Source organism: Monodon monoceros, unplaced genomic scaffold, assembly GCF_005190385.1.
Source record: "Monodon monoceros isolate NGI ecotype Baffin Bay Population unplaced genomic scaffold, NGI_Narwhal_1 Super_Scaffold_18, whole genome shotgun sequence".
In the NCBI taxonomy this organism is placed as follows: domain Eukaryota; kingdom Metazoa; phylum Chordata; class Mammalia; order Artiodactyla; family Monodontidae; genus Monodon; species Monodon monoceros.
This window is the reverse complement of record NW_021703774.1, coordinates 127,634,749-127,778,927: the sequence shown is the minus strand read 5'-3', so window position 1 is coordinate 127,778,927 and position 144,179 is coordinate 127,634,749. Positions and strand designations below refer to the sequence as shown.

At 36.5% G+C, this 144,179-nt stretch overlaps 1 protein-coding gene and 2 non-coding genes across 4 annotated transcripts; 2 read left to right on the top strand and 1 right to left on the bottom strand.

Annotated features, from left to right (window-relative positions):
* The first annotated feature begins 37,032 nt into the window (after window positions 1-37,032).
* TRNAG-CCC lies at window positions 37,033-37,105 on the top strand. Its single transcript has one exon. It is a non-coding gene; the product is annotated as a tRNA-Gly (tRNA).
* A 3,054-nt stretch (window positions 37,106-40,159) lies between these two features.
* On the top strand, window positions 40,160-129,581 carry ATG4C (autophagy related 4C cysteine peptidase). 2 transcript variants are annotated; one of them, XM_029230129.1, is made up of 11 exons: window positions 40,160-40,253; window positions 64,622-64,760; window positions 70,880-70,963; window positions 92,233-92,466; window positions 94,566-94,896; window positions 96,749-96,819; window positions 102,700-102,836; window positions 107,501-107,579; window positions 108,239-108,315; window positions 113,667-113,786; window positions 128,432-129,581. In XM_029230129.1, exons 2-11 carry the CDS (start codon window positions 64,685-64,687, stop codon window positions 128,597-128,599), a joined length of 1,377 nt encoding a protein of 458 aa, XP_029085962.1. In that variant the 5' UTR covers window positions 40,160-40,253; window positions 64,622-64,684; the 3' UTR covers window positions 128,600-129,581. The 2 variants fall into 2 exon arrangements, with proteins under 2 accessions (XP_029085962.1, XP_029085963.1); XM_029230130.1 differs by lacking the exon at window positions 40,160-40,253 and adding an exon at window positions 55,640-55,671.
* On the bottom strand, window positions 119,232-119,338 carry LOC114900202. The gene has a single exon (XR_003794805.1). It is a non-coding gene; the product is annotated as a U6 spliceosomal RNA (small nuclear RNA).
* Window positions 129,582-144,179: the final 14,598 nt, after the last annotated feature.

The window sequence follows — 144,179 nt, the reverse complement described above, 5'->3', positions numbered from 1 at the left end:
CTATTAAGGATCTAGAGTTGTCTCCAGTGATTAACTTTTGTCCTTCCCAATAGAGATGGGAGGGGAAATATCTATACAGATTTGCAACTTGCTTTTAGGCAAAGAGGAGGAGGGCGGAGAGTTTTTCTTATATCTACTCCTTTTCAATTTCCTTCAGCCAAAATAGTTCTTATGCCAAAGTGGCTTATTTTGAGGTGGCATGTTTTGCTACCCTTCAGCAGCTACTACGTGAACAGACAAGTAAGATTCCTACTTTTGAGAAACTTACATACTAGTTTTGAGTGTAGAGGAAGAGAAAAACAATAAATAAGTAAATTAAAAACAAGATGATTTTAGAATGTGATAGATACTGTGGGGGAAATACAGTTTTTAAGTGTGTAGACTCCGGAATTTAGTCTACCTGCGTTCATATATTGGCTCTGCTATTTACTAGCTATGTGACCTGCATGAGGTACTCAATCTCTGTGCTTTCCATTTCCTCGTCTGTAATTGGTGATCGTAATATAGTCTCATGGGGTTATTATGGAGATTAAATGAAGAATCCATGTAAAGTGCTTAGAGCTGTGCATGCCACATGTAAGTCCCTAATAAAAGCTACCTACTAACACTATGAATAAAATAAATGGGATGATATAACAATAAATTGGGAGGGTGTGGCTTAAAATAGGGTAGTTATTGAAGGACTCTCTGGTGCTCTTACAATTAAGCTGTCACCCAAGGGATGAAAAGAAGCCAGTCATGATTAGAGTATTTCAGGAAGAGGGAAATCTAAATGCAAAGATCCTAAGGCAGGAAGAAGCTTAGCACATCTGAAGAAAAGAAATTTGACCTGTGTGATATAAAACACAGTGAACAAGAAAGAAAGTTGCATTGTATTAATCTTCTATTGCTGTGTAGCAAATTACAACAAACTTAAAACAATGCGCTTTGCCATATAACAAAATATAATCACAGGAATAACACCCGGGGTGAAGATCATGGAGACTAGAGTTCTGCCTACCACATGCATGAAGTAAGTTGGAGCCACATCATGTAAAGCTTTACAGGACTGATAGGGAATGTTGATATTATTCTAAAAGCTAAAAGAAACCCTTAAGGTTTCAAGCTAAGTGTCATGATCTGATTTATATTTTCAAAAGTTCATTCTGGTTGCATGTGGAGAATGGATTGTAGAGATGGTAAGTAGCGGCAGAGAGGATGGCTGTCCATATGTGACATGAAAGTACCTTGGGCTAAGGGAGTGACAGTGGAGACAGAAAGAGAGGATGGATTTTGGCCTTCTTTAGATAAGGCCAAAGAAGTCACTGATCAGACTCGATGTAGGAGATATGGAAAGGAAATAACTTAGAGGATGGTAATGCCATTACTGAGATGGGAAAGAATGAAGAATGGTGAATTAGGGGCAGGGGATGGGCTTGGCAATCAACCGTTCTGTCTGAGATGCATAATAGGAGCCCAAGTCTTTTCACTGGTTTTCCTGCTTCCATTCTTGCCCAATTCCTCCCCCTCGTCAACTACTCTTAGCAACTACAGTGATTCTTTTAAAACTTAAGCCCTTTCATATCACTTTCCTGCTCTCAACCTCCAAATGGCCTTGGTTCACAGAATAAAAGGGTTTTTACCATAGTTTACAGAGTTGTACACAATCTGACCTCTGGCTACCTCTCCAGCTTCACTTCCCATCATTCTTCCCCTTGCTTACTGTGCTTCAGCCACTCTGGCTTTCTCTACTCTCCTCAAACTTGGCAAACCTCTTTCCAGGTCTGAGCTTTCAAAATTGCCTTCTTCTGTAGATCCTAGAAAGCCCACTCCCTCATTTCATTCAGGTTTCTGCACAAATGTCTCCTCCCCAGATAGGCCGTATTGACTAATCTATAGTAAATGCCAACATCGTCACTTTATTTTATTTTTTTTACCGTGGCGCTGCATAGCTTGGGGGATCTTAGTTCCCTGACCAGGGATTGAACCCCGGGCCCCTGGTGGTGAGCACACCGAGTCCTAACCACTGGATTGCCAGGGAATTCCCGTGACATTGTCAGTTTAACTCTTTGTCCTACTTTACTTTTCTTCAAAGCACCTGTCAGTATGTAACATTGTAATTTAAGTTTGTTTCTTACCTGTTTCTCCCAGAAGTTTCACCAACAGAACTTTCAAACTTTTACCGATCTGATCTATAAAAAGTTGTATGTATCAGTGAGTTTTAATATGCCTTTCTTTTACTATGAATGAAGTTGAAATGTTTTTCATATCTGTTTTGTGCAAATTTGTTTTTTCCTCACTTTAGTAAATTTTACATGTTATATACTTTAGGACCTATCTTCCCCTACCCACCCCCCTTTTTTTAAACATTTCCAGCCTATTTATTTATTTATTATTGAAGTATAGTTGATTTACAATGTTTCAGGTGTATAGCAAAGTGATTCATAGCAAAGTGATTCAGTTATACACACATATATATATATTCTTTTTCAGATTCCTTTCCATTATATATTATTATAAGATACTGAATATAGTTCCCTGTGCTATACAGTAGGTCCTTGTTGGTTATCTATTTTATATGTAGCAGTGTGTATACGTTAATCTCAAACTCCTAATTTGTCCCTGCCCTCCCCCTTTTTCCTTTGGTAACCATAAGTTTGTTTTCTATGTCTGAGAATCTGTTTCTGTTTCGTAAATAAGTTCATTTGTATCATTACTTTTAGATTCCACATGTAAGTGATGACATATGATATTTGTCTTTGTCTGACTTACTTCCCCTTTTAATAAAATGTTTACTTTTATATTAAGTGTGTGTCTTAGTCCATTTGGGCTAATATAACAAAAATACCATAGAATGGGTAGCTTAAACAACATGTATTTCTCATAGTTCTGGAGGTTGGGAAGTCCAAGAGCAAGGCACTGGCAGATTCGGTGTCTGGTGAGAGCTGTTTCCTGGTTTATAGACAGCCTTCTTCTCTCTGTGTCTTCACATGGCAGAACAGGTTAGGCAGCTTTCCTTAGTCTCTTTTATGAGGTCACTAATCCCATTCATGAAGGCTCCACCCTGATGACTTAATCACCTCCCAAAGGCCCCACCTCCAAACACCATCCCATTGGGGATTAGGTTTCAACGTATGAATTTTGGGGGTACACAAACATTTAGACCTTAACAGTATGTTAAGTGTATTTATTTATATACACTACTTTCCACAAAATATTTGAAAAAGTTTTTGGAGGCACGTATAATAAAGAAGAAAATGAAAACTAAGAAAAAGAAGACTGTTAGCATGACTACCCATTGGGAGTTAATGTAAATTACTATGTTTAAATTACAATTTTTTCCATGAACTTCTTAGTGTTACCAGCTATAAAATTGTTCTAAAATTTGTATTGTAGACGCAGAGATGGCCCCAAATTATCCTCACTTCCTGGTATTCATGCCAGTTTTACCTTGTGTAAAACTCTCTTGTTGGTGTGGGCAGGGCCTGTGACTTGCTTCTAACCGACAGAATATGGCAAAGGTAATGGTATAGCACCTCTGTGATTGCATTACGCAAAACTGTAACTTGATCTTGCTAACAGACTCTATTGGCTCTCTGACTTGATGGCTTTGATGAAGTAAGTTGCCATGTGGAAAGGTCCATGTGGCAAGGATCTGAGGTCTGTCTCCACTCAACATTGCTTCCAGTCCAACCACATGCAAGGAACTGAATGCTGCCAACAATGATATGAACTTGGAAGAAGAACCTTACCCAGATGAACCTCACATGAAACCTCTGCCCTGGCTGACACTGACTGCAGCCTTGTCAGAGACTCTGAAACAGAGGACTGAGCTAAGCCATATCCAGGTTCATGACCCAGAGAAGCTATGAGCTAATGCATGAATAATGTTTTAAGCCCTTAATAAATGAATGATATTTTATATCACTCAGTTTGTGGTAATATTGCTACACAGCAATAGTTAACTAATAAAACTAAGGTATAGGAAATATCACATTTCATTGTTTTTCTAAATTAAATTAAATCCTTTGGACTCTCCCCTATCAGGGTTGATAATTCAATCTAAGTTATTTTTAGAGGGCCCCGTCTCATTCTTCATAAAAGGACCCTAAGGCTTACCTGATTCAGGGAAACTGAGGAGAAGAGGTATATAGAGAGTTCTCAATCCATCAATTTGTTGCTGAAATGCACACTGTCTAAATCTATCTATCTATCTATCTATCTATCTATCTATCTATCTATCTATCTATCTATCTGCCTACCTGTCTATCACCTGTCTATCATCTATTCTAAGGTTGCTACCTCTGCTGAAAACAGCATCTACTCCCTCTGTGCCAGATTTGGCAACTGGAAACTTCACTACAGAGGGATGTTTACAACTTAGTGTTCAGTCCCCAGGTACGCACAAAGCCATGCTGTCAAAATTCCTGCAACTTCTAGGCCACTGTGAGGAAGTGGAGTGCAAAGCCCCACAGCTAGAGGACAAAGCACTATGCATCTGCCTACTCTAGATAACTTACCTCTGCCCCAGCCCCTCCTCTTTTAACACCGGAAGCTCTTTCTCTTAGGCCAATCCAGCAGCAAGCCTCCAAAAACCTAGATTTCAAAAACAAACAACGTTCTCTTAACTAGGTAAAGGAAGCCTAGATCTTACCAAATAGAACACAAAGTCCTGGCTCCTTCCCCTCTCCCATCCCCATGCTCCTCCCAGACAGAGAGGGAAAATCGTGCGTCATTCTTTTGTGATGGTTCTACAGCAATTGGAAGTCGTTTAATTTGTCATTTAGGTTGCTAGCCACACAGTCTATCGGGGTATGATGAGAACAAATACTCAATCGTGAAGTTCTCAATATTGTGAAAGATTCTGTTTCCTCAAGAAAAACAGTACTTTTTTTAGCTCCAGATTCTACAGAGGACTTTTCTTTTAAGAAATAAGAGGGTAGCAGTACTAAGATTTGCAAATTCTAGTCAACTTAAAGTCTGGATGTTGGTGAAACCCTCATGCAGTGACCCCGGGGCCTGGGCTCAGTTAGGGTATAGGGTATAGAGCCCAAATAGTTTGAGGTAAGAGAGGATTGAATGTGTGGTAGTAACCATATTGTGGAGGGACATGTAGGCACCATAAAGGAGATAGATTAAAACTGAACCAGATATACACATGTATATTTCACTAGCTTTAAACAAGATCTATATTATTTACCACCATAGTCTTGACTGTTACGGTTTCTGATGCTCTTTTTATCTTTTTCCTTTGAAATGCATTGGACCACATTCCAAACTATTTATATAACTAAATCTGTGTTCTTCCACAGAGTTATGAATTTAGTTTTTCAGCAGTTCAAAAACATTTTTTTCTCTTTTTTCTTTTGCCATTATCTCTGATAATGCTGTGTTATTCCTCCCACTCAAAAGCCAAGAAAGACAATCCAGCTACTTCCTCCTCCAACCTACTTACAGGAAAGAATAGAAACAATTTTATCAACTCCAGCTTGGGCAGCACAAATGCCAGGAAGATTTTCTTAGATTTTTTTAATCCTTCGTGACTCTCACTGTAGGTGCTTTCCAACACTTTGGTTTTCTTTTTCTTGAATTCTGTTCTTGCTACAGAAACCTTCAATTGTCTAACACTGGTGGCATTTAGTAATCTTTGCCAAGTCTAATTCCAATTCTGTCACTTGGAAGGTTTCGGTGACCCTGGAAGAAGGTTTTTTTTGTGCAATGGGAATTTGCTCAGGAAGTGTGAGTCAGGCCCCCTCCCTCTCCCTCCCAGTAAAATAGATTGAATGATTTCCTCTTTTTTTTCAGGATAGAAACAGAAGACAAACCAAAAAATATGGCCATCACCCTTGCTCCTACCTCAGTACAAATTAAATCTGCCACATTGCAAGAAGCAGTGTTTACCTCAGGGAAGTATATGTATCTCTAATAGTACCCAAGGTCATTTTAGGTAGTAAGCAGGCAAAATTTTTAGTTTAATAATTATGTATTCATGTTTGTATAAATTAGAAAAGTGTAACAACATATTTTTTTTAAACATCTTTATTGGGGTATAATTGCTTTACAATGGTGTGTTAGTTTCTGCTTTATAACAAAGTGAATCAGTTATACATATACATATGTTCTCATATCTCTTCCCTTTTGTGTCTCCCTCCCTCCCACCCTCCCTATCCCACCCCTCCAGGCAGTCACAAAGCACAGAGCCGATATCCCTGTGCCATGCAGCTGCCTCCCACTAGCTATCTACCTTACGTTTGTTAGTGTATATATGTCCATGCCTCTCTCTCGCCCTGTCACAGCTCACCTTTCCCCCTCCCCACATCCTCAAGTCCATTCTCCAGTAGGTCTGTGTCTTTATTCCTGTCTTACTCCTAGGTTCCTCATGACATTTTTTTTTTCTTAAATTCCATATATATGTGTTAGCATATGGTATTTGTCTTTCTCTCTCTGACTTACTTCACTCTGTATGACACACTCTAGGTCTATCCACCTCATTACAAATAGCTCAATTTCGTTTCTTTTTATGGCTGAGTAATATTCCATTGTATATATGTGCCACATCTTCTTTATCTACTCATCTGATGATGGGCACTTAGGTTGTTTCCATCTCTGGGCTATTGTAAATAGAGCTGCAATGAACATTTTGGTACATGACTCTTTTTGAATTTTGGTTTTCTCAGGGTATATGCCCAGTAGTGGGATTGCTGGGTCATATGGTATTTCTATTTGTAGTTTTTTAAGGAACCTCCATACTGTCCTCCATAGTGGCTGTATCAATTTACATTCCCACCAGCAGTGCAAGAGTGTTCCCTTTTCTCCACACCCTCTCCAGCATTTATTGTTTCTAGATGTTTTGATGATGGCCATTCTGACTGGTGTGAGATGATATCTCATTGTAGTTTTGATTTGCATTTCTCTAATGATTAATGATGTTGAGCATTCTTTCATGTGTTTGTTGGCAGTCTATATATGTTCTTTGGAGAAATGTCTACTTAGGTCTTCTGCCCATTTTTGGATTGGGTTGTTTGTTTTTTTATAACAACATATTAACCCATCATTTCATGGACGTTATTATTTCAGATTAAGCTAACAAATAACAAAAGAAGGTCCAAGGAAAATATGAAGTAAATGATAATATGATTGGCATGCATATCCTGAAAGTGGTACATGAACAATGGTCTATGAACACCTGATGTTTAAGAGCACTGTCCAATTAAAATATAGTGGAATTTGTCTTAAGACAAAGCTGTTTTGAATCCCAGTATTGCTACTTTGCAGCTGTGAGCTTTAGGTAAATTTACAAACCTCTTTGAACCTCAGTGTCTTCATTTGTAATGTAAGGATAATTTCTACCTTGTAGAGTTGTTGAGAGAAACCGAGCTACTGGATTTAAGTGTAGTTTTAAAATGAGCATATAGTGTGTGCTCATTAAATGGTAGACATCATATCTGATTCCTCCTGACTCTATTTATTGTCATTTATCTTAAGTAAAAATCTTGTAGCCACAAGCAAGTAACCAGCTCTCCTATTCAACATTAGTGTCAGAAAATACTGGTGCCCTTGAGAAATAGGGAATCTAATGAATAGGGCACTGTTTTGGGAATCAGAGATCTGGCTTTCACCCTGGACTTACTGCAGCAAGTGACTTAACTTGCAAAGCGACCATGAAAACAAGACTTGTGCCTGAAAAAATAAACCATCTTAACTCTTTTCCTTGATGCGTTTGATTGTCATGGGATTTTTTTCAGGATTAGGAGACTAAGACTCAAATTCAGTTCAGGTCAGCAAACATTATTTCTTTTCAGCACTTAATCTGTGTCAGGCACTGTGCTACTTCTCAGATATAAAAATGAATAAGGCAAACTTCCTGAGCTTTCGTTCACTCATTCAGTAAATGTTTAAGGAGTATCTACTAGGTAATAAAAACCTTGCAAGACCTGGGGAATCAAACAGAAATAGTTACTGCCCTCATGGAAATTATAGTATAGGGAAAGTTATAGAGAGTGATGTATTAATAATTGTTTAAGAACTAGTTCCCCAAAAAATAAATTAAAAAGTATGTGTATGTGTATGTTAAATTTTATTAAGACAAAGGATGTGTAGCACACAATTTATAAATAATAATATATACCTTATTGTAAAATCATTAGAGCAAATTGATTCTCACAGAATGATTTTGTAGATTGTGAAACTCTTGTAAGCATGGCCAAACTATGGTTACAACTGACAAAGGAGTGTGGGTCCACCTGAATGTTGGTTGATATTTTCATTTCAGTTAAAGATTAAGATGAAAGTGAAACAAGAAAGAGGAATGTCAGAACTTATTTGTTTGTCAATGACTGATTTCTTTGCTGTGAGATAATAGTTTTCAAATACCGAAAGATTATATCCTAATTTTTTTGTGCTATTCACGATCTAACCATTACAGACACAGCACACTCTTAAGTTTAATTTGTATTATTAATATTTTCTCCATCACATTCTTAAGTCTAGACAATGAAAAGAACGATATCAATTCCTTATTTGTAGCATTTTATATAAATACTCCCACTATAGCCACTTTTAAGCTACTAATATGACTTCACTGAATATGGAGTTGGGAAGAGATATGTAGCACATCACTACAATAGATGTAAATAACCTGAAGAACATAGATGATAGTAAAATTCACTAAACTAATGAGGAAGTGATAAATTTTGAGTATTTTTTACCTATGTTTTTAATATAGTATAAAGTATAATATTATAAGTATTATATTATAAAGTATAATAAACATTGCAAGTTTAATTAATTTTTAATAATGATTACCAACTGGCTCACAAATTCGTGAAAGTAAAACCATGTATTCTTGTGAGCCAGTATGAGCTAGCTCCAGTACTGTTGGAAATGTTATAATATCTTGAAATATTAACATTTGTGTTTTCTCTTTTTTCTGCTTTCTTGTACTTGATCTTTTCCCTGTAACTCAGAGGTAGCCATGTTGCCTTGAAAAGAAGCATAACAGTTATAGTGGGAAAGTAACAAAGGTTCTGACTATATACGGTGGATTGAACTCATGTATTCACCACAGGTTTCTCCTGAAATCCCAATAAAGGCATAAGCCCATAAGGACCAAGAGAATGGGAGAGGAGACAACATAACAAAATTTGAAGCATGGAAGCAGGTGAATAAATGAGAACTAATATTTTAGTCTAGAGAAAGCTCAAATCTAAACTTGCAGAGGGGAAGGTAATAACAATCTGATTCATGCTGTGAAACCTCAAAAAGCTCAAGAATTAGAAGAAAAAATTGGAGGAAATCCCTGAGAAAGTAGAATCAAAAAATAAAAATGAAAATGAAAAAGAGATGGAAAATAGAAAATATAAGAAAATGAAAGACAGTTCAGCATCTACATAACAAAAATGTCACGCGAAAAAGAATAGAGAAAACGGGAGGACATTATCAAAGTAGTAATTTAAGAAAGTTTTCCACAGCTGAAAGACATGACTTTCCAGAGTTAGAGAGCCCAATACATGCTGAGCACAATAGATTTAAGAAGACTCACACCAAGGCATCTCATGGGAAGTTTTATTTACTAGGGACAAAAAGAAGCTCCTAAACATTTCCAGAGGAAAAAAAAAAGGCCACAAAGAGCTAGAATAAGGAAGGAATTGACTCTTTCAGCAATGCTCCATGAAAGAAGGTAGTGGAGCAATGTCTCCAGAATTCCAAGGAAAATGGTTTCAACCTAGAATTCTATATTCAGCCAAACTGTCAAGTGTGAGGATAAAGACATTTGCAGATGTTTGTGTTCTTAAAGATTGTGCTTAATATATACCTTTTGTCAGGAATTACTGGAGAATGTACTCCACAAAACAAGGGAGCAAAACCAGGAAGAAAGAAGTGAGGTTCAGAAAACAGGGGATCCAGCACAGGGAGGAGATGGGAATCCTCAGGATGAGCATGAAGGAGATCCCAGAGCAATAACTGCACAGCATTTCTAGAGAACAGTCTGTTCATTCTGGGGACAGGAAAGCAGAGGTATCCACCAGGGATGTTGCCATGAAAAGAATAAAATAAAAACACCCTGATGTATTTGAACATCATGAAAGGAAATGTATAATTCTGGAGGAATGTTTGAGGATGAATTAGTTATAGGAACATAGAAAACTAAGCTAACAATAAAGACAATTATTTTTATTCCAGGAAAAACAAAAAACTGTACAAGAAATGAAGTATAATTGTTTTATACTGCATGGCCATGTTGAGTTAACCAAAAGTTATGGATTGTGTAATCATAAAGGTAGACATGAAGGCGGAAAAGAATGTATGTGAATGTGTGAGATAGGGCGTGAGGTGGGCAGTGTCGTAAGAGAGCTTAATCTTCACTCTCCGTAGTAGGAAGCTAAAAGATATGAAACTGAACAAAATCTCAAAATAGCAGCAATACAAGGATGCTATTGAGGAAGATGGAAGCAAGTACCAGAAGAATATTCAGCTAATATAATGGAAAAAATGTTGTGTTTGAGAAGTGGGAATCAAGGGTAGAGAAGGAGGAACAGTGCACAACATTTTTTTTTCATTTTGAGTCTTATAGTATTATTTGATTTTTAAAACTCTGTGCAAAGATAAACTACAGTCTTAAATAAAAGAGCAAGAAATAACTAACATTTTTTCCAAATAATCTTTTGAAAATAAAGGGAATGAAGTGAGGAAAGTAATAGTGATGTATAAGGGAAAGCTTCAGCCCTGATGGTTATATAGTACTGGACAGTGGTAATTACCATCCCTATTACAAAAATAATCACATCCATAATTTCTTTTTCAAGATTTCATTTTATTTTATTTTTTAATTTTTTGGCCACACCCTGTGACATGCGGGATCTTAGTTCCCCGACCAGCGATCAAACCTGTGCCCCTGCAGTGGAAGCGCGGAACCTTGGACCACCAGGGAATCCCCACACCCATAACTTTTATAAAGAAAAACCATAGGGAATTGGGGATACTTGTAGCAGGGGAACTCAATCCCATCTGGAGTATGTGGAGTGTTTCCATATAGAAGCTTACAGTTCAGCCAAAGACACAGATTATGTTTGTTTGGTTTTTTTTTTTTTTTTTTAAGACACAGATTATGAATAGATAATTTCAATACAAGGCAGAAGTGGAAATAGTAGAAGTATACATAGAGGGGCTTAGAGCACATAGGAGGGCATTTAGCCCAGCCTGGATGGGTCAGTAAAGACTTCCTAGAGTAAAGAATGACTAAAGATGTGCAGGAGGGCAATGAAGGCTGTAAAACAATAGTCAAGTGTTTCAGAAAGGTTTTGAACCTTTGCATGGATAGGTTGGAATTTTCTAGATAAATGTTTTGACTCAACAAGCAGAATTATATCTCGTTTTGATATTTTAAAATCTCTTTATGGATTTGGTAAAGAGAGGGGAAATAGACCACATAATGGTGATGTTTTTAAACAACTTATATAAAAACTTTATTTGGGCATATTTATTTATTTATTTGGGCATATTTCTTTCAAGTTATATTCCTTGACTTGTTCTGGAGATATAAGAAAGCAGGAGAAGGCAGGGGGTGTTGGGAAATATTCACCCTAATCCTTACTCTTTTTTTTTTAACTTTAAGGCACTTATTTTGGGACTCCCCTGGTGGCGCAGTGGTTAAGACTCCATGCTCCCAATGCAGGGGGCCCAGGTTTGATCCCTTGTCAGGGAACTAGATCCCACATGCATGCTGCAACTAAGAGTTCACATGCCACAACTAAGGAGCTGGCGAGCTGTAAGGATCCTGTGAGCTGCAGCTAAGAAGCCCACCTGTCACAACTAAGACCCAGTGCAACCAAATAAATAAATAAATATTAAAAAAATAAAGCACTAATGACTCTACTACCCAAAGCAATCTACAGATTCAATGCAATCCCTATCAAATTACCACTGGCATTTTTCACAGAACTAGAACAAAAAATTTCACAATCTGTATGAAAGCACAAAAGACCCCGAATAGCCAAAGCAATCTTGAGAAAGAAAAACGGAGCTGGAGGAATCAGGCTCCCTGACTTCAGACTATACTACAAAGCTACAGTAATCAAGACAGTATGGTACTGGCACAAAAACAGAAATATAGATCAATGGAACAGGATAGAAAGCCCAGAGATAAATCCATGCACATATGATCACCTTATCTTTGTTAAGGAGGCAAGAATACACAGTGGAAAAAAGACAGCCTCTTCAATAAGTGGTGCTGGGAAAACTGGACAGCTACATGTAAAAGAATGAAATTAGAACACTTCCTAACACCATACACAAAAATAAATTCAAAATGGATTAAAGACCTAAATGTGAGGCCAGACACTATAAAACTCTTAGAGTAAAACATAGGCAGAGCACTCTGTGACATAAATGACAGCAAGATCCTTTTTGACCCACCTCGTAGACAAATGGAAATAGAAACAAAAATAAACAAATGGGACCTAATGAAACTTAAAGGCTTTTGCACAGCAAAGGACACCATAAACAAGATGAAAAGACAACCCTCAGAATGGGAGAAAATATTTGCAAATGAGGTAACTGACAAAGGATTAATCTCCAAAATTTACAAGCAGCTCATGCAGCTCAATATCAAAAAAACAAACAACCCAATCCAAAAATGGGCAGAAGACCTAAATAGACATTTCTCCAAAGAACATATACAGTTTGCCAACAAACACATGAAAGAATGCTCAACATCATTAATCATCAGAGAAATGCAAATTGAAACTACAATGAGGTAATACCTCACACCAGTCAGAATGGCCATCATCAAAAAATCTACAAACAATAAATGCTGGAGAGGGTGTGGAGAAAAGGGAACCCTCTTGCACTGTTGGTGGGAATGTAAATTGATACAGCCACTATGGAGGACAGTATGGAGGTTCCTTAAAAAACTACAAATAGAACTTACCATATGACCCAGCAATCCCACTACTGGGCATATACCCTGAGAAAACCATAATTCAAAAAGAGTCATGTCTAAAATGTTCATTGCAGCTCTATTTACAATAGGCAGGACATGGAAGCAACCTAAGTGTCCATCGACAGACGAATGGATAAAGAAGATATGGCACATATATACAATGGAATATTACTCAGCCATAAAAAGAAACGAAATTGAGTTATTTGTAGTGAGGTGGATGGACCTAGAGTGTGTCATACAGAGTGAAGTAAGTCAGAAGGAGAAAAACAAATACCGAATGCTAGCACATATATATGGAATCTAAAAAAAAAAAAATGTCATGAAGGACCTAGGGGCAAGACAGGAATAAAGACACAGACCTACTAGAGAGTGGACTTGAGGATACGGAGAGGGGGAAGGGTAAGCTGTGACAAAGTGAGAGAGTGGCATGGACATATATACACTACAAAACGTAAAATAGATAGATAGTGGGAAGCAGCCGCACAGCACAGGGAGATCAGCTCGGTGCTTTGTGACCACCTAGAGGGGTGGGATAGGGAGGCTGGCAGGGAGGGAGACACAAGAGGGAAGAGATATGGGGACATATGTATATGTATAACTGATTCACTTTGTTATAAAGCAGAAACTAACACACCCTTGTAAAGCAATTGTACTCCAATAAATATGTTAAAAAATTTAAAAATAAATAAAGCACTTATTTCAACTTCACTCACTTATTATGTTTCTTGGATTGGAAATACATACATTATTTACCAATAAATGCTTAATGCTTTACAATTACTTTTTGCAGAAACTTGAAAATAATTCCAATTAAATGAAAAAAAGGTACAAAAATTATCTTTATCTTGCTTTTATAATTCAAAGTATATTCAAAATAACGTTTTAATAGCAGCTAAAACTTTAACCAAAAATTCCGAACTGCCGTTTTATAAACTCAACAAAACTTTAAGTTAAATTATTTTGATGACCCTGACTCTCTTTACTACTCTGATTAATCCAAGGATTTACAGCTGCTGGTCCATAAAAAACAAGTTAAAGAGGAATTCCCTGGTGGTCCAGTGGTTCGGACTCAGCGCTCCCACTGCCGGGGGCGTGGGTTCGATCGGGGGCAAAGAAAAAAAAGCTAAAGGAACTCTAGTCTGTTTCTAGCTGTTATCCAGGGCTTCTATGTTTCTGTTTGCTTCAGTCTGGCTCCAATCAGATTCATCATCCAGCAGGTTCTGGACTTTGTCTCCTCATTCTGGCCATGTGTTTCATTGCCTCCAGGATTTGATGATGAAATCTGCCTTCCTCACTTTGACTATTGGCCCCAAACCTCACTTATCCCAGCTCCATGGAACAATGGGAAAGAGATTTCATTCTGAACAACCAGTCACCTGATCAAGTTTGTTTGAAGATATTCTTTGGGGTCTGGAAAAACGTAGTTCCACAAACAGTTCTCTATGTGGTAGAATTATTACTGATTTTTGTTTTTTCTTCTTGTTCCAATTTTTCTCTGATAAACATAAGAAGAAGCAAGAGTAACATACCAAATTTGTATGAAGGGCTCTGCCCTTCATAGCCTCTTCAACCAGAGCAGCTCAGTCTTTTTGTGTTGTATTTTTTAACTTCCATAGTAAGATTTTAACAAAGGACTCTTAGCAAATACAAACAGTGCTTTTTAAATCACTTGTACATTCACTATTACATTTGATTCTCAAACAACCCAGCATCGCTGATAGATCATTTTTCAAAATTCTACTAGAGAGATAAATAGATGAAAGCAACTGACTGACTGAGCGTCTTTTATACAGCTAGTTAGCTTTATATCTGAGACAAGAATTCAAGGTCAGAAGTAATTAAGTTGTAAATTGGGAATTCAAGGTGGTAGTTTCTGGTAGTTACCAAGTGTGAGCCCCAAATTAGATTTTTAATATCCACAACGTTCATATATCTCCCTGATCCTGTTTGGGTCACCAGCACCACATTACCCTATTGGAGGATTAATTGTTCCAATCCTGATGCTTTGTTGGCTCATCTTTCTAAATTAAAAATGGGATTTGTAATCTAGAAAAAATATTTTACTCAAATGCATGAATTTATTTACAGGAAATCTCCTTGAGAGATATAAAAGTTAAAATCCAATAAAGGAATGACCTTTGCTATGGAAAAACAAAAGTAAGAAATAAACCAGGTCTTCTCTGGAAAATCTGGGACACCGAATCATGAGGCGTAATGTGCTTCCCCCTAGGGACATAGGTCACTTTCAATATTTGCCAAAGCATTAGATCAGCCAGGCACTAGGAAACATTTCTAAGCTTAATAACTGAGCTGCTTTGATGTGTTTTGGTAAAAGTTTAAAACCTCTCCAGCCTCATTTTATCAAACATATATCTTTGGTATACAGCATCTCTCCCTTAGGATATTACTGAGAGAATAACCATCTATCTAACAATTTTTATTGTGCCTCTAGTAAGTGTACTGTGTATACGGTTGTTAAGTTGTAAAAGTGCAAAAATTAGAGCTCTGTAAGAGGGTTTGGGGAAATAGGAGTAATTTGTAATCTGAATAGGAAAAGACTTTTAATTATTCAACTGACTAAAATTATGTCAACCTTCTCTGCTTTGCAAATAAACTGAAAATTGGGGTAAACTTTAGATCAAAAACAAAATCTCAGAGGTCAACTAAGACAGGCAGTAAAAAAAAGAGTTGCAACAAATTTGTTGTAGGATGGGTAATCCAAAAACACAGATACTTTTCTTTTTAAGGATAAAAACTACCTGAAATTCCACCAGCCAGAGAAAAGGATTATTAAAGTTTTAAGAAACATTCATCCACACTTTATATGCATATATCCATATACACAATAAAAACTGTATATTCTGTTTTATAACTTGGAATGGAAATTTTTAATTTTTTAAAAAACTAATCAATATATCATAAACACATTTCTATGTCAAGTGAGAAACTAAAATGTCCTGTTAGTTATTACATAGTATTTTATTAGATTAATTTACCAATTTGCATAGAAAAATCTTTGGGAATATCAGAAAATCTGAGTTTTGACATTCATAAACATTAAAATGATAGACATTCTTATAACCAAAGTCTTTGGAATTCTTTGTTAGTTTCTGAAGATAACTTCAGAAGTGGAATTTTAAGGTGTATTGGCTAAGATTCTTTGGTTGCAAGCACCAGAAACCCAACTAGAACTAGTTTAAGGAAAAAGGGAGAATGGACTGATTCACATTCATTCAAGAATTTTTTTTAATTACTAGAGCTTTTGTTCATTGGAAACTATAAGAATATATTTATTTTCCAAGTTGGAACACAGCTCTGCTCAAAGAAAATTATAGGAAACTTTTTTTTTTACAGTTCCCACTTCAGATTGTTCCTCATGTATATCCTCTGATCAATAGTCAGCTAAACAATGAAGAAGAACTCTGCAGATCTTCAGAGCACTCTCTCTGTGCAGCAACATCCTCTCTGGTATGCTGCCCTGAGAACTCTAGCTGCCTTGTCCTCCCACAACCCCAGCTCCATCTTCTCAACTCAGAGAGACTGTGAGACTCCACCAGCATCCCCTCTCTTTGCAATGCAGTATGAAAACTCTCCAGACAATAAAAAGGGGGTACTTATAGGGCTCACTTTGTTTCTTCTCTATCAGAAATCACACTGTTCTGTACTGTCTGATGTCCAATGTCTAAAAACCATTTTTTGGGACTTGTCTGGTGTCCAGTGGTTAGGGCTCCATGCTTCTACTGCAGGGGGTGCAGGTTCCATCCCTGGTCGGGGAACTAGGATCCCTCATGCCACGACCAAAAACATAAAAATACAAAAATAAATAAAAACCTTTTTTTTTTCCATGTATTTTCTCTGTCTTTTAAATTGTTTCAGAAGGGAGTGTAAATGCGGTTCCTATCATTCCATCTTGGTCCAAAGTGAAGTCTCTATCTCAACAATTATTCTTGGAGTGGCTGTCATGTGCCAGGCACTTGGGATCCTTGCTTTTCTAGAGCACATGATCGAATTACAGGAAGGTCAGAAGTTGAGATAGCTCCCGGCCAGCAAGACCCAAGTATATAAATGCTACCAGATTTCAAAATCTCTGTCTCTATGTCTCTGTCTCTCTTTCCATATCTTGTGTCTCTGTATCTTTTTGCACAGTGGTGTCAATCTTTCCTTCTATAGATGAACTGCATTCATGAAGAGTACACAGACAAAGCAACCTGTAATTGCCTTCTTTCAAGCTTATTTTTTTTAGAAGAAAGTGAATCTCTTTTTCTCAGCATCAGTTTGAAAAATATCTAGGAAGGAATGATGAGCCCATCCGTTGGATGAATCACTGTGGCTGGGGAATGAGGAATTTAAACTAACTCAGTCTGGGTCATATGCCTACCTTTGTGCCCAGTGATCTGGAATTTCTTAGCAGATAGAAAGACAGGGGAATTATCAGATGAGCAGCCATCTCAATCTGTGTCTACAATTTTGGGTATACTATTTTTTGATACTTAAAGAACTACTCTGAAGTAATTTCAAACTTCATGACATTCACCACTGCTTAATATTAAGGGTCAAATGCTTGCCTAATACAGTGTATAAAGAAGCTAAGGTAGAAGTAGCCTTAACGTTTAATTAATGAATATGGTTCAGACAAGCAGTACGTTATAAAAAGAAGCATATGAGGATCCAGAAGAACAAGAGAGAACTTTAAAGGGCAAAGGAGACATTTATAAGCTTAGTTTAGAAAACACCAAAAAGGAACTTTATGATAAGCTCGGGAAATCTTTTCTCATTCATGGACCCATAGCCAGCAAATTCTTAGGATATCTAGGCTAACTATGTCACAGCCTGAGAAGGAAAAAAATTTAATCTTGGAGTCATCTTTGATTAGTCTCCCCACTCTTTACCTTTTTATCCAGTTAGTTATCAAGTCCTGTCCATTCTCTCAACCTTCACTGGCCTCTCCTTATCCAAGTCACTTTCATCTCTCACTGGAATACTGGCAAGGTCTTCTAGCAGCCTCTGTGAATCAAGTCTTCCTCCCTATAAAGGGGTGCTTGTGCTTGCTGCTCAGCACAAATTTCTGCTTTTTCTTTGTAGCTGTACCCAAAAATCTCCTTTGGGAAAAAATCCCTCCTCCATTCTCAATCATGTAATTTGGGTGGGATTAACCTCACCTTCAGCTCCAGAAGGGGATTCTGGTTAGTTTAGCTACTCAGTGAATTCCTATTGAGTGAATTCATCTATTCCTCGGACTATACGGATTATTTCAGGCCTAATGAGACACAATAACATGTTTGTTGGGGGCTTCTGGGAGCTAATTTCTACTCTTCCTTCAGTTCTCTATAGAAATGTCACTTTCTCAGGGACGATTTCCCTAATCTCAATTTAGGTTGTGCTATACACTCCCATAATTACCTTTTGTGGTACATATGGCGTTTGTAATTACTTGTTTAAAATCTGTCTTCCTTTTAAAGAATATATACTCCCTGGGGACAGAGCTTTCTGTCATACTCATTGCTATATTCCCAGAGTCTGGCACAGGGCCTGGGACCAAATACACAGTGAACAAATCACTAGACCAAGAATGAACATGGAGCTCAGAACCACAGAAAAGGCAAAAAGTGTATTTTAAGAATAAATGAGCATTCCACCAAACTTAGCTTAAATATCAACCAAAGGCTATGTAATATTGATGAATCTGAGTATCTTGGGTGAAATTCCAACTGAGACTGGGCTTAGAGAAGGAAAGTGAAATCTGATAGGCCAAATATGCCTTTCAAGTCAACATTTGACTATCCTTTCCTTACTTAATGTGCTCTGTGAACTCATCCACGTCTATTCCCGTGCATTGTCTATCGTTTTGGTGTTTTCTTTCTTTCTTTCTTTTACTTTACTTTTTGGCTGCTTTGGGTCTTCCTTGCTGTGTGTGGGCTTTCTCTAGTTGAGATGAGTAGGGGCTACTCTTCGTTGTGGTGCACGGGCTGCTCACCGCGGTGGCCTCTCGTTGCGGAGCATGGGCTCTAGGCGTGTAGGCTTCAGTAGCCGTGGCACACGGGCTCAGTAGTTGTGGCTCACGGGCTTAGTTGTTTTGCGGCATGTGGGATCTTCCCGGACAAGGGCTTGAACCCGTGTCCCTTGCATTGGCAGGTGGATTCTTAACCACTGCACCACCAGGGAAGCCCCGTTTTGGCATTTTCTTATTCATTAATTCAACAAATATTTGTTCATTATCTCCTTTACTTACCACTGCCATAGATGCTACAGATAGGATGAATAAAATATGATCCTATAAGAAATTTACTGTCTAATTAGAGAGATAGATGTGTAAACAAGTAAATTATGACATTGTAATTGCTGAAAGAATAGAATAGTGATTATCGCTTTCTTCAAACATGAGGTGTTGTTGATCAGAGATCTTTCAGCTGCAAGTGACAGAAACCCAATTTCAAATAGCCTAAGCAGAAAATGGAATCTATTGGCTCATGTAACTAGGAATTCCAGGGATGAAGCTGAGCTGAGGAACCCAAATAATATTATTGGGTCTCTCCATTTCTTTCTGGATTTATTTCTTGCTTTTTGGGACTTATCTTCTTCTTCTAAAGATGGGCTCTGAAGTAGATTCTGTGGTGCACCACCCAGATGCCACTTTTAGGATGGAAGCACTGGTTTCCCCCAGCTTTGGGGAGTGTTGGCTGCTGACGGCTTAAAGCTGAGTCTCTCTCTCTGGGAATTGCCCTTAGACAAAGAGGGGAGCCTCAATCAGGGAGGGGGTTATGACACCTCCCTGGGAGCAGCTGGCATCCAAAAACTGATCAATGAGGGATACCAAGGCCTGGCCTCTTTTCTTGACTGAAGACATATCTGAAGAGCCATTGCAGCTCTAGGGCTACCCATGGGATCAGCTGAGAAGTCTGTGGAACTTGAGGTCTGACTTTTGGCAGATCTGTTCCATAAAGAAGAGGGTTGAGTTTATTTTTAGAATTCTGGATATATAGGGAAGAAATGGAGAGATGTGATGAAGAGGAGATACGAAGTGAATCAAAAGAATATTCCAACGAGCACCTTGCCCTATGACCCCTCTCTAGGATTCTGCAGATCTTTATCAAGTGCTTGAGTGCAAGTATTTTTTTGTTTTGTTTTGTTTTGTGTGTGTGTGAAAGCAGTGAAGAAACTGGCCATCCCCCACCAGAATGGCCTAGGAAGGGATGGAACTGTAGAGCACAGGTGTATTCAGGAGTTTAGAGATATAATCTGAGAAAATAAGTTCTATAATTTTGCAGGAACAGTGGGTAGGGTTATGAACACTATAGGTTATAAGGTTTAACTAGTGAATATCTGGATATGCCTGTCATAGCAACAAATATTTTGGCGACTAGAGTATAGCTTTGTTAAAGGCCAGAGTTATTGGCCTTCTCCAATCAATAGAAATTGACTAGATGCCAGACCAGAAATTCAGGCAAGGCTTTATTGAGGCCCCTGCTGCAGCAGTGGGGAGCGCGAACAAACAACAGGTTCCCTTGCTTGCGCTTGCTGGGCCAGGGGGTGGGGGCCGAGCAGGTTCCTTCTATGGGGTGAGGGTAGGGGTGTGTCCAGGATTCTGGCCAGAGGCGTAGCTTAGGTGGTTTGCCCTCCCCTTAGGTGGTGTTATGTGCAGGAGCATGCTCAGTATTGTGCTTTTCCTCCTGACACCCTGTTTTTGCTCCAGGCAGAAGTGGCAGTTGGGTTTTTTGGTCTTTTTGTATCTTTTGGGTCCAGAATTTACCCCAGCAGCACATGCATGCAGTTATTTTTAGTCCCATATAGTTTCTTTGCATGTTGTTGCTTGAGGAGAGGTGTGTCCTGGTACAAGCATTGCAGCACTTTAGCAAAGGGTCACAGGTCCCGGCCTGTCTCAGCTTTATTCTCGAAACATTTGATGAACTAATAGTAAAACTAGTAAAAGCTAATAAATCACAATATAATAAAATAAAGGTAAAATGCTATGGGAGGGACTTCCCTGGTGGCGCAGTGGTTGAGAATCCGCCTGCCAGTGCAGGGGACACAGGTTTGATCCCTGGTCCCAGAAAATCCCACATGCCACAGAGCAACTAAGCCCATGAGCCACAACTACTGAAGGCGGAGCGCCTAGAGTCCGTGCTCCACAACAAGAGATGCCACCACAGTAAGCAGCCTGCGTACCGCAACGAAGAGTAGTACCCCTGCTTGCCAAAACCTGCATACAGCAATGAAGACCCAACGCAGCCAAAAATAAATAAATTTTAAAAAATGCTATGGGAATAGAAAGGTCCTGCACAACTAACTGATATAGTAAAGTTAGAGTTTTATAAGTCATTACTTAGCTTTATAATACGAAGAAAAACTAAGGGAAGAATTAGTCATGTCTAAAGTTATTATTAAAAACTGAGATATCAAGAAAATTGGAAGTCCATTTTCCATGAAAAATTTAAGGTATAAATTATGTTCACCCATCTATCATGACAGATAAAAATAGGCTCCAATGAAAACATTTCCAAAATGGTTTTCATATGTTTTCTTACAAACAAACAAAAAACCCCACAACTACCCACTGAAGAAGTACCTCTGCAAATGAATTTACATTTCCAAAAGGGCTTTCTTATGTTTTCTTAATTAAAAACCAAACAAACAAACAAAAACCCTATAACTATCCACTGAAGTACCTCTGCAAATGAATTTACAACTGCGGATTGTAAATCCTACCAGAAGATAGACAAATAAATTAGATAATTCCTGGAGAGCCATTTCTACCCTGTTAGCAGGGTTTTTTGAAGGTGTGACTCCATGCATAAAAGCACAAATCTGAACTGAAAATAAAATAGCATATTAAGAGAGCCATCTACTGGCAGCTCATCGAAATCTGTTTAATTCAGTAGGTTTCTATGCCAAATATATTTCCATATGTAATACTGTGATCAACTTTCCAGAAAAATTTAATCTGACCAACTTTCATGCTATACTTTGTATGAAGGAGGGTATCTTTAGTATCACAGTTATAATTTGAAACACAGATACCCATGTTAAGGAGTTATTCTTTGAAATTAGCCAACTTGGCTATTACAGTAAGAATGATAACAACAGTGTATACGATGTTTAGTAAAGTGAACATAATAAGAGCAGAAAATATATGTCCAGCACTGTTCCATGCATGTACTTTACTTACATGAATTCTTGTAATCGTCACAAGAACCTTATAAGGTTTGTGCTATTATTTTGTTCTCTTTTTATTTCCCATTCATTCTTCTTTTTTTAAAAATTATTTATTTATTTTTATTGAAGTATAGTTGATTTACGATGTGTTATTTACTGCTGTACAGCAAAGTGATTCAGCTATATATGTATATAAATACACATTCTTTTCCATTATGGTTTATTATAGGATACTGAATATAGTTCTCTGTGCTATACAGTAGGACCCTGTTGTTTATCCATTCTATTATAAAAGCTTGCATCAGCTAACCCCAACCTCCCATTCCATTCCTTCCCTAAACGCCCCCCCTTGGCAACAACCAGTTTGTTCTCTATGTCCATGATTCAGTTTCTGTTTCATAGATATGTTAATTTGTGTCATATTTTAGATTTCACAGATAAGTGATATCATATGACATTTGTCTTTCTCTTTCTGACTTACTTCACTTAGTATGATAATCTCTAGTTGCATAGTAGGTACTGCTATTATCCTCATTTTACAGGTGAAGAAACTGAACACAGAGAAGTTAGATATCTTGGCCAAAGATCAAGCAGCTATGAAGTGTCAGAGCTTGGATTAGGATTCAAGTAATTTGGCTGCAGAGTGGATACTCTTTAACCATAGCCATATACAAACACCTGTTGAGTTCATATTATTTAATCAGCATTGTTATGGCTTACAAAGATAGTCAAATTTGAGAAGATTACAGTTAGGATGAAAAATGCAAACGTAGATAAAGTTTAACACAGATGATGTGGTAAGTTAATGAAAACGTGTAAAGTGTGCTCTGAGACCACAATGAAGAGGCACTTAGCTCAACTTTATGAAGAAAGAATCGGATAGTATCTTAGCTTGTTCTCCTAATCATAGCACCAACCACACTAAAATATAACTACTTGTTTACTTTCCTAAGCTGCAAGCTCCCTGAAGTCAGGGGCTATCTATGTCTGCTTTGCTCACTCATTTATTCCCTGTATTGAGCACTAAATATTTGTTTAACGAATGAATATAATTCAGTTTGTTGAGAAAAAAATCTGAGACACAGAGTGATGAAAGATCAGGCTGAGAAGAGTGCAAAGGCCATTCCTAGAGGGCTTGATATGCTGTATTAAGGAGAGATTTGGTTGAACTGCTCTGCTGTCCATACATGATCTCACATTTTTCGTGGTTTCAAAACTCACCTGACTTTTGGACTGTCTCCAGAACTGTAGTGAAGTAATTCCAAATGCCTGCTTGGGGTATCTACCACGATATTCTGGAGGTACCTAAGACTTAACATGTTAATATCTTCAAACAGAGCACATTTCTCCTCCATCACCAAATCTGTTCCATTACCTACATCCTTTTGTTGTTGTTGTTGAGATATTATTCACATATTATTAAATTCACCCTTTTCAAGTGTACAATGCAGCATTTTTTAGTATATTCACAAAATTGTGTAACCAGCACCACTAATTCTAGAATATTTCATCACCCCAAGAGAAATCCTATATCCATCAATAGTCATTTACCATCCTCTCCTTCCACCCCAGAATCTGGCAACCACTAATTCAGTTCTGTCTATATGGATTTGCCTGTTCTGGACATTTCATAGAAATGAAACAATACGATACGTAGCCTTTTGTGTCTGGCTTCTTAACATAACAAAATATTTTCAAGGTTCATCTGTGTTGTAGCATATGTCAGTACTTCATTCTTTTTTGTGACTAAATACCATTTTATTGTAAGGATTTCTTTATGTATTAAACAATTGATGGACATTTGAACAGTTTTCACTCTTGGGCTGGTATGAATAATGCTGGTACAGATATTTGTATACAAGTTTTTGTGTAGATATATGTTCCCTTTCTCTTGGATATGTACCTCAGAGTGGCATTGCTGGGTTTTATGGTAATTCTATGTTCAACTTTTAGAGGAACTTCTTATTTTCCAGAACAGCTGTACCCTTTTATATCCCCACCAGTAATACCTGAGAGTTCTGATTTTCCATACGCTTGTCAACATTTGCTATTATTTCAATTCTTTATTTAATGGCTGAGTAATATTCCACTGTATATATATATATACACATATATATATATATACCACATCTTCTTTATACATTCATCTATCGAAGGACATTTAGGTTGATTCCATGTCTTGGCTATTGTAAATAGTGCTGTTATGAACATTGGGGTGCATTATCTTTTTGAATTATAGTTTTCTCCAGATATATGCCCAGGAGTGGGATTGCTGGATAATATGGTAACTCTATTTTTAGTTTTTTGAGGAACCTCCATATTGTTCTCCATAGTGGTTGTACCAATTTACATTCCCATCAACAGTGTAGGAGAGGGTTCTCTTTTCTCCACACCCTCTCCAGCATTTATTGTTTGTAGACTTTTTGATGATGGCCATTCTGATTAATGTGAGGTGATACCTCATGGTAGTTTTGATTTGCATTTCTCTAATAATTAGTGATGTTGAGCATCTTTTCATGTACCTCTTGGCCATCTGTATGTCTGTTTTGGAGAAATGTCTGTTTAGGTCTTCTGTGCATTTTTGTTGTTGTTGTTTGGCCGCGAGGTGTGGCATGTGGGATCTTAGTTCCCTGACCAGGAATCAAACTGTGCCCTCTGCACTGGAAGCACAGAGTCTTAAACACTGGACTTCCAGGGAAGTCACCTTCTGCCCATTTTTTGATTGGATTGTTATTGTTGTTTTTGATATTGAGGTGTATGAGCTGTTTGTAAACACTTGCTATTGTCTGTGTTTTAGATTATAACCAACACTAGTGGGTGTAAAATGGCATCTTTGTGGTTTTGGTTTGCATTTCTTTGATGCTAATGATGTAGAACATCTTTCTCCTTTGGAGAAATGTCTATTCAAATCCTCTGCCCATTTTTAAATTGGTTTGTCTTTTTATCGTTGAGTTGTAGTGTTCTTTATATACTCTGGAGACAAGTCTTTTATTAGCAACATGATATGCTTATTTTTTCACTTTCTTTTATTTTTGCGGTACGCGGGCCTCTCATTGTTGTGGCCTCTCCCATTACGGAGCACAGGCTCCGGATGCGCAGGCTCAGTGGCCATGGCTCACGGGCCCAGCCACTCCACAGCATGTGGGATCTTTCCGGACCGGGGCACGAACCCGTGTCCCCTGCATCAGCAGGCGGACTCTCAACCACTGCGCCACCAGGGAAGCCCTTCACTTTCTTAATGAAAATGAAAACCTTTTGAAGCAAAATACATTTAATTTTGATAAAGTTAAATTTGTAATGTTTTTGTTTAATCATTTATGCTTCTGGTACTGTATCTAAGAAATCTTTGCCTAACCTACAATCATGAAGATTTACTCCTATGTTTTCTTCTAATAAATTTATTGTTTTAGCTTTTACATTTAGGTCTATGATATATTTTGGGTTGATATTTGTGTAAGGCATGAGGTACAGGTCTAAATTGATTGCTTTGCATTTGGTAATACAATTTTCCCAGTACCATTGAAAAGACTATCCTTTCCCTATTGAATTGCCTTAGCACCTTTGTTGAAAATCAATTGGTCATAGATGTAAGCACTTATTTCTAGATTTTCAATTCTGTTCCATTGATGTATAGGTCTACCTTTATGCCAATACCATGTAGTCTTGATTACTGTAGTAAATTTTGAAATTGGGAAGACAAATCCTCTAAAATTTGATATTGGGAAGGATAAATCCTCCAACTTAGTTCCGTTTCCAAGATTGTTTTGGCTATTTTGGTTTCCTTGCATTTCTATATCAATGTTAGAACAGTTTGTCATATGCCCATGCTTGAGTTGATTGACTTAGGGGATGAAGAATTATGGACCAGCCTAGGTCTATGGTCATAGAGGGGTGGGATCTGAACAAGAAGGGAAGGTGTGCTTAGTGAAAAAAGCTAAGACTAGAATAGAGTTGCTGTGTCTTTCTTTAATCTTTATTCCTGGAGAGAAAAAAAGGTTGTGTAATGGAGGAGGGCAGTAAAGAGGAAATTTGAACTTCCTTGCTAAAGATCAACAGGTGTGGATAAGAAATGCCTGATTTAGGATTTTTTGAGGTAGAACCAGTGGAACCTGGAGGCTGAATAGATATTGGAGGCAAGGGAGAGGGGGAAGTAGATTTCTCCAAGGATTCTTGTCTATTCAATTATATAAGATCAGTAATACAGGTAAACGTAATCAGTATACATGTATATCATATTCATAGAGTGAACGACAAAAGCAACATGATCATTAATCATACATTTGAAAAAAATCTAATGCCCTTGCATGATAAAAAAAAAAAAACACTCAATAAACTAGGAATACAAGAGAACTTCCTCAAACTGATAACAGACATCTATGGAAAACCCATAATGAACATCATACTCATTGGTGAAAGACTATGGTCACTAGTTGCCTGATACCTGGCCCTGGGATCATTTAGAGCAGGGGAAATATTGGCTTAGTGTGTGTGAGAGTTAGATAAGGAGATGGTTGAGTGCATAGACTCAGTATTGGTTGGTTTACATATTAAACCCATGCTCAATTGGCAAATTGTTATTATCTTTAGGAATTAGCCAGCCCTTGGAGGGATATTCTCTCTCTGGGTCTGTAAGGCCCCCAAATGCCAGAGCATCAAGAATACAGAAAATAGGGACTTCCCTGGTGGTGCAGTGGTTAAGAATCTGCCTGCCAATGCAGGGGACACAGGTTCAAGCCCTGGTCCAGGAAAATCCCACATGCTGTGGAACAACTAAGCCCATACGCCACAACTACTGAGCCTGCATGCCACAACTACTGAAGCCCACGTGCCTAGAACCCATGCTCCGCAACAAGAAAAGCCACAGCAATGCAAAGCCTGTGCACTGCAATGAACAGTAGCCCCCGCTCGCCGCAACTAGAGAAAGCCGGCGTGCAGCAACGAAGACCCAAAGAAGCCAAAAATAAATAAATAAATAAATAATACAGATAATAAGAAAATATAAGTAATATAGTATTTGCCCTGTGATGAATGGATGCCAAATAGACAAACAGAATCTAAGAAAATACAGTTAGAACAACTTCACACCTACTAGGATGCTATAATCAAAAAGTGAAAAATAGGGACTTCCCTGCTGGCACAGTGGATAAGATTCCGCGATCCCAATGCAGGGGGCCCGGGTTCAATCCCTGGTCAGGGAACTAGGTCCCACATGCATGCCACAACTAAGAGTTTGCATGCCACAGCTATGGAACCAGGGTGCCACAACTAAGGAGCCTGCCTGCTGCAACTAAGACCCAGCACAACCAAATAAATAAATATCTTTTAAAAAGTAAAAAAATGATGTCATAGTAAGTGTTGGAAAAGATGTAGAGAAGTGGGAACCTTCACACATTTGCTGATGGGAATATAAAATGGCACAGTTGCTGTGAAAAAGAGTTTGGCAGTTCGTCAAAAAGTGAAACATTGAGTTACCATATGATCTGGAGTGGAGTTAATTGAAAACAGGGATGTAAACAGACACTTGTATGCCAATGTTCCCTGCAGCATTATTCACGTATCCAAAAAGTGTAAATAATCCACACGCCCATCAAGAGATGAATGAATAAGCAAGATGTGATATATCCATACAACAGAATGTTTTTCAGCCATAAAAAGGGATGAAGTACTGATATATGCTACATCATGAATGAACCTTTAAAACTATATGCTAAGTGAAAGAAGCCAGACACAGAAGACCACGTGTTGTATGATTCAATTTATATGAAATGACCAGAATAAGCAAATCCATAGAAACAGAAAGTATACTAGTAGTTTCCAGGGGTCAGGGGAAGGGACAAATAGAGAATGACTGATTAATCAGTATGAAGTTTCTTTTTAGGGTGATGAGAACATTCTGGAACTAGATAGTAGTGATGGCTCTACAACACTGTGAATTTACTAAATGGAACTGAACTATATATTTTGAAATGGTTGAAATGGGGAATTTCATGCTATTTGTATTTTACTACAACAACAAAAAAAGCAGCACCAAAAAATAGTCCATCTTCTGCTGGGTAATTTAGGTCTGAATGTGATAGCTACAACTTTAAGAGTTACTAAAAGGACAGAATGAGATAATATATGTAAAAGCTCCAGTCACAATAACAGGCGCCCAATACATAGTAGCAATTATTATTCTGAAATAAATGAATATTAATATGTAGATATTTGGGTTTATGACACAATAGAATAACTGTCTCTCTACTAGTAGCCATTGTATTACCCACAATCATGAACTTGAAGTAAAAATGCCACTTTAATTTATAATTGTCATTGATGAAGCAGTAGAAATGACTAATTTCATTGAATTTTAACTCTTTTTAAAATAATTAATTAATTTTTGGCTGCGTTGGGTCTTCGTTGTTGCGCCACAGGCTTTCTCTAGTTGTGGCGAGCAGGGGCTACTTTTAGTTTTAGTGCGTGGGCTCCTCATTGCGGTGGCTTCTCTTGTTGCAGAGCACAGACTCTAGGCACACGGACTTCAGTAGTTGTGGCGCACGGGCTTAGTTGCTCCGCGACATGTGCGATCTTCCTGGACCAGGGATCAAACCCGTGTCGCCTGAATTGGCAGGCAGATTCTTAACCACTGTGCCACCAGGGAAGTCCCTGAATCTTAACTCTTAAGTGCAAACCTTTTGGGTGATAAAATAGGCAGTATGACTAAAGCACTTCTGACGCATACCAAAGTGGGATGGTTGTCTTGAGGAGAAGCATATGTGTGATTATTTGAGTTGCCAGCTAAACTAGACAATTTTTCTTGGAATGCCATTTTTTCATGAAAGAGTAACAAACCACATTTCATGAAATGTGACAAACCACATTTATTTAGATTTGGCATTTGACAGAAATTTTTTAAAAAATGAGTGAAACGAACCTGTTACTTCAAGGAAAACCACACTAATTTTAAGTGAAAATTAGAATGTTGGAAAACTAGTATCAGCCACTGCAAGCTTGTCAGCTTCCAGATACTTAAAAGATCTTTTCTGACTAGAAAAGTGCACAGGTAAGGCACATGCCCACCTTAGGACTTTTGTACTGCCTGCCCCCTCTACTTGAATGCTCTTCCCTCATATCTGCTTGCCTCATTCCCTTATCTCCTTTAAATTTTCATTCACATGTCACCTTCTAAATGAGATCTACCCTGACCACCATTTTAAAATTGTAATCCATCCTTCAGGACTCTTGGTCCTTCTTTTCATCCTCTATTATTTCTTCCTCTCTCCACCTCCTTATAGGACTTATCACCTTCTAGCATTCTACATAATTTACTTGTTTTATTTTTTGTTTATTCTCTGTCTCAATCCACTAAAATGTAAGCTCCTTGAACAGAAATCCCTGTTTTTGTTCAGCTATAACCCCAACATCTAAAACAATGCCTAGCTCATTGTATACAGTCCAGACATACTCATTAACATTAACAAATGTTTATAATAATAATATTTCATGTTAGCATAGTCATAAAATGTTAAGATTATACATCAAGACATTATGGGTCATTGTTTTGGTTGTGTTATATATTCTTTAATGTTTGAATTTTTATCAAACACCTGGGTTATTTTAAAAATCAGAATATATATATTCTGAAGTATACACATACTTCTATGCCACAATAAGACTTTGTATCTTTATTAAGTCCTGTTCACATTCTGCCTTGATTTATAATTTAGTATGTACATATTTTTCTTCCTCAGTAGATTTCTAGCTCCTCAAGGGCAAGATAATATCATGTTCTCCTAGGCACCTGACCAACTGAGTGCATGACTGGCCATGCATCAAAGTCTAACCATTTTCAAAACTAGAGTAAATTCATTAAAAAACTGGCTTTTGGTATTCAGAGGTACAAACTTTGTGAATTATTAAGTAAATAATATCCTTTAACTAAGTACTGAGACTTAATAAACAAGATCCTTGCCAGCTTTCGTGTTTCTGTAGAGAAGTCAAAAAGAATTACAAGAGGTTGCTGCTGGCTGTCTTTTTACTTTAAAATATATAAATTGAAGCTTTTTATAATTTTATTTAAAAACTAAAGTTTTTGTGATATCAATATTTAATATTAATATTAAGTTAGTAGTTCCTTTCTGAACATTCTCCCAATTCAGAGTTTGAGTTCTGGTTTTTGGTTCAAGTGACAAACTGCCGGTATTAGACTCTTTCCTCTTCCTCCAAGCTCACTGAATTCCTTAGTTTCCAAACACCCAAAATAGTTTTCTATCAAAAGAGAGAGAGAGAGAGAGAGAGAGAGAGAGATTATTTTAGGTTCAGAAGAATCTGAAATTGGGTCAGGCTGAAATTTAGACTTAACAGAAGTAATGTTTATGAGCAGTATTTAACTTGCTGTTTTTCCCTGGAAAGCAGTGTAAGGTGGAAAAAAGAGCACAGGTTTAAAAAAATAATGTTTAAAAACAGTTCGTAATAACATGGAAAAGTGCTGTATGTTTTAATGGTAAGTGAAAAGAGCTGAAAAAAAAATAGTTTGTAAAGTAATCACAACTCTATCAAACAAACACATGAAAAACTACATTTAGAAGGAAAGATACCAAGAAATACAGATCAAAATGTCAACAGTGGTCACCTTTAGATAACAAAAATAATTTATTTATTTATTTTTACAGTAGGTCTTTTTGGGTTATCTATTTTAAATAAAGAAGTGTGTATATGTCAGTCCCAAACTCCCAATCTATCCTTCCCCGCATCCATCCCACCTGGTAACCATAAGTTCATTCTCTTAAGTCTGTGAGTCTGTTTCTGTTTTGTAAATAAGGTCATTCGTAACTTTATTTTGTTTTTTTAAGATTCCACATATAAGTGATATCATATGATATTTGTCTGATTTACTTTACTTAGTATGATAATTTCCAGGTCCATCCATGTTGCTGAAAATGGCATTATTTCATTCTTTTTAATGGCTGAGTAATATTCCACTGAATATATATATATATCTATCTATCTCACACCTTCTTTATCCATTCATCTGTCGATGGACATTTAGGTTGCTTCCATGCCTTGCCTATTGTAAACAGTGCTTCAATGAACATTGGGGTGTATGTATCCTTTCGAACCATGTCTTTCTATGGATATATGCCCAGGAGTGGGATTGCTGGATCATATGGTAGCTCTATTTTTAGTTCTTTTGTGGAACCTCCATACTGTCTCCATAGAGGCTGTACCAATTTACATTCCCACCAACAGTGTAGGAGGGTTCCCTTTTCTCCACACCCTCTCCAGCATTTATTTTTTGTAGATTTTTTGATGATGGTCATTCTGTGTGGTGTGAGGTGATATCTCATGTAGTTTTGATCTGCATTTCTCTAATACTTAGTGATGTTGAGCATCTTTTCTTGTGCCTCTTGGCCACCTGTATGTCTTCTTTGGAGAAACATCTATTTAGGTCTTCTGCCCATTTTTTAATTGGGTTGTTTGTTTTTATGGTATTGAGCTGAATGAGCTGTTCATAAATTTTGGAGACTAATCCCTTGTTGGTCGCATCATTTGCAAATATTTTCTCCCACTTTGTGGGTTGTCTTTTCATTTTGTTTGTGGTTTCCTTTGCTGTGCAAAAGCTTTTGAGTTTAACTAGTCCCATAGATAACGAAATGTTGAGTGATTCTTTTTTCTTACTGCTTTTCGGCAGTTTACAATGATTTACAATCTATATATATTTTATTTTATAATTGGAAAAAATAGTAACTTTCAAAAGAATGGAAGGAATAAAAAGAAGCAAAGAGAGAAAAATGTGAATTTTGAATTCATGCTTATCTGAGTTCAAATCATCTGGAAACTGAGACATGTTAGACAAGCCAAAGAGTATGACTTTTATTACCCACTGGGTTTCAGGTGCCGTAAATACATCAGCTCTGCCACTAGCTCCAAGCAAGAGGAACCATGCCTTAGAGCAGCAGTCCCCAAGTTTTTGGCACAAGGGACTGGTTTCATGGAAGACAATTTTTCCACAGACGGGGGTGGAGGATGGGCGGTGGGGTGGGGAATTGTTCCGGCGGTAATTCGAGCGGTGGGGAGAGGCTGATGAAGCTTCGATTGCTTGCCCACTGCTCGTCTCCTGCTGTGTGGCCCGGTTCCTAACAAGCCGCGGACCTGTACTGGTCTGCGGCCCAGGGGTTGGGGACCCCTGCCTTAGAGGGCTCTACGTGTAATATGATCACAAAAATCATACTGAAAACACAGGAGTATCTTTCTCATTCTCTAACTGGCTCTCAGCACTAACCTGGTGCCACCCTTCACCCTAAACAGCTGTTCCTGTCACTAACATTGTTCAGGTCCCAGGAAAATGCTTCTCCACATCTTTTGCCCTACAAAAGGCAGCTATATGCAAATGCTGTAAAGTTCTGGGATTTGCTGGGAGCAACATCAAATATAAATACTGCTTCAGAGTATGGAGAGGATTTGAGTGGCAAAATACTTAGGTAAGAAAAAAGACAACTTGTCAAATCTTATGTTTCAAAAGCATGAATGCCATAGATTCCTGTATAGCAGAGACTCATTCCACAATAGAGCCAGGCATGCATTTTCTTGCTTCTGTTCCTATTCCAATGTGTGGTTCCAAGTTAATTATGAATTAGCCTGGTATTTGCAACAGTTGTGTATGGTGACTGTGGTGAATATTTCTAAAATGGCCTACTGTGATCCCCACCTCCTTGTATGTATGCTTTTGTGTAATAATCTCCCCTTGCATGTGGGCTCAGCCTAGCAGATTGTTTCTAATAAGTAGAGCACAGGAAAAGTGATGGGGTGTCACTTCCATGATTGGCTTTTAAAAGAGTGTGACTTCCACTTTGCTAGCAGACTCTCTCTATTGCCTTCTTGGCTCACATGCTTTGATGAAACAGGCTGCTTTTTCGAGAGGCTCATGTGGCAAATAACTGAGAGAGGCGATGACCAATAGCCAGTGAGAAACGAAGGCCCTCAGTCCAACCTGCAAAGAACTGAATCCTGTCAACAACCACTGAATGAACTTGGAAGCACATTTTTTCCCAGTCATATTTTCAGATGGGATCACAGACCTTGGCTGACCTTGATTGCAGCCTTGGCAGAGACCAGGAAGCAGAGGACCCAGCTAAGTCATGACCAGATTCCTAACCCACAAAAATTGTGATAATAAATATTGTTTTTTAAAACCACTAAGACATGGATAATTTGTTATACAAAATACATGATTAATACAGTGGCTGAGAAACATTTTGCAATTTCAAGCATTATATATTACTCTTTAAATGTATGTGTATGCATATTTAAACATAAAATACACTTTTTCATAAAAATATGATTAACAATGTTGAACACCTTTTCATGTGCTTTTCGGCCATCTGTGCATATCCTTTGGAGAATGTCTATTCAAGTCTTTTGCCCATCTTTTAATTGGATTATTGTCTTTTTGTTGTCTATCTTTAAGTTCTTTATATATTCTGGGTACTAGACCCTTATCAGATATATAATTTGCAAATATTTTTTCCCATTCTGTGGATTGTCTTTTCATTTTCTTCATAGTGTCCTTTGATGCATGAAGGTTTTTAATTTTGATGAAGTATGATTTCTCTATTTTTTCTTTCTTGCTTGTACTTTCGGTGTCATCTAAGAAGCTGTTGTCAAATCCCAGTCATGAAGATATACCTGTATGTTTTACTCTAGGGGTTTTATCATTTAAACTTTTATATTTAGATCTTTGATCCATTTTGAGTTAATTTTTGAACATGGTATGAAGTAAGGATCCAACTTTATTCTTTTGCATGTGGAAACCCAGTTGTTCCACCACTATTTATTTGTTGAAGAGACTATTCTTTGGCCATTGAATGGTCTTGGCATTCACTGCTTTTTTTCTCTTCCATTATTTTTATTGTGGTAAAATACACATAACATAAAATTAACTGTTTTAACCATTTTAAGTGTACAGTTCAGTAACACTAAGTACATACACATTGTTGTGTAACCATCACCACATCTCTAACACCATTCATTCACAGAGTCGAAGTTCTGGTCCACAAACCCCTCCCTATAAGAGGTTCAATGCTTGCAAAAGAATTTGTAATAAACCAGGCCTCCCAGGATGGCTAGCTCCAGAAAAAAAAAAAAAAAAAAGAATCCATTTTATTTTACAGAATCCATTTTACCTTACAAAACTGAAACTCTATATCCATTAAGTAATGACTCCATTCCTCCCTCCCCCTAGCCCCTGGTAATCACCATTTTACTTTCTATCGCTACGAATGTGACTACTCTAGATACCTCAGGTAAGTGAAATCCTACAGTACAGTTGACCCCTAAACAACATGGGTTTAAACTGAATGGGTCCACTTATACTCAGATTGTTTTCAATAGTAAATACTACAGTGCTACAGAATCCTTGGCTGACTGACTCTGTGGATACAGAACTGTGGTTATGTAGGGCTGACTATGAGTTACACGTGCAGATTTTCAAAAGCACGGGGATGGGTGCCCTAACTCCCTCATTGTTCTAGGGTCAACTATATTTGTCTTTTTGTGATTGGCTTATTTCACTCAGTATAATGTCCTCAAGTTTCATCCATATTGTAGCATGTGTCAGAATTTCCTACTTTTTTAAGGAGTAATAGTTCATTATGTCCATACACCACATTTTGCTTATCCATTTATCTGTTGATGGACACTTGGGCTGCGTCCACCTTTTAGTGGTTGTGCATAATGCTGCTATGATGTGGGTACACAGCATGTGCTGCTTTTTGTTAGAGAGAAGAACTTTTCCCGGAAGCCCCCATAGCAGATTTTCCCTCACATCTCATTGCCAAGAATTATCTCACATGTTCATGCTTAAACCAAGAGAAATGGGCCACAGTGTTTGATTTAGGGTTCCATTGTAAAAGAAAGATGTGAGTATAAGTCAGTAAGTTACACTCTCTGCTGTCAAGACTAGTGAAGTCTACCTGCACAAGTTAGGGTGAACGTCAGATTTATATAGGATTTCTGTTTTGAGACCTTAAGGCTAGTGAATACTTCCTCATATTCCTGGCATCCTTGGTCATCATCTTTCTTGTGTGTTCTCACATGCACTTCCTTTCTTATGACCCAATCTCCTGCTACTTTTCTCCATTCAAAATCTTTCCATTGTTTCTCTGATGCTCTAATTCGCTACCTATGGATTCTCCTCACAGAATTTTTGCCTCACCTTCTGGTCTTAACAAATGCTGACACTTCTCTGAAGATTCTGTCCCCCTGCAACTTTCTTGAAAGTATGTCCTTTTGTCTTTTTGGTCTCATTTATTCATGAACATCGGGTCCAGAGGTGAGTTCAGCTCTCTCCTTATTCTTCAATGTTACATCTAAACAAGTAACCCTCTGTTTTTATGTAAAAATCCCGTTCCTTGAAAAATTTCATGATATTTACACATATTGTTCTCCACCCTCCCTCATTTCTCTCACCTTTTGGCTTCCTGGTTACTAGCTCAGATGCCCATCCACCTGGCTTGTAATCTTATCCATGCCCATGGTTTCAACTCTCACCTAAAGCTAGTGAGTCCCAAAGCAATATATTCAGCTCAAATCTTCCTCTTAAGTTCCATATCTAATTGCCTCCTGGGCATAGTCCTCTGATGGTGTTTAAGCATTCCTAACTCAACATGTGGAAAAGTGAAAAAACAGAAACCTGGGAGTCTCCTTTGATTTCTTCCCTCCTTCGCCCCTCCTCTTAGTTCTATTGTCCTAATATCTCTGACCAGTTTTTTGCTCTTCCCTTATTACTATTTATTTCAGGTCTCCCATTTTTTAAAACCTGAATTATGAAAACAATCTCCTAACTATTCTTTCCAGCCCAAGCCATTCTCCATAATCCTGCAAGCAGCAGCCTAAAATGCAATTTAATTATGTCATTCCCTAAATGGTTTCCTTTATAACCAGATTAAAGTTCAACACTCTTATCATAGTATACAAGTACCACTCCCCAACTCTCATGTTCCAGCTATAATAAATTTCTGGGTTATCCTAAACAGGTCGAATCTCCTTCTTCTGAAGCTAGTTAATTATTTTTGTCATTTAAGTTATCTTAGGACTTCCTCCTTCAGGATCCCTCAATTTGAGAATAACTGACACTCCTTGTTCTCTTAATACCCTGTTCTTCCCTCTATCATAATGTTTATCACACTGTGAGCCGTAAGTTACTTCTCTGAATTCTTTTCATATTTCCATGAATTAGCACAGTGCTGGCTGTTCAGTAAATATTAGCTGTGAATAGATTTTGTGCTGCATTTCAAGGCTAAGGTTTACTTTGTAGCACTTGCTGAAGTGTGGTTATGAAAGGAAAAGGAAGATGGAATAATATTGCATCTAGGGGGAAACTGAGTCCGCCGAAGTTGCTTTCAGAATTGTGGGGATTCAGTACAGGTTTGTAGGCTGAGGCAAAGGGGGCAGTGGAAAGAGTGAGCTTGAGGATGTAGGAGAGGGGATAGAAATAAGTTCACTTGGAAAGGAGAAAACGTTTTCACCAAGTTTTCCTTAAAATAATTTTAATAATTTCCACAAGGTATTCATCTCATCAAGGCTGAGTTCAATTTATCTCAAAATAACGTTCCTGATCAGTCATACATGGTACATGCTTACTTATTAAACAGGACCTTCGTCTTTCTCTGGGTCCTGGAGGGAGATGAATAAGAAGTGTACTTGGTAGAAGTTAAGAATTAAAAGTTTACTAGCAAAAACCTGGAGCTGTGTCACAATCAATGCTACTAGAATGGCTTCTATGTTTTCAAAGTACACACCTGGGATATGATGAATTTTGGAAAGGGCTTGATGCTTAAGATGAATGTTTTAAATATATATACGCACTAAGCAGTGAATTGCTGTTTTTCATGATTTTTAAATGTAGCATTCTATTAGTCAAATATTCTGCTTTTAATAGTTATTTAATTATACAATCTGATTTATTAATTAAAATAATAGGGACCTCCCTGGTGGTCCAGTGGTTAAGACTCTGCACTCCCAATGCAGGGGGCCCGGGTTCGATCCCTGGTCAGGGAACTAGATCCCGCATACCACAGTGAAAAGTTCCCGCATGTGGCAATGAAGATCCCGTGTACCGCAACTAAAACCCGGGGCAGACAAATAAATAAATAAATATTAAAAAAAAATAAAGCACGGGTGTTAAAAATAGCTTATGTATGAATGAGAAAGGAGTTTTCAGGGCCTCCGTCATCACCATGAACTCCCACAAGCATTGATGGAGAACTAATTACTCTGTACAAAGTACGGTGCTTAGAGCTGAGCAGGACACAGATGTTTAAGATGTAGCTCCTGTCTTTTAGAAAGTATATTCACTACTAAAGAGTTCCAGTTAAACAAATGCATAAGTGATTATTGAAAGTTGATGTTGAAGACAGTTTCTAAATACTTAGAATGCTATCTGGTTCAAATATAGTAGCATATTTTTCACTAATTGTATAATTGACATTATTTAGGTACTTTCTAAAAATAGGGTTATGGTTTATTTTTAAAACTTTCAACACCCTGACTCAAATTTTACCTTCAAAAAATATTTTATGTGCCAAGCCCTGTTCTAAATACTTTATGGTGGCTTTTATTATCATCCTATTGTACAGTTGAGGAAACTGAAACACAGAGAGAAGAGTAATTTGCCCAAGTGTAGAGCTGTGACCCTTACACAGGTATTCCACTGCAAAGGTCTTTTAATGTTTAATTAAAAAATGTTTTGACTAGGTAAGGCATTCACATGGTTTAAAAATAAAAGTGTGTATAATAAAAAAAGTTGATGTTACACATATTTTACTTTCTGTTTTCCATTCTGATAAAGCTCTCTTATCTTCTTTTCACTTCCTTTTAATTCTTTTTTAATTATCAAAACTGTATGTGCTTCAAAAAGACTATAGTGCCTAGGTAGAGTGCTTTGCCCCTAGCAGCACTTATCATGTATTTGTTGAACTGAAATGAACATCTTGTCCAGTTCTGACTCTGTGTGGTTGGCAATTGGCTGAATTGCAAAGTCAAAGACACGTTTAGAGGAGAGAATATTGCTGAGCACTGCAGCTGCAAGAATCTCTTTTAAAAACCTAAAGTCTGTTACATAAATTATGTACTCTTTAGACTCTTTCCCACATTCATTTATACAATTGATCATTGAAACCACTTTAGAAATATGTGTATCAAATATTTAGCATATTTTAAAGCTTCCTTAATAACAACCCTAATAAGTGGATCCAATTACGTGTTTATTTACTACAAACACCTATGAATAACAGATAACCTAATTATAGTTTATTACTACCTCTGAATCATTCCGATGAAAATGTTTTCTCTCACAGACAGTGCTTTGGTGTATGAGTATCGAAAGCAGCAGATTGTTTTCCATGATCGTAGGTTTTAAATATTTACCTGCTTGTGCTGCATAATTTAGCACACTGGAGTTGGAAAGCAGTTTGTATGGTAGCTGATGCCATGCCAATGTTAGAGAATATAATTTCCCTGTGTAACTTCTACGTGAAGTTGTAAAAATGGAAAGTATTCTACTGTTTTACTAACCAATTAAAATTTGTTTTTGCTGTAAATCCATAGACTACCAATGTTTGTGGTATACATACAGTTTTATTTTGTATAATTACCAGGTAGTCTATTTAAAGAATCAAAGCATTGTTTCTCTCGTCCTGTTAATGTATGATATTAAAAATAAAATAGGGCTTCCCTGGTGGCGCAGTGGTTGAGAGTCCGCCTGCCGAGGCAGGGGACAGGGGTTCGTGCCCCGGTCCGGGAAGATCCCACATGCTGCGGAGCGGCTGGGCCCGTGAGCCATGGCCGCTGAGCCTGAGCGTCCAGAGCCTGTGCTCTGCATCGGGAGAGGCCACAACAGTGAGAGGCTCGCGTACTGCAAAAAAAACAAAAAAACATTCATTCTTGTAATCCGAGTCTTCATGAAAGTAACAAAAAAGCATCCAGACAGCTTGTTAAATGCATGTTATCTGCCCTAAGAAATCAAAACAGAGTTCTGTATTTTAAAATGTGGAACCACTGGCTATCCAATCAGGCAAGAAAACAGTTATTTTGTTTGCTCACTCTAAAAAATGTTACATCTTGCTATATCCTTTGTATGATAGGTTACTTGGTGGCCCTACTGCATAACAGAAAATAAATAGTTGCAGTTACCTGTTTTTGTGAGAATAATAATAAATATAATTCAAACCATTAAACACATAAAAAAATTGAAAACCCTTTTCACATCTACTTTTGAACTTTTCAACTCTGTATTCTGAAAGATATTCTTTCCCTTGTGGTTTCATAGTCTGGTACTACAGACTGTTAATTTTTCACTTCTCGCTCTTATTGTAATTTCCTATGCAATTCGGGAGCACGTTTGGTAGCCCTTGTTCCAGCACAGCCTTGCAGTACTGCAAAAACGACACAGGATTACACTTTGCAATAATTTAGTATTTCTCTCAACACCCCTTATGAATGAGGATAAAAATTTCCATTTCATAAAAAGCCTTTGCAGACTGTCCTGTTTCAATTCTGGAAAATAATCTGAACGTGGAAAATGAACTCACATATTCCTTGATATTTAATACCTTCACAAAAGGAAAGGAGAGAATACTGGTATTTTTACCAAAGTGGGTCTTGGTAGAAAGGTCTACATTAACCTAAAGGATTTAATGAATCCTCTGAAATCGCCTTTGAGGTCTGCAGGTGTCAGGGGCAGAGCGAAGAATAAGGGGGCAGTGCATGCTGGATCTTGTAGTTCCCGCGCTGGAGGAGAGGGAGTGTTGCACGGCAAGCTGGGAGTTGAAGTCCAATTGTTCAGCAGGAAGTCATGGCAGGAATAATGTAGTTTGTCTATCGGAGACACCGCTTATAGATGGATACTTTCTCGTGGTTCTGCTCTTGCTATATTGGTGACTTAGAGTCTGAGGCGGCAAACAGGACGAAAAAAGGATGAAGTAAACGGACCGGGGACCTGTAGGCCGCTGCTACTGTTGCTGCCAATCAATAGGCATTAGTGCCCCGGAAGTGGCTGACCTACTGGGTTTGAAGGGGGTGGGGCGTTTCTCTTACTACGGTGGCCGGGGAGCTCGAGGTGCCTGTAGCTGCGGCGCTGAGGTCGGGGCGTCTGCGTGTGTGTCGGCTGCTTTTGTGGCGGCTGCTGGTGGAGCTGGAACATTTCCCGGTTGGTGGCTCCTGCACATTGTTTACATTTTTCCAGTTCTGTTTTCGGTTTTTCGGTGAGGGGTCGACTTGAGTTCCTCTGACTCCGCTAGCCTCAGAGGAGGTTGGGACTTAGTGTCTCTGGTCCTTCCAAATGACCGGGTTTCTCGGGGGCCCCTGCCCTCAGTGGAGACCCAGTAGCAAACAGTTTAGGCTCTCTGAGGGTTTTGGCGCCTCCCTCATCTCTGTTTCTGGTGTAATTTGTTTTCTGACTCCTTGCTCTTCCTGGTCTCCAGAGCTAACGAACCGTAAGCCTTCCTGTGGGCAGCTGTTCCCCCTCTCCTAGAGGCTTTTCGTACGTGTATCAGGCACGATCGCTAGTCCCCTAAGCTATTGCATCCATTTAACTCCTTCCCTATTTCTCTCCGTTAAAAAAAGAACAGAAAAGAGAAAAAAAAAATCCCCCCAAATCAGATTCTCAAGATCTCAATATTCTCATTCCTAACTCCTTTATCCCTTTTTAGGCCTTTGTTACTGCTTCAGACTCTTAACACATTTGCCTGAATATCTTAATGCTTTTCCATTCAGACATTAACGTTTAATCACTTTATTTGTTTCTTACTCATCCTCAACTCTTCGACTTCCATCCACATGTCAGGGCTTTTTAGGTTGGATGTTCAAACACATTCTTATGATGACTGGTGAATACGAGACGAACAGCCAAGCATGACTCTGCTTATGAAGTTTATACTTAAGATCTATTTGGCTTACATTTTTGTTTTGTATTGATTATTCTCCCACAAGGGGTTCACTGCTACCCTATGGTTAGAGGAGAATACCTCATCCTACAGCTCTTTGTATCTGAATTAACTTAGATGGGATTTTTTTCCCTTCTCCTACTCGAAACATATGTCCCCAGTAGAATTTTTGCGATGATTTTGTGTCAATTAATAGCAGATAGACACAAGGGAATGCTCTTTCCTCCTTGGTTGTTTATGATTTGTAATTAGATTGTGAGTCATTGAAAGTACACAGAGGGATTAGAAAAGCTTTTGAAACGTAAAGTCTGTGTGTGTACCAATTTACAAGTAAATAAAGTGTCTTCCCTGAACAAGGGAGAGTTTCTAATTAGTCGAATAATCTGATGCTGTATTGAATTAATTATCAGTTCTTTCACTGTAAAATTTTGGGACGTGTTTAAAGTCAAAAAGTAGCCAATATGAGAACTTTTATAGTTTAGTAAAAAGAGTTTAAAAACCATTTAACTGATGCTCATTTTTCTGTAAAATGGAATACGAATATATTGAAAAGTTTATTTGTTGCGATTGTTTATGAGATATTTCTCTCTCTCTATATATATTTAATTTATTTTATTTATTTAGTTTTGGCTGCGTTGGGTGTTCGTTTCTGTGCGCCGGCTTTCTCTAGTTGTGGTGAGCGGGGGCTACTCGTTGTTGCGGTGCGCGGGCTTTTCATTGTGGTGGCTTCTTGTTGCAGAGCACGGGCTCTAGGCACGCGGGCTTCAGTAGTTGTGGCTCGCGGGCTCTAGAGCACAGGCTCAGTAGTTGTGGCGCATGGGCTTATTTGCTCTGCGGCATGTGGGATCTTCCCGGACCAGGGCTCGAACCCGTGTTCCTTGCATTGGCAGGCGGATTCTTAACCACTGCGCCACCAGGGAAGCCCCTTCTGCATAATTTGATAGATCTGGTAAAACAGCATTGTTTACTATTCAGTAATGTTTTGTAGACAGAAATTTTTGTACTTCTTGTCTTTCTTGGGGCCATGTAAGTTAAATAACTTTGCAGCTTTCTTCTATTATGAGTATTTTACTATTCTAATAGCAAAATTATTGTTCTTCTTTAGGAGTCAAAGATAATCTCTATGTCAATAAAATATAAATATTAATACATGTACCCAGTCTAAATGAGGTTATTCCTAATTAGTCAGAAATGGTTTTAGCCACGTTTAAGAGTGGGGCTAAATGTATAATATTTCAGAATTAATTCACTCATGAAATTCTTTATTGGATAAATGATAGGCTAGACATTACTCAAATTTTTTATATTTTTCCTGAGATTTTATTCATTTAGTAGGCATTTATTAAATGCTTCTTACTATTTAACTTTTGCCACAATATCATCAAAACATTTATTGAGAACATCCTCTTGCCCTCAGCTCTGTACCAGATGCTTTAAAGCAAGGGTCCCCACCCCCCGGGCCACGGACTGGTACTGGTCTGCGGCCTGTTAGGAACAGGGCTGCCCAGTAGGAGGTGAGTGGTGGGCCAGTGAAGCTTCATCTGCGGCTTCCCATCACTTGCATTACCACCTGAACCATATTCCCCTCCCCACGAAACTGGTTCCTGGTGTCAAAAAGTTTGGGGACCGCTGCTTTAAAGCATTATTGCATTAAATCATTATACCAACTCATTGAGCTATTGAGTATTATTTACATTTAGCAGATGAAGAAACTGAAGCTCAAAGAATTCAAGTAATTTAGTCCAGCTCCTTTTGACTCTTCCCACTTACTACAGTTGCAAAGATTTGTTCACTACTCTGAAATATATAAAGAGCATTAATTCAATAAATACTTGCTAAGCAGCTATTACGTACCAGATACTCTTCTAGGTGCTGGGAATAGAACAGTGAACAAGAGACAAAAGTCTCTGCTCTTAGGGAGCTTACATTCTATTAGAATGTTTGACATGTAAACCTTGCCTTGCAAGAAACAAAATATAGGCAGTATGCGTTTGGTTTTATGTGTTTTAGAATGTTAAGGTTGAAAAGAGAGATTAACCAGGGAATATTTCATGAAGAAGATGAGATTTGATCTAGAACTAAAATAGTGAGTATAAATTTGGTAGGTAGAAATTGGGAGGAAAGTAATTCCAGTTTGAGGCATAAAATGAGCAAAATTCTAAATTGTAGGAGAGAGAGATTAGTGGGAGGGACAGTTAACTGGATTGCTTTGTATCTTCATTTCTTTGCATATAGGTGGGCACTGTTGGCTGAATTTGAAACAAATGTTTAAATGAATGAAGCTGTGGCAAGAGCTCAGATACCAGGCAATGAGGAATTAGATAGATCTAGTGTTATTATTGTGGGATTTAAAGAAAAGAATTAATTGGATAACTGTTGGTGAAAGAACCAGTAAGCACTGTTAATTATTGAATGTTGGGAGTGGCGTGGTGGCCAAAGGAGAAGGGAGGCTAGACTACCAGGTTTGAACTGAGTGGGTCAGGTGTATTGTAGATTTACCTGTGATGAGGATTTTTTATTTGTTTGTTTATTTTATTCCAAGGTGCACCATTATTTTATGAACTGCTGTGAAAGAAAAAAAATATTGCCCATTAAACATAAAAAGATTGTCAACTGTAAGGTGTATTCAGTTTCAGAGTTTAAAATGTAAAATAATGTGTGATCTAGAAATGATGAAATAAGGTACTCCTTATGATGGTTCATGAGTCTTGTAACTACTTAATTTTTTTGGACTGTTTATAAATGTTTGTCATCTTTGACATGCATTCAATCATTTAGCATTTATTTATTTACTAGGCACGCTTCTAGGCCACAGTGATATAGTGATGAGTAAATGCAGTCTCTACCTCATAGAACTTATGAGGGGAGGCAGACATAAATCAAATATTCCATCAAAGAAATGTAAAGTTGCAACTATTGTAAATTCTATGAAAAAGGACTTGATGTTATACAGAAGAAAAACTGTTTACAGAGGAGATAAGAGTGTGGATGAGGAGAGGCCAGATGAGAGATGGTAATATCTTAGACAAGGTGGTGGTAAAGACAGGTAAAAGTGGATGGGTTTTAGAGATGTTTAGGAGGTAGAACTGGGTGATGAATTGGATATGAGGAATGAGGGAGAGAAAGGTGCCATCAGCCACCACTACCATTTTGGCTTATGTAGCTGGATGGATTGTGGTACAGTTCATTGAGGTAGAGAACATTGCAAGATGACTGGGTTTGGGGGGACATGCTTTGTTTCTTAATATTTTTTCACCGTGGCATCAGTGTTCAAGGTTTATGTCTTAATTATTCTTTTTTTCCTGTTATGTCGTTGTTTAAGTTAAGTATGTTTGAGGAATGCTGTACCTGAAAAAAGTTTTTTCAGTACTTTTTCCCTTGAGTGGGCAGGGATAAGGTTCTAGATGAAGGCTTTTGGAAATATGTTGGTATTTGTTTTGAATTTATATGTAACATATTCAACCATATATATGAATAGGTAACTGAGTAATACAGCTCTATATCATTTTTATTTGCACTTGGGATTTGGCAGTAAATTGGGCATCTGGTTAAATTCTAACTTCATTCAGTTGGTGTATGTGTAAATATAAGTATGTGTATTAGGGAAAAAAGACATGCTTATGATTTTCTTTGAAATAACTCCATTGTGTAGTTTTTGGTAGATATTGAATTAATACAGTCAGTTATTATTTAAATTTTACGTTTCATAGTAAAGCAGTAGAGGGTACAGAGCAAAAATCTTGGGCTTGGAGTCAAATTGCCTGGATTCAAGGTGTGTTTTGCTATTTAGTAGCAGTATGATCTTGCAAAAGTTATTCAGCCTTTGTTATTTTTTAAATCTATAAAATGAGGATAATAATAGTACCTGCCTTATAGAGTTGTTGTGAGGATTAAGTGAGATGGTATGTGTGCATAGGTTTACAAAATTCCTGGTACAGAGTTTGTTTATTATTATTGTTATCATTATTATTATTATAGTGATGTGGTGTCTGGGATCATCTGTACTTCTGTAACAACATTTTAATTTAGAGTTCCTTTTAACTAATAGATCTTGATTGGGGAAAAAATCGTTTGGTAGTCATATTTGGATTTGGAGAAAATGTTATACAAGACAGCTTTTGTTTATTCACAGTTGTGCTAGGTGAGTCAGCACATGTCATCTTTCACAGAATTCTCATCAGAGATTATGGTTAGTCTACAGCTATAATTGGAAGTTAATGATGGATTGGCTTATAATTACTTATTATTTGTTAGGATTATTACTTTCATTTTTAGTCCAACCTGTCTGAACTTTGTACTGGCTTTTAGGTCTTATGGATAGGGTGAAGAAGTAGTTAAACGTTATAAAGTCTGATCAGCTGCTCTAAAGTCGATTTAATTTCCATCCTACTTTTTTCCCCAACTTTTTTGCTTTTGAAAGTTTCAAACCTATACAAAAAAAGTTTAAAGAGTAGTACAACAAATACCTCTATATCCTTTACCTAGACTCACTAGTTGTTAACATTATGCTTCTTTTGCTTTTTTGCTTTTTCTCTAACACACACACACACACACACACACACACACACACAAATGTACACTTTTTTTTTCCTTGCTGAAGCATTTGAAAGTAAGGTGGAAACATCATGATACTTCTAAATACTTCATCATGCATCGCCTAGGAACTAGGACATCCTTCTACATAACCATAATGCCATTAGCATACCCAAATAATTTAATTTTGATATGATAATATTATCTAATGTATAGGCCATATGAAAAAATTCAAATTTACCCGGATGTTCCAGCAATGCCTCTTATAGCTTTTTAGGAAAATAACACTGAATTGAGTAAGAGATTTCATTGAATTGTATTTGGTTGTCATATCTCTCTGTTTTCTTTTATCTAGAACAATCCTCACCTTCTCTTTTTCCTCCTATCTTCCTTCCTTTTTTTTTTTTTTTTTTTTTTTTTGTGGTACGCGGGCCTCTCACTGTTGTGGCCTCTCCCGTTGCGGAGCACAGGCTCCGGACACGCAGGCTCAGCGACCATGGCTCACGGGCCCAGCCGCTCCGCGGTATGTGGGATCTTCCCGGACCGGGGCACGAACCCGCGTCCCCTGAATCGGCAGGCGGACTCCCAACCACTGCGCCACCAGGGAAGCCCCTTCCTTTTTTTTTTTTTTAGTGTTTCAAGACATTGACGTTTTTGAAAAGTCTAGGCCAATTGTTTTGTAAAATGCCTCACAAAATGAATTTGATTGTTTCTTCACAGTTTCAGGCTAAATAGTTTTTTTTTTCAAGACTGTTACATGGTAGTTATTGTAAACTTTCCATTTGATCACATCAAGAGTAATGTAATGATAATTTGTCCATTTATTGGTGATGTTAAGGTTGATCACTTAGGTTAACCAGATTCCTACATTTTAAAGGTGTCTTTTCCCTTTTATACTTAACAATTAATCTGTGGAGGTGATACTTTATCATTAGCTATTCTGTTTTCCAACAATTTTTTTTCTATACGGTGGTTTTAGTAGCCATTGATAAACCTTGCCTGAATAAATCATTGCATTGGTTGTTGCCAAATAATGGTTTTCCAGTTCTCTCAATCCTTCTACATATGTTTGCTGGCTATTTTCTTTAAAGAAGAGATATTCCTCCTCTCACTTTTTATTTTAAAGGAAGATACAAAAAAAAAAATATTTATTTATTTATTTATTTATTTGGCTGCATTGGGTCTTAGTTGTGGTGCGTGGGCTCTTTGTTGAGGCGTGTGCGCTTCTCTCTAGTTGTGGCGCGTGGGCTCCAGAGCGCACGGGCTTAGCTTCCTGGCGGCCTATGGGATCTTAGTTCCCTGACCAGGGATTGAACCCTCGTCCCCTGCACTGGAAGGTGGATTCTTAACCACTGGAACACCAAGGAAGTCCCTCTCCTTTTATTTTAGTACCTCTATGTACCCAAGGATTCCTTTTTAAAAAATGTATCCGATGTGATGATCTGTTACCATTATTCTTTTTGATGACTGAATTATCTCAAATTTGTTTAGTCCCTTCAAACTAGTTCCTGTGGCCTTTGCATATGTCCACATTGGTATTTGGGCACCTTCTTACTTCTTTGTACAATAAGGTGTTCCAGGCTCACCTTGTATATTCTACTTGGAATCAACTATTTAACAGTGGAGCCCTCGTTCATTTTAGTGGAAAATGGTACTTAGAAACCAAAATTTGGGCATTGAATATACTCACTACTACTACTGTTGTTGCTTCTAGGCCCTTTAAATGGTTACACACATACACACACATTTTTTATAAGAAATCATGATTTTATAGGATACCTTCAATTCAAGTTCAGAATCACAGAGTTCAACTTTACCTTTCCTCAGTTCATATTTGTATCTCCCTTTTCCTACAGGGAGAATTCTGATTCTCAACCATATCAATATATTTACTCATTTAATCTGCCCTACACACACATGATAGTTTTGGAATTGCTATACTGATACTCCCTCCTGCAACAGATTTACCAAGTAAAGATTTCTTTGCCTCTTTATGTCCTTATAATATATCCCACTAAAGATATATAGTCAAAGAAAGCAGGTGTTCAGAGGTATTTGAATTATTTCTTCTGTGATTATGTTATCAATTTAAAATATAGTTAAGTTCCTACTAAACTACTTTTTAATAGACTCTTTCTGTAAAATCGGTTATCTGTAAAACTACTAAAGTAGACATAATAATTTAAAACTTTATCATAATATATAGTAATAGGGAGCTCTAGGATAGTTATATCAGATAGAGAATATGCAGTTTTTATCTTTATAAGGCTTTAAATTTGTAGCTCTTTTTTCAAATTGATATAATTTTTTACTGTTTAAAATTAGAAATGATGAGAAAAATGTCATCAAACAATTCCATTTGTAAGCCAAAACAATTATGTTTGTGAACATTTTAAACAGTGCTCTTCTTTTGACTGATGATACAATTCAAGCATTAATCTTTAACAATAGACATAATTGTTCAGGGTACTTTAACTCATTCCTAAAAAATATGGCTAGTGTTTTCCTGTATTGACACCCAGAATAGAAAGATTTATGTTATTTGTATGTCCTTGTTCCTTGTATTTGAAGAATGTCAGTTATGACTGTGTGTTACCCTGTGATTTTTTTTTCATGTGTGAATGTTCTCATTGGAAGTGGAAAAATATTTCTCTTAATTATTATAGCATTTTATTTTTTATTATTATTATCATTTTTTTGCGGTATGCGGGCCTCTCACCGCTGTGGCCTCTCCGGAGCACAGGCTCCGGACGCGCAGGCTCAGCGGCCATGGCTCACGGGCCCAGCCCCTCCGCGGCACATGGGATCCTCCCGGACCAGGGCACGAACCCGTGTCCCCTGCACCGGGAGGCGGACTCTCAACCACTGCACCACCAGGGAAGCCCGGGATTGATATTTGTTACTAAAAATGCAAGCAGGTAGAAAAGGTTACAGTAGATGAAAAACTTCCTCACAGGTCAATTTATTTGATGGGATAGTTAAAAGCACATCAAAAATTCGAAATCAATATCTATATTTCTTTAGCTGCAGAATACCATTTGGGGAAGATGCCCAACCATACACAAATCCTGGAATCCTGCAGTGTTTTTATTGGTTGTGCTGCGTGACTGAGATATATTCTGTAGAATCAGTCCCCTAAAGTTCTGTCAGTTTTTACTGGCTTTAAATCCTCAGTGGATAAAATATTCTATTTATTTCCATATGAGGGAGGCTGATTATCCTTATCTGCTCTTCAGGGACATCGAGTTTAGTACCTTTTACATTTATCAATTTATAATTTATAGACTATCTTAATGTGTGGTTGTGGTTAGAAAAGTGACTCTCTAGAAATGACATTTGGGTCTCAACCGATGATTTTCATATCAAATGTTGTAGTTCTGTCTTCCAAAACAGCTCTGTTTAGTCTTCACTCTGCACTTCAAATTATTAACAATAAAGTTGAGGAATGAACCTCATCTAGTGGCTTTATCTATGTTTACTGAGGTAAAGAGTTTTCTCCTCTTTAATGCTATTATTTTTAAATTAAAACTGGCATCATTAGAATGTAAACAGCAAACAGAAATATGGAAATGGTGGATGATAAAATTTGTTGTAGTATGCGTTAGTGAAGAATGTCTACTTGAAAAAAGTGTTACCAATTTCTCTGAAGTTTTAAGAAATAAACCATAAATCCCTTCTAAAAAGTATTTGGAAATTGTGGAGAATGTTATTTGGATGGTATTTTAGACTGAGGCTCTGACAACACTACATAAAATAACCAAGAGTTTTGACATATCATTTTTTTTTTTCCTGGAGCAGTCAAACCATGTATTTTAGGTATCACAGGAGATTGAAATATACTGACTGGATAATGGGTATATCACCTCTTCACTTTATAATTGATAGACTAGTGAATTTTAATTCATTTTTAATTTTTTTTTTAAAATCAGGAAAGCTTTTGGAAAGGGAATTTGTAGGTGAGGATAGTTTAGAATTGTGGTTTCTTCATTTGTATGTTTTTTTTCTTTTATAGTTAAACTAAAAGTACTGTTTGTCTTGCCTTTCCCTGGCAAACAAAAAGAAAAAATTTTTTTCTTCATTGATTTTTTAAATTATTATATACATTTTCTTCCAGCTTTATTGAGATATAATTGACACACAGCACTGTATAAGTTTAAGATGTACAGCATAATGATTTGACTTACATACATCATGAAATGATTATCACAATAAGTTGAGTGATCATCTGTCATCTCATATAGATACAAAATTAAAGAAATAGAAAAAAAATTTTTTTTCTTGTGAAGAGAACTCAGGATTTACTCTCTTAAGTTTCATATATAACATACAGCAGTGCTAATTATATTTATCATGTTAATTACATCCCTAGTACTTATTTATCTTACAACTGGAAGTTTGTAACTTTTTTTTTTTTAATAACTGGAAGTTTGTACCTTTTGACTACCTTCATCCAACTCCCCCTCTGCCATCCTCTCCTCTGGTAACCAGAAATCTGATGTCTTTTTCTATGAGTTTGTTTGTTTTTGAAGTATAATTGACCTAAACACTATGTTAGTTCCTATTAACATAGTGATTTGGTATTTTTATACATTTTAAAATGATCACCACAATTAGTTACAGTATGTCACCATCCAAAGATATTATGTAATTATTAACTATATTCCCTATTCATACCTGAGACTCATTTAAAGAAAATATTTTAGTAGACTCAATGGATGCAAGTATTAATTTATGCTTTTTCCTCTTTCCAGATCTCACCACATTTATTTTTAGGAGAAAAAAAAATTATGAGTTAACAAGGGGTAGCCTCCAAGTCATTTTACTCAGCTAAAGCTGTTCTGGGGAATTACATTGAGGAAGTTAAGTTTTGTAAATGACCAAATAGCTGAATCTGATGTCTTTGAGAAACACAAGAGTAATGTTGTTTATCTTAAAAAGGAAAAAAGCACTTTGTCTCAGCATTTTTATTTTTCTCATAGGCTGTTTAGGAACTTTGTAATAGAATGTCTTCTCTGTAGATTTCTTAGTTGAGCAGTTAAAGTTGTTTTTGTTAGAATTTAACATAACCTGGACATACTTGTAATTTCCTGTGTTAAGTTTTTCATTTGAGCGGTTTATTTTTGAATAATTCTGTTATTATTTTAAAAGAGGCTCAATGTAAACAATTTAATAAAGACAAGTACAAAGAAAAAGTAGAAATGACATTGCATAATGTCAGCATAGTCTCAACATAAATCATACCTTGTTAAATAAAGCTTCTCCTAATGTTAAAAAAAATGATATTGCGTCTCTTAGAGATTTCCACTTTTAACATTATGGACTTTTTTTTTAATATTTATTGGAGTATAATTGCTTTATATTGCTGTGCTAGTTTCTGCTGTATAACAAAGTGAATCAGCTATATGTATACTTATATCCCCATATACCCTCCCTCTTGTGTCTCCCTCCCAGCCTCCCTATCCCACCCCTCTAGGTGAACACAAAGCACCAAGCTGATCTCCCTGTGCTATGCAGCTGCTTCCCACTAGCTATCTATTTTACACTTGGTAGTGTATATATGTCAGTGCTACTCCCTCACTTTGTCCCAGCTTACCCTTCACCCTCCCGTGTCCTTAAGTCTATTCTCTATGTCTGCGTCTTTATTCCTGTCCTGCCCCTAGGTTCTTCAGAACCATTTTTTTTTAAGATTCCATATATATGTGTTAGCATACGGTATTTGTTTTTTTCTTTCTGACTTACTTCACTCTGTATGACAGACTTTAGGTCCATCCACCTCACTACAAATAACTCAATTTCGTTTGTTTTTATGGCTGAGTAATATTCCATTGTATATATGTGCCACATCTTCTTTATCCATTCATCTGTTAATGGACACAGGTTTCTTCCATGTCCTGGTTATTGTAAATAGTGCTGCAGTGAACATTGTGGTACATGACTTTTTGAGTTATGGTTTTCTCAGGGTATATGCCCAGTAGTGGGATTGCTGGGTTATATGATAGTTCTATTTTTAGTTTTTTAAGGAACCTCCATACTGTTCTCCATAGTGGCTGTATCAGTTTACATTCCCACCAACAGTGCAAGAGGGTTCCCTTTTCTCCACACCTCTCCAGCATTTATTGTTTGTAGAGTTTTTGATGATGGCCATTCTGACTGGTGTGAGGTGATACCTCATTGTGATTTTGATTTGCATTTCTCTAATGATTAGTGATGTTGAGCATCCTTTCATGTGTTTGTTGGCAATCTGTATATCTTCTTTGCAGAAATGTCTATTTAGGTCTTCTACCCATTTTTGGATTGGGTTGTTTGTTTTTTTTGATATTGAGCTGCATGAGCTGCTTGTATATTTTGGATATTAGTCCTTTGTCCATTGCTTCGTTTGCAAATATTTTCTCCCATTCTGAGGGTTGTCTTTTCGTCTTGTTTATGGTTTCCTTTGCTATGCAAAAGCTTCTAAGTTTCACTAGGTCACGTTTGTTTATTTTTGTTTTTATTGTCCTATAGATTTTGGATTGTCGTGTTTTTGTTTCCATTTGTCTCCAGGTATTTTTTGATTTTTTTCAGTGACCTCAAAATCATGCTAGTAAACATTGGTTGTTTACTAGCATATTGCTTAGCTTCCATGTGTTTGTGCTTTTTTGCAGTATTGTTCTTGTAGTTGATTTCTAGTCTCATAGCATTCTGGTCAGAAAGGATTCATGATATAATTTGGATTTTATTAAATTTACTGAGACTTGTTTTGTGGCCTAGCGTTTGATTTATTCTGGAGAAAGTTCCATGTGCATTTGTAAAGAATGTGTATTTGGCTGTTTTTGAATGGTATGTTCTCTATATATCTTTGAAATGCATTTGATCTAATGTGTCATTTAAACCCCTTTTTTCAAATTGATTTTCTGTCTGGATGATTTTCAGTTCATGTAAGTAGGGTGTTAAAGTTCTGTACTATTGATGTTATTGTGTTACTGTCAGTTTCTTCATGTCTGTTAATATTTGCTTTATGTATTTAGGTGCTCATATGTTGTGTGCTTATATATTTACAACAGTTATATCTACTTCTTGGACTGATTCCTTGATCATTATGCAAGCTCCTTCTTTGTCTCTTGTTATAGTCTTTGTTAAAGTCTATTTTGTTTGATATAAGTGTTTCTATCCTGACTTTCATGTCCATTTGCATAGAATACCTTTTTCCATCCCCTCACTTTCAGTCTGTGTCTTTAGATCTGAAGTGAGTTTCATGTAGGCTGCGTATGTATGGGTCTTGTTTTTGTATCCATTCAGCCACTCTCTGCCCTTGTTTGGAGTATTTAGTCCATTTACATTTAAAGTAATTATTGATAGCTATGTAATTTTTGCCATTCTGTTAACTGTTTGGGGCTGTTTGTGTAGTTCTTTTTGTTCCTTTCTTTTTCTTTTGCTCTTTTCCTTTGTAATTTGATGACTAGCTTTAGTGTTGTATTTGGATACCTTTTTTCTTTTTTTTTTTTTCCTGTGTATCTATTGTAGTTTTTTGCTTGGTTATTACCATGAGGTTTATATATAGCAATCTCTATATATTTATATGATTGTTGTAAGTTGCTGATTTCTTAAGTTCAAACACATTTTAACAACCCTGCATTTTTTCTCCCCCCACCACATTTATTGTTTTTGACATCATATTTTACATCTTTTTGTTTTGTATATCCCTAACTAGTTATTGTGGATGTAGGTGGTTTTACTACTTTTGTCTTTTAACCTTCCTACTAACTTTGTACTTGGTTGGTTTACTACCTTTATTGTATATTTGCCTTTACCAGTGAGGCTTTCCTTTTGTAATTTTTATGTTTCTAGTTGTGGCCTTTCTTTTTCATTTAGAGAAGTCCCTTTAACAATTCCTGTAAAGCTGGTTGGTCGAGCTGAGCTCTTTTGGCTTTTGCTTGTCTGTGAATCTTGATCTCTCCATCAAATCTGAGTGAAAGCCTTGCTGGGTAGAGTCTTCTTGGTTGTAGGATTTTCCCCTTTCATTACTTTAAATGTATTATGCCACTCCCTTTTGGCCTGCTGAGTTTCTGCTGAAAACTCAGCTGATAGCCTAATGGGAGTTCCTTTGTAGCTTGTTGCTTCTTCCTTGGCTGTTTTTAATGTTCTCTTTATCTTTAATTTTTGCCAATTTAATTACTATGTGTCTTGTTGTAGTCTTTTTTGGGTTGGTCTCATTTGGGACTCTCTCTGCTTCCTGGACCTGGACATCTGTGTCTGTTTCGTTTCCCAGTTTAGGCGAGTATTCAACTATTATGTCTTTCATACATTCTCTGCTTTTTTTCTCTCTCTTCTTCTTCTGGGACCCCTGTAATGTGAATGTGAGTCATTGTGCAGAGGTCTCTTAAACTGTCCTTGTTTCTTTTTATTACTTTTTCTTTTTCCATTCAGGTTTAGTGATTTTCACTACTTTGTTTTCCAGCTCACTGATCCATTGCTTATATCATGCAGTCTTCTCTTGATTTCTTCTGTTGTATTTTTTATTTCAGTTACTGTATTTACCTCTGTTCTTTCTTCTTTGTATTTTCTAACTCTTTGTTACAAACTTCTAACTTCTCTCTCTGTTCATCCAGTCTTCTTCTGAGTTCTTTGAACATCTTTATGATCATTACCTTGACCACTTTATTGGTTAGATTGCTTATCTCTGCTTCCTTTAGTTCTTCTAAATTTTATCTTGTTACTTTATTTGCAAAATACTTCTCTGTTTCCTCATTTTGTCTAATTTGCTATTTTTATTTTTATATACTTGGTAGGTTGGTTATGTTTCCAGCCTTGGAGAAGTGGCCTTGTATAGGAGACATCCTATGCGTCCCAGCAGTGCACTCCCCTGTAGTTACTGGAGCTATATGGTCTAAGGGTGCTCCCTTTGTGGGCTGCATGGGTCCTTCTGTTGTGGTGAGCTGGCTACTGTGGTTGGTCTGGTAGGCGTGACTGGTCCCCAGTCTGTTTCTTTGTCAGGCCTTGTCTTGTGCAGAGGCTGTTGGCTACTGGTTGGTGGGGCTGGGTCATGAGGCACCTGGCTGCAGAGCCCCAGAGGGTCCTGGGGCTAGCGCTGTCCCACTGGTGGGTGGGAACTGGGTTCTGGTGTGGGGCTGGGGGGTCCTGGATCTATTATCAGCCTGCTGGTGGTCAGGTCCATTTTCTGGCATGGCTGGCTGCAGGGTCTGGGGTGTCCCAAACCTGATTTTTTACCCACTTGTGTGTTGGGCCAGATCCTGGGGAGGCTGGCTGAGGGGCCCAGGGTATCCTAGAGCTGGTGTTGGCTTGCTGGTTGGCAGGGCCAGGACCCAGTGTGTCCTGTGGGTGGTGTTTTTCTGCTGGTTGGTGGGCTGTGTCCTGACATGACAGGCTGTGGGGCTATGGTGGTCCTGGGTCTGGTGTCTGCCCTCTGATGGGTGGGTCCGTAGCCCATGGGATTCTGGTGCTGTTGCCCACCCACTAGTGTCTGAGGTCCTGGGGCTAGTGCCAGCCCACTGGTTGGTAGAGCTGAATCCTGGAATCTCTGGCTGTAGAGCCTGGGGATTATAGAGCTGGTAGCAGCCTGTTGGTGTGGGGGGCAGGGCAAGGCCCAGGTGGTCCTGGGGCTAATGCCTGCTCATTGGTGGGTGAAGCTGGGTCTCAGGGTCTTTGGTTGTAGGGCCCTGGGGGTCCTGGAGTTGAGGTGTTGGCACACTTGTGGGTAAGGCCTGGACCCAGGGAGTTCTGGGGCTGGTGACTGCCCACTGGTGGGTGGCGCCAGGCCCTGGGTTCTCTGGCTGCAAGGCCTGGCAGTTCCGAGGTTAGTGCCGGTGCACTGGTATGTGGGGCCAGGTCCTGGGCCCTCTTCTATACAGCGCAGGTCCTGTGGCAGCTGTGGGCTCGGGGGAGGGGGGTCTTAAGGTAGCTGGCCTGCTGGTGTGTGAGCCTGTGTCTCTGCCTGGCTAGTTGCATGGCTTTAGGAATCCCATTACAGGTGGTGACATGCTGGTAGGAGGGGCTTGGTTCCAGAGATAATAAGCGAGAGGGAGGAGTCCAAAATGGTACTTGACAGCGCTGGGGTCCTCGCGGTAGAACAAGCTCCCCAAAATGGCTGCCGCCAGTGTTTATGTCCCCAGGGTGAGCTCCACTTGCCTCCTGTCTCTCTGCCAAGACCAGCAGGTAGGTCTGACCCAGACTCCTTTGAAATTACTGCTTTTGCTCTGGATCCCAGAGAGTGTGAGGTTTTGAGTGCGTCCTTTAAGAGTGGAGTCTCTATTTTGCACAGTCCTCTTCCTCTCCCGAAAGTAAGCCCCACTGGTTTTCCAAGACAAATCTTTTTGGGGGCTTGTTTTCCTGGTGCAGGACCCCTGGGCTGGGGACCCCAGTGTGGGGCTTGGACCCCCTTGCTCCTTGGGGAGAAACCTCTACAACTGTAATTATCATTTTGTTCGTGAGTCACCCACCTTGGGGAATGGGTCTTTACTAAGTCTCTGCCCCTCCTATCCGTCTTCTATGTTTACTTCTTTATACCTTTAGTTGTAGAAGATCTTTTCTGTTGGTCTTCCGGTCTATAATCAATAGTTGCTCTGTAAATATTTGTAATTTTGGTATGCCTGTGGGAGGAGGTGAGCTCAGGGTCTTCCTACTTCACTAAAGAGGCCACCCAGATGCATCTTCTATGCATTGCTGAATTTGATTTACTAATATTTAGTTGAGGATTTTGCAGCTATGTTGATGAGAAATACTGGTCAGTAGTTTTCTTTTCTTGTAATGTCTTTGGTTTTGGTATTAGGGTAATGCTGACTTCATAGAATGAGTTTGGAAGTATTCCCTCTGCTTCTATCTTCTGGAAGAAATTGTAGAGAATGGACATAACTTCTTTCTTAAATGTATGGTAGAACTCAGTGACGCCATCTGGGCTTGATGCTTTGTGTTTTAAAGGTTATGAATTATTGATTCACTTTTAAAAATAGATACAGCCCTATTCAGATTGTCTTCTTGTGTGACTTTTGGCAGACTATCTTTCAAGGATTTGGTCCATTTCACCTGGGTTATCAAATTTGTGAGCATAGAGTTGTTCATGATATTTCTTATTGTTATTTTAATTTCCATGGGAGCTGTGCTGATGCCTTCTCTCTCATTTCTGGTATTAGTAATTTGCGTCTTCTCTCTTTTTTCTTAGTTAGCCTGGCTAGAGGCTTATAGGTTTTATTGATCTTTTCAAAGATGCAGCTTTTGGTTTCATTGATTGGTTTCATTCAATCTCTATTGATTTTTTTTTCTGCCCTAATTTTTATTATTTCCTTTTTTCTGCTTACTTTAGATTTAATTTGCTCTTATTTTTCTGGTTTTCTAAGGTGGAAGCTTATGTTACTAATTTTATATTTCTTTTCTAATATATGCATTCAGTGCTATAAATTTCCCTGTAGCCATGCGTTTGTTGCATCCCACAAATTTTGATACTACTTTTTCATTTTCATTTAATTCAAAATACTTTTCAATTTCCCTTCTTTGACCCATGAGATTTGAGATTTCTCCTTTGACCCATGAGAGGTATGTTGTTTAAGCTCCAAGTATTTTGGGATTTTTAGGCTATCTTTTCATTTTTGATTTCCAGTTCAACTCCACCATGGTAAGAGCAAACATTGTATGATTTTGATCCTTTTAAATTTGTTAAGGGGTGTTTTATGGCCCAGAATGTGGTCTATTTTGGTGAATATTCTGTGTGAACCTGAGAAGAATGTGTAATCTGCTGTTGTTAGGTGATGTAGTCTGTAGCTGTCTAGTCTGTAGCTGTTTCCCTCCCCCCACCCCCCCCACAGAGGCCCCTTGGAGGGATAGTCTGTAGTTGTTGATTGATGCTGCTTTTGAGCTCAATTATGTCATTACTGATTTTCTGCCTGCTGAATGTGTCCATTTCTGATAGAGAGGTGTTAAACTCTCCAATTATAACAGTGGATTAATCTATTTCTTCTTACAGTTTTGCCTCACATATTTTGATGCTCTCTGGATATCTTTTTTTAAAGCTTTTTATGGATATCTCTTTATTGTGATAAATATAGGTCATAATATGTATCATCAACAGATATTTGTGTCTGCTAGCACTCCTGTGTGCTAGGTGTGAGGATATAGTAGTGAACAAGACACATTCTCTGCCCTCAAGGAGTTTATTATCTGAGAAATAATTTTGTAAAATGCTTGTTACCTCAGGCTTGCCAATATCTCTTGTGAATATGAAAAATATATTAAATTCCTTTAATGTGCATTACTTTGATCTAGTAAGGTTGAAAATATTTTCATATGTTTATTGGTCCTTTTCTTTCAGAATGCTTGTCTTTTTTTCCCCTTTTTTTGTGATTGATTTTTAAGAGCTCTTTATATATTATGGACATTAAAGCTTTGTCTATGCAATATGAATTGGATTTTTTTCTTAATTTATGAATTGCAAGTCAACCTTGTTAATGCTTTCTTTTTCTTCTTCCTGTACAGAAGTTTTCTTTTTTATGTGATTACATTTTCCTTTCTGATTTCTAGTACTGCATACCATGCTTAGAAAGGTCTTTTCTACAAGACTGTTAAAAATATTTAAATCAGTACTTCCCTGCAGTATGTGCAAACATGCTATGTGCTTGCATTTGCATTTAATTCTGTGATCAGTCTAGAATTAATAATGTGTGAGGTAGCTTTATTTTTAAACTGGCTAGCTTATTATTCCAGTACTATTTACTAAATCAGCTATCTTTTCTCACTGATGTGAAATATCTCTTGTATCAGTCACTAAATTTTCAAATATATTTGGATTTATTTCTGTACTCCCTGTTATGTTTTACTCAGTGTCATCCTTTGCTAATAAGATCAATAAATTTAAGTATTAACTTAATTACTGTAGTTTTATAATGTGTTTTAATATGCAGTAAGGAAAATCCTTTCCTCATTAGGAATTTTTGGTTCCTTTTTAAAGTGTTTTAGTTTATAGTACTTTCTAATATGGTTCGAGGGATCACCTTTCAAAATCATCTCTGCTCTAAAAAGTTAGGATTTTTAGAAACAGCCATTTAAATTTTTGTTATGGAAATAAAGTGGGTTTCTGTCTTTATAGAAGATTAGAATTCAATTTTAGTTATATGGAAAGTAACTATACTGAATTGTTAAACTAATAACAGCTTAGTTAATTTGACCTTATGATAATAATTTTATTCTTTTCATGTACTCTATATAACAATGACAATAAATGAATTCTTATAAAATAGTTGAGATGTTCCAAAAACATTTCAAATGTTTCAAGTTTGGGGTAAATTACTCTGAGTAAATAGTCTATAAGTAGCAGGAGTTTGAAGTAAAAATAACAGTAAAAATAATTTAACAATTTATTCCACTGTGAGTTCCTTGAGGTTAGTATATTTGTCTCATTAATTTCTGTATCTGTCACAGCATCTTACCTTGGTTATTTATTTATTTATTTAGGAGTCTTTAATATACAGACTTTCCCCATAGAAAATGTCTCATTTTGTCTTCATTTTCCCCCAGCACACTCGAAAGGCATGTTTACTTTCACACTGTTGCTAAGGGCTGTCCAGAGTGTTCCTGGTAGCTGGTATTGGGAACCCTTTGAACCAAGGTCCTCCCTGTGGCCTACTTTCTTTCTGACTTAGAAAGAAAATACATGCATGTATATTCTCTTATTTTTATTTTTTAATTTATTCATTTTTATTGAAGTATAGTTGATTTACAATGTTGTGTTATTTCAAGTTTACAGCAAAGTGATTCAGTTATACATACATACATAGGTCTATTTATTCAGATTCTTTTCTCTTATAGGTTATTACAAAATATTGAGTATAGTTCTCTGTGCTATATAGTAGGTCCTTGTTGGTTATTTTTTACAGAGTGGTGTGTATAAGTTAATCCCAAACTCCTAATTTATCCCTCCCCCACCCCTTTCCTCTTTGGTAACCATAAGTTTGTTTTCTTTGTCTGTGGGTCTGTTTCTGTTCTTTCTTTTTTTTTTTTTAATAAATTTATTTATTTTTGGCTGTGTTGGGTGTTCGTTGCTGCCTGCAGGCTTTCTCTAGTTGTGGCGAGCGGGGGCTACTCTTGGTTGCAGTGCATGGGCTTCTCATTGTGGTGGCTTCTCTTGTTGCAGAGCACAGGCTCTAGGTGCGCAGGCTTCAGTAGTTGTGGCACGTGGGCTCAGTAGTTGTGGCTCACGGGCTTAGTAGTTGTGGCGCACAGGCTCAGTAGTTGTGGCGCACGGGCTTAGTTGCTCTGCAGCATGTGGGATCTTCCCGGACCAGGGCTCGAACCCGTGTCCCCTGAATTGGCAGGCGGATTCTTAACCACTGCACCACCAGGGAAGCCCTGTTTCTGTTCTTTATGTAAGTTCATTTGTATCATTTTTGTTTACATTGCACATATAAGCGATATCATATGATGTTTGTCTTGCTTCACTTCATATGATAATCTCTAGGTCCATCTATGTTGCTGCAAATGGCATTATTTCATTCTTTTTTATGGCTGAGTAATATTCCATTGTATATATGTATCACATCTTTATCCATTTATCTGTTGATGGACATTTAGGTTGCTTCCATGTCTTGGCTATTGTAAATAGTGCTGCAGTGAACATTAGGGTGAATGTATCTTTCGAATTAGTTTTGTCCCTGTATATGCCCAGGAGTGGTATTGCAGAATCATATGGTAGTTCTATTTTTGGTTTTTTAAAGAACCTCCGGTCTCTTCAGTAAGTGGTGCTGGGAAAACTGGACAGCTACATGTAAAAGAATGAAATTAGAACACTCTCTAACACCACACACAAAAATAAACTCAAAATGGATTAAAGACCTAAATGTAAGACCGGATGCTATAAAACTCCTAGAGGAAAACACAGGCAGAGGGACTTCCCTGGTGGCACAGCGGTTAAGAATCTACCTGCCAATGCAGGGGACACAGGTTTGATCTTTCCAGGTCTGGGAAGATCCCACATGCCGTGGAGCAACTAAACCCGTGTGCCACAACTACCAAGCCTGCGCTCTAGGGCCTGTAAGGCACAACTACTGAGCCCGCGTGCCACAACTACTGAAGTCTGCATGCTCTAGGGCCTGCGTGCTGCAACTACTGAAACCCGTGTGCCTAGAGCCCATGTTCTGCAACAAGAGAAGCCACTACGATGAGATGTCCGTGCACCACAAGGAAGAGTAGCCCCCACTTGCCACAACTAGAGAAAGCCCACGTGCAGCAACAAAAACCCAATGCAGCCAAAAAATAAAATAAAACAAAACAAAACAAAAAAACCCCCCAAAACATAGGCAGAACACTTTTTGACATAAATCGCAATATCTTTTTGGATTTGTCTCCTAGAGTAATGGAGATAAAAACAAAAAGAAACAAATGGGATCTAATTAAATCAAAGTATATGCACAGCAAAGGAAACCATAAACAAAATGAAAAAACAACCTACAGATTGGGAGAAAATATTTGCAAATTATGTGACTGACAAGGGATTAATCTCTAAAATATACAAATAGCTCATACAGCTCAATATAAAAAAAACAAATAACCCAATCAAAAAATGGGCAGAAAACCTAAATAGATATTTCTGTAAAGAAGACATACAGATAGCCAAAAGGCACATGAAAAGATGTTTGACATTGCTAATTATTAGAGAAATGCAAATCAAAACTGCGAGGTATCACCTCGCACTGGTTAGAATGGCCATCGTCCAAAGGTCTACAAACGTTAAACGCTGGAGAGGGTGTGGAGAAGAATGGACCCTCCTGCACTGTTGGTGGGAATATAAATTGGTGCAGCCACATGGAGAACAGTATGGAAGTTCCTTACATTCTCTTATTTTAAACATTTTGTATTTAGAAGATTCATGGTTGGTGGCTTTTTAAAAATAAACTTTATATATGTTTTTTAATATTCATTCATTTGGCTGTGCTTCATCTTAGTTGTGGCACATGGGATCTTCGTTGTGGCATTCGGGATCTTTTTAGTTGTGGCATGTGGGATCTTTAGTTGCGTCATGTGGGCTCTTAGTTGCAGCATGCGGGATCTAGTTCCCTGACCAGGGATAGAACCAGGGCCCCCTGCATTGGGAGCTCGGAGTCTTAACCACTGGACCACCAGGGAAGTCCCTAAAAATAAACTTTTTAAATTCTAAAAATTACGTGTGTTCTTTGTATAAGATTTGGAAAAGGTGAGCAATAGTGATAAAAAAAAAGTAGCCATACGCAATTTGTCAGGGAAACTATTGTTAGCAATTTGGTATACTTTTTTTTACTCCTTCACCTCCCCCTCAGCCCCCAGATAGTATTGTGTGATACATAAAGTTTTAGATTTTGCATAGTGTTTCCCCATTTTCACAGACTCTTTGTAAGCATTTTTAATGGATATATAACCCATCATGTGGATGCACTATATATAATCACACATTTTATAAACTTTTCTCCTTCTTGCTTTTCCAAATTTTGTTAAATAATGCACTTTTGGGAGGAAATTTTTTTCTTTATTCTAGTTGTCAGTTAAAGAATTCTAATTACAGCAGGTAAGACTACTGCTTATTTTTCATAATGTATCAGTTCACTGATTCATTTAATAAACATTTTGAGAAACAATTGTGTGCCAGGCAGAACTTAAGGACCTTTGAAAAGTTTACTGTCTGTTGTAAGAGGCAGGTAAGAAGCAAGTTATTACAATACAGTGTGATGAGTGCTGTGATAGAGGAAGACATAGGCTCCTAAGGAGCTAAGAAGAGGGGCTTCTGTCTTAGTTTAAGGTTGGGAGGAGGGTAAAAATTTTACTAATCTTACCAGAGGAGGAGAAACTTAAGCTGGGTCGTAGGGACTCATGATAATAAGACAGTCAAAAAGTGAGGGTGAGCAGGAAGGCATTGTAGGTGGAGGGAAGAGCACATGCAAAGGCATGGAGGTATTAGCATGTCAAGTTTAGGAAGCTTTAATATTAATATTAAAAATGGCTTTAGTATATAGTGCATGTGAGGGAGTGGCAAGAGAGAAAGCTGAGTAAGTGGGCAGATGTAATTTTATGAAGGGCTTTGAATATCATCCTCAAGGCTGGGGTGCCATCATGGATGAGGCAGAATCCTTGAGAAACATGTTTATAGCTCTAACTCTTCATTTGTGTATCAACAATTCTCAAATTAATAGCTCTCACCCAAACCTCACCTTTGAGCTCCAGAGCTATATATCCAACTGCCTTGTTGGCCTCTCTAGAATGTCTAGAACGTAAGCATCATGAAAGCAAGTATTTTACTCCCTTTGCCCTAAGCTATATCTGCACTACCTAGAACAGTGCCTGGCAATAATTTATCGAGTGATTAAATAAAAATGAATGATTCCCTACTATATCTCAGAGCCATCTCAAACTCCACATAAATCCAATTCATGATCTTCTCCCTCTAACGTGCCCTTCTCCTAATGTTCCCTATTTTTTAAAATAATTTTTTAAAAAATTTTATTTAGTTTTGGCTGTGTTGGGTCTTCTTTGCTGCACACGGGCTTTCTCTAGTTGTGGTGAGCGGGGGCTATTGTTCATTGCAGTGTGCAGGCTTCTCATTGCCATGGCTTCTCTTGTTGTGGAGCACAGGCTCTAGGTGCGTGGGCTTCAGTAGTTGTGGCACATGGGCTCAGTAGTTGTGGCTTGTGGGCTCTAGAGTGCAGGCTCAGTAGTTGTGGCGCATGGGCTTAGTTGCTCCACGGCATGTGGGATCTTCCTGGACCAGGGATTGAACCGTATCCCTGGCTTTGGCAGGCGGATTCTTAACCACTGAGCCACCAGGGAAGTCCCCCTAATTTAATGTTCCCTATTTAAGTGATTGGCACCAACTATTTAATTTCACAAGCCAGAAACCTGGGTGTATCTTTGACATATTCCTCTTTCTCATCTTTCACATCCATTTTCTCACCGAGACCTAATGATTTCTTGACGTTTCTTCATATGTCCATTTCTCTCCATCTCCACTGCTCTAGTCCAAGCTACCATCTCTCTCCTCATCCTATACAATAGTAGTAAACTTTCACCCTTTACTCTTGTCCCTTTTCAATCTGTTCTCTGTGTTGGAGTCAAAAAAACCAAACAGACCCACAGAATCTGATTCTGATATTCCTGTTTGGAACCAGTTGCTCTTTGGATAAAGAACAAAACCCTTAACATGGTCTACAAGGCCCTGTGTGCTCTGGCCACTGTCTAACCTAATAGCCACATCTCATGCCACTTTTTTGGATTCTGTTCTTAGTTGCATTGGCTTTTTAAATTCCTCCAGTGGACCATGCTTTCATCTGTCACAGTTATAATGTATAATTAGTAGCTTCTAATACATATTATAAAATGGAATGCCTATTGTCAGAGAAACAAATGTATCAATACCTTTAAGTTGATATTTATAACCCTGAAAGGGTAATGTTCTGTGTAGCATTCTTTTCTTGAAAAGAAAACTGTCTGTGAATTATTTCAAATAAGCTCAAACATTTTCAGTTATAATTTGTTCGTCTTTCAGATTACATATCACGTATCTCAATTTTCCCTCAAGTAAGTTAAATACTTATAAGCTACATTTATCCTTATTTTAAAGTAAGAAAACATTGTCTTGTAAATTTAAGCCATTTGATTTTTTAAAAAGTGCTGCAGTAGGAAGCAAGGATGTATTGGAAATATAGGAAATGCCTTAATTAAAAAAAAAACTAGGCTTTATATGAAAGTAGTGACTTAATCAATATAAGTGGAAGCCTCCATTCTGAAGATAGTTGCCACTTCTTATATGATTTCAAATCACACTCTCTGATTACAAATGCAACAAGTCTTGAATAGTCTCACCAAAACTGACTTGTGTTACTAAGTTATTGTTCTTAATTTTGAGTGTCTGGGGGAGTTTATTGTTTGGTTTTGTGTGATAATTTTTATTGTTGTATATAAAATATACAACAATAAAATATATTTTGTAATTAAAATATTTATAGAGTATATTGTATTCTATTCTGTAAAATGAAAAATTGGTTTGCTCATTTCCAATTCAAGTTGTATTTAATCACTTAAGTAACTTTAGCAGATAGTGCACCATGTAATACGTACTCATTACTTATTTTTCTTTAACTTCTTTTCTTTATGTCAGAACAAAAGTCTAAACTTACAGAAGAATGCAATCAAGTGATGGCTTTTTCTTTAGAATCTGAATATGGAGGCCACAGGAACAGATGAAGTTGACAAGCTGAAAACTAAATTTATATCTGCTTGGAACAACATGAAATATAGTAAGTATCAAGATTTGAAAACTGTATAAATCCAAAGAAATATTTGAAGACATGTATTATCTCCTGTATTAAGTCACTGACAATTGTTGAGATTCTCTTTGAATGAATTATTTCTGTAAGGAATGTAGATAAGAATACTACCTGAAGAAAGAACCAAATACCATCATAAACATTACTTAGAAACTCAGGCATATCATGTGGTCCTTTAAAAAAGAAAATTCCAAAGAAGACAGAATTTATTCAGGCGATGATAATACCTCAGGTTTTCAGACTCAGCATCAGGCAACCTCATGTATGAACCAGGAAGCAAGCAAAATAGACCTCTGAACACACAAAGCAGACCATTTAAAGTTCACATGCTGATGCGTAAGACTTTCTTCTAGGAACACACTCAGATCCTTATTTCTATAACTTAGTTACTCTTGGTTTGCATACAAATCCAATAAGGATCATATGGTGGTTTGGAAGCCCACTTAAGACTAGAAACAAATTGGAGGTGAAAAATCCTTCAAAGATGGAGAAATACTCAGCAGAACCAGTTTCAACCGGAAGAAGTTCATATCCATAAGATAGGAATGATAAAATTTAGTAAAACCCCTTAACAGTGCAAATTCAAGTAAAACACAATTGACTGTTGGTTCCTGGTTCACTGGAAGTCATGGCCAGCTAGCTATTTAGACAGTTAAAACTTGATAATAACTTGACATTGTATTTTGAAGATTATAGACATTAACTTTTTGAAAAATTGAGATTTAAATCATATACTACTAAAATTCACCTTTTTAAAGTGTATGATTCAGTGGTTTTTAGTACACTCACAGGAATGTACAGCCATCATCACTATCTAATTCCAGAACATTTTCATCACCCCCAAAGGCTACCTTGTACCCATTAGCAACTACTCCCTATTCCTCCCCACCTCTCTCCAATCCCTGGCATCCACCAGTCTACTTTTTGCCTCTCTGGATTTGCCTATTCTGGACATTTCATATAAATGGTATCATATAACTTGTGGCCTTTTGTTTTTGACTCCTTTCACTTGACATAACGTTTTGAAAGTTAATTCATGTTGTAGCATGTATATATCAGTACTTCATTCTCTTATACGGCTGAATAATATTTCATTGTATGGATATATCACATTTTCTTTACCCACTCGTTAGTTGATAGATGTTTGGGTGGTTTCCACTTTTTGGCTATATGAATAATGCTGCTATGAATATTGTATACAAGTTTTTGTGTAAACATATGTTTTCAGTTCTCTTGGGTATATACCTAGGAGTAGAATTTCTGGATCATATGTTTACCCTAAGTTTAACTTTTTAAGGAACTACCAAACTGTTTTCCAAACTGTTTGCACCATTATACATTCCTACCAGAAATGTTTGAGGGTTTGAATTTCTCCACATCGTCAGCAATACTTGTTAATATCTATCTTTTTAATTAGACCCATTCTAGTGAGTGTGAAGTATCTCACTGTGAGTTTGATTTGCATTTCCCTGATGAACATATGAAGTTAATCTTCTTTTTATGTATTTATTAGCAATTTGTATATATTATTTCAAGAAATGTCCATTCAAATCTTTTGCATGTTTTAAAATTGGGTTGTCTTTTTATTATTGAGTTGTAAGAGTTCTTTATATATTCTAGATAAAAATCCCTCAGCAGATATATGATTTGCAAATATTTTCTCCCATTCTTGGATTGTCTTTTCACTTTCTTCATGGTGTCCATTGAAGCATAAAACTTTTACTTTTTGATGAGGTCCAGTTTACCTATTTTTTTTCCCTTTGTTGCTTGTGATTTTGATGTTGTATTTATGAAATTGTTGCTTAAATCAAGGTCATGAAGATTTGCACCTATTCTTTAAAGAGTTTTTATCTTTTTAGCTCTTATATTTAGGTCTTTGATCCATTTCAGGTTAATTTTTGCATATGATGTGAGGTAGAGGTTCCACGTTATTCTTTGTATGTGGCTATCTGGTCTCAGCACCATTTGTTTAAAAGAATATTCTTTCTCCATTGACTGGTCTTGCCACACTTATCTAAAATCAGTTGACCATAGATGTAAGGGTTGATTTCTGGACTCTCAATTCTATTCCATTAATCTGTATGTTTGTTCTTATGCTAGTAGAACATTCTCTTGATTACTTTAGCTGTTTGTAAAATTTGAAATTGGAAAGTATGATTCCTCCAACTTTGTTCTTCTTTTCCAAGATTGTTTGACTGTTCTGGATTCCATGCATTTTCCATATGAATTTTTGATCCTCTTATCAATTTCTGCAAGAAATCCAGCTGGGATTTTTATATAGACTTTAGTGAAATCTGTAGATCAATTTTCAGAATATTGGCATATTAACAGAGTATTGCCATATTAAGTCTTCCAATCCATGGACATGGGATGTCTTTCCATTTATTTAGGTCTTTAATTTCTTTCAATGATGTTTTGTAGTTTTCTGTGTGCAAGTCTTGGCACTTCTTTTGTTAAAGTTATTCCTAAGTATTTTATTCTTTTCAATGCTATTTTAAAATGAATTTTCTTCATTTCATTTAGACTCTTCATTGCTAGTATATAGAAATACAATTGATTTTTGTGATTTGATCTTGTATCTTGTAAACTTGATAATCTCTTTTATTCTAATAATTTTTTTGGATTCTTTAGGATTTTCTGTGTGTAAATCATGTCATCTGCAAACAGAGGCTTATGTTCTTTTTCAGCCATTTAATCTGATGGATAGGTTATGTGGTGAAGATTTCATTTATAAGGTCTGAACATTGTCATACAGGTACTCAACACATTTCAGTAGTGACCTAGGAATTGTTATTTAACCTATTATTTACATATGTGTAGCTTTCCCTATCTAGATATTTAAGTGGACATCATAAGATTATGGTAATCCGTAATCTCTGAAGAACAGATTGTTCAGGGTAACTACATGTTCTAGATAGTTTTAAGTTATAGAGTAGTATTTTAGTTTTATTTTTATTGGTGAAAATTATTCTAAAATGTTGAATGTATTTTCATTGTTTAGAGTTTGTGTAGTATGGATGGTTTAAGAAGGATTAAAATCGATTTGAGCACCCACTAGTATGTTGTAGTTTATGTACCTTCTCATTTAAATTTCATCTTTCTGAGTTAGACATCTTTCTGAGATTTAAATCTAATATGTTTCTAAGGTATTCTTTTTTTGCAAATTAGAAAACTGAGATTAGGTGACATATTCAAGGTCATATATCTAGGTAAGTCTTGAAACTTGTATTCAAACCCAGCCTCCCTTGCTCCCTATTCTTGCTGTTCTCTGAATACACTGAACATAATTTAGGAATACTTTTTATCAATGTCAATATTATTATATAAAGGTGGAACTAGAAATGGCATAGCACTTAACAAAACTGGACCTTACTTTCTTTTCAAAAATGTTTCGTTTTTGCTTCCCCCCCCCATATTTACATGACTTTATGAGGTATGTAAACTTGATTTCCTTTTTAAAATATTAAGAAGTAAATCATCCTTCTGGGTGTTTCTGTTCCTCCAGAAAATCTTTATTATCTCTACTATTTCTATGCTCTTTGGCTTGTTTGCATCTTTTAAAGCCTGACTTGTGATTTTCAGATTGCTAACTTAATGGACTATCGGTTTTTTGGTAACATTTTGTTTATGGTAGCTAGGCTCCAAAGGCAGTCCTCAGTGAATCACATCTTGTGTTGTCTCTTTTCTCATATGAATCTGGGCTGGCTTGCATCTCATATCAACCAATAGAATGAGTTAGAAATGAAGCTATGTCAATTCCAGGCCTAGCCATTAAGAGACAACTTCTGCCTGCTGTGTGCACTATAACTCATTGCTCGTGTAAAATGTAGATCGTTGTAGAGCCTCAGGCTCTGACTTGTCAGATTCACCTTTCTTTTCTTTCGGAAGGACTGGTGACTGGTAAGAGGGTATACAGTTAGAGGGTAAAGCATAGGGAGAAAGAGAGAAGTTCCTCCTTAAAGGTTTTTTGTTTGTTAGTTTTTGAGGTTGTTTTTATGAAGTTCTTAGGATTTGCTTTGGAAATACTGCCTTTTGGGGAGAGGGGATTGTTATCGTTTTGGGGATTAGAATCATTCTAGTATGGTACTAATAATACTCCTATGAAACAATGTCTATAAAGCACCTAGCTTAGTTCCTAGTGTAAAATAGATGGTCAGTAAATACTATTTTCCCATTGGAGTTCAGAGAAGAGAATGAGAGATAGGTGGGAAAAGGAAAAGATGTCTTAGAAGTGCGTGTTTGAGTCAGAAGAAGAAGATTTAAGTGGATTTAAATGGGCTGATATTGGGGAGGATATTTTTGTTATGGAATAGTATGAACCAAATAGGAAAGCCCACTTTGAGTATAGATGAGAAGTAGTGGAAAAGATGGCTGTAAAGGTAATTTGTATCATATTGTGGAAAGTCTTTAGTATCACAGAGAAGTTCATTATAAATCTGTTAGGTAATGAATCATTGAGGATGGTTTTTGAGCAGACAAGTTACCTAATCAAAGCTGAGCCACAGGGAGATTAATTTGGCAGGGATATGTGGCATATGCTAGGGTGGGGAAAAACTGATTACAGATAAGCCATTTTGGGGGAGTATTGCAGTAATCCAAAGCCTGATTACTGTATTTGACTTTACATTCTTTCTTTTTTTTTTTTGGCTGTGTTGGGTTTTCGTTGTGGTGCTTGGGCTTCTCACTTGCAGTGGCTTCTCTTGGTGTGGAGCACGGGCTCTCGGCTTCAGTAGTAGCAGCATGCAGGCTCAGTAGTTGTGGCACGCGAGCCCTAGAGCATGCGGGCTTCAGTAGTTGTGGCATGTGGGCTCAGTAGTTGCGGTGCGCAGGCTCCAGGGTGCGCGGGCTTCAGTAGTTGTGGCACGCGGGCTCAGTGCTGTGGCTCGCGGGCTCTGGAGCACAGGCTCAGTAGTTGTGGTGCACACGCTTAGTTGCTCCACAGCATGTGGGATCTTCCTGGACCAGGGATCAAACTTGTGTCCCCTGCATTGGCAGGCAGATTCTTAACCACTGCAGTACCGGGGAAGTCCCTCCATTCTTTATTTTTCACTACCAAACTCAGATACTTGCATGATTTTTATTATAAATACATATTTTAATTTACTTGTTCTTTATGCTTATTTGTATTATAGTACTTAAGGGAGCACTTTCATAAAAATCACTCATTTAAAATTTTGTAACAACTCTGTTAAATATAAATGTTGGCCTGCTTAAGACTAGACCTAAGTCTCTTAACTCCCAATTTCAGATTCTTTTTATTTATATGTTCTTGCATTTTAGGAGCTGCTTCTAAGTCTGCCATTAGTACTCAGAAATTTCATACACTTAGGAATATTCAGGAATGTAATGGACAAGTGCTTTTCTTAGGAAATTGAGAACTATTAATGGCATCATAAAAAACCAAAAGGATAGTTCCTTTTAGATATAGACAGTTTAGTAGGAAGAAAATTGGAAGAATTAGAGTTTGTAACTAAGAGTTGAGGATTGGGGATTGGAAGGTGGAAAATTGAGATGAAAATGTCTGAAAGCTTTATACATCACTTTCAGAAATCCTCATTTGGCTGAAATGATGGGGTAAAAACAGATTTCCCTAGGAAACTTCAGAGATCCACTTTTATCATAAGCATTAGTGTACTGTGTGATCTTTTCCCTAAATTACTTCACTGGAATATTCAAATACTTTAAACCTTTAAAATATCTAAAATGGAAGAAGATATAAGAAATTGGTAACATTTGTTGCCTTTGGGAAAAGAGGTTGGTGTCAGGGAAAGTGGAGTAGAATTTGTACCTTTTAATTTTTATACCATAAGAACATTGTGATCTGTTTGAAAATAAATTAAAACTAAAATTTTTTCTCTGCCATGTTCTTTAAGTGGGCAGAATGTGGTTAAAATACTTTGCTTTATTTGAAAGTAGCATAAGTGGCCTGTATTTTCAGTTCATTGTCAAAATACTTTTGCTACACTTGTAAAAAATGCACATCCATAATTGAGAATTGGTGATTTGAAATTAAATAAAAGAAAATGCTGCTGAACTTTTCGTCTGAAATCCTTTAATTGCAAAACTGTTTTTCTCTTTTTCTCATTTAGGTTGGGTGTTGAAAACAAAGACATATTTTAGTAGAAATTCCCCTGTATTATTGCTTGGAAAGTGTTATCATTTTAAATATGAAGGTAAGTGCTAAATTTGTAATCCATTTAAAAATCTTTGTAGAAATTCATTGTGTAATTATTTTCATTATTTTATTTCCAGATTAACCTACTTTTGACATATTTCTTTTTGTTTTTTACTTCTAGTTATTTTTATTGTGGTAAAATACACATATCAAAACTTACCATCTTAGTCATTTTTAATTGTACGGTTCAGTGGTATTAAATACATTCATAATGTTGTGCTACTATCATCACCATTCATCTGTAGAACTCTTCATCTTGTAACACTGAAATTCTGTACCCATTAAACAATCACTCCTCATTCCTCCCTTCCCTTCAGCCCCTGGCAACCGCCATTCTACTTTTTATGCCTATGTTTTGGAGTATATCTTTTAAAAACCTGTATTTTATGTAACACATAAAATACTGCCATATGGTTTGGGTTTCTTGTGAATTCCTTGAAAATAGAGTTCATACCGTCATACACCATTTGTTATATCCCTCATAATTTTGGACTTACCATATGAGTGCTAAGTAAATATTATTTGAATCAATATCTTAATATTCTTTATCAAGTTCTCTGATGATAATTTTAAAGTATATGATAATAATTTAAAGTATCACGTTAGTTAACGTAAAAAATGGTAAGTTTTCCAATTCTTAAGGATGCTCCAATTTCTGAAATTATTTACTGTATTTGATGTTTCTGAATTTTCATATATGCTCATCCTTTCTGTAATTATCATATATTTTCTTTTAATAATTTATGTCCCCTATTGAGTGCCTACTATGTGTCAAGCATCATGCTAAACTCTTTGGGAAATGTCTTTAATTCTCACAACAAGCCTACAAGGTGGATTTAAGTGTCCCTATCCTATGTGTTTGAAAGCCAGAGTTTAGAGCAGTTAAATAATTCGTCCCAAATCACACAGGTATTAGATGCCAGAGTTGAATTTTAAACCAAGACTATGTTTCATTTTAATACTGGCATTCTTTGTACTACACGTCTTTGCTTGGTATTTTGTATGTATGAGTGTGTGTGTTTTGTGTGTGTTTGTGTGTGTGTGAGAGAGAGAGAGAGAGGAGAGGGGAAGAATGTATGTGACAGTATGTGATTATCAAGGCTTGTATTCATTTTTTGGTTGATCTTTTTTGGTCACATCAGCAATTGTCTAAAGCCTAAATGGTTTGTAATAGTAACAGCTGACATTTATTGAGTATTTATAATATGCCAGACAGGATTTTTAAGTAGTTTACATGTATTAACTCATTGAGTCCTCACAGTATTCTTGAAAGATGAGTAGGAAGTTGATGGATAAAGAAGGCATGCATTTTAGGTAAATAGAATGGCATGATGAAAGCAATAGCACTGAGATGTTAGACAGTATATATAGGAAACAGAAGTGTCCAGTGTAACTATGGTGGGAGAAAATTATGAAAAGGATCAATTTATGGAGGAGCATCTTGAATGCTGTGCTAAAGAGTTAGGTCATTTGTTTACAGGCAGAGGAGAGTACGGGCTTTGGGGTGAGACATACGTGGGTTTGAATTTTGGCTCTTTTTGCTGATTAGTTGTTATTTTTGGCAAGTTATGTAATTTCCCGAAGTATTAATGATACCTATTTCGTAGGCGTTTAGTGATATGCCTCGTACATGTAAGCATTCTAAATGATATTATTATTCATGATAAAAGGAATGTGAAAAAAAGTTATTAGAATTCTTTTTAAGGATAGCATTATATATTTTTTGGAAGAAATACTTTGAGCAGTAAATGGATTCTTGGGGGTCCTCAACTCAAGAGATGAAAAGTAAATGATATAGGAGATACAAATGAGACAAATAGAAGACTGTTTTGTTTTGGACTAGGAGTAGGGATACAGGGAAAGACAAGGGTATGGGCCTCGGGAGGGAGAAAGGAGAGCGAGCCAGAAAGGTGGTTGGATTCTGCATGTCCACTGAGAAGTTTCCTTGTTGATGTGCTCTGGTCTTCAGTAAAGTCAGGTAAGTTTATGAAATGCTTGGTGTAGGAAAAGTTCTTTTGGAAAGGGGATGGATTTGGCATCTGGAATGAAAAAGGCATCTCATATCATTGTAGGAGTTAGAAGAGGGAGGGGAGGAACCAAGAGAGTTTAAGCTGTGTAGAATTAACAGAAATCTGGGGGGCTAGCTTTGAACTTCTACATGTCACAGAATTTTTGGTCCAAGCAAATTTTCTGAGTTATCAGAGAGGTAGGGGGTGGTGTACCCAGCTTCTTAACTACAATGGTTATTATTATCCTAGGTTTTTGAGCAACAAAATACCAGAATTCATTTAATTATTTTCAGTGATCATGTATTGAGAACATGCTAGCTAGGACATTGATCTTGCCCAGAAGGAGCATATGATAATCATAACTACATGCTTTAGAAAAATAACTGATAGCAATGTAGAAGAACCATTGGAAGTCAGTTATCAGGCAAGATACGATGACTCTGATGTAGGGCAGTGGAAATGGAGAGGATTGACTTGAGATATTTTAAGGTAGACTCGATAGCATCTGATAAATGATTGGATTTGAGGTCATGAGAGAGAGAAGATAAAGAATACTTAAAGACTACTATCTTGGATTATAGGTAGTGTTAGTAACCAAATGTGATATACTAGAGGAAGCGTGGATTTTGCGGGGACATGTAGTGTTTGAAGTAGGCCGTTCAGAAGTAAACAGTCTGAATGAAGTAGGTGGTTTAGAATTGGTTGGCTAGTTATTTTTATTTTCAAAGAGGTAGCATTTGAGGCTAATGAATAAGGTCACATTGATGGAAAGCATAGGTGGAGAATATTCATCTTTAAGGATCTACTGATGAAGAAGAATCAGTGAATGAAATTGAGAAGGAGTAGGCAATATATAGGACAAAACCCATGATAGTATTTTATCATAGAGACTGAAGGAAAGATTTTCAGGAGAAAAGTTGGGACAAAGTGCCTAATGCTCAAAAGAGGTTAAGCAGGAAAAAACCTGATTAGAGGCTGTAGGATTTGTCAATGAGAAATTGCTGATGACTTTTGAGAGATCAGTTTCACTGCAGTGGTAAGGATAGAAAAGTAAAAGCAGTAAAATTAACAGCAGCTCACCTGCATTTACTGAGTGTGGCTCTTTGTTATGCATGAAAGCCAAAGTGTATTCTATTTATTTATTTATTTGGCTGTATTGGGTCTTCATTGCGATGCACACGGTTTCTCGAGTTGCGGTGAGCAGGGACTACTCTTTGTTGTGGTGTGCGGGCTTCTCATTGCGGTGGCTTCTCTTGTTGTGGAGCACGGGCTCTAGGCGCACGGGCTTCAGTAGTTGCAGCATGCAGGCTCAGTAGCTGTGGTATGCAGACCCTATCGCACACGGGCTTCAGTAGTTGCAGTGCGTGGGCTCAGTAGTTATGACGCGTGAGCTCTAGGGCACGCGGGTTTCAGGAGTTGTGGCACGGCAGTGTGGCTCGTGGGCTGTAGAGCACAGGCTCAGTAGTTGTGGCACATGGGCTTAGTTGCTCGGTGGCATGTGGGAACTTCCCAGACCAGGGATTGAACCTGTGTGCCCTGCATTAGCAGATGGATTCTTAACCACTGCGCCACCAGGGAATTCCCCAAAGCGTATTCTTTTAAAGATTTATTGGTTATGATATCAGGGTAGAGAAGAACTGCTTTTATAAAACATAAAAACACAGCCTATATAGGAAAATATTGATGTATTTGACCAAATAAAATTTTAAAAATCTGCATCACGAAAGACACCATAAAAAAAGTTTAGAAACAAGACAGAGAGAGAAGATATTTGTATATGCTCTCTCATTCTCTTTTTCTCTCTCTCTGTATTGGTATATGTATGTGTGTTTGTGTGTGTGTGTGTGTGTGTACATTGAAGATCTATCTGTCCATCTGTTATCTCTTCATCTATATCTTGGACAAAGGATTAGTCTCCAAAATAATACGAAACTACAAAATAATATGAAAAACATGGACAATTAAAAAAAAATGAGCCAAGGAAATGAACAGGTGCTTTTAAAGTAGAAACTTGAGTGGCCAAACATAAGAAAATGTTCACCACAGTAATAAAGGGAGTGCAAATTAAAATGAGATACTGTTTCTTAGTTGTCAAATTTGCAAAAATTTAAAAGCTTCATGATATCAAATTTTAGCAAGGTTGTGAAGAAACAGGAACTCAAACACTGCTGATGGGAGGCAACTTGGTACAACCTCTTCATGAATTTGAAAGTACTTAGAAAAATTGATAATACATAAACTTAGTATCTAGCAATTCTACCTTTAAGTATTTACCCCAGAGAAGTTCTCTGTATATGTGTAGAACACTTGTACAAGGATGTTTATTGTAAATTTGTTGAAATAACAAAAAATATTGGAAACAAGTATGCTCTACTAGTGGATTAGATGAATAAGGTTATTCATTCATTCCAAAAGTATTTATTAAGAGCCTGTTATGTGCCAGGCACTGGGGTTACTGCTGAAAGTATTGCAGGCACAGTACTTACACTCAAGGAGCTTACAGTCCAGTAGATGAGAGACATTAAACAAATAATTACAAAATTATTAATTTCATTATGATATTCATGATAAAACAGAAGTATAGGTTCTTATAAACAGAGACCAAATTAGAAAGGATGTGATTGGATCAAATAAGCAGAAAGTCCATTTCAAAATAGCTTAAAAGCAGTAAGGGTATTTATTATCATTCACAAGCGGAAGTCCTGACATAGGAATGGCTCTAGGTTGGTTAATCAGTGCCTCTGTGACATCATCAAGGACCCATGTTCTGTCCATCTTCCTACTCTGCTAATCTCAGCATATTGGTCTTATCGTCATCTACCTCTCCTATAGTAACAAGTGCATATCTTAGTACCATGATAAGACATATGGCAGATATGGCAGAATCCAGTGGAAGAAGGACTTTTTCTTCTTTGTTTTCTTTATTATGAATATGAATTTTTATTATTTTAATAATTTTATATTATTTAAAAGCTTTACATTTGTAAAATTATGAATTACTCATATATAGAGAAGGCAAAAGCCTTGTGTATACACTTTCAAAAATAGTAATGAAATTCTATTAGACAAGAGAAGTACAACATTATGAATAAGTTTTAATCTCCTTGTGCTTCTACCCAACTGTAGTCCTTCCCATGCCAAAAAACTCTACTATCCTAAAGTGGTGGAATTTAGTGTTTCCTATTTTTGACCTTTTTGAAAATGAAAATGAACTATGTTTTGCTTCTGTGCCTTGCTTATGGCTTTTAAGGTTGTGTTTTTAAGATTTGTCCGCATTCAGGAATAAAGACACAGACCTACTAGAGAATGGACTTGAGGATATGGGGAGGGGGAAGGGTAAGCTGTGACAAAGTGGGAGAGTGGCATGGACATATATACACTACCAAACGTAAAATAGATAGCTAGTGGGAAGCAGCCACATAGCACAGGGAGATCAGCTCGGTGCTTGGTGACCACCTAGAGGGGTGGGATAGGGAGGGAGGGAGGGAGGGAGACGCAAGAGGGAAGAGATATGGGAACATATGTATATGTATAACTGATTCACTTTGTTATAAAGCAGAAACTAACACACCATTGTAAAGCAATTATACTCCAATAAAGATGTAAAAAAAAAAAAGATTTGTCCATGTTATGTGTAGGTTCTAGTTTATTTTTACTGCTGTATAATATTCCATTGTATGAATTACCACAAATTATTCATTCTACTATTGTTAGACATTTAGTTTGCTTTGGCTTTGCCTTTTTAAATAGTGTATAATAGTACATTCTTGTAGAAATAAGACTGTATTCTCAGAAGTTTTTGAAATACGACTTTTCATGTTTAAAAATATCTACATGCAGAATGAAGGGAATGAATCATTAGCCAGAAGAATATCATATTTCTGTTCTTATCATCCACTTTATAGATTCTCTTTTCTAATGAGTTAACCCCAAACCACCTTCTTACACCTTTCTAGGAATTTTTTGGTATCCTCAGAGAGGGGGAGGCCCTTGTACTTAAAAGCATACAAATTTTAGTGAGTCAAGTATAATTCTGAAAACAGGAGGAATAACACTGAATAAGATCAAATACACATTTGCAAAGAGATTTAAATATACATTTTGAAAATAAGAGGAGTCATAATAATCAAGATAAGGTAAAAGGGAATTAGAATATTTGTTCAGAAAAACAAAGGGATTATGACATGGTGGAAGTCACGTATTAAGGATTTTTTTTTTGTTAATGAAGTTTTAAAACTTTTGAAATATATGACATAAAGGTCTATTGATTATGGGGGGCTAATTTTCTTTATTATTTCTCCTATTGTGGGTATACAAACCCATATTATGTAAAGGTTTATTAATCCTATAATTATGGTATGACTTTGGTGAATTTCTATTTCATAACACTTGTCCTAAGGTTATTGCCCTGTTTTGTCATGACTTTCTTTATAGCTTCAACAGAAATATAATATTCTATTTATCGCATTTGAAATATTTTAATGCTAACCTTTTCTCTCTGTGTGTCATTATGTACTCACAGCTTTTTAGATTTACTGTGCATTGGTCAATCTCCACCAGATTTTCTCTTAGATGGTTCAGGACATGATGGGCCCAGAGACCATTAAGGAAAAACTGTATCTGTGGTTATTTCTAGTATACCAGTTCTATCTTAGGGGCCCAAATGATTTAACATGAATAACAGAGATAAGGCTCTCTCCTTCCTAATTTTGGGGCTGAGGAGCATCTATAGACAATGATTCTAAGCTATGGACAAAAAAACCCCAAAATAGTGCGTGGAAAAAAGGGGGGAAAAAAAGCTTTTTAAGAAGTAGAGAGGGTAGCACAGAGGCTAGAAAATAATAAAAGTTTTTTCTGCACTGAAACGAGACCAGGGTGGAGCTTTGCCTAGGGATCTCTTTATAGGATATAAAGGGCATGAAAGTAAGGTATCAAGGGGTCTTCCTTTGCGTGCTCTTGGTTCTTGTACTATCTTTACTATTTTCAGGGATCTTGGTTATTCCACATGTTGCCAAGATTATGCCCAAATGTTGTGGAAATAAGATCCCACAATTTGGAATTTTTTGAAACATGACTTTTGCCATTTAGTAAGAAAGGGTGTGCAGGATGCAATCAATTATTTATAGGTATATTACTTAATTTGGAAAATTTCCAGATCTTGTTCTGTTATTGATTTTTAATTTAATTCCATTGTGGTCAGAGAAAATATTTTTATGACTCTAATCTCTTTGAAGTTATTGAGACTTGCTTTATGGTCTAAATATGGTATAACTTGGTAAATGTTCTTTGTGTGCTTGAGAAGAATATGTATTGTTACTGGAATGTTCTATAAGGGCAGTTAGGTCAAGTTGGTTGAGTTCAAGTCTTCTCTATTCTTGCTCTGTTCTACTTGTTCTACCAATTTTTATGAGAGGGATATTGAAATCTCTGACTATAATTGTGGATTTGTTTATTTCTCCTTGCAATTCTATCAGTTTTTGCTTCTTCAATTTTGAAGCTTTGTTATTGGGTACATTAACATTTAGAGTTTTTATGGTCAGTTAATGAATTGACCCCTTTATAATTATAAAACCCTTCTTTATTCCTGGTGATATTTTTTTGGTCTGAAATCTACTTTGTCTGATATTAAGCTTTCTTTTGCTTAGGGTTATATGGTATATCTTTTTATGTTCTTTTACACTTAATCTATTTTCTTTATATTTAAAGTTTGTTTCCTGTAGGAAGTAAATTGTTGGGTCTTGCTTTTTTATACAATCTGATAATCTCTGCCTTTTAATTAAGTTGTTTAGACTACAGGCATACCTCGGAGATATTGTGGGTTTGGTTCCAGGCCACTGCAATAAAGCAAATATTTCAATAAAGTAAGTTGCACAAATTTTTTGGTTTCCCATTGTATATCAAAGTTATGTTTATACTGTATTATAGTCTATTAAGTATACAATAGCATTATGTCTAAAAAAATAATATATGTACCTTAATTAAAAAATACTTTATGGCTAAAAAATGCTAATCATCATCTAACAGCACAGGGTTACCACAAACCTTCAATTTGTAAAAAACGCAGTATTTGCAAAGCACAATAAAGTGAAGAACAAAAACAAGGTATGCCTGTATTCACATTTTATATGATTATTGATATAGTTAGGTTTGTCTGTTATCTCACTATTTGGTTTCTATTTGTTAAATCTGCTCTTTGTTCCCTTTTCCTCTTTTTCTGCCTTCTTTCAGATTGAATATTTTTTGATTTCTATTTTATCTCTTTGTTGGCTGATTAGCTCTAACTTTTTATTGTGTTATTTTACTGGGTTACTTTAAGGTTTTAGGGTATATCTTTAACTTATCACAGTCTACCTTCAATGATATTATACCAACTCACATATAGTATAAGAACGTTAGAGTAGTGTACTTCACTTCCCTCCTCCTGGTCTTTATGCTACTGGTGTCATACATTTTATTTCTTATACATGCCATAATACATTGTTATTATTTTTGTTTAAACAGTCAATGTCAATTACTTAAGTCAATTACTTAAAGAGGTTTAAGTAATAAGAAAAATAATATACTTGCTCATATAGTTATCATTTTTGGTGTTCTTCATTCCTTTGTGTGAATCCATATTTCCATCTGCTAAAATCCATTATTTTCCTGCTTGAAAGACTTATTTTAACATTTCTTATAGTGCAAGGTGTGCGGGTCATATACTCCTTCAGCTTTTGTGTCTCTGAAAAAGGGTTTTGCTTTCATTTTTGAAAGATATTTTTGCTGGGTATAGAATTTTGGGTTGATTATTTTTTTTCTTTCAGTAGCTTTAAAGATGTTGCCCTGCTATCTTTTTGTTTATTTTGTTTCCAGGGAGAAATCTGAGGTCATCCTTATCTTTCTGTGTACATAATGTGGCTTTTTTTTCTTGACTACTTTTAAGATTTTTTTTTTTTTATCACTAGTTTGGAACAATTTGATTATGATGTGAAGTATAGTTTTCTTCATATTTTTTGTGCTTGGGTTTTGTTGAATTTCTTGAACCTGTTGTTTCATAGTTTTCACAAATTTTGAATTTTTTCAGCCATTTTGTCTTCAAATATTTTTTCTGTCTTCCCCTCTCTTCCCTCTCCTTCTGGGTCTCCAATTGAACATATATTAGCATGAATGAAATTGTGCCACATCTCACGGATGTGCTTTTATTTTTAAAAAAAATTCTTTTTCCTCTCTGCGTTTTAATTTGGATAGTTCCTATTGCTGTGTCTTCAAGTTCACTAAACTTTTGATCTTTTCCTCAGCAATGTCTAATCTGCCATAAACCCTAGTCAGTATATTTTTCATCTTGGACGTTGTAGTTTATATATCCATTAAAAAAATCTTCCTTCCTTATCTTCCTTCCTTACTTAATCTTCTACTTATCTTTTTGAACATATGTAATATTGTAATACCTGTTTCAGTGTACTTGTTTGCTAATTCCAGCATTTGTGTTAGTTTGGTTTCACTTTTGTTTGGTTGAGTATTCTCATTTTGGCTTGTGTTTTCCTGCCTATTTGCATGCTTGATTGATTGCCAGACGTTGTGTTATTTACCTTGTTGGGAGCTGGATATTTTTTTATTCTGAGTATTGCATTGTGTGAATATGCCACACTTCATCCATTTTACTCTTGGTGGGCATTGGATAGTTTTCAATTTTTGGCAATCGTTAAGAGCCCTGCTTGAATATTCTAGTACATGTGCTTTGGTGAATGAACATGTGTATGGATTTTCATTCAGTATGTATACCTGGGAATGTAATTGCTGGGTAATAGGGTATTCATATGTTCAGCCTCAGTATATACTACCAAATAGTTTTATAAAACAGTTGTGCCAATTTGTATTTCTACCAGGTGTGTATGCAAATTCTGCTTGCTCTCAGCTCACCAGTACTTGGTATTTTTCCATGTTTATTAGAGCCACATTTTATTTTAATTTGCGTTTGTCTAACTTAGGAAATTGAGCATATTTTCATAAATATTTTTTCATTTAAATATGTCTTCTATTAGATTATCTCTCTAGGTTTTCTTAATATATTCTGGATATGAATCCTTTTTTGGATATGTCTATAGGAAATGTTGTCTCCTACTCCGTTACTTTTTCACTCAGTTTATCTTTTGAAGAGCATAGTTCTTAATTTTAATATAGTCTGGTTAACTTTTTTATCTTCTTAAATGGTTAGTACTTTTTGTGTTCTGCTTAGTAAATCTTTGCTCACTTTAGGACAGGATAGTCTCTCTAGTGTTTTGAAGCTATCATTTCTATGTTTTTTCTCTCTGGTTGCTTCTAAGATCAGCTCTTTGTCTTTCATGTGGATATCACTTTATTCTACTCAGAATCATGTATTTCTTAAAATCTGAAGAAATTTCAGCCACTTTTAATTATAGTTTTTCTCCATTCTTCTTGTTCTCTTCTTTTGCATCTCTGATAAGTCTTTCTGTTAGATTTTTTTTCATGTCTCTGAAATTCTTTTTTTTTTTTTTTTTTGCGGTACGTGGGCCTCTCACCGCTGCAGCCTCTCCCGCCGCGGAGCAACAGGCTCCGGACGCGCAGGCCCAGCGGCCATGGCTCACAGGCCCAGCCGCTCTGCGGCATGTGGGATCCTCCCGGACCGGGGCACGAACCTGCGTACCCTGCATCGGCAGGCGGACCCCCAACCACTGTGCCACCAGGGAAGCCCTGAAATTCTTGTTTTTTATATTTTCTGTTATTTTTTCTCTCTGTGCTGTGTTCTGAGTAATTTCTTTAGTTTTTCTGGTTCCTTGATTATCTTCTGAGGTTTGTATAATTTTCTGTTTAACCTATACCAAATTTCTATTTTCATTTATTATATTTTTCATTTCTAGTAGTTTTATTTGGTTTTCCTTTACATGTGCCTGGTCAATTTTAATTGTTTTCTTTTATTTGTCCACCTTTCAGTACCTTCTACTTTTTAAACATATGCATACTTATTTTATCGCATACCTGATAATTACAATAGTTATACTCCTTCAGAATTTATTTCTGCAGTTTGTTGTGCTTTTGATTATTTCTCATATTAGCTTGTTTAATTGTGATTTTTTAAAAAAATTATTTATTTATTTTTGGCTGCATTGGGTCTTTGTTGCTGTGCGTGGGCTTTCTCTAGTTGCGGTATAATTGTGATTTTTGATTGCGATAAGCACCCTTGACTGAGCCCTCAATATTGCTAGCAGGTCTCTTCTATTTCCTTTATCAGCTTTCTTTCTCATTCTTTGTAGTGATTCTTTCAGGCATTCTCACTCTTCATAAACGTCTGCTCAGAAGTCTTTTCCATCATAGAAAACAAAAGCAAAGCAAAACAAATATTTATTGTGTATCTACTATGGACTGAACTCTGTGTTAGGCGCTGAACATTCAGAGGTCTAGAAGATAAACATATTTCTTCTCCTCTAGAATACTTGAAATCTGGAGGGGGAGCAGATATAGATAAAAAGCATTCTAGATATAATTAGTTAATACTGTGAAAAGGAAAGTCAGTCAAAAAGTGGAATAGCAGGAGTAGTATTATAGTGGAAAGTCAACAAGACAACAAAGTTCATTTAGTATGAACAGTTTCACAATAATATTTAGAGTAAATATTAAGAGGAGACTAGATCTTAAAAGGATAAGGAATTAATCACTTTGTCAAGATAGGAGATTAGAACTATGTGTTTGGCAAGCCTCAGGATGAGCTGTGAGAGTTATGTGTTATTATATCCAATTTCAAACAAATTTAAATGTCTCCAAAGTGGAAATTTTGGACTTACTTGTAGTGCCATATTCAGTTTTCAGGTATTTTTATTTTTATTTGGAATTAAATTCAAACTCTAATCTTCAGAGAAATTCATTGATAATAGAGGCTTGCCATGTATTCGTTTTTTTTTTCTTAACATCTTTATTAGAATATAATTGCTTTACAATGTTGTGTTAGTTTCTGTTGTATAGCAAAGTGGATCAGCTATATGTATACATATATCCCCATACCCTTCCCTCTTGCTCCTCGCTCCCACCTTCCCTATCCCACCCCTCTGGGTGGTCACAAGGTACCAAGCTGATCTCCCTGTGCTATGCAGCTGCTTCCCACTATCTGTTTTACATTTGGTAGTGTATATGTGTCAATGCTACTCTCTCACTTCATCCCGGCTTACCCTCCTCACCCGCCATGTCCTCAAGTCCATTCTCTTAGTCTGCGTCTTTATTCCTGTCCTGCCCCTAGGTTCATCTGAACCATTTCTTTAGATTCCATACATATGTGTTAGCATATGGTATTTGTTTTTTTCTTTCTGACTTACTTCACTCTGTATGACACACTTTAGGTCCATCCACCTCACTACAAGTAACTCAATTTTGTTTCTTCTTATGGCTGAGTAATATTCCACTGTATATATGTGCCACGTCTTTTTTTTTTTTTTTTTTTTTTTGCGGTACTTGGGCCTCTCACTGTTGTGGCCTCTCCCGTTGCGGAGCACAGGCTCCAGACGCGTAGGCCCAGTGGCCATGGCCCACGGGCCCAGCCGCTCCGCAGCATGCAGGATCCTACTGGACTGGGGCACGAACCCATGTCCCCTGCATCAGCAGGCGGACTCTCAACCACTGCGCCACCAGGGAAGCCCTTTTTTTTTAATTAAAAAAATTTTTTTTTCACATCTTTATCGGATTATAATTGCTTTACATTGTTGTGTTAGTTTCTGCTGTATAACAAAGTGAATCAGCTATACATATACATATATCCCCATATCTCCTCCCTCTTGCGTCTGCCTCCCACCCTCCCTATCCCACCCCTCTAGGTGGTCACAAAGCACCAAGCTGATCTCCTTGTGCTATGTGGTTTCTTCCCACTAGGTATCTGTTTTACATTTGGTAGTATATATAAGTCCATGCCACTCTCTCACGTCATCCCAGCTTACCTTTCTCCCACCCCGTATCCTCAAGTCCATTTTCTACGTCTGCGCCTTTATTCCTGTCTGCCCCAGGTTCTTCATAACCTTTTTTTTTTTTTTTACATTCCATATATATGTGTTAGCATATGGTATTTGTTTTTCTCTTTCTGACTAACTTCACTCTGTATGACACACTCTAGGTCCATCCACCTCACTACAAAAAACTCAATTTAGTTTCCTTTTATGGCTGAGTAATATTCCATTGTATCTATGTGCCACATATCCTTTATCCATTCATCTGTCGATGGACACTTAGGTTGCTTCCATGTCCTGGGTATTGTAAATAGAGCTGCAGTGAACACTGTGGTACATGACTCTTTTTGAGTTATGGTTTTCTCAGGGTATATTCCCAGTAGTGGGATTGCTGGGTCAAAGGGAATTTCTATTTGTAGTTTTTTAAGGAACCTCCATACTGTTCTCCATAGTGGCTGTATCAATTTACATTCCCACCAACAGTTTAGGAGGGTTCCCTTTTCTCCACACCCTCTCCAGCATTTATTGTTTGTAGATTTTTTTGATGATGGCCATTCTGACCGGTGTGAGGTGATACCACATAGTGGTTTTGATTTGCATTTCTCTAATGATTAGTGATGTTGAGCATCCTTTCATGTGTTTGTTGGCAATCTGTATATCTTCTTTGGAGAAATGTCTATTTAGGTCTTCTACCCATTTTTGGATTGGGTTGTTTGTTTTTTTGATATTGAGCTGTATGAACTGCTTGTAAATTTTGGAGATTAATCCTTTGTCTTTTGCTTCATTTGCAAATATTTTCTCGCATTCTGAGGGTGGTCTTTTTGTCTTGTTTATGTTTTCCTTTGCTGTGCAAAAGCTTTTAAGTTTCATTAGGTCCCATTTGTTTATTATTGTTTTTACTTATTCTCTAGGAGGTGGATCAAAAAGGATCTTGCTGTGATTTATGTCATAGAGTGTTCTGCCTATGTTTTCCTCTAAGAGCTTGATAGTGTCTGGCCTTACATTTAGGTCTTTAATCCATTTTGAGTTTATTTTTGTGTATGGTGTTAGGGAGTGTTCTAATTTAATTATTTTATATGTAGCTGTCCAGTTTTCCCAGCACCACTTATTGAAAAGGCTGTCTTTTCTCCATTGTATACTTTTGCCTCCTTTATCAAAGATAAGGTGACCATATGTGCGTGTGTCTATCTCTGTGCTTTCTATCCTGTTCCATTGATCTATATATCTGTTTTTGTGCCAGTACCATATTAACTTGATTACTGTAGCTTTGTAGTATAGTCTGAAGTCCTGGAGCCTGATTCCTCCAGCTCCGTTTTTCTTTCTCAAGATTGCTTTGGCTATTCGGAGTCTTTGTGTTTCCATACAAATTGTAAAACTTTTTGTTCTAGTTTTGTGAAAAATGCCATTGGCAGTTTGATAGGGATTGCACTGAATCTGTAGATTGCTTTGGGTAGTATAGCCTTTTTCACAATGTTGACTCTTCCAATCCCAGAACAAGGTATATCTCTCCATCTGTTTTATCATCTTTAATTTCTTTCATCAGTGTCTTATAGTTTTCTGCATACAGGTCTTTTGTCTTCTTAGGTTTATTCCTAGATATTTTATTCTTTTTGCTGCAATGGTAACTGGAAGTGTTTCCTTAATTTCTGTTTCAGATTTTTCATCATTACTGTATAGGAATGCAAGAGATTTCTGTGCATTAATTTTGTATCCTGCAATTTTACCAGATTCACTGATTAGCTCTAGTAGTTTTCTGATAGCATCTTTAGGGTTCTCTATGTATAGTATCATGTCATCTGCCAACAGTGACAGTTTTACTTCTTCTTTTCTGATTTGGATTCCATTTATTTCTTTTTCTTCTCTGATTGCCATGCCTAAGACTTATAAAACTATGTTGAATAATAGCAGTGAGAATGGGCAACCTTGTCTTCTTCCTGATCTAAGAGGAAATGCTTTCAGTTTTTCACCATTGAGAACGATGTTGGCTGTGGGTTTGTCACATATGGCCTTTATTATGTTGAGGTAGTTTCCCTCTATGCCCACTTTCTGGAGAGTTTTTATCATAAATGGGTGTTGAATTTTTTCAAAAGCTTTTTCTGTATCTATTGAGATGATCATATGGTTTTTATCCTTCAATTTGTTAATATGGTGTATCACACTGATTGATTTGCATATATTGAAGAATCCTTGCATTCCTGGGATAAACCCCACTTGATTATGGTGTATGATCCTTTTAATATGCTGTTGGATTCTGTTTGCTAGAATTTTGTTGAAGATTTTTGCATCTATATTCATCAGTGATATTGGCCTGTAGTTTTCTTTTTTTGTGACGTCTTTGTCTGGTTTTGGTATCAGGGTGATGGTGGCATGGTAGAATGAATTTGGGAGTGTTCCTCCCTCTGCTATATTTTAGAAGAGCTTGAGAGGGATAGGTGTTAGCTCTTCTCTAAGTGCTTGATAGATTTTACCTGTGAAGCCATCTGGTCCTGGGCTTTTGTTTGTTGGAACATTTTTAATCACAGTTTCAATTTCAGTGCTTGTGATTGGTCTGTTTATATTTTCTATTTCTTCCTGGTTCAGTCTGGGAAGGTTGTGCTTTTCTAAGAATTTGTCCATTTCTTCCAGGTTGTCCATTTTATTGGCATGTAGTTGCTTGTAGTAATCTCCCCTGATCCTTTGTGTTTCTGCAGTGTCAATTGTTACTTCTCCTTTTTCATTTCTAATTGGAGTGATTTGAGTCTTCTCACTTTTTTTGTTGATGAGTCTGGCTAATGGTTTATCAATTTTGTTTATCATCTCAAAGAACCAGCTTTTAGTTTCATTGATCTTTGCTATTTTTTCCTTCATTTGTTTTCACTTATTTCTGATCTGATCTTTATGATTCCTTTCCCTCTGCTAACTTTGGGGGTTTTTTGTTCTTCTTTCTCTAATTGCTTTAGGTGTAAGGTTAGGTTGTTTATTTGAGATGTTTCTTGTTTCTTAAGGTAGAATTGTATTGCTATAAACTTCCCTCTTAGAACTGCTTTTGCTGTATCCCATAGGTTTTGGGTCGTGTTTTCATTGTCATTTGTTTCTAGGTATTTTTTGATTTTCTCTTTGATTTCTTCAGTGATCTCTTGGTTATTAAGTAGTGTATTGTTTAGCCTCCATGTGTTTGTACATTTTACAGAATTTTTTCCTGTAATTGATATCTAGTCTCATAGCATTGTGGTTGGAAAAGATACTTGATATGATTTCAATTTTCTTAAATTTACCAAGGCTTGATTTGTGACCCAAGATATGATCTATCCTGGAGAATGTTCCATGAGCACTTGAGAAGAAAGTGTATTCTGTTGTTTTTGGATGGAATGTTCTATAAATATCAATTAAGTCCATCCTGTTTAATGTATCATTTAAAGCTGTGTTCCCTTATTTATTTTCATTTTGGATAATCTGTCCATTGGTGAAAGTGGGGTGTTAAAGTCCCCTACTGTGATTGTGTTACTGTCAATTTCCTCTTTTATGGCTCTTAACAGTTGCCTTATGTACTGAGGTGCTCCTATGTTGGGTGCATAAATATTTACAATTGTTATATCTTCTTCTTGGACTGATCCCTTGATCATTATGTAGTGTCCTTCTTTGTCTCTTGTAATAGTCTTTATTTTAAAGTCTATTTTGTCTGATATGAGAACTGCTACTCCAGCTTTCTTTTGATTTCCATTTGCATAGAATATCTTTTTATATCTCCTTACTTTCAGTCTGAATGTGTCCCTGGGTCTAAAGTGGGTCTCTTGTAGACAGCATATATATTGGTCTTGTTTTTGTATCTGTTCAGTCAGTCTGTGTCTTTTGGTTGGAGCATTTAGTCCATTTACATTTAAGGCACATTTACATTTACGTTTATCGATATGTATATTCCTGTTACCATTTTCTTAATTGTTTTCAGTTTGTTTTTGTATGTCTTTTCCTTCTCTTGTGTTTCCTGCCCAGAGAAGTTCCTTTACCATTTGTTGTCAAGCTGGTTTGGTGGTGCTGAATTCTCTTAGCTTTTGCTTGTCTGTAAAGGTTGTAATTGCTCCATCGAATCTGAATGAGATCTTTGCGGGGTAGAGTAATCTTGGTTGTAGGTTTTTCCCTTTCATCACTTTAAATATGTCCTGCCACTCCCTTCTGCTTGCAGAGTTTCTGGTGAAATATCAGCTGTTAACCGTATGTGGATTCCCTTGTATGTAATTTGTTGCTTTTTCCTTGCTGCTTTTAATAGTTTTTCTTTGTATTTAGTTTTTGATAGTTTGATTATATATGTCTTGCTGTGTTTTTCCTTGTATTTATCCTGTGTGGGGCTCTCTGTGCTTCCTGGACTTGGTTGCCTATTTCCATTCCCATGTTAGGGAAGTTTTCAACTGTAATCTCTTCAAATATTTTCTCAGACCCTTTCTTTTTCTCTTCTTCTTCTGGGAGCCCTATAATTCAAGTGTTGGTGTGTTTAATGTTGTCCCAAGGGTCTCTGAGACTGTCCTCAATTCTTTTCATTCTTTTCTCTTTATTCTGCTCTGTGGTAGTTATTTCCATTATTTTATCTTCCAGGTCACTTATCTGTTCTTCTACCTTAGTTATTCTGCTATTGATTCCTTCTAGAGACTTTATAATTTCATTTACTGTGTTGTTCATCACTGTTTGTTTGCTCTTTAGGTCTTCTAGGTCCTTGTTAAACATTTCTTATATTTTCTCCATTCTATATCCAAGATTTTGGCTCATCTTTACTATCATTATTCTGAATTCTTTTTCAGTTAGACTGCCTGTTTCCTCTTCATTTGTTTGGTCTGGTGGGTTTTTACCTTGCTCCTTCATCTGCTGCATATTTCTGTCTTCTCATTTTGTTTAACTTACTGTGTTTGGGGTCTCCTCTTCACAGGCTTTGGGTTCTTTGTTTGTTTTTGGTGTCTGCCCCCAATGGGTAAGGTTGGTTCAGTGTGTTGTGTAAGCTTCCTGGTGGAGGGGACTGGTGCCTGGGTTCTGGTAGGTGGGCCTGGATCTTCTGGCGGGCAGGGCTGTGTCTGGTGGTGTGTTTTGGCATGTCTGTGAACTTAGTATGAGTTTAAGCAGCCCTTATGCTTATGCGTGTGGTTGTTTTTTTGTCTTACTAGTTGTTTGGCATGGGGTGTCCAGCACTGGAGCTTGCTGGCCATTGGGTAGATCTGGGTCTTAGCGTTGAGACGGAGATCTCTGGGAGAGCTCTCACCAATTGATATTACGTGGGGCTGGGAGGTCTCTGGTGGTCCAGTGTCCTGGACTTGGCTCTCCCACCTTTGAGGCTCAGGCCTGACATCCGGCTGGAGCACCAAAACCCTGCCAGCCCCACGGCTCAGAAGAAAACAAAGCAGGGGAAAAGAAACCAGATAGAATCCCAAACCAAATGGTAAAAGCAAAACTAGACAAAATCACACAAAGTAACGTACACACACACACTCATAAAAAGAAATAATAGGGGCTTCCCTGGTGGTGCAGTGGTTGGAAGTCTGCCTGCTGATGCAGGGGACATGGGTTCGAGCCCTGGTCTGGGAGGATCCCACATGCCACGGAGCAGCTGGGCCCATGAGCCACAATTACTGAGCCTGCGCATCTGGAGCCTGTGCTCCGCAACAAGAGAGGCTGCGATAGTGAGAGGCCCACGCACCGCAATGAAGAGTGGCCCCCACTTGCCGCAAGTAGAGAAAGCCCTTGCATAGAAACGAAGACCTAACACAGCCATTAAAAAAAAAAAAGAAAGAAAAAAAGAAATAATAATTAACAAAGAACAGTCAGAACCCTAGGACAAATGGTAAAAGCGAACCTAAACAGACAAAACCACACAATGAAACATATGCATACACACTCACAAAAAGGGAAACAAGGGGGGAAAAATCAATAAATAAGAAATTAAAAAAAGGAGAGAGCAACTAAACCAATAAACAAATTCACCAGTAATAACAAGCACTAAAAACTAAACTGAGAGAAACGTAAAAACCAGAAACAAATCAGACGCAGAAAGCAAACCCCAAGTCTACATTTGCTCCCAAAGCCCACTGCCTCAATTTTGAGAACATTCGTTATCTATTCAGGTATTTCACAGATGCAGGGTTCTTCAGCTTGATTGTGGGGATTTAATCTGCTGCTCCTGAGGCTGCACAGAGAAATTTCCCCTTCTCTTCTTTGTTCGCACAGCTCCTGGGGTTCAGCTGTGGTTTTGGCCCCGCCTCTGCGTGTATGTCACCCTCAGGCATCTCTTCCTGCCCCGACAGGAGGGGGTTAAAGCAGTGGCTGATTAGGGGGCTCTGGCTCACTCAGGCCCGGGAGAAAGAGGGTACAATAGTCATAATTGGAGTGTGGGGCGAGCCTGCGGCGGCACAGGCTGGCATGACATTGCAACAGCCTGAGGCACACCGTGTGTTCTCCCTGGGAAGTTGTCCTTGGATCTTGGGACCCTGGCGGTGGCCGGCTGCACAGGCTCCCGGTGGGGGGGGGTGGGTAGTGACCTGTGCTTGCACACAGGATTTTTGGTGGCAGCGGCGACAGCGTTAGCATTCCGTGCCCACCTCTGGGGTCCAAGCTGATAGCCACAGCTTGCTCCCATCTCTGGAGCTCACTTAGGTGGTACTTTGCCTTCTGTGGGCACACAGGAAAGGAGTCCTCCTCATGCACCCCGAAACAATGGTCTCTTGTCTCTTCAGCAGGTCCAGACTTTTTCCCGGACTCCCTCCCAGCTAGCTGTGGTGCACTGGCCCCCTTCAGGCTGTCTTCTCGCAGCCAACCCCAGTCCTCTCCCTGGGATCCGACCGAAGCCCGAGCCTCAGCTCCCAGCCCCCACCCGCTCCGGTGGTTGAGCAGACAAACCTCTCGGGCGGGTGACTACTGGTCGGCAGTGATCCTCTGTGAGGAAATCTCTCCACTTTGACCTCTGCACCCCTGTTGCTGCACTCTCCTCTGTGGCTCTGAAGCTTCCCCCAACGTCACCCCCGCCCCCACCGTCTCCACCAGTGAAGGGGCTTCTAGTGTGTGGAAACCTTTCCTCCTTCACAGCTCCCTCCCAGAGGGGCAGGTCCTGTCCCTTTTCTTTTGTCTCTGTGTTTTCTTTTTTCTTTTGCCCTTCCCAGGTACGTGGGGATTTTCTTGCCTTTTGGGAAGTCTGAGGTCTTCTGCCAGCGTTCAGTAGGTGTTCTGTAGGAGTTGTTCCACATGTAGATGTATTTTTGATGTATTTGTGGGGAGGAAGGTGATCTCCACATCTTACTCCTCCGCCATCTTGAACATCTCCCTGGCATGTATTCTTTTAATTACCACTGACACTATATGCTACAACTTAGCTCCATTAAGCTGAATATGATGAAGTTTGGGTGATTGTAATTTTTTTCAGAATGAGCTTGAAAAGGGATAGGTGCAGGAAAGATGAGGAATAAAAGCATGATAAAACTGCTTTAACATCCTTTAGAAGGGCATTAGAAATTAAACTCCTTGAAATTGAGAGTTATGGGGAGATTTATCTGCCTATGCATCCACCCACCCAAACCAGCCAACATTTATTAGGATCTATTTGTGCTAGGCACTGTGCTTCATGCTGAGGTTGAAAAGATGACTAAGACTTTCTGTCTGGAAGAATCAAGAAATGTTAGTTCCTTTTGAGCACTAGTCTTTTGTAAATTATTGGGCAAATAGTGACCATAGTTTTCACATAGAAATTGCATAGGAGGTAATCAGTTTGGAAAAGCCTTTAAAAATGATATATGTGGGTCACAACAATTTAAAAAAATATATACTTCAACATGAAAGGATATGAATATATTTAAGAATTTTATATTCTTACTGTTTAGCTTGTTAGTTTTGATTTTATAATTTGAGTATAAATATTCATAACAATAAATACAATGCACATTTATTTGATTTTAAGAACTAGTTATGTGATTACATACATTTTTACATATTGACAAATCACGATATTTTATTTGCAAATCTCATTTTAGAGAGCACTAATATCTATATCCTGAGCCAAATGAGGCAATAAGAAAATATATTTTTATATTACGTCCTCATAAGAGAGTTGATTATATTCAGAATACAGGGTATTATTAACAACAGTAGTACTGATAATACCTTATATTAGTTAGCACCAGAGTGTACAGAACATTTCAGCATTCATTCTCATTTGATTTTCATAACAGCCTGAATAGGCAGAATATGAGACTTATCTTCATTTTAATTGAAAAAAAAGAATTAGAAAGATTGTGCTGTGCTCCATATTGAGAGTAATGGGAATATAGTACCATTATTGACATTTCTTTGCATTTATTTAGAGTATAGTTTATATTTTTACTTTGTAGATGAAAATGAACTGTTACCTGTAAGCTCAGGATGTACAATAGAAGATCATGTGATTGCGGGAAGTGTAGAAGAATTTCGTAAAGACTTCATTTCAAGAATATGGCTTACCTACAGGGAAGAGTTTCCTCCAATAGAAGGCTCAGCTTTGACAACGGACTGTGGTTGGGGCTGTACACTAAGAACTGGCCAGATGCTGTTGGCTCAAGGACTCGTACTACACTTCCTTGGTAGAGGTAAATCAGATCTCTGGTTTTGGGGGGTTTTGTTATTGTTACTGTTTTTTAAATTTGAACTCTAGCTTGCAAACTGAATAAAATTCCCTGATGTTAATATCCTGAGTCCCCTATGTCTTCTAAAGTTGTAACTAATCTAGCATGTAACATCTTTGTTGGACTGGGCCATTCACCTTTCAAACATACAGGTTAAACATAAGTATTATTCATGACTACCACTATGAATTAATTAAGTTCAAATTTTAGTAGTCTTTGGATTTTTTGTTGCTGTTATCATTTAGTTCTTCTTGATTGAACTCTAGATTATCTCCAGTTCAGTAAATTCTGGGCAGGTCAACAGCAGTGACTTTGAGCAGAAAATTATTGAGCAGTTAATGTTTTTACATTATTTAAATCTTAAGAAATTTTACAGTTTTATGCTTTAAAATTATTTTTATCTTTATAAATGTGATTATAATCAGTTAAATTGATTAGGGCATTTTCTTAATAAGGTCATCTTGCTTAGACTTTTAGACTCTCAGAAATGTCATTGATACTAACTTACATATATCTATGTTTTCCAATGTGCCACCTTTCTTACCAGTTCTATTAGTTCATTTTTATATAATGTGTACATTTGTAGGAGGATTTTAGTTTACCATTTTAGGCTATCATATCTGGTTATTACTAAGTGTCGTTATATTTTTTTAAGTGTCAGACAATTTTCTGCAATGCATGACAAATATTTAATAACCTTTCTGTAGGGATTATTGATGAGATCATTTGGAGAGAATGTTTATTCAAGAGCAGTGTGGATATTGCAAGGAAAAGGAATTTTTCAGCTTTTTCTGGGATGATTTATTTATAGTCTCATGCAATCATGGATAAGAATTGGAATACTTTTCACACTTCTGACTAGGCCTCTGAATCTGTGACTCATTTTGTTAGCTTGAAATTATATGAATGTTTGGGGACTGTTGTGTTATTGAAAACAGTGAGGTAGTGATATAATTGATTTGGGGGGGGATCTTTGATCTCTAATGACTCATTTATTAACTTCATTTACTAGAGAATGGATGTTACTCCCTAAATAATAAAGTTATTTTGAAAGGACTGTATAAGAAAAAAAACACCTTGTAAAGAAATATTAAACTTCCAGGTCAAACTTCTATTTTAACGTATAACCAAAACAAAATCCACTTTCTGAAGTTAAACTCTCATAAATACTATGATTGTTAGTTGAATATGTTTATTGTGCCTTTGGGTAGTCAAGACTGGATGTCTGGTGAGCAGTACTGGTAATGGAATACAAAAGTCTTTATTCCACCTTAACACTGTCAAAAAAAAGAAAAGAAAGGGGCTTCCCTGGTGGCACGGTGGTTGAGAGTCCACCTGCCGATGCAGGGGACATGGGTTCGTGCCCCGGTCCAGGAAGATCCCACATGCCGCGGAGCAGCTAGGCCCGTGAGCCGTGGCCGCTGAGCCTTCGCGTCCGGAGCCTGTGCTCTGCAACGGGAGAGGCCACAACAGTGAGAGGCCCACGTACCGCAAAAAAAAAAAAAGAAAAGAAAAACATATTCCAGAATTGTCCATTTGTACCTAAGTTTACTATTTTTTCTCTTTCATTACGGTAATTTTTTCCTGATTATATGTAATATATCCCCATTTAAAAAATTTTAGAAACTACAGAAAAGTCCGGAGAATAATATTTCAACTCAAAAGTAAACATCATTGGTATATTGGCATGTTTCCTCTGCTTGTACCTTTATTTTTTTTTTTTACACAGCTTTACTTAGATATAATCAACATACCATAATTTCACTCATTTAAAGTGAACAACAATTCAGTGGTTTTTAGTTTATTTACAGAGTTCTACAATTATCCCCATAATCTAATTTTAGGATTTTCATCTTCCCCCAAAGAAACCTCATACCCATTAGCAGTCATTCCCAATAGCAACCATTAATCTACTTTCTATCACTATAAATTTGCCTATTTCTGACTTTGCTATTTTAGTTTAGTAACCCATAGGACTTTAAATGCTACATGCTTATTTTAGTAGAATTGTTAAAGTCTAACTATTTAAAAGATCTGAACACCTTGTTTTGGAACTACTATAGCTTGGACCTGGCCTGATGCTTTGAACATTGAAAATTCAGACTCTGAATCATGGACTTCCAACACTGTAAAAAAATTTACTGCATCATTCGAAGCATCGCTTTCAGCGGAAAGAGAACTCAAAACCCCAACAATTTCTCTGAAGGAAACAATCGGGAGATATTCTGATGATCGTGAAATGCAAAATGAAATTTATCACAGGAAAATCATCTCTTGGTTTGGTGATTCCCCCTTGGCTCTCTTTGGTTTACATCAACTAATAGAATATGGAAAGAAGTCTGGGAAAAAAGCTGGAGATTGGTATGGACCAGCTGTGGTTGCTCACATTTTAAGGTAAAATTGTTTTAAAATCTTTCATCTTGTGACAGAGGTCCTCAGGCTCAGAGATAGTGATTTTTGCAGTGCATATATATTATTGGAACTTTTAAAGTCTAACTGTATGAGAATATTCATAAAGTAGCTTTCATTTACTGTTAGGGAAAAAACAAGACATATTGTGACTCTAGTTACATTTATCTACTGACAAATTTTTCTTCTTTTGCTCATAGGTATAGATATCCAAGGTCTCTTTCTAACCAGGTTTTCATTAGACTACCTTATTGAAATGTTCTAAAAACTAACAACTCTTTCAACCTTGGAACATGCATAATAACATTATAGTTGTTTTTTTTTTAATAGTGTAACCTGGGGGCTGTAATGTACTGATAGTGTAATGAAATGTCAAGAGCTAAAATTGATGTTTTCAGCATTTCTTTGCACACATCAAATTCTTGTGAATTGTAAATGTATGGGACTATTAATATTATAATTATATCATAGTAAAATAAAGTGTCTGTGACATTCAGAGTAGTTAGAAAAAAGTCAAAAGTCAGATTTCACTATACCTCAGCTTTTTATGTGCCAATTATTTGGATGCTACTTAAGTTTTTTAAAAAGTTGTCATATTTATTGTGTCCCACTATTATTATTAACTGAATCATTAATATTGTCATCCAAGTACAGCATGTTATAGTAAATTTAGTCTATTTAGAATAATATACAAAATCCAAATTAGTACAAAGGTTTTTTTTGCTTATTAACAGGCTTTTATATTTTATAGGTCAGAAGCTTATAGTTGAAAAAGTAGTTGCCTAATATTATTAAATGGATTGTTAATAATGTCAAGTCCAGCTTGGTATGACATGTATAAAAACATAATCATAAAAGCATGGTTTCTACTCTTCAAGATGTTATGTTCTGTATCCCAGGGATCAGAACACTTTTTCTATAAAAGGCCTAATGGTAAATAGTTTAGGCTTTGCAGGCTATATAAGGGCTCTATTGCTCATTTTGCTCTTTCTGTTTCTTTTTTTGTTTTACAGTCGTTGAAAACTGTAAAAACCATTCTTAGCTTGCAGGCTGTACAAAAACAGGCCACAGGTCATGCTTGGACTATGGGCCATAGTTTTCCCATCCCTCTTTTATATTAGCACATACAAACATGCATAATAAGGCATGTTAAGTTAAAAAATTATAAAGATACAGTTAAATAAAAGTATTTTTCCACAATTTGTGTAATTTCCTTTTACATATATTGTTGTGATTTTTTTTCACTTCATGTGCACCATTGAGAATATTATACTCACTTGGAAATACTTTTCAATTTGCAATTTTACTTATAGAATTCTAAGACTTGAAAGTGGGAAATTCATTTGTTCAGGTCATATAGGTTTTTGAATGAAGGAAAAAAGTCATGCTATTGTTTAAAGAAAAGAAAAAATCTATCATAATTGTACCAGAGGACAATCATACTTTGCTAGTCAGTAATGTAAGTTAATATGAAGCAAACCTTGAAGCATATTGTAATACCACTGGGTAGAAAACATTTAATATAGCCAGGTGAGTTTGAGAGGAATTCTTTTTTGGGGGGCAGGGTGGGGTTCACACCTTTGTACCCAAGAATTTTAAAATATGTTTTTTAAACTTATGTTTTAATGTTTTTTGAGTAATTTAGTGTAGTATTCTACTTTGAAAAAATTGACTTGATTTTTGATACCATTCAGATGATAGTTTTGAAAGGAGACACTATAGGGTAAATAGGAAAGTCAAGAAATTGATGGCTTTCTTTTCCCTTAAATTAAATTGTTTGTTATTAACTGGAAATGTTAGTTAGGATTTTAAAGGATAATGCTTGTTATTTTCTTAGAAAAGCAGTTGAAGAAGCAAGACACCCAGATTTACAAGGAATAACTATTTATGTTGCGCAAGATTGTACAGGTGAGGAATGTATTATATAATTCTACTTTTTATCCATTTATTTGGTCAGATCTTTTTAAAAATTTAGGTATAATTGATATATAACATTATATTAGTTTCAGATGTATAACATAATGATTCAATATTTGTATATATTGTGAATGATCACCATAATTAGTCTAGTTAGCATCCGTCACCATACATAGTTAGAAAATTTTTTTTCTTGTGATGAGAACTTTCAAATATACAATACAGTATTATTAACTATAGTGCCTATCCCCATGCTGTACATTATATCCTTAGGACTTATTTATCTTACAGCTGGCAGTTTTAGCGCCCTTCACCCATTGTGTCCCCCCATCCCACTTCTGCCAGTCATCAGTCTGTTCTGTGTATCTGTGAGCTTGGTGTTTTGTTTATTCATTTTGTTCTGCTTTTTAGAGTCCACATATAAGTGAGATCATACAGTATGTGTCTTTCTCTGTCTGACTTATTTCACTTAGCATAACGCCCTCAGGGTCTCTCCATGTTGTCACAAATGGCAAGATTTCATTCTTTTTTATGGCTAAATAATATTCCACTGTATATACGTACCACATTTTCTTTATCCGTTATCCATTGATGGGCACTTAGGTTGTTTCCGTATTTTGGCTATTGTAAATAATGCTGCAGTGATTAAAGGGGTGCATTTATCTTTTTGAGATAGTGGCTTCGTTTTCTTCAGATAAATACCCAGAAGTTGAATTGCTGGATCACATTGTAGTTCTGTTTTTAATTTTTTGAGGAACCACTGTACTGTTTTCCTTAGTGGCTGCACCAACTTACATTCTCAGCAACAGTGTACAAGTGTTCCCTTTGCTCCATATCTTCAACAACATTTGTTGTTTCTTGTCTTTTTGGTAATAACCATTCTAACAGGTGTGAGATGATATCTCGTGGTTTGATTTGCATTTCTCTGATGATTAGTGATGTTGAGCACCTTTTCATGTACCTGTTGGCCATTTGTACGGCTTCTTTGGAAAAATGTCTCTTCAGATCTTCTGCCCATTTTTTTAATTGGATTATTTGTTTTTTTGATGTTGAATTATGTGAGATCTTTGTATAGTTTGGATATTAACCCCTTATCAGATATATGATTGCAAATATTTTCTTCTATTTGGTAAGTTACCTTTCTATTTTGTTGATGGTTTCCTTTGCTGTACAGAAGCTTTTTAGTTTGATGTATTCTCATTTGTTTATTTTTGCTTTTGTTGCCTTGTGGTGTCAAATTGAAAAAATTATCACCAAGACCAATGTCAAGGAGCTTTCCGCCTGTTTTCTTCTAGGAGTTTGTGGTTTCAGGTCTTGTGTTCAAATCTTTGATGATCGATTTTGATTTAATTATTGTGTATGGTATAAGCTAGTGGTCCAATTTTATTCTTTTGCATGCGGCTGTCCAGTTTTCCCAATACCATTTATAATTAGATTTTTCATAAGTATTTAGCTTATCCCAATTATACTGTAAATGATGAAAGTAGAGACCATGTTTTACACATTTTTGTTCCTACATTGCACCCTGTATAGGCACTGATTAAATATTTCTTGATTGAATATATACTATGAATTATTAGTTGCAATATTAAAATAAGTTCTTAAGGAAAATTTCAATATTTAAAATGACTACTTAAAAAAGATAGGTGGGAAAATTTAACATAGGTATATACTTGGGGTGCATGTCTGCCATGTCTCATCTCATTGGGGATGTGTTTCAAGGAAGGAAAATTCTCTGTTTGATTTGTTTCTCACTAGTCCTTCAGTAAATCATCTGATCATGATGCAGCTATTGTCCAGAATGTTGCTTTGTTTTATTGTTATGGGTATTCTGTTTAATGACCAGTATCTGTAGTAATTTTCAAACTCTATTGGGGATTAAATAGCGACCTTAATTTCCTAATAAAATAAAAGTGCCTTCAAAGTAAACTACCTCATGTTGTTTATTTTTTACTGAAATGCTGTTAAGAGGATAAAATATGTTAATGTTTGGGGAAAGTTAAATATACTTCAATTATGTTTAATATAAGGGTATTTACAAAATGATTGAGATTACCCTGGTAACTGACTAGTGTTTATAGTGTGGATATAATCATTACCAAATACACGTGCATTTTGTTCGGCCTTTTGTTAAGGTTAATTGGATTTTTAAGAAAGACTGATAAGCCATGATTATAGCCATATGAACATGAAAGTTTTAAGTTTTCAGATGAGTGTGTGAATTTTGCAGGTACTGTATTTGTTTTTCAGGTAGGAAATCTTACAAGTAAAATGTACTGTGTTAAGAGTTCTAATTAAGCCAGAGGATGTGCTTAAACAATTAGTCATTAAATAATTTATGAATTTGCCTTTTGTGCTTTTATTGATATCAATCAGCCTTGGTCTTATGTGTTACATATTGTTAGTTAATTAAAGAACACAAAGCTACTCAATATCTAAGTGGTTTGTGTAATTTGAAGTAGATCTTAAAATTTTGAACACTGACGTTTAAAATTCTAAAGGGAGAGTTTATATTACTGTAGTGCATTTTGATACATTGTGAGGTTAGGAACTAGGTGAAGCCAGAGTCTATTAATAATTCCCCTCCACACCCCCATCTTCATTAGTGTTTTTAAAAGCTCCACTTTCTATTCATTTTCTCTTCCTCTCATTCTGTATTCTCTTCCTTTGTGATTGCATATTTTTCCATGCCTTTAAGTAGTTAAGACTTCTAAAACTGCATTTCTAGTGCTACTTGTGTTAATATGAGGTAACTCGTATTTTCTGCTGTCCTTCAAATATTTCCATCTGGATGTTCTACAAACACTTCAAATTCAGCCTGTTTAAGATTAAACCTGTCATTCCCCTCTACACCACTCCTTTCTTGCTTTCTATTTTCTCTTCACTAATAGTATCATGTCCACACGCGTGCGTACTTATTCTTGACTCTTTTTTCGTTGCTTATATCTAGTTAGTCAACCAAAGCTTAACAAATTATACTTAAAAAAATGCATCTGAAATCTGTTCTCTCTTCTTCACTCTCATTGATTTAGATCAGACCCTTATCTCGAACTTGGACTTTAACTTGATTTCCCTTTCTTTTCTTTTTCTCATTCATCTGATCAAAAGAAATTGATCGTGTCCCTTAATTTAAAACCAGTGACTGTCTGTTAACTCTAGTCTCAGGTTATTGTAGCATGTAAAGCACATGAAGTTCTTTACCATTTGTCTCGACCTACATTTCCAGCATCACCTCTCAACACTGTCTTCCATGCTGATACACCAAAGTACCATCAACGTGCAAGCCATTCCTTGGGCATACTATCATTATCTTTTTTCCACGTCTTCGCTGATATTATTGCCTCTGCTTAGAATGCCCCTTATTGTTAAAATGCCTTTTGTTAACTCTTACTCATTCTTTATGAACACGCTCAAAGGTACACCTTTGGTGAAGCCTTTACCAACTCCCATCAGGTAGAATTAGTTTATTATTCTGTGTTCTGTAACATTTTGGAAATACCTCTATTAAATATTGTGCTTGTAATTCACTTTTAATATCACCTTGTGCTTATCTGTATCTCCTTGGTAGATCAATGATTATTAAGGTAGCAGGGGTAGGGGAAAGGTACCAGAACCATTTGGTTGGCAATCACTGCTGTAGTGAGCCTGTGTTATGGAATTGGATTATTTCATAGCCCTTACATATGTTGAAAGTGGAGGAAAAATACCAAAACAATTGAGCCAGACACTGTGAAGTAAGGATCTTATTTGCTTTCATATTTCTCTGGCATAGAAAACTTCAGTAAATAGTTGGCCGTCAATCAATGTGTGTTGAATTAGACTGAAGGGTAAGAAGCATTTGATAAGGAAGAACTTGTTGTATATGCTAGTGGAAATACTATTACTACTGGAAAGTGGAAGATAGGGATGGTCATGTGTGTACTGCCTCAGAAAAGTGAGAGAATTTAAAGGTTTATAATTAGAAGGCTTTACTGAGTAGTTTAGCAAAAATAAGATGACAGAATTGAAACATGGAAAGAACTGTTTTTCCATTTTTGTGGCTTCGGTTTAGACTGACTATGGGGGATAGGGAAGCAGGTGAACAGGAGACTATGATAGCTCATAATCTCAATTTGGAATTTAGGGAAGAACTGGGACAGCAGTGGCAGAATTTGTTAATCAGCTAACTGTGGAAGCGTAAAAGAGTTTGCTGACAGGGAGTATGGGTGTAAAGTAAGTTTTGAATAAAACTATTTTTTTTGTTGAACAAAACAAAATAAAGTTTTGTCTGTATTTGCTTCTACCAACTCCACCCATTTTCTCTTGAACTATCCACTTAGGCTCTCATACCCATCACTCTACCAAAACTACTCTTGTCAATAATTTAATCTCACTAAATCCAGTTGTCACTTCTCAGTCTTTTCCTCACAATCTGTCAGCAGCATTTGACACTGTTGACTTCTCCCCCACTCCTTGTAATGTTTTGTTTACTTAGTTTCCAGAACACTACTCTTCAGGTTTTCCTTTTACCATTGTGTCTGCTCCTTCACGGTCTCCTGTATGGATTCTTCCTTATCCCCCTATCTCTAAAGTACTTGGTGTGTTGTGCTACGTCTTTAGATCTCAACTTTTTTTTCTGTGTATACAGATTTGGATTTACCCAGTCTCATAGCTTTACAGTACCGTCTGGGTCCTGTCAATTCCCAAATTTATAGCTCCATCCCAGACCTGTCCCCAAATGCAGGCTTTTATGTCCTTACCTGCCTACTTATCCTCCCTGCTTGCATGTCTAATAGATATCTCAAACTTGGCATGTCTGAAACTGAATTCCCACTCCTCCTTTCTATATTTTCCCTTCCTACAGTCTTCTATGTCTTTGTAAATGGCAGCCCGCCTACTCTGTTTGCTTATATGAAAACCACTCAAATCATCTACGACTCCTTTTTTCCTCTCACATCTTACATTTAATGTATTAAGGAGTTCTTCATTTTCAACTGATCAGTTTTCACTACCTGCACATGATCATCCCGTGACCGTTCCATATCTTGACAATACTGCCTTTGTTCAAGCCACCATCATCTCTTGCTGGGTTCCTGCAGTGGCTTTCTAACTTCTCTATGCTTCAGCCCTTGCCCTCTGCAGTCTGTTAACACAGGAACCAGACTGGTAAAGTATAAATCAGAGCAGGACATTCCTTTCCTAAAAAACTCTTCAGCGGCTTCCCATCTCACTCAAAGTAAAGACTGAATTCTTTATTAATGGCTTTTAAGATTTCCCACAATCTGTCTTCGTTCTCTCCCCATCTGTAACTTTATCTCCTAACCTCATTTTCTGCTATTGTACTCCTTGCTCACTTCCCTGCAGAGGCACTGCTCTCTTGTTCCTGGAACAAGCTGGCAAAGCTTCTGCTTTAAGACATTTGCACTTGCTGATCTTTCTATGTGAAATCTCTTCCCCCCAGGTATCTGCATTTCTTGGTTTCTTTCTTTCTTTAAGTCTTGACTTCCCTACCACCTTATTTTAAATTGCACCCCTTCTCTACATTTCTTATCCATCCTTTTCTCCCTTGTTTTTCTTGAAAGCACCTATCATCATCTGACACATATTAGGTTTTACTTATTTATTGTCTACTTCCCTGTTAGATGGTATGCCTTGTGAGGGCAGGGGTTTTTCTCCATTTTGCTCACTGCTGAGGACCCAGTGCCATATAGTAGTTATTTGATAAATATCTATTGAATGCATAAATGAGGTAGGTATTTTTTAACTCATTGAGACCTTGTTAGTGATGTCAGAGATCATATGACTGGCCATTGTGGGGGGGAAATTAGGGTACAAATGTTTCTGAAAATCATTTTTATAAAATTTAATACATATTAATTGTGTTTTTCTCAGTTTACAGTTCTGATGTAATTGATAAACAGTGCACTTCCATGGCCTCTGATAATACAGATGACAAAGCTGTTATTATTCTAGTTCCTGTTAGACTTGGTGGAGAAAGAACCAATGCCGACTATTTAGATTTTGTAAAGGTATGAAATAAGAGCTAAAATTTTTTGAAGGCAATGCTGGCTGATATGAAAAATAGAGAAGGTTTGCAATCTTTTTTCTATGAAATGGGTAGTGATGATTTTATAGTTGTAGATTGTAAAGTTTGACATTAGAGATCTTAAATTTCAGTATTACAAGATCAGATGTGATTTGAAGAGTAAGGTGTTCTATGACAAAATAAAAAGGCTTTTAATCTTTGCAGCTAATCAGGGGGATACAGTGCAGTAATAATCATAGTCTGAAATATGTCTACAGTTCCCATCATCCTTATTTGTGATTTTTAAAAGTATGTACCTTTTTTTATTCATAAAACCCACATTAAACTATATCTAGGTAATTATTGAAACAAAATGAGTTTTTTTTTTTTTTTTTAAATTTATTTACTTATTTATTTATGGCTGTGTTGGGTCTTCATTTCTGTGCGAGGGCTTTCTCTAGTTGCAGTGAGCGGGGGTCACTCTTCATCATGGTGCACGGGCCTCTCACTATCGTGGCCTCTCTTGTTGCGGAGCACAGGCTCCAGACGTGCAGGCTCAGTAGTTGTGGCTCACGCGCCCAACCGCTCTGCAGCATGTGGGATCTTCCCAGACCAGGGCTCGAACCCATGTCCCCTGCATTGGCAGGCAGATTCTCAACCACTGCGCCACCAGGGAAGCCCCAAAATGAGTTTTTTTTTTTTATTGCTGCTGCATTATCTGTTAGTTTGTTTCCTGTGCTTCTATAAGGTCCATCAGTATGTAGAATACTTATTTATATAGACCAAAATGATGAAGATAGTATGGGGAGCTTTCAACTTTGTTTTCTTCATATTAACCAGTTAAAAATCTATTCTATTTCAGAACACATAATTCTTTTTTCCAAAAGAACCTGTCTAATTAGGTTATCTTGTCACCAAACTTTAACTTTTGAAATACTTAGTTTCTAGTTGAGAGTACAGTATTTATATTATTTTCATAGTTTTAATAAAATCAAGACCAGAGATAGAATTCCTCTTTGAATGGAGTGTTATGGCATATATTAATCTTGAAATAAAGTTTAGATTTGTTCCCCACATGAAGCATTAACCCCATATTGTGGTCCCTTTGTATATAGGTAAAACATATATCCTCGCTCTAGATAGTACCAATTCTAAAAACCTAGAGCAGTTACTTTCAATATGTGGTATATGGAAGTCTTCTAGCTGGTATATTGGCTTTTCCTAATCGTTACTAAACTGTTGCAGGCATACTTGTTACTAATAATACCAGTACTATAACCAATAACATATACACACCCTAGATAAAAGTGGGGTTTTGATTTCTAACATGTGGACTCTTTAGTAGAATTATTGGTGGAATGTGAGAAGATATAAACCATTTCATCTAGTGAATCCACTGAGGGTTTCGAGACTTCTCACATGTTGTCGTGTCTCTGTTGGTTGTAACCAAATCTGAAATGAATTCCCCTGCCTTCTCTACTACCATGAGAAGATCAGAAATTGAGGCAGTCTCGGAACTGACTCTTTTGCCAAACCCCCACTCCTGGTGAAATGGACTGCAGATAGCTTTGAGGCATGCTTCATCTGGCTGAGGGCTTTGCTGTTTGGTGGTATTGATAAAAGTTATCAGATGAGTGATTCATTGGAGTCTACATTGTAGTGAAACAAACCATGGTTAGCTGTTAAAGTGATCCTTAGTACCTAGCATATAGGAGCTGCTCAGCAAATATTTGTTAACTCTCATATTTGTATAACACTTTTGATACAGATTTATCTCATTTTACCCTCATACTAGCTAGAAACTGGATTGTCTTTATAAAACAGAAATGACAGAAGTTAAGTGATATGTTCAAATTCGGATAACAAACTGGTGACAGAGACCAGAACTTTTGTTGTTTTTCATATTTTCCTCTAAAATATGGATTCTCTGAAATGTAACATTTCTTTGAGCTTCTACTTATTTAATTTATGCTACAGTCCCCTTTTAGAGTAGTGACTACTAATACATTTAAAATTTTCAACTCTCAGGTAAAAATGGCTGAGTGAAGTAGTGTTATGTTGTGCTTGGTCAGGGCGTGGTTGGGTCAGAAGCCAAAAGGAGAGCATGTAAAGAGTCATTCAGTTAGCAGTGAAAAAATAGTATGTCTAATAGCCCTAAAAGAAAAATAATCTTTCTCTTCCATTTCTGCTCCCTTTTCTTCTCCTCCTTCTCCACCTCCTTCTGTACCTCCATCACTGCCCCGCCCACTGCCCCCCACTACACTTCTTCCTCCTCCTCCTTTGTCAGCAGCTGTATTTTTTCCTGCCAAACCATTGTGCATTATACTCTCTAAAATTCACCATTCAATTCTAGTTTTAAAATGTATTGATTGAGGTAATTCCACAATATTTCAGAGATGGTTACCATCTCCTGCTGCATTCTGTGAGGAGAAAGAAATTTGGTGTGGTGCTTTATCAGCTCTTACCACAGGAAGTTTACTTATTTATTTATTTTTAAAAGGACCTGGAATGAGGAAAATCCAATATGTTCTCTTTCTTCAGCAAGACAAATTAGGACTTTCCTTTTTGACTGATTACTTCAGTCTTATTTATTGCTTCATGGATACAGCTCAATCAATTCTCACCACTAGATAACTGTGAAAAAGCTTTTTTAGAACTGAAAAGTGTTTCAGGTTTCCAAAGATACAGCTTCTTATATGTAATGGCATTTTAGCTCCTAATCTACTTATAAGTGTTTATTGCTAAATCTGCTCTAATCTGTTGAAAAGGAAATATAGGTGTCAAGAACCAAAGTCTTTCTTCCATTACCTGAAATCATTCTTTTTCTGAGGAGAGTCTGTGATGATTCTTGCTATACATATATGTATTTTTTCTTTTTTTTCTTGGCTATGAGGGACTTAGAACTTTCACTTCCTCATGAGTCCCTGTATCAGAAACATTGTATTTCAGCTGATCAGGTTGCCTCAGATTAAAGTAAGGCACTCTCTAATTGAGTTAAGGATTTTTATTTAGGGGGAAAGCAATAGAATAATAGAACTGTTAATAGAATGATAATAACAATAGAATAATAATAACTATTATTATCAAGTTTTTTGGTATAATTTCATCTTAATTTATTTTTTAGTTAGCTCTAAAATTTTAACTTTATATGCCTTCTCTGTTTCTGTAATTTCTTCAGTGCAGTTCTCCTTTCCAAAAAAACCTCTATGATATTTTCACAAGACTGAAAATATACAAAATTTACAGCCATTAAATATTATAATATAGATCTATACTTATTGATAGGAAAAGATGTTTATGAGATAATGAATGACAAAAGTTACAATAGCATATGTTGTATGGTGCCATATATATAACATTGTATTTATAAATCTATATGTGAATATATGTAATATAGACAGATGTCAAGAAGGTATTCTCCTAAATGTTAATAATGATGAGTGTTGGGGTTTTGGGAAATTTCTGTGTGTGTTTTTTCAATAACCACCACATATTATTTTTAAGAAAATAATTAAGTTTAAACAAAACTGTGGTTTGTTTACTTGTTAAAGGAAAAAAACATTTGTTCATACAGTATTTTTGTATCTTCTAGATTTTGAAACATCCTCTCACTTAAGAGAAGGAAAGTTTATTGTTTAATATTTTGGGGTTTTATAACATATACTTTATCATTACTAGTGTTTTCTAACATAATATATGCTAAAATTAATGTAGAAACTATTGATAGGATATTGATTGATTCCACTGGACTTTTTTTTTTTTTTTTTTTTTTTGCGGTACGTGGGCCTCTCACAGCTGCGGCCTCTCCCGCTGCGGAGCACAGGCTCCGGACGCGCAGGCCCAGCGGCCACGGCCCATGGGCCTAGCCGCTACGCGGCACGCGGTATCCTCCCAGACTAGGGCACGAACCCGCGCCCCCTGCATCGGCAGGCGGACCCCCAACCACTGAGCCACCAGGGAAGCCCTGGACATGTTTTTAATTGACTCCACTCCATGGACATGTTTTTTTTTAAAGTATAGAATTACTTGGCCGAGCTTAAATAGAGTTCTGCTTAGAATAGATGCTGAGGGAAATATTAAACAATTTATTGAGGTACCACTGATATTTTATGATTAGTAAAATAAACTGAGTTTAAATACAGTAATAATTATTATTTTCCTTGGATTAAATTGTTTTCATTAGTCTCTATATTTATTCCCAATGAAGTACCGTAAAAATTTTGTCATGAATGCCATTGATTAAAAATGGTTTTTAGTTTGTGATTCTAAGACTCAGGTTTCAGTGAAAACAGTGACAATGTCCAATAATTATTTATAGCATTTCAAAAAGCCTGATGAAAATACTACATTGATCACAGCAAGGCTGCACCAGCTAACTGAAAGGCCAAATGTTTTTACTTTGGCAGGCATTTTTATTGCCTTTCCATGGTTAATGTTGTTTATCTCTATAACTGGCACATAATAATTGTTTAATGTTGTTGAATGGTTTAAAGAAAATGGAAGATTGGTGGACAAAAGGATTTCAGAACATGGGGAAAATGTAATAAAAATAAAACTGGTGGTGAAAAATTTGGGAACTACTGCTACTATTAGTAATACAAATTTGGTTGTTTTGAATAATTATCATTTGTCTCTTGACTCTAAATCTGAATTAATTTATTTTGGCAGGGTATTTTAAGCCTTGAATATTGTGTGGGTATTGTTGGTGGCAAACCTAAACAGTCATATTACTTTGCTGGATTTCAAGGTTAGTGATTTAGTAAAATATATTTCTTCTCTGTTTTCTTTTAAAAGTTGGAAAGTTAATATAGGATCATCTAGAAACAGGATGATTAACGGAGCAAAATGAGTACCTTATAAATTCATCAGTCCTACCATAGCCGTTCATTTGCCATTTGGTCCACAACATAATTGGATTCTGTAAAATGTATATTTAATTTCTGTTATTGCATAAACAAGGCATAATTTATTGGTTTTACTAAACTTTAGAAGACATTGCTGCCACATTCTGGCAGTTGCTATTTATATATTTACCTTTTACCAGTTTTAGTGGTGCTAGTTGATGATAAAATGACAAGCAATATGTTCTTCCTGTCAGGATAAAGTAGTGCAATACATTTTTCATATGCAAGCTGTAGAATACAATTGTGTGTTTGTGAAAGTAATTTTATCACCAAAAATTAAATGACAGTCTCATCACTTTATAAAAATTCTGCTTATACAAGCATATTTGATTATGCAAAAGTTAATCTGTCCTGTGCAAACCTATGTTTCAGTCAATGAATATCAGTCTGGCAAGCTGTTACTCCCAGATTTTTTTCAGCTATTCTACATAGAAATTGGATTGTAAGCAGTGTAATAATAAGGTGTTTTTTGAATTACTTGTCTTCTGTTTTGTCCTTGTAGATGACAGTTTGATTTACATGGATCCTCATTACTGCCAATCTTTTGTAGATGTCAGCATAAAGGATTTCCCTCTTGAGGTACTGTGGATAAAGAGCTGGTACTGTTTTCTTACCATATGAAGCAAATTCTAATTATTTAGAGATGTGCTAGGCAGCTACGCTTTTATGGTATCACAGTTACAAGTTAATAATAAATATTTTACTAATTTATAAAACCATAATACATACAACAGTCAAAGGTTAAATAATTCGTTGCTGAATTTTAATTTACAATACACTTTCTTCTTCATTTATCTTTGTCTCTAACTTGTTAGATACCCTAGCCCTACCAAAATAAATTATCAAGCCTCCAAGTAACTTTGTACGTATACAGATGAATAGTACTGAAGAATTTAAAATGTTAGGTATGTTTAAAAAAAAAGGGAGAAAAAAAGAAAAATAAAGAAGATGATGGAATTGGGTTAGAGTGACAAAGTGATTGAAGGAGCCTGCAAAATTATTTTGCTTTAATTATAGTAATTAAGTCTTAGCCTCTAGTTAAGTTTTCACGAGTATTAATTGGGTTTCTAATATTTGTTTTAGCTTTGATTTCTTAGTCTTCTTTTCATTTATGTTAATCATTTTCTGATCCAGCATTTAGAAAAAAATTTTTATTGCATTATAGTTGGTTTACAATGTTGTGTTAGTTTCAGGTATACAGCAAAGTGAATCAATTATACATGTGCAGCACCTTTTTTTTTTTTTTTTTGGCGGTACGCGAGCCCGTCACTGTTGTGGCCTCTCCCGTTGCGGAGCACAGGCTCTAGACACGCAGGCTCAGCGGCCATGGCTCACGGGCCCAGCCGCTCCGCGGCATGTGGGATCTTCCCAGACCGGGGCACGAACCCGTGTCCCCTGCATCGGCAGGCGGACTCTCAACCACTGCACCACCAGGGAAGCCCCATGTACAGCATTTTAATTCAGAAAATTTTGAGAGTGCATAAGTGAGACATGTTATTATTACATGGTTTTGGTTCTTGTTTTCCCAGGTGATGCTTTTACAGGCTTTTAAAATAATCACTTGAGTGGCATGGATCACTAATTCTCAAGGGCTTGACAAGATGGAAATGTGGTTTAGTACTTTGTTTTAGTAATAGCTTGCTAGCTAATATTAATACCTAATAAGTATTTAGGGGGTAGATTATGAAAATGGATAAACCACAAGATTAAAAACTGGTTTTAAAAGATACATTATAAAACAGCCTAGCATTTTTTGTAGACTGTTACCTCAACTAAAGTACAAGCGTCTTGAGGCCAGAATCAGCTTTGCTTTCTACTTCCTTCCTTCATAATATTTTGCATGTAAGCTTTAATAAATATTTCTAGTTGGCTGATGGATACTGTGGGAGGAGGCACATAGAATTGTGCTACGTGAACCACACTGTAATTCTTTTGCTGCTGCGTTGTGGTCTTGTGGCACTGATTCCTATGTCTAAGTTACATTTCCAGTGTGTCTGTGTCAAACTGACTCCTTAAAAAAGTAAATACTTGAGATTCAGATGGAAACTAGTTCACAGTATTCTAGGATTATCTAAAATAGGCAAATTAAAAGATTATTAGTGTTGGTTATTTTGACCAGTAGAAAGAGACTATTCTTCTGATATTTTGAGAGACTCTACAAAGATGCCAGGTCAGCGAATATCCTGGTTATGTCTACACAGTCAATATTAGGAAGGTCGCAGCTCATTATTGGGAGACTGTTGCAACACTTCAGCACTTCAGTAAAAGCTTGAAGTGGGGTGAAAGTGAGAATGGAAAAGAAGAATTGATTTTAAGAGACTTTGTAAAGTAAAATTTGGTGAAATTAGGTAACTTCTTGAATGCACAGAAGCATTTATTTCTTATATATTGGGACACCAAGAAAGTGGGTTTAAGATGAGCTTCAGCAGTGAGGGTCTGTTGAACTGTGGGTTCACATTGTTAGTGGTTAGGACAGGGCAGAGTGTCAGTTGTTGGGATGAGAGGACTAGTGGATATACATTTTCTTATACATATTTATGAAGTGTGTGTGTGTATACATGCATGTATGTGTGTGTATATATTTAATAAGTTAAAATTTCTTAAACCAGAGACTATTGCTTCATGCTATTTATGATATACTTTCAGAATGACTGATTCTATCTCTTTACAAATACTGAATCTATTCTATTATTAAGGTAATATTGTATTACCTTAATATTAATATTCTATTAATAAGGTAAGAAAAACCTTATTATAGATATGTTAGTCTCTTCTGATTCCTGGGCCCCCAATTCCAAGTTTCAGGTTTTAGGAGGTTTATAGAGTGGTGACTATTTTAATATATCCTAGTAAGTTCAGAGAATAGTGGCATTAAAGCTATTAGAATGATTTGATGTGATTATGTAGATAGATGAGTGAATTCATCGGTGAAAGATGTACGCTTTATGAATTACACATGTGAGCTGCAGTTCATAGGAGGTGCTTTTTAGTAAGGATGTATTCTCTAATTAGTTATCTTAGGAAGCTTTATCTAAATCACCAGAATAACACAGCTACACCTAAAAGTATTTGTTTCAGTATTATTTGTATGTTTAGGTAATAGAATCCACTATTCCATATAATAAGCCTAGAACAGGCCTAGCATTTAGTAGGTGCCTGATATCTAACTGTTTGTTTAGGCAGTGAATAAACAGTGTGTTGAAAAATGAAATAAATGGGAATTGACTCACTCTGGCCAGTTTTTTCAGAAATATATTTTATTATTACAGAAGTGTATCTAGTGATACTTGCTAAAATGTGTTTGTGAAGTAGAAGCTGCTACTCTTAGCAGTCATCAGAATTTTAAAAATTAAAAAAGAAATCTAAGTGCATAGCTCAGATAATTATCACAAAGTGAACATAGCTATGTAATGCCACTTGGGAAAATATTTTAAAGTCTAACTTGTTTTACAGTAAACAGAAATGATTCTGAATTATAAATTAATGTTGGTTTGTGTCAGAATCTTCTTGGGTGAACAAAAGATTATAATTTAAATGGTATAAAATGCCTCTCTGTAATATGAGTCCTAGTACTCATGTAGGAACACCCAATAACAATTTCACTTTTCAGTCATCAGAGATTTATATCTGTGTTTTGGTGAATAATTTCAAAGTTCTTTGTAGGTATCAAAACAACTATGATTAACTAGTGTTTGTCATTATTATCTCTGATGATTGAGGCAATACAGTGAAATAGCACTAAGCCTATTCCGGTTTAGTCTCAGTGGTTCTTACATGAAAACTTGAATCAATGCTTTAATATAATTTAGGGCACCCATGTAGACAGTTTAAAAAAATACTTTGTTTGACCGTACAAACTTTTGGTTCTTCTTTCTTATCTCCAAGTAGCAAAAACTAAATAAACATTCCTTATTATTGGCTTTGGAAGGAGTTGGGCAAATGACTATTGTTAGATACCTTGTATGTAGAATAACTTTATTGTAACTGTGACCTGGAACTGTCTGAGCCTTAAACAGTAATACTCCTGTATATTGTTAACTAACAAGTTTACCTAGCTCTTCTATGCCTTTCCAGATCTGTTTTTAATATCTCTTTATAAATAAAACAGGTAAAACAATGTTAGAAAAAGTCCAACTAAGACAATACGTGTGTTGATTAGAACACTGGACGTTCCAGTTTAGCTAGGTTGGATCTCACTGTAAAGTAAGTGTTAGCTAAGCATTTCATAGAAGTCATAGTTTTGAAAACACATTTGTTTGGTCTATGCTTACTAGCATGATGTTGGATTTGAATCTAGTATGTGACTGAACTATCCGTAAGGGAAAAAAAAGCAGCTTGGAATGTATTCATTTTGCATATCCTCTGATGATAATATGGGATATTAATTGGATAACTAGGATGTATGTAAAGGGAGAGAAAAGAGTGATTTTGACTGATTCACCATGAACACAACTGTGAAAGCCTATATTTTTCTGTGTTTTAATAGATAGTTTCAAGTTGAAATCCCTTAGTTTCAGGCATTAAATGTAGGGAAATTTTAAGTTTATGGGTTCATATCCAGCCTAGATTATTTCTTGAGCTGCTTCTTTAATTCAGAAATATAAAATGTGCAATGAAGAATTTCCCATACCTGTCTCCCATCTGCCCAGTTTTCTTCCTCTCCTTAAACTTGTTAATTTTTGATATCTTTACGCAAATATGAATATATATATATTTTTTATGGCCCTTCTTTTTTTTTTTTTTGCGGTACATGGGCCTCTCACTGTTGTGGCCTCTCCCGTGGCGGAGCACAGGCTCCGGACGCGCAGGCTCAGCGGTCATGGCTCACGGGCCCAGCCGCTCCGCGGCATGTGGGATCTTCCCAGACCGGGGCACAAACCCACGTCCCCTGCATCGGCAGGCGGACTCGCAAACACTGTGCCACCAGGGAAGCCCTGGCCCTCCTTTTTAACATAAACTTTTTTTTATACATACAAAAAAAGATTTGGTAGCATCAATAATTTTTAAGGACAAGTGTCTGAGCATTCACGCAGTTCAAAAAAAAATCTTTTGAACAAAGTACCAGAGTGTAGTGGTGAAGACAAAAAACCATTGGAATGATTAGCTTTATATTCTGCCCTTTTCCTCCTTTTGCTTTCTCTAAAGATACCAGACTCTACTAGTAGCCACAGCCTATTGACAAGAGTAGAGAGTCTAGAGCAGTCTCCTTAGCTCATTTATATCTTTAGCACTGTGACCACTTGAGAAAAGTGAACTAAGGGACAGGAGGACTGGTAAGGAGAAGGGCAAGGACCATAATAGAACAGTTTTCACCTGTATCCTGTGTGGGACTGAACAAGAACTTGAGGTAAAGCTCAGTAGAAGAATGGGTTGGGAGAATGTGTAATTATGTGCTAATTATGTCAATTGCTAAAACTCTCATGTTGATCTCTTTTTATATCATTATGGAACATTTTCATGAACCAGCGTATTTGTTTACAAAGTCTTCGTATTCTTATTCAAAGGTTTATAAACACTTAAAAAATCTCTAACCAAACAGACTTAATTACACTTTCTTAGAAATAGCTAACTTGATTCTAAACCTTGTACTAGCTTATTCGTGTCTTTTTCAGAGACACATTTTTCTTCCCTTCTGCAAGTGTTAGAAATGCACACCACTTTGACACACTTCCTTTCTTTTGCAGAATGGCACTAATGTTGCATAAGGTGGAGATCTGGTGAATTGAATATACACAATGTTGGCGCTTACATTTTACAGCTTTGGAGATTGGGAGGGATCATCTTCAGAGGAGAGAATAAAACACCATTTGAAAGCATGTTTGTAGTTTGGAGGAAAGCTAGATAGCAAATTTTAAATTAAGTAATATTTTTGTATACTTAAGTCCATCAAATAAAACTAAATTAATCCTAAAGAACTTTTAAAATTACAGACATTCCACTGCCCTTCTCCCAAAAAGATGTCATTTCGAAAAATGGATCCTAGCTGTACAATAGGATTTTACTGTCGAAATGTTCAGGACTTCAAACGAGCTTCTGAAGAAATCACTAAGGTACTTTTATTTTAAATATTATAATAATATTTGTAAATGACCTAATTTTTATTAGAGGTAGCCTATCAGAAGATAAAAATATATAGATTATGATTCGTTTATAAAATTTCCCCTTGAATGTTAATATTATTAAGAATATTTTGAACCAGAAAATACAACTATTTGGGGATTCCTAGCTTTTGAGGATGATGAAATCACTTAGTGACCAATTGAAAGTATTGATTGCTCCACTAGGTGGCACTGTTGAAATAAAAATCTCTGCAAACTAGCCATGTGCAAGCAATTAGGTTATATTTTATTTGAAGAGGATTTTAAAAGGGCAATACCTTAGGGGGTAGAAAAAAAATTAATGAAGTATTTGATCAAGCCAAATTGTGCATTATTTCTTGTTAGTCCAAGTGTTTTGATTTTTGTAAAGAGAAATGGTGTTTTTGGATTTCTCAGAACTGTTTTATCAAATGAGCTGTATTGTTACCTTCCAATAAACTTGTTTAATTTGATCTATTCTACTTATAGGATCTTGGAAATAGGTTTATTTAACTCCTCTTATTACCTTTAAACTTCTGCATTTTTCTGGCCCTTGAGTACTGCTAAAACATTTATAGGGCCATAAACTCTGTCTATATATAGTACTTTAGAAAGTAAAAAAATTACTTATTTAGGAAGTAAGCCTAATTGGATGGCTCTCTTTATTAGTATCAATATTATAGGTTATCATTTTTTATTGTAAGTAAAACTAAAACTAGAATCATTTTTGGGAATTCTTAACTTGAGCTCAGTTGTAATATGTATACCTTATTACTGCTTTACTTCTGATTAATTTTATTCAGGAAAATAGACATAGTGGGTTGAAATTTTAGTTTTATAGTGTAAAAATACAATGAAAAAAAATAAAAAGTTTCATTTAAGTTAGGCTTAGTTTACTTGACCTGCCATGTAAAAGAGGAAATTTAACAGGAACATGACAGAAGAATGAATGAGGAGAGGAGAAAATGAGATATGTGAGAACCTTTTCTTATTCCTCATTTCTCACAGTTGTCATCTTTTCATTCTTCTTTTCAACCTGAAAGGCCAAGTGAACATAAGAAAATATGTTTTCTCCATTTTCCCCTCTTTTATTGCTTGAAATTAGTATATACATTTGTATATTTTAGTTTGACAATTCTCTGGCTTTATGGAGTATCATGTATGTGCTAAAATATACAAATACAGATATATGGTAATATAGATTGATGTTGATGAACATTTTCCATTAAAAAGTCCCATTTATGTTTCCATTAGTTTATTTTTTATCTAGGTTGAAATAAGTATATTTAGAGCAGTGATGTAGTCTACCTCTGGAACAGAAAAAAGCCCAAATTACTGTTACCAAATTGAGAAAAACAATATTCATAAATGAGTTGCATGTTGATATTTTCTGATTAAAAACAGATAGTTTCGTGGTTTTATACTAATAGTTTTTACACTGGAAAACTACTTAGAAGTTATTGCTATTGATGCATCTAAGTAATATGCAGTATTAAAGCAATGAGAAACCATGTTGAAATATAATATGGAAGTACTGAGAATTTTGCCAGAGTCAATTAACTTTGCTTTAATTATACTGTTGTTCTTAAGTTAATAGCTTTTTGGTAGCAGTATCAAAACCTCACTTTGTCAGTTAATAACTTGATCATTTACTTTTGCTTGGAAGATTGTAAGTTAAGCAATTTTCCTTCTTAAAAACTGAATTCAGCATTTTTAGTTAAACTGTTATTTTGTTCTTTGAAAATTAAAACATCTTAAATTATTTGTTTCTATATAGGATATATTTTTAGTTTTCTCATTTTGAAATTGAGGCCAGGTAGTCTAGATTCTCATGTTTAATTTGTAATGCTATATGAATGAATATTCTAATGCTTATGCCACATGAGTTTTAAAATGTTAATAAAAATTGTTAAATTAATTCAGTGTTTAGCAGAGCTCAGTCCAGCAAGTATCTGAATAACTGTCATGTTGAAAACACAAAATGGCCAAGGCTTTGCCCTCAAGTAGCATTTATAGTTCAGGAGGCGGAATAAGACAAGTAGACATGTATTACATTGAATATGATAAGCATTCATACAGAAATAGAAATAAATTGATAGGGTAAGGAGGAGTGTTAAAATGAGAGCGATGTCGCATCCAAGTCAAAGTTCTTTATTGTGATGGTGATATTTAATATGAGCCCTAAAGTGTAGGCTTAATTTCTGTTGGCTAAGGGAGAAGGGGGAGGGTACGTCAAGCAGAGGAGATAACAAGAGGAAAAGTATTGGAAAAGAAAAATGTAGAGCTTCTCTAGAGAATGGCAAATAGTCCAATTTGTTAGGTGCCATGGATACATATAGGGCACGATTTTTTGTCTTCTGATTGCACGAATCAGAATCCCTAGAGGTATGGCCTGGGAGCCTCCATTTCTAACAAACTTCACAAGTAATCTTGTACACCAAATTTGAGAACCACTAGTATAAGACAGTGCAACCTAAAGTGTGATACTTGATGTTTTAAGTGACCCTGGGACAAATATTGATACTTATATATGTATATTCATATTAGAAAAGAATAGCTGGCTTATTAAACATGTGGTTTCCTACTTATCATTGACCTGTACAAGGCTACTGGGGTTAAAATTATGAAAAGAAAATTATTCATTAATTGTAATAGAGATGGCATATATAGTGAAAATAAGGAAGGAGGTATATAAATGTCCAAGGCTTGGGAAACACTGCTATAGGAAATAGTGAAGGATGAGGCTAGAAAAGGAGGTTGGAATAATATTGTGGAGAGTATTGAATGCCAGACTGAAGAAGTTTGTACTTTGCAATATGTTCATTTTATTAAATTAGTTTTTTAAAATTTCAAGCATACGGAAATATAGAGGATAGAATAATAAATAGCCATGTGCTACCTCTAAGCTTAAGGGAGAAAAAAATACCCCACGTATATAATCGAAGTGTATTACCCTTCCCCAATCTTATTCCCTTATTTCCTTCCCAGTGGTAGCCACTATCCTAAATTAGTGTAAATTAGTATACTTGATGTAACTGTAAACAACGTACACTGTTTTTTTTTGTATGTTCTTAAACTTGTCATCAATTATATATTCATATAAAAATGTTATGTATCCCTTTGCAATTTGCTTTTTCATTTGATAGTGACTTGGAGATTATATCTATTCATGTTGGTCTAGCTTATTCATTTAAACTGCTAAATAGTAGTACATTTTACAGTATACTACATTTTTGTTTTCATCTTTATTGGAGTATAATTGCTTTACAATGGTGTGTTAGTTTCTGCTTTACAACAAAGTGAATCAGTCATACATATACATATGTTCCCATATCTCCTCCCTCTTGCGTCTCCCTCCCTCCCACCCTCCCTATCCCACCCCTCCAGGCCGTCACAAAGCACCGAGCTGATCTCCCTGTGCTATGCAGTTGCTTCCCATTAGTTATCTACCTTACGTTTGGTAGTGTATATATGTCCATGCCTCTCTCTCGCTTTGTCACAGCTTACCCTTCCCCCTCCCCATATCCTCAAGTCCATTCTCTAGTAGGTCTGTGTCTTTATTCCTGTCTTACCCCTAGGTTCTTCATGACATTTTTTTTTCTTAAATTCCATATATATGTGTTAGGATATGGTATTTGTCTTTCTCTTTCTGACTTCACTCTGTATGACAGACTCTAGATCTATCCACCTCATTACAAATAGCTCAATTTCGTTTCTTTTTATGGCTGAGTAATATTCCATTGTATATATGTGCCACATCTTTTTTATCCATTCATCCGATGATGGACACTTAGGTTGTTTCCATCTCCGAGCTATTGTAAATAGAGCTGCAATGAACATTTTAGACATGACTCTTTTTGAATTATGGTTTTCTCAGGGTATATGCCCAGTAGTGGGATTGCTGGGTCATATGGTAGTTCTATTTGTAGTTTTTTAAGGAACCTCCATACTGTTCTCCATAGTGGCTGTATCAATTCACATTCCCACCAGCAGTGCAAGAGGGTTCCCTTTTCTCCACACCCTCTCCAGCATTTATTGTTTCTAGATTTTTTGATGATGGCCATTCTGACTGGTGTGAGATGATATCTCATTGTAGTTTTGATTTGCATTTCTCTAATGATTACTGATGTTGAGCATTCTTTCATGTGTTTGTTGGCAGTCTGTATATCTTCTTTGGGGAAATGTCTATTTAGGTCTTCTGCCCATTTTTGGATTGGGTTGTTTGTTTTTTTGATATTGAGCTGCATGAGCTGCTTGTAAATTTTGGAGATTAATCCTTCGTCAGTTGCTTCATTTGCAAATATTTTCTTGCATTCTGAGGGTTGTCTTTTTGTCTTGTTTATGGTTTCCTTTGCTGTGCAAAAGCTTTGAAGTTTCATTAGGTCCCATTTGTTTATTTTTGTTTTTATTTCCATTTCTCTAGGAGGTGGGTCAAAAAGGATCTTGCTGTGATTTATGTCATAGAGTGTTCTGCCTATGTTTTCCTCTAAGAGTTTGATAGTGTCTGGCCTTGCATTTAGGTCTTTAATCCATTTTGAGCTTATTTTTGTGTATGGTGTTAGGGAGTGATCTAATCTCATACTTTTACATGTAGCTGTCCAGTTTTCCCAGCACCACTTATTGAAGAGGCTGTCCTTTCTCCACTGTACACTCCTGCCTCCTTTATCAAAGATAAGGTGACCATATGTGCGTGGGTTTATCTCTGTGCTTTCTATCCTGTTCCATTGATCTATCTTTCTGTTTTTGTGCCAGTACCATACTGTCTTGATTACTGTAGCTTTGTAGTATAGTCTGAAGTCAGGGAGCCTGATTCCTCCAGCTCCGTTTTTCGTTCTCAAGATTGCTTTGGCTATTCGGGGTCTTTTGTGTTTTCATACAAATTGTGAAATTTTTTGTTCTAGTTCTGTGAAAAATGCCAGTGATAGTTTGATAGGGATTGCATTGAATCTGTAGATTGCTTTGGGTAGTATAGTCATTTTCACAATGTTGATTCTTCCAATCCAAGAACATGGTATATCTCTCCATCTCTTTGTATCATCTTTAATTTCTTTCATCAGTGTCTTATAATTTTCTGCATACAGGTCTTTTGTCTCCTTAGGTAGGTTTATTCCTAGATATTTTATTCTTTTTGTTGCAGTGGTAAATGGGGGTCTTTTCTTGATTTCACTTTCAGATTTTTCATCATTAGTGTATAGGCATGCCAGAGATTTCTGTGCATTAATTTTGTATCCTGCTACTTTACCAAATTCATTGATTAGCTCTAGCAGTTTTCTGGTAGCATCTTTAGGATTCTCTATGTATAGTATCATGTCATCTGCAAACAGTGACAGCTTTACTTCTTTTCCAATTTGGATTCCTTTTATTTCCTTTTCTTCTCTGATTGCTGTGGCTATAACTTCCAGAACTCTGTTGAATAAGAAAAATATGGAATGCTTCACAAATTTGCGTGTCATCCTTGAGCAGGGGCCATGCTAATCTTCTCTGTATCGTTCCAGTTTTAGTATGTGTGCTGCCAAAGGGAGCACTACAGTATACTACATTTTAAAACATGTATTTATTGAATTTTTTGAAGTATAGTTGATTTACAATGTTACATTAATGTCTGCTGTACAGTTGTACATATATATGTATATATATTCTTTTATACATGTATATTCTCAGTTGTACATATATATACTTTTTTGTGTTCTTTTCCATTATGGTTTCTCACAGGATATTGAATATAGTTCCCTGTGCTGTACAGTAGGACCTTGTTGTTTGTTTATTTATTTATTGAGGTAGAGATGTTGAACATCTTTTCATATACCTGTTGGCCAATCGGCATGTCTTCTTTAAAGAAACAGCTATTTAGGTTTTCTCCCCAGTTTTTGATTGGGTTGTTTGTTTTATTTGATATTGAGTAGTATGAGCTGTTTGTACATTTTAGATATTAACCCCTTGTCAGGTGCATCGTTTGCAAATATTTTCTCCCATTCTGTAGGTTGTCTTTTAATTTTGTTGATGGTTTCCTTTGCTGTGCAAAAGCTTATAAGTTTGTTTAGGTCCCATTTGTTTACTTTTGCTTTTATTTCTTTTGTCTTGGGAGACTGATCTAAGAAAATATTGCTATGATTTATGTCGAAGAATGTTTTGTCTATGTTCTCTTCTAGGAGTTTTATGGTGTCATGTCCTGTATTTAGGTCTTTAAGACATTTTGATTTTGTTTTGTATATATGATTTGAGGGAGTGTTCTAATTTCACTGATTTATGTGAGGCTCTCCAGCTTTCCCAGCACCACTTGCTGAAGAGATTATCTTTTCTCCATTGTATATTCTTGCTTCCTTTGTTATAGATTAATTGACAGTAGGTGTGTGGGTTTACTTCTGGGCTCTCTATTCTGTTCCATCTATCTATGTGTCTGTTTCTGTGCCAATACCATGCTGTTTTGATTACTGTAGCTTTGTAGTATTGTCTGAAGTCTGGGAGGGTTTTGCCTCCAGCTTTGTTCTTTTCCCTCAGGAGTGCTTTGGCAACTCTGGGTCTTTTGTGGTTGCATATAAATTTTAGTATTATTTCCTCTAGTTCTGTGAAAAATGTCTTGGATAATTTGATAGGGATTGCATTAAATCTGTAGATTGCTGTGAGTAGTACAGCCTTTTAACAATATTAATTCTTTCAATCCAAGAGCATGAGCTATCTTTCCATTTCTTTAAATCATCTTCAGTTTGCTTTATCAGAGTTTTATAGTTTTCAGTGTATAGGTCTTTCACCTAGGATGCTGCCATTTTAGATTAGCACTACAATTCATTTCCTTCTAATCTTTTTTCTTTCTTTTTTTAATAATTGTGTTTTTTCTTTTTTATATTGAATTATAATTGACATACAATATTAGACTAGTTTCAGTTGTACAACATGGTGATTCAATATTTTTAAACATTATGAAGTGATCACCATGACAAGTCCAGTTACCATCTGTCACCATACAGAGTAATTACAATATTATAGACTATATTCCCCATGGTGTAGAATACATCCCTGTGACTTTTTAATTTTATTTATTTAATTAATTAATTTATTTAAGCATCTTTATTGGAGTATAATTGCTTTACAGTGGTGTGTTAGTTTCTGCTTTATAACAAAGTGAATCAGTTATACATATACATATATCCCCATATCTCTTCCCTCTTGTGTCTCCCTCCCTCCCACCCTCCCTATCCCACCCTTCTAGGTGCTCACAAAGCACTGAGCTGATCTCCCTGTGCTATGTGGCTGCCTCCCACTAGCTATCTGTTTTACATTTGGTAGTGTATATATGTCCATGCCACTCTTTCACTTTGTCTCACCTTACCCTTGCCCCGCCTCGTATCCTCAAGTCCATTCTCCAGTAGGTCTGTGTCTTTATTCCTGTCTTGCCCCTAGTTCTTCATGACCTTTTTTTTTTTATTATTCCATATATATGTTAGCATACAGTATTTGTTTTTCTCTTTCTGACTTATTTCACTCTATATGACAGACTCTAGGTCCATCCACCTCACTACAGATAACTCAATTTCGTTTCCTTTTATGGCTGAGTAATATTCCATTGTATATATGTGCCACATCTTCTTTATCCATTCATCTGTTGATGGACACTTAGGTTGCTTCCATGTCCTGGCTATTGTAAGTAGAGCTGCAAGGAACATTGTGGTGCATGACTCTTTTTGAATTATGGTTTTCTCAGGGTATATGCCCAGTAGTGGGATTGCTGGGTCGTATGGTAGTTCTATTTTTAGTTTTTTAAGGAACCTCCATACTGCTTTCCATAGTGGCTGTATCAATTTACATTGCCACCAACAGTGCCAGAGGGTTCCTTTTTCTCCACACCCTCTCCAGCATTTATTGTTTGTAGATTTTTTGATGATGGCCATTCTGACCGGTGTGAGATGATATCTCATTGTAGTTTTGATTTGCATTTCTCTAACGATTAATGATGTTGAGCATTCTTTCATGTGTTTGTTGGCAATCTGTATATCTTCTTTGGAGTAATGTCTATTTAGGTCTTCTGCCCATTTTTGGATTGGGTTGTTTGTTTTTTTGATATTGAGCTGCATGAGCTGCTTGTAAATTTTGGAGATTAATCCTTTGTCAGTTGCTTCATTTGCAAATATTTTCTCGCATTCTGAGGGTTGTCTTTTTGTCTTGTTTATGGTGTCCTTTGCTGTGCAAAAGCCTTTAAGTTTCATTAGGTCCCATTTGTTTATTTTTGTTTTTATTTCCATTTCTCTAGGAGGTGGGTCAAAAAGGATCTTGCTGTGATTTATGTCATAGAGTGTTCTGCCTATGTTTTCCTCTAAGAGTTTGATAGTGTCTGGCCTTACATTTAGGTCTTTAATCCATTTTGAGTTTATTTTTGTGTATGGTGTTAGGGAGTGTTCTAATTTCATTCTTTTACATGTAGCTGTCTAGTTTTCCCAGCACCGCTTATTGAAGTGGCTGTCTCTTCTCCATTTTATATTCTTGCCTCCTTTATCAAAGATAAGGTGACCATATGTGCGTGGGTCTGTCTCTGTGCTTTCTATCCTGTTCCATTGATCTATCTTTCTGTTTTTGTGCCAGTACCATACTGTCTTGATTACTGTAGCTTTGTAGTATAGTCTGAAGTCAGGGAGCCTGATTCCTCCAGCTCCGTTTTTCTTTCTCAAGATTGCTTTGGTTATATGGGGTTTTTTGTGTTTTCATACAAATTGTGAAATTTTTTGTTCTAGTTCTGTGAAAAATGCCAGTGGTAGTTTGATGGGGATTGCATTGAATCTGTAGATTGCTTTGGTTAGTATAGTCATTTTCACAATGTTGATTCTTCCAATCCAAGAACATGGTATATCTCTCCATCTCTTTGTACCATCTTTAATTTCTTTCATCAGTATCTTATGATTTTCTGCATACAGGTCTTTTGTCTCCTTAGGTAGGTTTATTCCTAGATATTTTATTCATTTTGTTGCAGTGGTAAATGGGAGTGTTTTCTTAATTTCACTTTCAGATTTTTCGTCATTAGTGTATAGGCATGCCAGAGATTTCTGTGCATTAATTTTGTATTCTGCTACTTTACCAAATTCATTGATTAACGCTAGTAGTTTTCTGGTGACATCTTAGGATTCTCTATGTATAGTATCATGTCATCTGCAAACAATGACTCTTTTACTTCTTCTTTTCCAATTTGTATTCCTTTTATTTCTTTTGCTTCTCTGATTGCCATGGCTAGGACTTCCAAAGCTGTGCTGAATAATAGTGGCGAGAGTGGACATCCTTTTCTTTTTTCTGATCTTAGAGGAAATGCTTTCAGTTTTTCACCATTGCGAATGGTGTTTGCTGTGGGTTTTTAATATATGGACTTTATTATGTTGAGGTAGGGTCCGTCTGTGCCCACTCCCTGGAGAGTTTTTAATCATAAATAGGTGTTGAATTTTGTGAAAAGCTTTTTCTGCATTTATTGAGATGATCATTTGGTTTTTATTCTTCAGTTTATTAATATTGGTGTATCACATTGATTTTTTTTAACATTTCTATTGGAGTATAATTGCTTTACAATGTTGTGTTAGTTTCTGCTGTATCACAAAGTGAATCAGCTATATCACATTGATTGATTTGCATATATTGAAGAATCCTTACATCCCTGGGATAAATCCCACTATCATGGTGTATGATCCTTTTAATGTGCTGTTGGATTCTGTTTGCTAGTATTTTGTTGAGGATTTTTGCATCTATATTCATCAGTGATATTTGCCTATAGTTTTCTTCTTTGGTAACATTTTTGTCTGGTTTTGTTATCAGGGTGGTGGTGGCCTCGTAGAATGAGTTTGGGGGTGTTCCTCCCTCTGCTATATTTTGGAAGAGTTTGAGAACCATAGGTGTTAGCTCTCCTCTAAATGTTTGATAGAATTCGCCTGTGAAGCCATCTGGTCCTGGGCTTTGTTTGTTGGAACTTTTTTTTTTTTTTTTTTTGCGGTACACGGGCCTCTCACTGTTGTGGCCTCTCCCGTTGTGGAGCACAGGCTCCGGACGCGCAGGCTCAGCGGCCATGGCTCATGGGCCCAGCCGCTCCGCGGCATGTGGGATCTTCCCGGACCGGGGCACGAACCCGTGTCCCCTGCACCGGCAGGCAGACTCTCAACCACTGCGCCACCAGAGAAGCCCTGTTGGAACATTTTTAATCACAGTTTCAATTTCATTGCTTCTGATTGGCCTGTTTATATTTTCTATTTCTTCCTGGTTCAGTCTGGTAAGGTTGTGCTTTTCTAAAAATTTGTCCATTTCTTCCAGGTTGTCCATTTTATTGGCATAGAGTTGCTTGTAGTAGTCTCTTAAGATGCTTTGTATTTCTTTGGGGTCCATTGTAACTTCTCCTTTTTCATTTCTAATTTTATTGATTTGAGTCCTTTCCCTCTTCTTCTTGATGAGTCTGGCTAAAGGTTTATCAATTTTGTTTATCTTCTCAAAGGACCGGCTTTTAGTTTTATTGATCTTTCCTATTGTTTTCTTTGTTTCTATTTCATTTATTTCTGCTCTGATCTTTATGATTTCTTTCCTTCTGCTGACTTTGGGTTTTGTTTGTTCTTCTCTCTCTAGTTCCTTTAGGTGTAAGTTTAGATTGTTTATTTGGAATTTTTCTTGTTTCTTGAGGTAGGATTTTATTGCTATAAACTTCCCTCTTAGAACTTCCTTTGCTGCATCCCATAGGTTTTGGATCGTTGTGTTTTCATTGTCATTTGTCTCTAGGTACTTTCTGATTTCCTCTTTGATTTCTTCAGTGATCTCTTGGTTATTTAGTAATGTATTGTTTAGCCTCCATGTGTTTGTGTTTTTTTATGTTTTCTTCCCTGTAATTTATTTCTATTCTCATAGCATTGTGGTCGGAAAAGATGCTTGATAGATTTCAATTTTCTTAAATTTACCAAGGCTTGATTTGTGACCCAAGATGTGATCTATCCTGGAGAATGTTCTGTGCGCACTTGAGACGAAAGCGTAATCTGCTGTTTTCAGATGGAATGTCCTATAAAAGTTAAATTGTGTGGTCTGTTGTGTCATTTAAAGCTTGTGTTTTCTTATTTGTTTTCTGTCTGGATGATCTGTGCACTGGTGTAAGTGAGGTGTTAGGTTACCCCGCTATTACTGTGTTACTGTCAATTTCCTCTTTTATAGCTGTTAGCATTTGCCTTATGTATTGAGGTGCTCCTATGTTGGGTGCATATATATTTATAATTGTTATATGTTCTTGGATTGATCCCTTGGTCATTATGTAGTATCCTTACTTGTCTCTTATAACATTCTTTATTTTAAAGTCTATTTTGTCTTATATGAGTATTGCTACTCCAGCTTTCTTTTGATTTCTATTTGCATGGAAAATTTTTTCATCACTTTACTTTCAGTCTGTATGTGTCCCTAGGTCTGCAGTGGGTCTCCTATAAACAGCATATATATATGCGTCTTGTATTTGTATCTATTCAGGAAGCCTGTGTCTTTTGGTTGGAGCATTTAATCCATTCATATTTAAGGTAATTATCGACATGTATGTTCCTATTACCATTTTCTTAATTGTTTTGGGTTTGTTTTTGTAGGTCCTTTTCTTCTCTTGTGTTTCCCAGTTAGAGAAGCTCCTTTAGCATTTGTTGTAGAGCTGGTTTGGTGGTGCTGAATTCTCTTTGCTTTTGCTTGTCTGTAAAGCTTTTGGTTTCTCCATCGAATCTGAATGAGATCCTTGCTGGGTAGAATAATCTTGGTTGTAGGCTCTTCCCTCTCTTTAAATATATCATGCCACTCCCTTCTGGCTTGTAGAGTTTCTGCTGAGAAATCAGCTGTTAACCTTATGGGAGTTCCCTTGTATGTTATTTGTCATTTTTCCCTTGCTGCTTTCAATAATTCTCTTTGTGTTTAATTTTTGTCAATTTGATTACTATGTGTCTTGGCGTGTTTCTCCTTGGGTTTATCCTGCCTGGGACTCTCAGCGCTTCCTGGGCTTGCTGGCTGTTTCCTTTCTCATGTTAGGGAAGTTTTTGACTATAATCTCTTCAAATATTTTCTCTGGTCCTTTCTCTGTCTCTTCTTCTGGGACCCCTATAATGTGAATGTTAGTGCATTTAATGTTGTCCCAGAGGTCTCTTAGGCTGTCTTCATTTCTTTTCATTCTTTTTTCTTTATTCTGTTCTGTGGCAGTGAATTCCACCATTCTGTCTTCCAGGTCACTTATCCGTTCTTCTACCTCAGTTATTCTGCTATTGATTCTGTCTAGTGTATTTTTGATTTCAGATGTTGTGTTGTTCATCTCTGTTTGTTTGTTCTTTAATTCTTCTAGATCTTTGTTAAACATTTCTTGCATCTTCTCAGTCTTTGCCTCCATTCTTTTTCCAAGGTCTAGGACCATGTTCACTATCATTATTCTGAATTCTTTTTCTGGAAGGTTACCTCTATCCACTTCACTTAGTTGTTTTTCTGGGGTTTTATCTTATTCCCTCCTCTGATACATAGTCCTCTGCTTTTCATTTTGTCTATCTTTCTGTGAATGTGGTTTTCATTCCACAGGCTGCAGGATTGTAGTCCAGTATTTATTATGTAATGTTAAAGGAAAAACAGGATAAACACTATATATAAAATTTAATCTCAGTTTTGTTAAAGTAATTTTAAACATGTACTTTAAAAAGTCTAGACGGAAATACAACAAAATATTAAATATTTCCCCAAGTTATTAAATGTCTTTCATTATCTTTATTTTGTATAATATCTCAATTGATATAATACCCCAAGTCATATAGATAACCTAATTTGGAATTTTCTTTGTGTAGATTTTATATTATCCATTATGGAGGGACCTTAATGTTTTGACAGTGCATCCTATTTTGTAGTATAAAAAAGAAAACTAAACTTTTCCCTTCTAATAGAAGTTCAAATCAATGGTTATTCTTAAAAAAAAAAGTCTAAAAAATTCTTGATATGGTGCTTAGAGCTTTGAAAAGCATTTGAAAGGCGTCTTGATTTTGAAAGAAAGGATGAAGACATGATAATGTTAGCTTTGCGTGTTAAGTTGAAAATGATACAGTGATACCTGCTTGTTAGATACTGGACTTTTATAAGTGATGTTAAATGAATATAAAATGGTAACAATTTTGGACTGTATTCCACCCATTGGCTCGAGGTGAAAGATGATTGATCAGATGCCAGCCCCCACTGTCTCTTACTTTTCATTTCCACATTTTTGCCCTTCTCTCTACCTTTTTTATTTTTAGAATGTAAGTTAAATGAATTTGAGAAGTGTAAAAAGTAGGAGCACAATATGAATTATATGATCAATCATATTTCATCACATCTGGTTTTTTAAGTACTTGATTGTTTTTAAATGGTTCACTTCCACTCAATTAGAAAATGGATTTCATATTAACTGTCTCATTGAAATATTTTAAATTTAACATTGTATCTGTATCCTAGGGCTACATATTTATTTTAGCCAAGAGAATCTATAAATGTAATATATAAGAATTTGATGAGCCTTCAGTTGAATATCAACATTTGGGAGAATTTAGTTTTTACTGCTAAAATTATCCTTAAATTATATTTAATTGATCATGATTAATGATGTATAAGTACTATCGATATTTTTTCAGCATTCTTTGTAACTCACATAAACTTTTCAGAATCCTTCTTATAAGTCCTGGTTACCTATAGAAATGTTTATTTCTATAAAAACATCCTTCACTCAAAAATTTTTATTCACCTTAAAATGAAAATTGTTTTAATTTTTTAATAGACTTTGTTTAACAGAAATATTTAAATGGTTTAGAATGGGTTGTTGGCTTGTCAACGAATCCCAAATTGACAGAGGTTATATAAAGGTTGTTGGTGTTCTCACAAAATTCCAGGTATTACTTATTTTACTTCTAAATTGTGTAATGTAACTTTAGAAGGTAATATGTAAAGTGTGGATTGTTACTGTGTATAAGAATACTGTTTTTCATCTTAACTAGATTATTGCAGAAATATATTTTTTTAATATAGAAATCTTTGAAAAGACCAAACTTGATTTTAAAAAATAACTTTTTATTGCTTTTGGTCATCCTAACATTTCTCTGAGATAAGGAGATTCAATAACTTTTTCCCAGTTTTATAGGTGATACTCAGGTAGAGTGATTTGTCAAAGATCACATCAAAGTTAAGTTGTAGAAGTGAGATTAGAATGGACCTTTTGACTTAGTTTAATTTTTTTTTCTGTGTTATGGTACTAAACAGTCATTCACAGTATTTTACCATAATCAGTGATACCATTTTGTTTTATTGTCTATTACCACCAATAGAAGATAAATCTTAACTCACTAGTAAGCCTTCAAACAAATGTGACCAAAAGACTTTACTTTTGGGGGTTTTGGGTAGGAATGATAATATAGTTAATTTCTGATGGTCTAATCCTAGTGGGGAAGTAGGTATTTAGCGATAAATAAACTCTACAATGCTGATCAACTTCTGTCTTTTAGCCAGAACAGTAAAGCAGTAGCACTGGCTAAATGTAAATGAGAGAAGCTAACAAGAGAGATTCAGGGCTAAAACATTAGATTTCATCATGTGGTCCTACTGTGTACTATTGCATCCAATAAGGGATTCTTCTGTTCTTTCTGTTACAGATGCTGAAAATTTCTTCTAAGGAGAAATATCCCTTATTTACTTTTGTAAATGGTCATTCCAGAGACTATGATTTTACATCTACTACAACCAATGAAGAAGACCTTTTCTCAGAGGATGAAAAGAAAAGATTAAAAAGATTTAGCACAGAAGAGTTTGTCTTGCTGTAAAGATTAGCACATTTGTGCTTGATGAGAAGAAATCCTTTGAAGGAAGCAAAATGAAGAGAAACAAGTATACTTGAAACTGGTTTATTTTCACAAATACCTTAATTTTATACGTTCTTTAAAAAAAGAACATTTGAAAATATACAAGTTTTAAAGATATTTTTTTGAAAGAGAAATGATTCAGTGAATCTTGATTTCTAATAAATATCAAGTGATTCTGGCTGCATTCCTGTTTCCCTAAGATCTGCTAATGATAACTCTACCTTAACTGCAAGTCTTCCAGTCTTCAAATTCTTCCACCTGGGTCCAGTATTCTCCTGAAGGTTTTGTGATATTGGGCCCCAAAATAGGATCACCAAATAGTTTCAAAAGCTTCAGATTATACTAATGACCAGAAGAGCAGAGAATGAATCTTCAGTGCTGCCTAAGCCTCCTGATATTAATGCAACCAAAAGATGCTTTTGGATGTATCTTGATATATTAAATAGTAATTTTTAGCTGTGATATGATACAATTACATAAGCAGAATTTTGAGTTAAGGTAATACTTAGCAATATGATTTTACAGTGGCACCTCATTTTACTTGCTGTTGAGCCTTGTCTGAGCAGTGAAGGTTAAGTATTGGTTTTCCCTACAGATTTAAAGTTTATGTTATTAATAATAACTACATCCAATCTAACAGATAAAGGCAAAATTTTTTGTTTCCTATCTCAAAAATGAAATTTTATGGAAACTCTACTTATTATGCAGTTTTAAAATCTAAAGGTAAGTACCAGGAAAGGTATCAGTAGATGCTCCCCATGTGATTTTTGCTATTTGTATAAATCAGTGCAGTGGTGTTTAGAAGCTGAGGCCATCTATAAGGTAAATCTGCCTTAAGTGTGTTATGTATTGCTTAAAGGCAAATATGTGATATAAAAGTATGAGTTATTATTGAGCCAGGTTTATAAAATAAGTACTTTAATAAAGATGTAAGAACATAAAATGCCTTTGTTTTGGTTTTAATGGGATTATTTTAATCCTTTCATTTGAAAAATCATTGTCTCAAATGAATTCTGTTTATTTATAATGAAGGCAAATAATATTGTTGCTTTGAAAGCAAGTATTAACTTATTTTATGAAGCTTCCATGTTTCAGTGTGAAAAGGTGACTTATAAAGACATAAAATTGTGTATCATTTAAAGTCATTGATTTTTTCCCTTCAGGAAGCCTATTTGTTAGGTTTAGAGTTACATGCAAAACTGAAAGAGGGTGGGCAGATAGATTGCTTTGGTATGCCTGATGAGAGAAATCAGGTTTGGCATTTCCTGGTGAAGATAGTTTATTGAATTCAAAAAATAGTCAGTAATCTAAAATTTTCCTTTACCCTAGATGAAATCTGGACAAGTTAAGTATGGTACTGATTTTCGTAGAATGCGAAAGCAGTACAGGTACAACAAGAAGCCAGTGGTATGCCTGATTTTATACACTGCAGCTCCCTCGTCTAAAGTACTGCAATTTGTTGTTCCTATACACCTGCAGTAGTCACAGGATTCTACAACAAACACATCAAATGAGAGCACCATATCTTCAAACAAATCAGAACTGACTGTAAGTGTTCTCTTACAAGGACTATATACAAGCTTAGAATTACAGGATAGCATTCTGTTATTTTCACAGCATATTTGGGGATGAGACAAAATTACACCTGGACAAAGTTGAGGTGAGAGGAGGGAGAAACTTCCTTTACATTGCGTTATATTGAAAATACTCAGAATATTGCACAGACAAGACAGATCTTACAATACAATCATCCCCATGACTGAGAATAAATGGTTAGGATCAGAAATTATTAGAATAATATGCATATAAAAAGTATTCAACAATATGTATGAATGAATGCATGCATTCATGAAAATTGAGAAATAGGCTGATGGATTTATCTTGTCTATTAATAATAAAAAAATCAGCTTCAGCCAAGGACCAGCCAAAAGTTGTGCTAATCTTTTACTGGAAAGACAGCAACAAAACTACATCATTAGATTTAGAATAGAGGTTTCAGACTTTGTTTTGAACACAGATTTCATTTAAAGTTCTGATAGCCAGTAAACTCAGTCAGTAAAGCTATTGGATGATCTCTTTCAGCCTGGAATAAAAGAAAGTAAAAAGAGACAAGATTCTAAAGTGGGTGTTCTGATAGGAGGATCCTCCATCATTAAGATACTAGATTTTACCATTAACATATCAGAAATGAATTTAAAAAATTTTTGATGTGACTTTTTGGTGGCAAAGGTTTCTTTTCTCTCTTCTTCATAAAATTTGACACTTTGTTTTAGTTTTTTTTTTTTTTTTTTTTTTTTTTTGGTGGTACGCGGGCCTCTCACTGTTGTGGCCTCTCCCGTTGCGGAGCACAGGCTCCGGACGCGCAGGCTCACCGGCCACGGCTCATGGGCCCAGCCGCTCCGCAGCATGTGGGATCCTCCCGGACCGGGGCACGAACCCGCGTCCCCTGCATCGGCAGGCAGACTCTCAACCACTGCGCCACCAGGGAAGCCCTAAAATTTGACACTTTGAATCCCCTTTTGTCAATGTATTAACCACCAGCAGGCAATCTTGAGTCATCATTTGGTGAATGACTGAATGAAAAGATCCTTTATAGTGTAAGTCTATGCAAAAGAATTTCCCAGAGGTATCCATTTTTCTGTTTTTACATTAAACCAACTCCATTGAATTTGTATTAGTGAGAAGACAACATTAGAAGATTAAAAATTCTGTTAACCTTAGGATTTAGCATTGTCCAAGGGCAAACATATCTAAAAATATATATGTTAATGTCATCTTATTTTTAGGAGAATGGAAACAAACTACATGTTTGTATTAGGTAGAAAAATTATTGTGCTACCCTCTAACCAATTCCTCCAGAAATTTAGAAACTCAGTTTTCCCCTATTTTAAGTCAATAGTCCAGATACCGCTGTCATTCAAGAATGAATCCCCCAAAAATTCTACAGAGAATTATCTTTCATTTATAATGTTATTGAAAATTAAATTAATAAATATAATACTTATATTTTATACTAAGACAATATAATAAGAATTGGGAATTCATGGGTTTTAAAAGAAGTTATTTTATAATCAGGAAAGGTAAAGAGAGGAAAGTTAGAAGTCCAATAGAAGTCTGATAACAAAAGGATGAGAGAATTATTGACAGCAAGTTTTGAGTGTGCCTAGGCAAATACACCATATCAAACTGACACAGGTAAAAAGTATGAATTTAAAAGGCTTGAAGGCTGGGATGATTTAAAAATTTTTTTAAAAATATTTAATTTATTACTTTCTTTTTTTTGGCTGCGTTGGGTCTTAGTTGTGGCACGTGGGATCTTTTGTTGTGGTGCATGGGCCTCTCTCTAGTTGTGGTGCACAGGCTTCTCTTTAGTTGTGGCGTGCGGGCTCCAGGGTTTGTGAGCTCCGGAGCAAGTGGGCTCTGTAGTTTGTGGCACAGGGCTCTCTTGTTGAGGCATGCAAGCCCAGTAGTTGTGGTGCACGGGCTTATTTGCCCTGCGGCATGTGGGATCTTAGTTCCCCGACCAGGGATCGAACTCACGTCCCCTGCATTGGAAGGCATATTCTTTACCACTGGACCACCACGGAAGTCCCTGGGATGATTTAAAATTTGATGTAGGCATTGGAAGAAAGTAAATACTGACTGATACCAAAAGGTAGCTATGTGGCTGCCATGTTGCACAACTCCAGGGGGGCACCGTTTTCAGTGTAATGTGAATGGCACTCCTGGAGTTGTACAATGTGGCATCCTTGTAGCTACTTGCTATTTATACAGCACTGTTCTGATCAATTCAGTTGTATCAAACTATAGCTAATGAATCTAAGATGGGGAATTAGATCTGGGATTAAGGAGACAATTAAGGAGTCCTGAGACTTGGATGATCCTATAATGGAGCAGGTCAGGAGAGTCCATAGTTAGGACTCTATCTAGTAAGTTATCAGGGAGTTTTAATGGAGAGGTACACATACATATTTAAGTTATTTCCAAGTTACTTTAGATATCATAGAAAAAAATCCACCCTACACTTCTGCTACCTCAACATAGTATTTTCACTTGTCTATATTGTCTTCTATTTTGTGTTTAATAGGTTGAATTTTGATTCTTATTTTTAAAATTTAACTGCATTCTATTTGATGGAGAGAGCCGCCACTTATCAGTCTTTCAACTTTTGATTTGTGTAATGACATTGTCTCTCTGACTTGCATGGTAGTCTTTCCTGTGTCTTGTATCTGGTTCCTAAACCTGATTCACTGTGCTTGGCCAGTTTTGTGGCTACCAGCCCATGTCTAGAGAGAGAGACCTAGAGAGAGACTCTTATTTTCGTACATAGTATGTTCCTGTAAACACTTAAAACAGCTGAATGTGAAGGAACTGAGCCATAGATGCTTTCAAACAATATTTTAAGGAAGGTTCTGTCCCAGAGAGTGTAAAATATTATGGAAATATTAAAAACATTATAAAATTATTTTAATCATATAGTCTTGACATAATCTTAGAGTTCTAGCATTTCATAGATGTTCTTTATTTTGTTCTTTTATAGTCAAACATACAGTTGATTGACTTAAAGTCCAGTGAGCATTTCATTGAGGCTGATGATTATTTCTATCTTTATATTAATTATATGAAATTTGAGACCTACATTTCTTACCGTGAGTTTTAGCACTTTCTTTTTTCTATTTTCCTGTCATGTTTACAAAATAAGGGGAAATGAAATATAAAATCCAATATTGTATAAGCTGCTACACAAAGATTGTGGTATTAGCTGGCACACAGCATCAGCTCAGAGCTCATAGGGCTTCTTTGTCAGCTGATGTTCAAAAGTCCAAGTTTTATAATATTAAAGGCCATTTAGAGTATCAGATTATATGAAAGTCTAATGTTTTGATTTATAGTCATCCTAGTGGGCATAAAGTGGTATCATGTTTTTTTAAAAAAATAACTTTATTGAGATGTAATTCACCCTTTTCAAGTGTACAGTTCATTGGTTTTAGATATATTTGCAGAGTTATACAGTGATCACCACTCTCAAATTCCAGAATAGTCTCATTACTCCAAAAAGAAACCCTGTACCTATTAACTAATTTACTTTCTGTTCGTGTGGATTTGCCTATTCCAGACATTTCATATACATGGAATCATATGTGGCCTTTGGTGGCTGACTCCTTTCACTTAACATAATGTTTTCAGATTTATCCACATAGTAGCATGTATCAGCACTTCATTCTTTTTTGTGACTGAATAATATTTTAGTAGATGGGTATACTACGTTTTGTTTATTTATCAGTTGATGGGTATTTTGGTTGTTCCTACTTTTTGGCTATTATGAATAACACTTCTATGAACACTTGTGTATATGATTTTATGTGGACATTTATTTTCCTTTCTTCTGGGAATATGCCTAGGAATGGAATTGCTGGTCATATGGTAGCTCTGTGTTTAGCTATTTAAGGAACTGCCAAATTGTTTTCCAAAGTGGCTGCACCATTTTGCAATTCCATTAACAATGTATGAAGGTTCCAATTTTTCTACTTCCTCACCAACCCTTGTTATTGTCTTTAATTTTAACCATCCGATGTGTGTAAAATGGTACATTATTCTGGTTTTGATTTGCATTTTCTTAGTGACTAAGGATGTTTAGCATCTTTTCATATGCTTGTGGTCATTTGTATATCTTCTTTGGAGAAGTGTGTATTCAAGTTCTTTGATCGTTTTAAAATTGCTTATTTGTCTTTATATGTATTGAGTTATAAGAGTTCTTTGCATATTCTGGATACAAGTCCTTTATCAGATATACATGATTTAAGAACATTTTCTCCCATTCTGTGGATTTTTTTACTTTCTTGATGGTATCCTTTGAAACACCAATAAAGTCCAGTTTATCTATTTTCTATTTTTTATTTGGTTGCTTGTGCTTTTGGTGTCATATTTAAGAAACCATTGTTTAATCCACGATCACAAAGATTTATGTACTTCTTTCTAAGAGTTTTATAGTTTTAGCTCTTACATTTAGGTTTTTAAATCCATTTTGAATTGATTTTTGTATATGGTGTGAGATAGGTGTCCAAATTCCTTGTTTTGCATGTGGACGTCCAGTTGTCCCAGCACTATTTCTTGAAAAGACTATTCTTTCCCCATTGAATAGTCTTGGCATTCTTATTGAAAATTAATTGACCATAAATGTAAGAGTTTATTTCTGGACTCTCAATTCTATTCCATTTATCTATATGTTTATCCTCATGCCGTATGTATATGATGTATAGTTGATTTACAGTGTTGTGTTAGTTTCTGCTGTACAGCAAAGTGATTCAGTTATACATCTCTATACAATTTTTCATATTCTTTTCCATTATGGTTTGTCACAGGATATTGAATATAGTTCTCTGTGCTGTACAGTAGGTCCTTGTTTATCCAGTACCACGCTATCTTGATTACTATAGCTTTGTAGTAAATTTTGAAACTGAGAAGTGTGAGTCCTCTAACTTTGTTCTTTTTCAAGATAATTTTGGCAATTCTGAACACCTTGTATTTTCATATTAATTTCAGCTTGTCAATTTCTGCAAAATTTTTCTTCTTTTTTTTTCAGTCTTTATTTTTAAAACATAAAGTGTTATTGAATTTCCACATAGTATAGAGTTGGCCCCAAACACCAAAGATACTTGTTTGCAAAGGAATAAAATATGCAAAACATAGGTCGTATAGGTATGGTCATATTGTAAAAGAGCATATCAAATTACACTAGATTACAGCCAGAACAAGTGTTTCAAAACTAAGACTTTACATATTCACTTAATACTACTAGTTTGGAAAGAATTATGAATCCTTATATTTAGGGAGAAACAGATACTTAATTTCCCTGTCAAGCTCCAGTGTTCCACCGTGAAGATGGCATAAATGAACTGGTTAAACTATAGAGTCAGACTGGCTCTGTTCAAATTGTGACTTTAGCACTTACTAGCTATGTACATGGCCTTGAGCAAGTAACTTAATCTCATCTATAAAATATGGATAATAGTAACTATCACATTGGGCAATTGTGAGGATTAAGTGAGGAAACATGTAAAAACACTTAGAAAAATGCCTGGCACATAGTGAGTACTCAATAAGTGTTATCCTTTAAAACTGTTGTCAAGATTTCATTCATCTCTGTCTTAATATTTGAAAAGGCTTTAAGAGTAGGTTTTTTGTTTTTGGAACTGGCATTGAAGAACAAGAGTTAGAAAAGAAAAGAAAAAAAATCAAAGCCCCTAAAACTTCTTAATTCCACTCCAATATTGAGTGTCTGTCGGGCTCTATAGAATACCTTGAGGTAAAAAAGTGACACTTCTGTCAGGAAGCTTACAAATTTACTTAAGGGTGGGGAAAATACACCAAAAGATGGTCACACTTTGTAGGGGAAGAGAAGAATTATAATAGAAATTCTATAAAATAAAATTGTATTTGATTTCAAAAGAGAGCTCACATCTGGTTATGGAGGTTAGGAATGTCTTCATGGAGGAGGTGTCAGTTGAGATGAACCCTAAAAGTCTGGTATATAGGCAGTGGTGAAGTAAGTAGTGGGGCTAATAAGGAAACAACACAAAGACTCAGAGACAGGGTCTGTGGACATGTTTTCTAAATGAAAATGCGGTTGGGGTGGAGGGTTATCCCCATAGGGCACGTTTGAGGTGAATGTGGCTGCTTTTGGTTGTTCTACTGACCAGGGAGCACTGTGGCATTTAGTGAGGGAATGATGATAATAAACATCCTGCAATGATGTGGATAGAATAAGTGATAATAATGAAACATATGTCAAAGCTATATTACTGAGGATCTTGAGGGTCAGGCTGAAATTTACACTTAAGTAGGTAGATGCCTGGGAGGAGAGCCACAGGAGCAAGGATGTATGAAGGAAGAAACAAAGGGTATAGAAGTCAGAAGAACTGGGGTTTAGTTCTAACACTTTAAAACATGAAGATTTGGGCTTCCCTGGTGGTGCAGTGGTTGAGAGTCTGCCTGCCGATGCAGGGGACACGGGTTCGTGCCCTGTCTGGGAAGATCCCACATGCCGTGGAGCGGCTGGGCCCGTGAGCCATGGCCGCTGAGCCTGCGCATCCGGAGCCTGTGCTCTGCAACGTGAGAGGCCACAGCAGTGAGAGGCCCGCATACCGCAAAAAAACCCACAAAAAACAAAACATGAAGATTTAAAATTGAAGATGATTTCTCAAGCCCTATCCTTAGAGTCTGTTTTACTTTGATATAATTCTGTAGAGTCTATGGATGAACTTAGTGAATTTAGGTGGGGCTGAGGAAGAGTAAGTCATTTAATGTAGAGGTTCCATGATGAAACCATGAGTAGATGAATCCATGAGTAGAAATCAAGGGTCTGTGAACTTGGATGTGAAAAAAAATTACATCTTTATTTTCATTAACATCTAACTAAAACAGCATTTCCTTCCACTAAGTATGTAGGCAAAAAAGTATAGTAATATTAGCAGTACCTAGGACTTTGCAACTCATAGAAATCATAACTCTTTCGTACCATGGTTAATGCAGTTATCTTGAAATATTTACACTGCCTTGAAATTATGGTAGGACTTGCTGCTAGGACTTATTAATGTGTTGATAAAGAAGCCAATATATTACTGTATATCAAATTTTAAAATATTTTCATAACTATTCCCTTTGTAACCATGTGCATTTCATTTACATTTTAAAATATTTTATTGAGAATGGGCCCATGGACTTTACCAGGCTCCCAAAGGCTTTAAAGTGAGGAAGTGAGAGAAACGGAATGACAGAAGGTCGTGAGGATGATAGGCAAGGCAGAAGTTCAGGCTGAAATCCGGAGCTGGAGCATTTTTAGTGTTGAAGTAGATGGATGCACATCAGGAGGAGAGGGTGTGAGATGATGACAGAGCAGCACCTGGAAGCGGGAATGCAGAGCCACCCTCACCACCCCCACCCCAATGGGAGGGATTCAGATAGAAGGAGGAGTCTCTGCTGGTTGAGTTTGGATGGGAATCAGTATCGTCAGGGAAAGAAAAGTTTGAGTCAGTGTGAAGAGAAAGAGGGTTAATGATTGCAATGATGATAACAATTGCAACAGCTGCCATTTATTGGGTACTTACCAAGTATTTTATAAAAAACATTATTTCATTTAATCTACACAAAGACCCTGGGATATTAGTTATTTTTGTCATCTTTTACAGATGAGGAAACTGACATTTCAGATACAGTAACTTGCCAGGTTAGCACCGTTGATAATTTGCAGATCTGGGATTTAAACCTCTCCTGATTCCAAAGGCTGTTCTAGTTTTCCCGGGAGGGTAGTGAGTTAGAGGTTCCAAAGGACCAAGAAGCAGGCGCTAGTGAAAATGGCACATAGAGTGGAGGAAGGCTGGGCTGGATGGGGATGAAAATGGGGCCAGCTGTCGAAGGGTAGCCGTTGACCTAATGTAGCCAGAATTTTGGAAAACTGGGAATAAAGACACAGGCAGTTTGAAGAGGCTGAAGAAGAGATGAGAGACACTTGACAGATTTGCTTATGTTTTACTGGTGTTGAGAATCAGATTCCCGTTGTTGGAGAAACTGCTAAAATAGATGGGAAGTTTTCGTAAGATGCTCCTTTTCTCTCTTCCCTTCGAGTAATACATCCTACTTACCCTGAGGTGAAGAGTCTGATCTTAGTAGCCTTATGAGGCAACAGTTTGAGCCCTCTCTTCTTTGCCTGGCCTTCAGACCCCAATTTTCCAGAGACCACAATTGAGAAAGACCTTTTGTTACTGTACAATAGGGGGAAAACTCCCAGTGGTAGAAAACAGACTGAGGACTTTGCAAAATATAGCAAGTTCATGTCTGCTAATATGTTAAGTTATTTGGCCTCCCTAGTTTAAGTAGTGATTTGTTGTTTTCATGCTAATACAAATTCTTGTATTAATAGGAGCATGGCCTGGGTTTCTTCATCCGCCTGGGAAAAAATTACTTGTTTGATGGTAAACAAAGAACAGAAGAATTGATTCACTGTCCTCATTTTAAAAAAAGATGGTATGAAGCAATAGTGGAATAATTTTAATTGTAACCCTCTAACACTTGCCATCAGTAAGATCATTTGTGTTCTGTTTTTAGGAAATGGAGTATTAAAGAGTACATAGTGCATTAGAAATGCAAAACATGACCGCATGTTCTCAGGATTTTGTCAGTGTTACATGAAAGAGCACTTGTATTGGGATACTCAGCTCTGAGGGTATTCTCTGTTCAGTGTGTATTTACAGAGATGTATGAATATTTGATTAATGAGTCATGGTCTCTGGAGAAATTTAATAACTGTATTGCTGTACAAAGCCAGGCCCTTAACTGTTAACACAGCTGCCAATAGTGTCATTGACACTGCAACTCTTTCTGAATCTAATATATTCTGTGGAGTAAATTCCTTGGTCTAAAAAAGATCTGTGAGAGACATTATTCAGTTATCTGTTTTGAACTTTACTCAATTTAGAGGCTCTGATTTGTAAAGATTTTTCCAGTGAAAACAAGCAGTGATATGGAAACTTAAAAATGACCTATTTTAAATGATTACTTTTCCCAGAAATTAGTTGAAAAATCATTGATAAATAAAAAGTGGTTGATAATTCTCTTCAAGATTATCTGTTAGGGATTCAGCAATAATGTCTTGCTTATCATATTAAGAAATATCCATAAGAAGTAGAAACATGAGGTATACCTGTGATTTAGATCTCACATCTATTTGAATGCCATAATCTAAATTCATTATTAAACATAATATAATGCTTCTTCAGGAATTATGGAAGGCTAATTTATCCCTTCATCTATTTTTTGTTTGTTTTTAATATCTATGGAGAAATCAATTGTAACTTTCAAAGTTAGGTCGGTATTTTATTATTGTTACCTCATTTAACTGCTTGGGTAACAGGGAGAAATGTCAAAAACAAGATAAATTTAGTGCAGAAGCTTTTGCTGGAAGCTGTAACTGCATGTTAGAATTATCCATGCTATGCAGAATTTCCTGCAACACTTCTCCTTAGGGCCACAATGCATTACAGCAGACGTATAATGAAGCTGCTATAAAATCTCTGGTAATTAAAGGGGATTTGACAGTAATTGCAACAGTGAATCAACTTAATTATTACCTGCTTCAAAGAGAGCTAACCTGATGTTATAATCTAACCTTTTCTACTTTTAAAATGGGAGATTAAACAAGTATATGTAGCATTTAAGAATTAAATCTGAGATAGAATTGCATTAATATACTTCTAATATACATTTTATGCACATGTAAACATCAACTTCTCAAGAAGAACTAGCATTAGGGTCTCTGTGATCCTCTGAAGTTATTTGGTATACTCTGGAAGTTGAAGCAAACCCACAATCTCTGAATGGAGTCCGCTTCTCCTCAAGCCCCGACAGACCTTGATTATGGTTTGCCTGACTTCCGCAACATAAAGAAGGATGCTTTCTTAATATTAACACGTAAAGAAAAGAAACACCATTATTATTATTGTTGTTTGCATTTAGGTAGACTAGCTCTTAGAATCTTAAAATCTCAAGAGCTACAAGCAAGCTGATATGAAAGTGAAGGTTTAGAATCAAATGAATACTCTTCTATAACTTGGTATATTCAGCCCTGAGTGCAAAGAACAAGACACCCAAGTTTCAGCCCGAGTTCTGTCCGTGGTAATGCTTCTTATAAACTCTATGCTCCTATTTCCTGTAGCCCGCTGTCTTCCTTCTCACAGGAGTGGGAATGGAGAAAGATGAAAGTAGTCACTGATTTGGATGAGTTCATGTCATATACCATGTGCTATCAAGGACTTAGAACAATTAATACCAGGTTCCATATTTATGATTTGACACGCTCCATCCCCCCCACTGTGGCAGATACCCCTCTTTTTTCTGCTTTTAAGTCTTATATCTTCATTGGCTTTAGCTTTACCTATCGCCATATTACTTCTCCGTAATTATAGAAAGATTGGACTTCAGTAGTTTTGTTTTGGAGTGTGAATCTTTTTGTATTTTGTGTCTGCCATATGTAGAGACACAGTAAACTGACTCATTTCATAAGAGATGATCGATTAGGCATAGATTTGGTACAGTTTGGGATGGAATAATCTTATCCTCAATTACTGTTTGCCACACTAGAAGTAGGTTCATATGAAAATGAACCAGAATTGATTCTCCATCTGGGGCAGCAGGACCCCTGGGCAGGCTTTGATCATCGATCTTTGTAAGATTTCTTCCGGTATGTTGCAAATTCAGCCTGAAGGAAGGATTCCTTGAAGGAAGATTGAGAACATGTGTTATATACCTTGTTTTCTAATGTTGCTTCATATCACTAAGCAGATTGTTTCTCAATATAGGAAGCAAATAAGTATGGTCAATAATGAATAACGATTGGAAAATTAAGCAATGTGAGTTATAATTTCAATTTGGTCACTGATTGACTTGGGGGAAATTGTCGAGAACCTCTTTTCGTTTTATTCCTCCACTAGACTGAATTTCAGCTACTCCACAGGAATCCCCTAAAACCCAATCCGCTTGTTTGTTAGAAAACTTTTACCAAAGCAGAAGCTCACCTAAGGTGTGGCCTTTGTAAAGGTAGTTAGTACAGCTTCCAGAGGTACCTATTTTGTGATCAGGGATCTTCCTATTCCACATGAGCCATGGTTGTCTTCAGTTCATGCTCATAACTTTTAATTTACCAGGGATCAGTGATCTATGCAGAGTTTATCCCTCTGATTTTTATCTTTTAGATGGTTCATTCCTTGTTTTAATGAGCACAGGAGGTTACAGGGCATGAAACTCAAACAAAATGATTTCTACTTGATAAACAATGTAACAAGGCCACGGAAAGAAGTTGGAACTGTTGGCCAGAGAAATAATCCTTTACTTATACAGCTTATCTATGTACTTGAGATAGAAAGGTGAACAAAACAGGCAAGGTTTCTGCTCTCATGGAGTCCACATTTAGTTGTAACTTCTGTTTACTAAGTGCTTACTATTCTAGGCACTTTATACATATTATCTCATTTTTATGCCATAGACAGAAATCTGTGCTTTATACGGAAGAAACTTGAGACTCAGAGAGATTAATCAGATTGCCCAAGGCTACCCAGCTGGTAAATGATTCATTCAGGATTCCACCCCAGATCTATTTGACTGCATAAATGGTTGAAACTGCTAAATTTTGGGATTGTATGTAGAATTAATGAACCATGTTGTTCTTTTCCTAGATATTATAAGTTAAAACTAACTTTACCATTATCTACCATGCCAAATATTTACTACAGTAATGCAATGAGATAGAGAGCCCTAAGTTTTTTATTCTTGCTTGTTTTTTTAATTAGATGTATATGACACATTAATATCCTGTTTCTGACAAAACCCAGAAGTTAGCAAGGTTTCATGAAGACCCCCTGAAATACAACAGAATTTTCAGTGTCAGCATTTTCAGTGTCAGATATGACATAAGAATCAGTAAGTTTTGAAGCTGTTACCTTCCACGCAAAAGCTATTACCCTCTCTCAGTTCCTCTCAGATCTTTCCCACAAACAAAACACGTACTGACTTCTTATGAACTTTATAAAGAATGGGTATCCATTTAGAGAACTGCATTGTAAGACAAATTGTCATACTTCTTTGTTCTTATAGAATGATGGAGTAAAAAAAAAAATAGGATTATGCTTTCTGAGAGAAAGTTAATTATACAATCACCTCAATTATTCAGGGGTAGAATATTAGATTAGGGATATATTCACTCCTGCCTTGGGCGATAGAGAAGGACTTTTTAGTTGACACTAACATGATTGCAATAAGGGATTACAAGTGAGCTGGCATCACCTGAAAAATGACATACATCTTTGAAAGGTGGCCAAGTTTTTGGGACCTTAAAGATTATCTAGTCCATTGTCTTCTTTTTACAGATGAGGAAACCAAGGCTGCCAAGTTGTAACTTATTTGCCCAAGTTACACAGCTATGTAGGACAGAGCTCTAATTAGAATTCAGTTTGTTCTTTTAGCTGAGAGAAAATTCATTTTAAAGAGTTAATATTTGGTAGCTTTAATATAGATAGCAGAACATCTACTGATGTCTTTTTAAAAGTCTACTCTTATTTAAGTAAATTGGGTCGTTCAGTTGACTGTCAAGACTAGAGTCCTGAAAAGGGATGGAGTTCTTGTTACAGAAGTTGCCTTTCCTTTGGTGTCCAATTTGAGCATTGATGTAGACTCGGGATAGTGAGTGAAACCATCAAGAGAGAAAATAGAAAACCAAGAGCAGAGGGAATCAGTCTATGTTCTTTTTTTTTTTTAATTATATTTATTTATCTTTGGCTGCATTGGGTCTTCGTTGCTGCACATGGGCTTTCTCTAGTTGCAGCGAGTGGGGGCTACTCTTTGTTGCGGTGCGTGGGCTTCTCATTACGGTGGCTTCTCATTTTGGAGCAAGGGCTCTAGGCACGTGGGCTTCAGTAGTTGTGGCACGCAGGCTCAGTAGTTGTGGCACACAGGCTTAGTTGCTCTGCAGCATGTGGGATCTTCCCGGACCAGAGATCGAACCCGTGTCCCCTGTACTGGCAGGAAGATTCTTAACCACTGCCCCACCAGGGAAGTCCCAGTCTGAGTTCCTTTTTGAAAAAAAATTCTACCCCTCCCTCCCAATTCATATCTTGGCTTTTTGTGATATTGTTATTGAGTCACTTCTGCAAGAGGAATAGGAAAACAGGTGATGACTGCCAGTTGGCAAAACTTCAAAAGGAAAGTCAGATGTGAGAAGAAAACGAATGGAGATTTCTAGTATAAAATCTGTTTCACTTATCTATTGACATGTAACATAACACCTGAAAATGTCACAGCTTAACCTAAGAAGGATTTGTTTTTCCTCGTGGATCTGTGGGTGGATTGAGTTCAGCTATAAGGTTCTTCTGCTCCTCGTGATGAAGCTGTAGTCAGTCATGTCTTGGGCTGGAACAGCCAAGATGGTGTCATCTTCCAAGACCACTCTCCAAGTAACCTCTCATCATTTGCTAGTCTAACCTGAACTTTTTAGTGCATGGCAACTCCTAAGAGAGCACGAATGCCGTAGCTTCCAGGCCTTCAAAAGGCTCGTGCCGGGATCTTGCACAGTGTCACTTCTGCTAAATTCTATTGAGCAAAAGCAACTCAAAAGTCCAGCCCAGATTCACAGGTAGAGGAAATACACTCCATTTACTGATGAGAGAAATGGCAAAGAATTTTGTGGTCATCTTTATTATCATCTCAATTTTTTAGAATGTCAATTTTTGTTTCTCAACCAATCTTATATCTTAACTTTCTTACCTTTTTAATGCCCATATCAAACATCCAACAAATGCCAGTATTTCCTTAGCCCAGGCAATAACCTATATCTTTCCTCAATTTCCCCTAAAGACAAAGAAATTCACAGACATACACAACTCAGGAAAATGCTAGGATTATGACGTTGTGAAATTCTAGATTTCAGAGATTACAAAAATATCCCTGATTATCTGCATGAAATCTGAGGTGAATTTTCCAGCCCCTTTTATTCTCT

What these genes read in the sequence shown, in the direction of transcription:
- ATG4C (XM_029230129.1), top strand. Translation starts at nt 64,685, where the DNA reads ATGGAGGCCACAGGAACAGATGAAGTTGACAAGCTGAAAACTAAATTT. An exon ending in TTGGAACAACATGAAATATA is followed by an intron (nt 64,761 to 70,879) that starts GTAAGTATCAAG and finishes TTTCTCATTTAG; the next exon opens with GTTGGGTGTTGAAAACAAAG. An exon ending in TGTTGCGCAAGATTGTACAG is followed by an intron (nt 96,820 to 102,699) that starts GTGAGGAATGTA and finishes TGTTTTTCTCAG; the next exon opens with TTTACAGTTCTGATGTAATT.